This window comes from Corylus avellana, chromosome 10 (assembly GCF_965113065.1).
Source record: "Corylus avellana chromosome 10, dhCorAvel1.hap1.2, whole genome shotgun sequence".
Classification (NCBI taxonomy): Eukaryota; Viridiplantae; Streptophyta; class Magnoliopsida; order Fagales; family Betulaceae; genus Corylus; species Corylus avellana.
Genome location: NC_142499.1, coordinates 7,886,643 through 8,004,195, shown reverse-complemented (window position 1 = coordinate 8,004,195; position 117,553 = coordinate 7,886,643). Strand labels below are relative to the sequence as shown.

The window sequence follows — 117,553 nt, the reverse complement described above, 5'->3', positions numbered from 1 at the left end:
TGCTGGAGTAGGTCCTTGCCAGCGTTATGAGTTTTGACCTTTGCCGACCCTGGAAGTTGAAGAGATATTCAGTATTTGAATGCTTCACAAGCTTATACACCTTCAGAAACTCATGAACCGAAAGAGGATGCTCTTTTCCAAGAACTTTCGGCCACAACACTGAGCAGCCAAAGAAGACCCTCCAAGCATTTGGCATGATTTGGTGAGGGGCCAACCGAAGGTAACTTAGCAATTCCCGAGCTATTCTCCGGAAGGGCAGCTTAAGGCCTACTTCGAACATATCTACGTATACATAGAATTCATTATTTTCTATGTCCACCACAGTGCCGGTCCCTTTGTCATCAAAGCTTAATTGCACCATGGGAGGAATGAAGCACTCTTTGCAAATTCTAGCCTCATCAGCAACTGTCAATTCTAACTCCCACAGAGCTAGGTACGTATGGCCTAGTCCATAGAGGCCTTCGCCGCCTTTACAACCCATAAGGTATGGTAGTTCAAGAACTAACAGCCAAGGAATGAGTGGATATCCTTGTTGAATCATACGGTGAGTGACACTCAAACGAAGCTGGTCTACTACCAGTTTGATTAAAGGAAGCAAGAAATTTAGGTACTTGAGCCCTGGGCTGTTTGAGTCAACGAAAGGTTCTACAGAAGGGACAGACTTGTTTGAAACTTTGAAATATATTACCCTCAAAAAATAATATTGAGAGAAAAAGGTCTTAATGAAGGCAAGCCAGAGCTTAAGGATTTCGAAAATGGGGGTTTTTAGCAAGGAGAGGGAGAGACAGGTAAAAATGAAGAAATGATGAAGAAGACAACCTTTTAAAAGGGTTAGGAAGACGAAGAATTAGCGGTGCAGCATTTAATATCCTAGAGACTAGGGTTCCTTGAGAAAATGCACCTTGATCTGCTCCACTGTGCAGAAGTTGACACAAGGCTACTGTGTTTTCTAACCACGCAAAGTGTGACACGTGCCACTAATCCAAGAGGTGAGGGTCGCTTGAAGCGCCAGCTATTCCCTCCTGAATTTGAAATTCCAAAAATCAGTTCAACAAAAAAATTTCCAAAGAAAGGTCAGGACTCCAAAAGTCGACCCATTCTCGGGAACATGAAATTTTCATAGTCACTCGGACATGGAAATTGGGGGGTAACTATTAGGTCATGGATCGGCCACATGATGCCCAACAGACCTCTAGACCTGGTCTGAGGCATAAGCCCATTAAGGACCAGGTCCATACCGAGACTTAGAACCGACTAATAGATCGGTCCACCGAGGGTTCATTAGTCTTTTAGATGATAACCCACTATCTGAACGATCATGTTCCTGAGCCACACTCGTAAATGAACGTCATCAACACACGTATCCTCTACACAAGAGCCACTCCACTCAGATGCCATACGTGGATCCTTAGGAAATGTGGGACCTACTATGCCAACAAGGCAACTGCTAACAAAAGTCTATAAAAGGGGAACTCAACTCATTTTTCAGGAATCTCAATCAGAGTAATCTCAACTTTCTCTTATTTGAGTTCTTATTGTTTGTACACTCTCTTAAACATGTTGCTGACTTAGGCATCGGAGTTACCCCTGTCGGCACACCACCGGCAGCTCTGACCTTGCCACTTGCTATTTTGCAGCCTAGCGAATCCTCGGACATCACAACACTCTTCAGGAATCGTGCCACATCACCTATCGGAAAACTATCATCAACAACCAACAGGCACTATATCATATATGATACATGATTAACTTTCTACATGTACACACAAACTTTAAAAGAAGATTTTTCTAAATCCTCACAAATCTTTTTTTCAAAATTTTCCTGGTAGCGGTATGACGTTTTAGACTTGCGAGAAGAGGAATGCGCACTGCAACCTATCCATATGCAGACAGCCGGTAAGTATATATGTAATTCTAATTTTGGGCACTAAAAGTTACTAAAATTACTAATTATATATAAATTTGAATTATGTTTTAGGCTACTGTTGGGCCGTTATCGCGGCTGAGGTATTGATAGTCACAATGAATTTGAAGAATATATAATTATCTTTGCTCACTATATCTATTTAAAATCTTAAGCCAGGGGCAGAGTACATAAGTGTTACTTTTTTCTCACTAAAAATATGGCTTTTTCTTTTAGGAAAATAAGAGTTTTTTATTGTTATTTATGTGTAGTATTTTCAAGGTTGGTTGAACTTTTTAGAAACTAATCCAAGTGCAAAAGATGGGAAACAAATCTTCACAAAAGATTAAAAAATATATATATAGTGGGCTCGGCATAGGAGCAAGGAAAATATTTAGAGAAATTGCAACTAATTTGTGTAATTTCCACAAAGCTCAGTTGTTTTGCGGTGATGTAATGGGATGGATTTACATAAGTGTACCAGCATTGAACGTTACGTTTCCATATGCCCCATTGAAGGCTAATGTGCTATATCCATCCGAAGAAACGGAATCCGACGAGATTTCCCTTTTCGAAGGGATTAAAAGTGACATTATTGACTTTCGCTGGATGGTAGGCATGCTAGTTAAAAACCACATTCAACTTGAGAATCTTTGCACTATCCTAAAGTTTTTTTTTTTTTTTTCTCTCTCTAAAATATTTATTGAAGGCATAAAAAAATGGTCGTGAATTGCTTGAAATGGGTTGTTACCAATGTTTTCACCCCTCTTTCTATAACGGAAATGATCATTTAGGTTTTATTACTTTGGCAACGGAGTATAGGGACGAAAGCACATGGAAGTTCGAGGAGAACCTAGATAATATGGACTCAAGTCTTGGAAGGACACTGTCATCGACAAGTTTCTTTGGAAAGCTCTAGCCAAGTTTTATGAGGAAATTGATATTAATAGTTCTCCACTTAAGGTGGGAGTCACTGTTTACACATAAGTGCTGGGATAATTCTTCAATGATCGTTTTTTCTGAAGAAATTCGTGGGCCTAACTCATCTCATAAAACCGATTCGAGAAGAGAAGGTTGTTCATTCCTTATAAATATGCCCAAGATCTTTTCCACAGGCAATGTGGGATTATTCCTCAACATTTTCCACCTATGTGTTCTTATATAGCTAACTATAGTTATAATACAACTACTATTAGAGTTTTAATACAACTACTACTCTACTACTAAAATATTAGGATAGAATACTACTTCTACTAGTGTTGAAATATAGAGATTAGGTTACTAATTACAATATAATACAATTTCTCCTAGTGCTGGAATATAGAGATAGGTTACTAAATAGTCTTGACTACACTTGAAAACAACATAAGATGAATTTAGTTCACAGCTTCCTTCACGCCCAGCCCACGCCACAACGACCTACGGCGTACAACCCACGGCACCCAGCTAGATTCAAAAATCCCACACTGGTGGGCCCACGACGCCCAGCCTACGCCACCCATCCCCCGACCCAGCCGACTTCAAAAATCCCACGCTGTTGCCCATGCCCAGCCCACCAGCACCCCATACCCATACCCATTTTAGCAACAGTTCAGACCGAAATTGATTTGTATTGGCCAAAATTTCAGCAACAGTTCTAGTCGGATCACATCTTCATAAAGAGTCATTTCAACTATATCAAGCTCCTAATCTAAAAGTTGGAGAAATTTGTGGCTTTTAGATGAAAGCACCACAAACTAAAACATAAGTAACAAAGGAAAATGATATATAGCCACTATGTAATAAAGTGATCATTCAAGTGCATATATAAGTCGAAGCCAGCCTTTTTCCAACATAAATGAAATGCTTGACTAAAATTTTAGACCAAAGTCGGCTGGGTAGGGATGGGTGGCGTGGTATGTGCGCCGTGGTTTGTGCGGTGTGGGCTGGGCAGTGACAGCGTGTTGTAGCGTGAAATTTTAGGTCGTTTGGTCTTTTTTTTTTTTTTTTTTTTTTTTTTTTTGACTTGATGTTGAGATTGGTATTATTAGGTATAGTCAAGACTATTTTGTATCTTGTGATATGCTGATTTGTCATTCATTGAGTGGTGTGCACAAAAGGTGGCTTTTGTGCCACAGTCACATTGAAGATATTCTCTAAGTTACTAGTATACTACTTCCTGAAAGATAAAGATAGTTACTACGAGGACTCTTGTTGTGATGAGTCTCATCAGACTCAGTGAAGGAAAAACCCATCGCTACGAAACTCTTGGCATACGAAAGTTTTGCATTGTTGGGCGGGCTAGTAAGAACTAGTGCATGCAAGTAATGAAATTACAATTATTATTGTTGTGCTATTTTCTTATTAATTTTTTTCAGTTGTTGTCATGTGATAGGAAACATGAGAACAGCCGACTCCAAAAGAATTAGAACAAGTGGACAATGGTAAAATTAAACTTGAAAGGATTAATCATATGGTTGTCATTGTTGGTTTCAGAACGGTTCAAAAGGGGGACGGCAAAGAGAGAAATTTTTGGGCCATCAAGAATTCATGGGGAACCGAGTGGAGATAAGAGATTTGTAGAGTTGCTCCATGTTGTGCCAAATACTACCAAAATTAATAAATAATAATTGGTATATTTTACTCGCAAGTGTACAAGATCAAACGATAGTATAGTGGAGCAAGCACGAGATCGATCCCACGAGGATTGTTGATTTCGCTTAGAATTAATTAAAATATCAACTTTGCCACGAAATTGATATTATGAAAATAAATAAAGATAAAGACAAATGTAGGGCTTTGATATCCACCACTAATCATGTTTAAATAATATAACAATATGCCAATGATCAAATCATATTATGAATACTTAATGTTTGCCAACCTAAGGGTATGGGTGTCTGCTCCTTAAGCTATTGATCTCCCTAAGCAACGAATTAGGCATGAGTGTTTACTCTAATTCTTTTATTTCTTAAAAGATTTAGCATGGGTATCTACTAAGTTGTTTTTTAAGAAAGCATAAATCTGTGAAAATCAATAAACACATGAGGCCTAGGGTATGGGTGTCTACTCCCAGTTCCCTATGTTGATTAACCCAAGAACTTGGGGTGAGATTATTTTGTTACTCTATTAAACCCAGGACTCGATCATCCAAATTAATTTAATTAACGAATACATACTACATGCATATAATGGCCAATCGCACACATATGAAGAATTTAATAAAACAGGAATTAATCAAGTTAAGTATTACAATATGATTATCACAAAGACCCCAATATTGAAATATTAAATAAATATAATTAGGGCTTCAATCTAGCCCTATTAGAGTATTAGTTACACATAATTAAAATAAAGGGAAAAAAAAAAAAAAACCGAAAACCACTCTTTGAAGTAGCCTCCAAATTCTTCTCTCCAAAGTTGTATTTCCACATGGTCCATTGTATTGTGAGACTTAGAGGTCTATTTATAGGCTTAAGAATACTCTAGAAAACCTAAAAACCCTAGTAAAATCGTAGGGTTTAGTCCTAATGCAACTAGGAATAAAAAAATCCTAATACGGAAAGCACCCCCTTTGGCCTTGTGGGTGGTTCGGCCCCCCCCCCCCCCTCAGACGGCCGGTCTGGGGGTGGCCGAACCACCCCTTTAGGCCATGGGGGTGATTCGGCCACCCTTAGACCGGCCGCCTGGGGGTGGCCGAACCACCCCCAAGCCAAACAGGGTGGCCGGCCACCCCTTATGGGGTGGTTCGGCCACCCCAACATATTTCTTATTTTCTCTCTCTTCTTTTTTTTTTGGATTTTTTTTTTTAAAAAAAAAACTAAAATATGTGATGGGGGCATTTTGAGAAAAAAAAAAAAAAAGAATGGTCAAATTGCAACAATTTGAAAGTTTGAGGGGTCAAGTATCACGTTTTAAACATTGGAGGTAAAAGTACAAATTGGTAGATAGTTCAAGAAGTAAAATGTATTTTCCCCTTCTTTAAAATAGTACTTGAAAATCACCATGCATATATTATTAATTTCATAGATTGAATTAGATTAACTTTTACTCACCTAATTTGGAAGAAAACTTTATAATAATAGCATGTCAAAAGTATTACGGCTGAAAATTTTGTACACGACCCACACCTTTTAGGTGACATTCCTAAAGACGTTTGATGCCTAAAAAGGCCTACATATAATTTGAGAATTTATACATGATGTAATTTGACAATTTAAAATTTCTTTGAAATGGTAAAGGATCCTTATCCTGACAATAGGATTGTGAGGAAGAGAAGAATCATAGAAAAGAGAGCACCTTATATTAATTTCATAAACTAAATTTGGATGAATTTCCTTTCCAACACTAGGAACCCAAAACAACCACGCATCATCATGCACAAAGCAAGGTTCAGGTTTTTTAGGGTCTACCCCAAAAAATAAACCAATGAAAGTGAGAGCAACAATTTCAGCAAATTGAGATTAAAGAAAATGTTGAGGTTTTTGTTTTTTTATCCAATGAGCATTGAACCTCGAATATCCATCGATTTCTAAAATATAGTTGAAAAAGAAAAAAAAAAATGGGTGCTCCCTTAAGTCCATCATAGTCTTGATGAGTTGCAATATATATATATATATATATAAGTTTTTTATAACTTTTTTATTCTAAAAATGACCAAAACACACTTCAAGAAAAACTTGAAAAGTTCTATTTCACAACCCAATCACGAACCGGCTCTAAGACTAACAAAGCAATAAATCAAGAACATTGTGCTTTAATGAACCATGTTATCAACAACCAAGAACATAGAATTTTCCAATACAATAGATTGCAAGCAGTTTCTTGCACAGGAGGCAATCAATCCTTCTTAATAATTAGGCAAGCAAAATCAAAGGACAATACAATTTATTTCCCTTTTCCGAACTACCAATCAACCGATTGTCAAATGTTCTCAAAAGTAAAAGCCCGAAAACTTGAAAAGATCTTATAAGTTACCAAAACAAAAACAATATACAGTTGTTGTAAACAGTGACTTCTATAATCATTTCAAACTTTCTTCACACTTTGGGGGGGGTGTTGTAAGTAGTTTATCTGACATACCTCTTTTAAGAAATTCCATGGCACCCTTGATATTTCTTGGTAATAACATTAGTACAACAAATATACAGGACAGGAAGAACTCCTGAAAAACCTCGAGTCAGTTCTTTACAATTTGATTTGACAACCTGGATGAACCAGTTTAAATACATGGAGAGAGAGAAGGGCAAAAAATCAAGACATAACCATACATTTATATGGACTCCAGACCTGAAGAATTAAAGGATGCCTTGTCTGATCAAGTATATCACAGACTCGAAGCGATTTCAGTTGCCTAAGAGTTTCGTACATTCCTGAAATATGAAGCAAATTTTGCTTGTTAAAGAAATGATCTTAATTTTCTACTGGAAGTTCTCTATACTGGAAAAGCTTGCATGTTGAGCAAATTTGTGATAATCTCTGAGAAAATGTTTTGCCAAAGTTATCAACCATAAACCTTCGAAGCACAGACATTGACGTGCAGCAGAGATGCAATGTAATAAGAACAAGCCAACATCCTAAAAGTAGGAAAGAAGATATAGCTCTACACATAGAGCTAATATAACATTGACAAACATGAATCAAATTAAAAAGTTTAAACGTTCAAAAGACACATGTCCAGATCCTCCCCGGATTAAAGAATCATTATAAAAGTTGCTTTCATTTGTGACAATTTTTCTACAAAACCATCACTTTGGATGTTCACTTCGTATGAATTTAGTCTTTTAAAAACGAATAGCAAATTCAACCATGGGAGAAAATCATGATAATATGTTTGAATCTCACTTGACATTTCAAATATCATGCAAAGCCAAGATAAATATTGTGGCAACCAGAAATTTCTTGTACCACTAGTTAAAAGAAATCAAAAAATATTGACCTGGTGTCAAAAAATATTCTGATATACGTTTTAAGAAAACCCAACCTAAATCAAAAGCATCAAAGATGCTTTATAAGCTCCACATGGTCCTGCAAAAAGCAGCCTGCTGCTTTCACTCTATGCCAACCATTTTAACACTGATTACTATCAATATCTCTTTGCATGTGCATGTGCATGTGTCTGTTATATACATACATGGAGAGGACCACTTCAGATTTAATTTTTACACATGTAAAGAAATTTACCTTGCAGAAGTTAAATGAGAACTATTTATAGCTCCCCTTGGAGCACTTATGCGCCTTGTCCTCCGATCATGCTCCTTGCTGACATGCATAGCAGCAACTTCCTTTTCCATGGCAGCTACTTCTCTTCGCATCTTTTTGGCCTCAACTTCCATTGCTTTGTTCAATGTATCAACCTTCTTTGCTAACATCTGCTTAATTTCACATTAGAAATAACATTAAGAACCGAAAGGGGATTGGGGGAGGCTGCAAAATCAAACAAATTCATAGTGTCTAACCTCAATTGCATCATCCTTGTCCTTGAGTGTCTGATCTTTTTCATGGCAAGATTTTCTCAGATATATGACCTCTTTCTGTAACATATCATACAGCATTCCAGAAACATAATCTTCATGTTCTGTTTTGGTTTTCTCAATTGGCATCCCAATTGCACTCTCCTCATGTGTACCATTTGTTTCACTGATTAGGGTCTGATCACGAGTATTAGTGGGCAAACCATTTTCCCCACTTGCATCTGGTATCAGTTTACCTCTGTCCAAGGATCTACTACCACCATCAAATGATCTAGATGAGATCTTACCGTGCTTTAACAATGCATTAGCACTGTTGGATCTGAGAGACCCATATTGCAAATTTGAAGTTCTCTTTGATAAATACCCATTGGAGGGTAACCTAGAGAAATTCTCTGCCCCACCAATAGACTGACGCCTTGATGGTCCATTGCTTATGCTTCTTCCTTCTGAGGCAATGCGGGAGTTACCATTAGATGCTTTAAGCTTTTCCTCCAAAACCTTGAACCGCAATTGGTATTTCTCCTGAGAATCAAGTAATAAATAAATCACCAATTAAGAATGCTTGTTAAGCACAAAACGAGGGATTAATGTTAACAGGTTAGTTTACTCACTTTAAGTTGCGCTTCTGCCTTGGCAGTGCGCTCAGCCACTGCCAGTTTATCCCGAAGCTGTTGCATATCTCCCTACAGAGATACGTAAAACTATATTTACTCTTCATAAGACCTTATAGTTTCATTCCAGTCCAAAACAATAATATTCAGTTTTCTGTAGCATCATGTATCATGAAACACTATTTTATATTTCATACAAGCAATCTAGCTATATATCACCCAGTGTCTTTTCTTGATGGAGAACTGTTTTAACATCCTGGTTTCTATTTGTACTCAGCAGTATAAACTAAAATAACATATAACAGACAAGACTAGATTGTCGTATATCTCTTTCTTCCAAGTGTCATAAAAGAATCCCAGGTTACCTATTGGTTATAAGATGATACGCCTAAGCACATATTAAGGTAATTCCTTTCTCAGGATTATTCAGTCAAGCAAGCAATACAGGAAGTACAAACTAATAGCAGAATTAAGTGTTTCAAGAATATGCATAGCAGAAAAATCCATTGGACAGTGACTTGCAATAATGATACTCCCTCATAATTCAGGTATTTGAAGGAATGAACTTTGAAGTACATGATAAGGTGGCATTGAACTAATAACATGCCTGAAAAAATCTTCTTTCTTCAAGCCATTGCTTAACGGGCATCACTTTGTCATTGCCATCTTTCCACTCATTTGCAACTACAGTGGCGACACGATTCGCATTAACCTTCGCTCGAGCTACCTCCCGTTCTAAAGTTTTTCTCTCTTCCTATACAAGTTTGAAGGTTAAAAGCAATTTGGAGTACCCAAACCAACTAACAGCTGTCTTTTGGAAGAACTCAAAATTCCAAGATTAAGAGTCGTTACATTCATCTCTTGCACTTTTCGTTGATAATCACGCACAGCATTAGCAGCGGCCCCACCAGCCAAAACAGCCTCTTCAAGCTCATGAACAGTTTGGGTTAGCTTTTCAACCTCTGCAACCTTCTGCCTATGCATTTTGTCCATGATTTTGTTCTCCTCCTGATATGCGAACAAGAAATATCAAATCAAACTGTATACACCACTCATTGGCACCTCAAGTGCACGCCTTCATTTACATGGACATTCTGAAAGAGGCAATTTTAGATGAGAGAGAAACCTGGCATATTTCAATCTGCTTCATTAGCTCCTGGTTTTTGTTTTGCAGATCATCAACCAAGGATGCTTTAGCCAAAGCAATCTCAACAGTTCTCTCAGCCTCAAGAAGAGCAGCCTCTTTGGATTTAGTAAGCCGATCAAGTGCTCTATTGTCATCCTGCAACTTTGCTACCTAAAGACCAAAACATCATGCAGAGGTAGAAAAAAATTACCTCATTACTGCTTGAGGTGTGCATCATTCGAATGAATGACAATTGACAGTTTTAAGTAGAACAGTATGACAAGAAAGAACGGAAAGAAGTTAAATATAAATTATACCTCCAGCCTGGCCAGTTTAAGCTCTGCCTCCAGCGGAGCAATAATGGCCTCAATGGGAGGCATTTCGTCGTCTTTCTGTGCAGCATGGACTCTTCGAAGTGTGGCTTCAGCAGCAAATTGTGCAGCCAAAGCAGCTCTTTTCTCATCATTTGTCTTCTTGATTTCAAGGTTCTGCTAGTAATGGTATACACATTGTTGCAAAGACAAAAATGACTTCCTATTTTGGTTTCATAAAATAGTAACTTCAATTAAACAACGGGAGACATAAACAGTACCTTGCTCTCCAGAAGAGCTTCAGTTGCTTTAAGCTTTTCATCCACTTTATTTAGCTCATCTGTCAGCTGAAATTGTTAAAAACAAAGATAATAATGAGAAACCTCTGTATATAAATGGACTTAAATATCTGTCAATATGAGGGAAAACATTAAACAGCTCACAGAAAATTAGCTAGCCCCAAGGAGTTATCCAAATCCAGAACATCATTCTCACACTCTAGACCATATCCCTCCAAAACCCTCAATTCTAGACAAAAAGGCATCTCCTTTCCAGAGTGTATCTACTTGGTGCTCAACCATAGAGGAAATACAACAAAGGCCAAATTATCAACCTCGCTGATTCCACACCAGCTAAGAAGAGGTTGGTTTGGGTTAGCATGAGCTACGCCCCAGGCAGGCCATCCCTTGCACCACATACCTCTAGCTGGGCCAACCCCTCCAACTCCTGCCCCTAATCCATGCAACAAGCCTTCTCCCTGCTCAATGCAAGAAAAAGAACGATGGCCTGAGGGTTTAAACCAAAGACAAAAGCCTCCTTCCCACCCCTCAAAACAATCACCCATTTCAATGCCTTAGAAACAACCTCAATTTTTTTTTTTTAATTTTTTTTTTTTTTTTTCGGTTGTTTTGGCAAGGCAATGCCGTGAGTGTTCAGATCAAGCTGGTGGGTATGTGGAGGCCTTGCCAGTAGGCCTTGGGCAGGTTGGTTTGGATCCCCTGATTCCGATGGTGACTAAGCCAGTGAAGTGCTATAACCGTAAAACCAAGGATAGTCGGTTCTTGAAGATGGAAGATAGTCTAATTGCTGAGGTAGTGTTGAAGTTCGTTACAACTCCAGTGCTGCCTTTTATCACCGTGGTGCTGGCAATCAGCGCTCCGCTGGTCAGTACTTTGAACTTAGTGTCAGGCTTTACCCAGTCCGCGCCGACAATTGCCAAAGTCCCGACGTCGAATGTTGATGTGAGTTTTCTCCATAAGGGATTTCTCAACCCGAGTTTTTTTCGATGTCGAGTGTTGTCATCCTCCGATAGCTCCCGGTGTTATCAATCCGTCTCATTCTCATTCCAAGAAGTATGGCGTTGGTCCATTTTCAGAGTTGGCTCGTTTTCGGAGTTGGTGGTTAGTGAAACGGAGGATGTAGATTTTTGGGATGAGGAGGATGGACAGTTTCCGTACCTTTTGGGTGATTTCCCCCCTGCCACTCGTTTAGATTGGGCTTTGTTTGGGAATGAGGGGATCAAAGACGTTATAAAGGATACCCCTCAAAAGGTCAAGGGTAGAAGGGAGCTTATGAATTTCAAATGCTCCATTACCTATGATGCGAAGGGAGCATCATCTAGGCATGGGAAAGGCAAGGCTCACGCTTGTTAGCGTTTGAGGGCTTTGTGATTTGTTGTCTTGTGAGCTTTTTGGGTGGGTTGGGTGCGGGTGTTTTTGCTATTTTTTTGGGTTTCAGGCTTGTGGGAGCTCCCTATGTATACAACCGGTGTACAGGAGTGCCTTATACTTTCAATAAAGTTTTTCATTACTAATCAAGAAAGAAATAGCCACATCACCAGCAACACCCATTTGAAACTCAACCCAAGAAACGACTTTGTCGTTACTTGGAGACACTTTTGTACCCAAGGAGCTAGCATTGTCCCACATTGATTGGATTCATGTGTGCTTAACCTACTTAAAGCTTCACCCTACCTCTGAAAGTAAGGCTGTTCTTTTAGAGTGTATGCATGGGTTCCACCTTTCATAGCGTTGTGTGTTTTTACCACGCAGCAAAAAAAAAAAAAAAAAAGGAATGGCCTAGACTTTCTTGAATTTGAACATCTTATGGCATGCACACCATCAGCATTAGATGTTGTTAATCTGATGAAGCAACAAGAAAAAGAATTGGAAGACATCAAGTCTCACAAATTGACAAAAGTCATCTTGTTAATCTATTCTAGTATGTAACCCTGCATACAAGCGTAAAGATTAGACAACAAGTTTCATTTCCTCTGCTCACTTCGTCCAAAATATAGCAGCCCCACTGAGCATATATGAGGTTAAAAATTAAGGGTAATAGCATCTACTTATTTCTAAAATGTAACTTCTTTCTTTTTTTCTGAGCACCGTCGTGTAAGTTTCATCAACAAAGAAAGTTCACCACAATGAAAAGATTATGATTCATCTTTATATTTATCAGTATTGGAAGTTGACAATGAGGTGAAAAAAACACCATCTGCAGATGCTATAGGAAATTTATTAAACTTTAAAGCTCATATTAACATAATAGCACCTCTTCAACTGCCTTCTCTTTGAGACGCTCTGAATTTTTCAAGGACTTGATTTCTGCATGTGCATCTCCTAATTCCCGATCTTTATCTGCAAATGTAGTCAAAACCCACAATTTATCCAATTTTACATTTGATATTATAAAGAACTAATGCATGAATGTTAGTAGCATTCTCTCTCATTCACAACCTCAAAACAAAAACTGAAAGAAAATAATAGAATAGAATTGGAAAGAGGTGCTCCATGGTTTTTAAATCAACTGTAGCTTGTTCAAATGATGCCGGATTGACGATAGAACTCTACTTAAGTAGTGCTGTGAACACAGAAATTCACATTTGAACATTAGCATGATTGTCCATGCAGCAGAGAGCTTATGGTTTGCCCAAATGATCATATGTAACATATAGAGACATGAAAAAGTTAAAATCAATGCCTAGAAGAGCCCTGCTCTTAGTTAACATAGAAATTTGGCCTAAAAACACCTTTGCAGAATTTTACACAACCAATCCCTTCTCTTAGTTAACATGGACATCCAAACTTGGCCCAAAAACGAATGAACTATCATGACATAGAGACATACTAGCCATATCTGAGTGGTACTCAAAAAAAAAAAAAAAGACTAGCCACAACTAAAGGTCCTTGCAATCATTTTATAGAGACCAGATTGACTTAGTAAATGCCTAATTTGACTACCAAAAATGCGATTAAGATGGGCCCTAATTATGATTAATTCCTTTGGAGCATTACCAAGTGTAGCTGCCACGCCCTTAGGTCGGGCTGTATAAATGGTTACAAGAGCTTTGATTATGACTAATACTTTTGGAGTATCACACAAATGTGGCTAATGCATTCTCAAACCTTGACATAGATCCTCTTTAATAAGTAGAAAGGATGGTCAAATTGAGTAAGAGTAATTTCCAATTACTCTTTAATAAAGAGTAATTTCCAACCAGTAAGGTTCAATTTTGATCAATTAGTATGCTTCTGTATTGATCGAAAGGAATTATGTTTCTTTTGTTTCGTCACTAACTACAAATTTCCACTATTGATTCGTTGGTTCAGAAGTGGTGGTTACACCTAGTTGATAAGTAAAAAATGCACCCTTTTTCATTTAAAGGGTATTTTTCCCAGCATCATTATATACCATTTATTGACAAACATATATAGTCTTTGATGGTCCATCCCTTTCAAATGCAATTATTTGTTGTTTAAAAAAATCTTGGAGAACATTATTGCTATGAAGTTTGAGGAAAATGAATCATGACGTTGCAATACTATTTTGTTAACGATATTCTCACTTTATGCCACAATTTCATGTCTGTGGGAAATATAAAATAAAATAAAAAAATCATGTGGATCTTAATTGTTATCATGTTAACACAAAACTGGGTGTCAGCTAACTCAGGATCGAGTCCTACCAATGTGTGTGTATGCGTGTGTGTGTGAGAGAGAGAGAGAGAGAGAAAACCGAGACGGCTGATACTTCGGCGCAGCTTAATTCCTGATAACTTCTTCAGGCCACCCCCAACCATCACGAAAAATAACAAGGAACTTTTTTTAAAAATCTAGTTTGAACAATTGTTACAAAAATAGATATGTAAAATTCGAAATTTTTTCTCTAAATTCGGACAATATATTTATTAAGAAAAGAAGAAAAGAAGAAACTTCCCCGTCCGTTTCTTTATTTTCGATGGAGATGATTTACTTCAGGAAATAAAAAACGAAGTCCATTTAGACTCGATCTCTTTGTTTTTTTCTCGAGAAAAATTTTCCGGAAAACCTTTCTGAAACCAAAACGAAAAATCCGAACCCTCCATTTGTTTAAATTTTTTTATTTTTTATTTTTTAAAAAATGGAGGAAAATTTACTATTTAAGACTCCATTTAGTGCCATCACACATTTCCATCTTTAACTTAGCTCGACGACACTACAGCATTTCTGCTCAGCTAGCTGCCTAAAGAGCACTGAGAAAATTGCGACCCGAACAAACACAGAGAGGAAGAGAGAGAGAGAGAGTGGGAACCTCGGACTTCGTTCTCGAGGCGGTTGAGCTCGACGCGGACGGGATCGGAGCCGTGCAAGAGCGTGATGATGTCATCGACGTCGGAGCCGGCTCGCGAGATAACACCACCGGCGCCGGCGCCGGCACCGGCGGCGTTGGGTTTCTTGGTTCGAGCCCTGAAGGAAGCTGAGGAGGTCAAAGCAGTAGGCGTCGCCAGCCTGGCGGGCTCCGTTTCGCCGTTGCTGCCAATGTGGGTTGTCGACATCAGAGATCTGGTGCTCCCCTGCTCATACAACAGTTGCGTGAGCCCTAAATATCTAGAACAAAGAGAAACACAGAGAGAGAGAGAGAGAGAGAGAGAGAGAGAGAGAGCGTTAAGTTGGGAAGAGACAGAGTTGGGGGGTTTATATATGGTTGGATTAAGAGAGGGGTTTAGGCGGGTTTAAATGCTAGTGAGTAGTGAGAGAGTTTGATTATTTAGTATTAGAGAGAGTGAAGGACGAAATTATGTTCCTCTGTTTCCTCTTTCTACATTTATCATCTACGCCCGCATTTTATTATATGCTTTTAAAATTATTATTAAATTTAAGGTTAAATACTAAAAATCTCCCTAGGGTTCAAACACTTTATTTTTTTCTGCCTAAGTTTTGATTTATATCACAGGACATACCTGTGGTTTTAATAAAGACCAAATTAGTTCTTTCATTCATTGACCGTTAGTTGACTTAACGGAAGTTCACGTCACTGACACGTGAATCAATTAAAATTGGACACCTAGCATAAGTGGTCACGTCATCACTGCCTAATTAAATTTTTTAATTTTTTTAAAAAAAAAATTCAAAAATATATTTTTTTTCAACAAAAAAAAAAAGGCCGAAATTACCCCCAATGGTACTGACAACCCCCAAATGGCCAAGGGTCATTCGCAAATTTTTATTTTATTTTTTATTTAAAAAAAAATTAATTAGGTGGCCACGTCATCACTGATGATGTGGCCACTTATGTCAGGTGTCTAATTTTAATTGGTCCATGTGTTAGTGACGTAGATTTCTGTTAAGTCAACTAACGGTCAATGGATGGAATGACCAATTTAGTCTTTATCAAAACCTAAGGGAAAAAAAATAAAGTGTCCACACCCTAAGGGGGTTTTTAATATTCAACCCTTAAATTTATGATAGATTAATATTGATTTTTTTTTTTTTTTTAAAAGCTCCATCAATTTTGGAGAATAGGATCTTCACGATCCAGTTATTGTTTTTAATAAGGACAAAATTGTTATTTTATTTGACAATTTTGCCTCTCTTGAAAATACGAGTAATGCTACAAGTTTCTTTTGTGTCACTCTTATATCCCTCTAAGAATGATGTAGCTCTTAAAATCATTATTGAGTTTGTGATTGATCATCATTGAATTTTAATTAAAAGGTAATTTTAAAAGTCACCTTATTTTTTAAGTGACACAAGAGCAACTTTTAGAATCACTCGAAAAATATACCATCTAGAATTGCATTTTTCATTTTTAAAATCATATTCTTTGTCTAAAATTAAAAAAAAAATGTAAATCTTTTATGTTTTCAAATCGCACTTTTAAAAAAGGCGGGTTGAAATATATATTGTTATAAAAAGTAAAAAATAAAATATAAAAATAAAAAAAATAAAAAAAAAAAAAAAAAAAAAAAAAGAGAGAAGAAATGGGGAATTAAAGAGGGGGACCATGGAGCAGAAGGGGAGGGTATCCCAAGAAATGCTTTGAAGTTAAGCACGGAAAGAAACAACAACCTGGGTTGAAACGTTGATCCCAAGGTTTCTACTTCTTCACATTTTCTTTCTTTATCTTTTATTCTTCTCTTTTTAACTAAGCAATAGAGGAGGCCTTTTGTGTACGAATAAATCCATTTTAAGTATTAATAAATCTCAATTTCTAGTACCCATTGATTATAGGACAGAAATTTTTCAGTTTGGAAGAACCTACTTCAATAAGTGACAAGTGTTATATCTGATATGTTTTTTTTAATATTTTAATAGTCATTTATTATCATTGCACTAATCTCTATGAACCCAAACATTAATTTTTTAAAAATAAAAAAATGTTGAACGACACTTGTTGTCACTTATTAAAGTAGGTTAAATAAAATTTTCTTTAAACAAGTTTGGAGAAAATTTGTGTCCTTGATTTTATTATTTAAGATTTAATGCCAAAACAAATTAATGTAAGTTACGAAGGTCTTTTTTATTTTTATATTTTACCTGAACTCCAAATTTAGTCAATTTAATATCTGAGTTTACAAATATTTTAAATGTAAAACTTCTGGCCATTTTTCCTTCAAATAAATAACAAAAATACATTAAAAGACTATAATACCATTTTCATTAAAAAATTAAAAGTAATGGGCAAAAAATAACTTGAGGTGGCCACAAGTCACTACTTCAGTTGGGGGTGGTTGGTTGCAAGCCAGGTGATATACCTAGCCCTAAAACCCCTTTATGATTGATTTAATTGGTTATTTAGGCATCAATTAGGAGTGAGATTACATATTTTTATAGTTGTAGCATTAAGATGGGTAGAAATTTATTTATTTTTAGTAAGTTAGGGTTTCCCAATTCACAAAACATTCAATTTGAAAAATTACTATTTTAGGAAAATTGACCCACGAGATGTAACACCCCGAATTTTATTTTTTAAATTAAGAAAATATTAATTTGAGGATAAGACGGAATTGTAATATTTTATGACTGCGCGTAGAGAGTTATCGATTATCCCAATTATTTCTCCCCTCCACCTTTTTTTTTTTTTTTTGACTTATCCACACAAGGCAAGAGAAAAAAGATAGAAAAATTTGAACTAGTGACCTTCACTTTATAATGCGTGATCTCGAGCCAATTGAGCTACTCATTAGAGACTAGCAATTCTAGAAGTCCTTTTTGTGTCCCCCAAAAATGATGTAGCTCTTAAAATTACTATTTGATCAGAATTCAATAATTATCAATTACAAGTCCAATTATAATTTTAACAACCACATCATTCTTGAAAGGACACAAGAGAGATTTGTAGTATTACTCATTAAAAACCCCATTATAAAAAATTGATTTATGAATCATGCCAATAAAAGTTAACCCCTAATAATGTAGGGTGCATTCTCAGCTGGCCTTAAAAAGACAAAGAGCAAATCAAACCCAGCAAAGGATTTTTAGAATGATTGATGGAATCATTTCATCAAGTTTCAAGTTGCCAAAAATTGAATAATGAAATTTGAATTTCAACCAAGAAAAAGATAAAGAAAAGAAGGGGGAATATCAATTTTGTTTTCTAATTCCTCTAACTTTGGCTTTTACTCCAAAACGAAAATGAATTTATCCTCACCCAACAAAAACATTTGGCAATAAACTTTGTATCAAATCGGTTATAGTACCAATCAAGACCAAGCCAAGGGGACCATTCTTTTGGTTAGACTTGTTCAGCTGGACCCCTTCTCTCTCTGTCCTACACACATATAACTCCAACGGCTACATACTCCTTTCCCTTTAATCCCAACTATCAGTATTACCATACTAGTAGTTAAGGGCATCGAGGTGGTAATTTAGGTTTACGTGTCAAATTTATATTGTGTTGAAGTATAAATATAAACATTGTCAGTTTTTATGTCCCATGCCGGATTTAGGTCGGGTCGAGTCAATGAGTATAACTTTTATAGGTCAACCATAATCTGACTTATTTAATTAAACGGACCATACTCATCAACTGTAATGTATTGGATTCATGTTGAATTTGAGTAGGAGTAGTAGTTATCAAACAGAAAATGATAGAGTTCCAACTTATTTGTCAAACTTAAGTCCAACTTTTGCCTTGTTTTTATTTTAAAAAAAAAACTAAATAGCAAATGAAAAAAATGTCTGAAGCAATAATATCTATTTTTGACCATTATTTTATTTGGTATTTTTAAAAAAAATGAAAAATATATATATATATATATATATATATATATATATATATATATATATATTTCATAAAAATGGTCTTTTTTTTTTTTTTTTTAAATGACATTTTTATGAAGAAAAATATCATTTTGTATTTTTTTTAAAATACCAAATAAAAGAAGGACCAAAAATAGATAATAATCCTTCACACATTTTTTTCATTTGATATTTAGCTTTCTCTTTTTTTCTTTTCTTTTTTTTTTTTTTAAAAAAAAAAAAAAAAATGCAAAAGTTGAAGTTAAGTTTGACAAATAAGTTGGGTACCTATCATCCCTCATATCAGACAATAATAAAAAAAAATTTCTATATGCAGGGGTGTACAAGCAGTTATTGTCTCTAACCGCAACCGTATCACCATAAGCAGTTCTATTAATGTTTATTAAAACTGGCATCGTCATCCGTGCATATAAAAGCGATTATATGGTTAGTGATTATTAAGCAGTTAATAACAACCCCCTCTCTTGTACTGTTGTACACTCGTTCATCTCTGCTTCACTTGCACAAGGCAACATCCATTTGAACGGCTTTGATGCGAAGGAATCAATATGATCATGCATGCCATGTCACGAGGCAACAGAGGGAGTAATGGTGTGGTGGCGAAGCAGGGGAAGCGGGTGGCCGCGGATAGAGAAAGCAAAGGAGGGACAAGTGCACATGCGAGTGGGAAATCGTAGAGAGCACATGACAAAGCGTGAATCAAACCAAGTGCTAGGGTCCCAAGATTTGATTCTTCTATTTAAGCTCAATCAATCGCCATCCCCACTCGCACGCGCCACCACACGAGCGTGCATTTTTATTTGGACACGTGGCATGCACTTCTGTACGGACCAGGACTTTGCATTTAACGAGTCGGGTCAAGCTTGATCCGGTTGGTATGGTAGGATCAATTCGGACCCACACGTTTGGGTCACGTACAGATATCGCGGATTCATCATTCAAGTTGATCAGCTGTATCTTTTTTTGCATTCTTTGTCCTCTTGTTCACATGGGTTTAAACTTTAATGTTTATACTTCAGTTTGTATTTTCGTATTACAATTTATAAGTAATTAGTTTATACTTCAGTTTGTACTTTTAAAAATAATAAATTCATATAAATGAAGTTCATAGTTTAAAAAAAAAATCCAGAATGCAAACCATATGTCACAAACGATTAGTACAAAAAAGAACCGCACACGGGCTGTGGTTATTGGCGGATTTTGCGAAAATCCGTTTACTACCGAGTGCAAATGCGGAATAAGAACAGGTATCCGCCTATTTCGTATAAACTTACGTAATTCTTACATGATAGAATTCAATTTTTTTTTATATTATACACTTTTATTAAACGAGTTTTGCACACAAAAGATCTAATCTTCTAAATTTTTAGGATAATTCTACTTAAATCATAACTAGTACTTTTAAATTAAATGATTCAGAGTTTAGCATTTCAGTAGTTATTTCATCAACTCATGGCATTTTTTAGGTATGCAAGTAATGTTTTGAATTAATGAATTTAAAAATAATGGTTAGGATTTAAAAACCCTACGGTAAAATAATATTATTAAGAACCTGGATGAAGTTAATACTAATTTTTAGTATAAAGGCTAATAGGCGGAGTATAGTGGAGCCCCTCGTTGTTTGGTAAGGGTTGTTGAGGATTAGTTTTTATTTACTCTCTAGTCCATGTGGCATGATCCTAGAGGTCAACCCAAACCAAATCAACATTTTGTTCTAAAGTTCATTAAAATGGGTCTACCATAACTATCCATCCTTCAACGAACGCAGTTGACATTGGATCAATATGTGTCACCATTAAAGGGTCATTGTTGCACGGTCATAAGACTGTTGAACAACTATAGTTCTGCTGACCTTTCACCTGGTCACCTTGCCTTTTTTCCTTATGTTACGATGCAGCTGGCACCTTTGAGGTCTCGTTGCAGAGTAGGCAGCAACTCTTGCGTGCACTGTACACGGTTGGCGCCTTCAGTGTGTAGACGAAAACAGTTGGCGCGGTTGTGATAACTTAATGGAACTTTTTAGTTGAATTCCGAGGTGTGGAAAAGTTGAGTAGTGATCTCGCTAGACAACGCAAGCAAAGGCCTACAACTGAATCAGAGTGTAATTGGTGAGAGTTGTGATGTAGGTAATCTATTATGACAAAAAATCTGCGAATCAAGCTCACAAAATGCTCTTACCGATAATCTATAGCTCTTATTATATTGGGCAATTGGCCGATATATAGTAATGTACTCCATATTAGATTGCATTAGGCAATTGACCAGTTTATGGTCATGCACCCTAGAATGGATTATGTCGAGGAATTGACTAATATATGGTCATGTACCCTGTATTAGATTATAGTAGGCAATTGGCAAGTATATAGTTTGTTTTTCATTTTTCTTTTTTATTAATATTTATATGATTTTTTTATTAAAGGGGACATGTGTCACCTTTCCATTGGGTATGGGGAAGCAGTATCGTTATAATTTTTAATAAAAGGTAGACAAAATGATCTATTTGATAACAATTTTAACCTTAAGGAGTTTTTTAAAGTTTAGAGGGCGATTTGATAAAAAGTGATACCTCAAGGATCTCTAGAACATTTTCTCCTTATGTTAATATATATGAACAAGCTTAACAAATCTAGTCAAGCTTATACGAGCTATGTTCACAAGCCTAAATTAAGTCGAGCCAATTTATACAGGTATGTCTCGTTTGATAATTGATTTTAATTTTGTATTTATGTTCTATCCAAGCTTGTTCGTGAGCTGTTCTATTTGTTTAGAGCCCTAATTGTGAGAGAGAAGTGTTGTTTACCCATGTAATAAACAGAGTACTGTAAAAACAATTTTACATTTATTTTTCCAGTCTTTGAGTAGGATTTGGGGAAAAAAAAAAAAAAAAACCCAATTTGCACGTTTAGTTTACAGATTATGAGAACATGTTCACGTTATGCTTATATTTATATGATCTAGCATGTACATTTAACAATAAAAAATGAACCAATTATGATATCTTAGATAGAGGAAGTCGTAAAGCCTCAGAAGTTCAAAATGCCCTAGGACAAGGGCTTTATTCACAAAGAATATCATCAGAGAAGTTCCATAATTTGCTCTACTCACCCCCTACACTGATTAAACAAACAGTTACTGTGTAAGACGAATTATTGAGTACCATGATCCTGACTATGCTCACTTGCTCAGTGCACTGCATTCTTCTATTTTACTTCAGAAAAAAGTGGGTGCCTCAATGTTAGTGTGGTAGGTGGGGATTTTTCTTTCTTTCTTTTTTTTTATTTTTTATTTTATTTTTATTTTTATTTTTTGTGGGGTACCTTCCTAATTGCATTCCATACCGGCCTATGCTATTCTTAGGTTAGATGAAATCAAAATATTATACAACAAAATTGAATTATTTCAGCTCCCTGCAGCTTTCAACCATATTCAAAAGAAGACTTTTCCCACAAAAGGTAGCTATATTTAGCCCATTTAAATCCAGAAAGATTGAATGAAAAGCTTGTATTGCAATGCCTAGATGGAACATAAAGAAAACTGTTCAATAGAGACAGATCAACCATGATTTCCTGCAAATCTTTGATGTGCTATCCCACACATACCCCAACACTAAAATATACAGAATATAAATGAGAAAATCTATAGGTACTCGTAGAAATCTTCTTTGTGCCTCCTATCCTTCTTACCTTATAGATCCTTTTATTTTGGCTAGGACCCCTTTGCTAAAACAACTTCACGTTCTTGACGACATCGTTCTCTCTGCAACAAGTAACAAGATAATAAGCTGGATAGCCAACCTAATACCTGAATCAATGAATCAAGCACAGACAAATTCTCTTCATTTGACACGCCAAAACCTATAAGCACATGCACAGTCTATGTAAGAACATATTTCCACCTACACAATTACATTGGTTTGTAGTTTGTATAAGTTTCAAAAAGTGGCAGCATGTTCAGAGACTTGAAGCATTGAATAATGCTTTAAACAAAAAAAGAGTCCACGACATGCTTTCAACTTCTTGTGTTCTAAGAATTTCTATAGCTGGAAAAAAAGAGTCCAGCACATGCTTTCGACTCTGGCTGGCAAATCATAGAATACTATCATAAGGGCAAGAAGAAGAGAGGACGCTATGCTTAACCTGTCGGCTGATCTTAACTTCACTATAGAGAACTTTTACGTGCACAGTGGGCCTGAAATTCCTTAATTACAACAAATTAGCAAGGCTATCCTTAGGCATTTTGGACCAAGAAGAAATCTTGAAAGCTGTTGATTTAGCCTCTTACCAAAAGAAACATCACGTTTTGTATTGTTTATGAGTATTTTGCTCTCGAGAGTTCTGAAACCAACTAATGAAATTGCTTAGCCAACAGTGAATTTCATATTATTTTACCTCATTCCTATTCCTATTTAATCCTCACACAACACATATCACAACAAAGATTTTGTTTTCTCCTTAGTTCACTCTAACTACATGATCTTCCAAATTTTCAGTTCCATTTTACCACTAAACTGCTTGCTGTTGACGTCTAAACAAAATGTACATGTTAGCAACCCAGAACACCATTTGTCCAAATAAGATTTTTTCCAACAATTTCCAAACACCTTTTTATTCTGTTCAGATGATTTGATTTGAGATGCTGGATAGGGCAGGCCCAATCCGTAGAACTAAGCACATTCTTAGACATTTTCAACTGCCTTCAAAGCCTTTTTCTAGTATAAATGAAACAATTATTAACCCCATCATGCCCATTGTGGACCTATCTGTAAAGATGTCATACTTCAGCAACCAGTGAACAAAAATTACCAAGGTTTTTCCCAAATCTCTTACACCAAAACCTCAAACCTGCTACCTACCAAGAGTATGATGACAAAATTAACCACAATTCTTTTAAACAACATTCTAATAAACCAGATTTGGCAGTTGAACCAAACCCCCCCACTCAACCAAAATCGTTTCATCTCTGTTCCGAAAAAAGCAAAAAAGAAAAGTTGTTTATAGCACTACAACAGTACTTTGTGAAGATAAAAAAATCTGTACCACAGTAGCTAATAGAGAAAGAGAATGATTATAAATAACATACCCTTCTTTCCCAATAAGGAAGGAAGCACACGAAATCATAGACAGGAGTTATGGTTGACACTAGAGCGACATTAAGTCCAGTAAACACCAAAAGGGCTGTCATAGGTCGGGTTCTATGCGGCATCTTTATTTCTTATTAAGACTTTAGCCCTGCAATCACGAGTTCATGGTTGAGAAATCATCGATTTACATATTAAAAAATTGAAAACTAAAAAGGAAACTATAATAACAATAGCCCACAAAAACGAAATGACACCCAACAACTTCAAGACTAGTTCGGATATATTACAAACAAAAGAAAGCAATTGAGTCATCAGATCAAGCAATGAGCTATATTCCAAGCAAACCCACTTCAGTAGAAATAAGCATAATGACAGGAATCAGATTCGAGATTCTCGCGCCCATTTCATCAAACAAGTGCTATGCAGAGTTTCAAAAAATGAAGAGTTGCACCCAGTCACCGTGGCATCAGGGCTCAAAATTGAACACAAACCTCTCGAAACACCGACAAAAAATTTATCTTTAAAGCCCGCAGACCAGCTTCTAAGTCCGAGAACGAACGATTGAGAAAACAAAACCCAGAACCATAACCTAGGTTGATTTTGGACGGACATGGAGCATTCGTGGGGGGGTATTTTAGTAAAAGTAGGTTACCAGGATAGGGGCAAAACGGAGAAAAAAATTCTCGATTTGTGTGTTCTTCTTGCACAAGACCATGCTACTCATCTCCATCAGCGGTTACTTTTTAGTTTTAAGTGTTTTTTTTTTAGCACAAAAAAAAAAGCAACAAACAAGAAAAAAAAAAAAAACTACAAACTAGGAAAGCAATAAAAAGTTTGGAGGATCCCACGGGCAATAGGAACTGAGCTAAAAGAAGTAAAGTGATAGGGAATGCAGCCAGAAAATTTCCTTGCAACGGCCCAACGTGCTGCATAATAGGCTCAGAAGTTTGCACTTCTGGTGACTTTCCTAACTTCCCCAAAGGAAGATGCTGGGATAGAGTCAATGGTATTCGAAATAATGGAAGAAATCCACCAATCAAGAGAAAGAGCGGGCTGCTGGAGAGCCAGAATGACAACTTGGGAATCGCCTTCTATAATAAATTTACCAATACGAAGTGAAGAAGCTAGAGAAACTGGCAATTGAGCTGCAAGAGCTTCCCCATAATTAGAAAGACAAGCCAGACTAATTTGAGAGAGAATCCGAATAATAGTGCCATTGGAATCTCGACAAACCACTGTTTGAACAGAAAAAGAATCTCTAATGGTTGTATCAAAGTTAATCTTAAACCAAGTTACAGATGGAGGAGTCCAAATTTCTTTTGTGAGAGAAGACGTAATATTCCATGCATGAAAATGTTCCAAAGTAATTTTGTTGATATGAGTAGAGATGGAACGAGCATCAACAATTTTCCCCTCATGATAGGCTTTGTTGCGATAGAACCATAAAAGATCACATGCAACATAAGTAAAGATCTGGAATTTATGATGATCAGCTGGTGGAATGGCTAGAGATATACCAGGAGAAAGAATCACATTTATCCAATCAACCATGTTTGAGAAGTTTAGAGCAGAAAAGTCAAGAGGCCAAAAAGAATCCCGCCCCACAACTCGAGCAAAGATGCAATTGAAAAATAGATGTTGTAGCGAATCCAAAGCAGATTTGCATAAAGGGCAATGGTTCAAGGAATTATTTGGGGAAAATAACTCATCCAATCTAGCTCTTGTTGGGAGAATATTCCAAGCAATTTTCCAGAGAAAAAGTCTCAACCGATCATTCAGATTTAACCTCCAAATAGATTTCCAAAAAGAGGAGGGAACCTGAATAGAAACTAGGAGAGAACGAGCATTAATGATGGAGAGATAAGCCGAATGTGAAGTAAATTTTCCTGAGCAAAAAGGAGTCCAGAGATATTGTGGTATTGGATTCAAGGAGATTTCGATCTTCAAAATTTTTGCAACAGTGGCTTGATCGAAAATAGCTAATATCGTAGACAGATTCCATTGCAATGAAGATTGTTGAAGCAGGTCAGAAATACACAAAGAAGGCTGAATTCTATTACAAGGAAACCTCGTAACTGGTTTGAAGTCTTTCATAATGGGAATCCAAGCAGAAGTCCATATAGGAAGCGATGATGTTTTTGCTACTTGAAGACAAGCTCCAGAAAGCAAAAGAGGCTTGCTCTTTTGAATTCCTTTCCATAACCATGAAGCTGAGGGTGTGATTGGTGAAGAAAAGAAGTTTCCATATTTAATATACTTTGCTGAGAGTTGTCGAACCCAGAGAGAGTCAAAGTTTGAAAATATTTTTCAACCAAGTTTAGCAATCAGAGCAAGATTGACATCTTTCATTAGCGTAAAACCCAAACCACTTGCCTGACAGGGTAAGCAAATTGAACTCCAAGATTTTAGAGAGAGATTTCGAGATTTACCTTTTGGGAATCCCCACCAAAAATCCTTAAAGATTTTTTCTAGCTTATGGCAAATGGTATTGGGGAGAAGAAAAGTACCTATCGCATAAGAAGAAATAGTAGACGCTGTAGATTTAATAAACATGATCTTCCTGCTTGAGACAGAGTTTTTGCACGCCAACCATCAACTTTACCCACAACCCTATCTAATAAAAACTGAAAGTTTGCTGATTTCGAACGACTCATGAGAAAAGGAAGCCCTAGATAGATAGCCGCAAAAGATGATGGTTTAAAATTAAACGGAAGAATATTATGGATGCCTGTCCGAGTGGCAGCCGCCGTATTTTTGCTGAAGTGAATAAAGGATTTTGAGATGTTAACCTTTTGACCAGACCAGCTGCAATATTGATCGAGATAGGATTTGATTTGAGATGCTTCAGTGGAAATGGCTTTAGCAAAAATGATCAAATCATTAGTAAATAAAAGATGGGTAATAGGAGCACAAGAACGACCAATCCGGATTCCTTTGAGTAAGCCTTAAGATTCTTGTTGATGAAAAAGTAGCGAAATAACTTCAGTACCCAGTATAAAAAGAAAAGGAGATAAAGGATCTCCATGTCGTAAACCTCTAGCTGGAGCAAAGAACCCAAAATGACTGCCATTAATCATTATGGAGAATGTCGTGGAAGAAATACAGATACGAATCCAATTTATCCAAATTGGGTGAAAGCCCAATTTGAATAAAATAGCTAGAAGAAAATTTCATTCCATCCAGTCAAAAGCTTTCTCCATATCAATCTTAACCGCCATGAGACCACCTTGTCCTTGTTTTGATTTAAGAGTATGAAGGTGCTCATGAGCTAAAATAGAATTATCTTGAATATTTTTTACAGGCACAAATGCAAATTGATAAGGAGAGATTATACTAGGAAACAAAGATTTAAACCTATTGGCCAATATCTTGGAGATAATCTTGTAAATGATATTGTACAGGCTAATAGGCCGAAAGTGATTCACAGAAAAAGGACCAAGCTGCTTCGGAACAAGAGCAATAAAAGTATGATTTTGTTCACTCAAAAGATGATTGTGTGAAAAGAAATCCCATATACTTTGGAGAACCACCTCTTTCACAATATGCCAATATTTCTAATAGAAAGAGTAGTAAAGCCATCGGGTCCAGGGACTTTGGTTGACCCAATACTGGAAAGAGCAGTATAGATTTCTTGTTCTGAAAGAATATTGCATAACATTTGATTGTCCTCTTCCAAAATAATGCTATCAAATAAAGATAGCATGTCATCAGAAATAATAGGGCTTGAAAAGGAGAATAATGTTTTGAAATGATTCGTGAAGCAATTCCCAATAGCATTACGATCAGAAATCCAAGTACCAGAATGGACCTTAAGGAAATTTATAGCATTGCGCCTTCGCTTTATGAGAGTAGAGGTATGAAAAAATTTGGTATTTAAATCTTTGCAAGTCAACCAAAGTTCACGAGACTTATTTTTCCAAAGAATTTCCTTTTTTTCCAAAAGATCATTGAGCACTTTCTTAAGCGACAACTCCTCAAAATGATTCTGAAGCGAAGGAGAAGCTTGTTGGATAACATCCAGCTTTCCAAGAGTTGCTGTAATATTTTTTTTGTACGTTACCAAAGTGCATTATATTCCAACTCTTGAGAGCAGCTTTTGTAGATTTCAAACGTTTAGATAAAATAAAAGCTGGAGAACCATTCAAGACATAATCCCAAGCCATAGCTATAACTGATTCACAAGATGGATCTTTAGTCCAAAATTCTTCAAATCTAAATGGGCAAGGTAATGTGGAAGAATCCATAGAAGTGTGTAGCAATAGAGGATTATGGTCAGAAGCAAGCGCAGGCAAATGGTGAAGAGAGAAAGCTGGAAATTGATAAATCCAATTAGTAGAAGCAATACCTCTGTCCAATCACTCTTTAATATTGTGATGACCCTGTCTATTATTAGACCAAGTGAATGCATTACCAGAAAAACCTAAATCAACCATGCCGTATGAATCCATAAAAGAGTGAAAAAAATCATTGGAAGAACTAGCAAAAGGGCGTCCACCTTGTTTTTCTGATTGATTCAAAATCATATTGAAGTCTCCAATACACAACCAAGCCCCAGAAAAATCTTTACCCACAGTATTCAGAGATTCCCATAATTTAAATTTATGAGTACTATAAGGAGAGCCATAAATACAAGACAATATCCAAGGTTTATGAGGAGGATCAGAGTACCACCAAGCACTTATTATATTTATATTGGAAAGAAAACATTCAAATTCAACACCAAAACGCCAAGCTAACAAAAGTCCTCCTCTAGAGCCAGAATGAGGAACATGGGACATCAAAAAGAAACCAAGCCTATTAAATATAATAGTAGCATCATACGGTTTAGTCTTAGTTTCAGAAAGAAAAATTACATCAGGTAAACGTTTTCTAACCTTTGCCCGTAAATTACAAAGTGCAGAGGCACGGGATAAACCTCTGCAATTCCAAGTAAGGAAAATCATATCTTGGGAGAGGGCCTAGGCAGACCCGCTCCCTTAGGACTAACAACATCAGAAGAATGAACCTCCACAGCATCTCTAACAAAGTCCCCATCAGCCTAAGTAGCTTTTCCAGAGCTCCTGGTTCCATGTAAAGCCCGATAATACCTGCGAGAGAGATCTGGATTGACAGCTTGTGAGGCAGTAACAGTCCTAGCTCCAAAAGACATGGTAGAGGAACTGCCAAAAGCAGAAATATTCCCAGTAGCTTGAGAAGGGGTCAGAGAAGCAGTCTGACTCAACCGAGACGGAGCCAAGGGACCTCCCTGTTCAATAGTAGAGAAAGAGCTTTCACTTATAGAAATCTGCATGCCTTGGGTGGGACAGTGGTCACTCATAGCTGAAGAGAGAGGGCTATGCAAAAAAGTTGTAAAAATACCCATTGTCACAACCGAGCTCTTAAGCAAAGCCAATGATAATGCAGCCATTTCCATACGGTAAAAGAGTCATACTGAGGAATAGGAAGTTGCTTGGATTTTTTCAGAGAGCCTGCTAAGTCTTCACCAATGTCCACAAAAGCCACCCTATTTTTCTTATTTTTGGCCACCAATTTCAAGTCAAGGGCTAAAGGAGGGACATGAGTATCTGGGAGATGAAAAGGGGATTGTTGACAGGGAGGTGCAGGGGATCGAAATGGACAGGTGGTAGGAGGAGGTGTTTTTGGTGGGTATGGATGAAAACGTGTGAAGTGGGTAGATTGTTGAGTGGATTTTCGGTTGGGATTTTGTTTTGGGCTAAAAGTGAAAGGTTGAGGGAATCTGATAGGCCCAACAGTGGGGATTTGTGGTTTGGTTGAAACTGGACTTGTTGCGTTAGGAAAGTGAGGTTTAGGAGGCCCAACCGTGGAGATGGGTTAAAATATTTAAGACCAGCCTTGCAATATTCGAGGAATAAGATTCAGGAGACCCAACAGTAGAGAAATTGGTCTTTGAAGAAGTCGGCCTTGATAAGTTAGGTGACTGTATTATAGGAGACCCAACAGAAGATATGGTTGGCTTAATAAAAACTGACCTTGGCATATTTGAGAAATGAAAATCAGGAGGCCCAATAGTGGTAGTGGGCTGCAAGGGAATATACATGGGCACTGAAATTTCTTGGATATTGGTAATAGTTGAATCCATGAGATAATGTGAAGTATAACCATAATAATATTGAAGAGGAAAATTTGCAGCATTGATGATAGGATATTGTAGGTTTGAATTTAGAGGATGGGCATTAATGAGAGGAGCCTTACCCTTGTCAATAATAGTTGTACATGTTGCATCAGATGAAGGAGAAAAGCTGGCCTCTGATGATGTGGATGAAGGAGATCCACAACACCCAGTAGAGTTTTGAAAGTGGCCAACGTGTTGCTTGCCTACAGCCTTTGTTGACAATGGGGCAGATTCTCGAGATAAATTTGAATCTTGGACAACAAGTTGATGCATGGGATTTCTTGGAATTATCTTCAACGGAGTGGACTCACCACCATGAGAGGCCGTACTAGAAGCTTCAAAATGGCTACCTTGTCCCTCCGAAGACAACCCAGAACCAAAAGTACTCCCTGAAGAAGCAGAAACAACCCTTGGACTTGAAAAAGACGTTTCTTTGAGAGATATACCATATCTAGTGTGAGGATTTGAGGATGGTGGAGCAGGACAAAAAAGTTTCTTATGGCCAATTAATCTACAGATAGTGCAATAATTTGCCAACCTCTCATATTTAAAATTAACCCACAATGGGTCTTTACTAGTACGAGGAATGTGGAAGCCATGGACTAAAGGTTTCGAGGTGTTGAGATCAACCTTAATCCTTAAATGCTGCCTATAAATATGACCCATAGTGGTACAATTTTCCACTTCCAGCAAAGAACCAAGAGCTTTACCAATCATTATTGCATTACGAGTAGTCATATTTTGCATAGGAAGACCATGAATTTGTACCCAAAATGGACAGAAGGTAAGCACAACTTCATTAATGGCTAAAAACAGGAGACCAAGGGTGAAGAAGAAGAAGAGAACTTCTAATATTCCATGGTCCTTGCTGAAGAATACGCTTCATGTGACACTTCTTTGGAACAGTAAATAAAAACATATTTAAAGCCATGACTTCCATAGCCAAGGGGGCAGGAAAACTCTAGGCTGAAGCTAGAGTAGACCTGACCAGTTGTGAATTAACAGGTTTCAACGTGAGTAACCTACCTAGGATTGCAAATGCTTCTTGGTGAGGTGGAGCTTCCTCCAAAACTTCAAGCTGCTCCAGATTGTCCCAGCCCAAAGCAGCGGTTTCTTCAATAAGGATTTGCAGATCATCTTGAGAGATTTGGTTATCAGCCATAATAAGGAATCCAAACAGACGAATGACTAAGATGGACAGACAATGAAGACTTGTGAAGATATCTATGAGCGCACAGAAAATAAAAAGACCGGAGTCCGTTTCATAGAGTCCCTCCAAGGAGAGAAAAAGGCAGCTTCACCGAGAGAGCTATTAACTGTTCTCGTTCCTCATTCACGAGTCTTTTCATAAACAAATGCTTGTTTTTCCATCAGCGGTTAGTTAATATAATAACGTGGTAGTATGTTAGATTTGGATGAGGATTCCCTCCTATTATTGGGAGAATCGAAAATTCTCCAATTTTCAATTTTGGCTGTCAATTTTCATCCAACAGCACATACAATACCACGTGTCTCACTTAAATTAAATAATAAAATATTAATTAATTTTTAAAAATAAAAATAGAATAATAATAATAATAAATTAAAATCAAATAAAAAAAAAAATCTGGGGTGTTCGGAGTCTAGGAGCCACCCAGACCGACGGTTTGGGGTGGCGGGGCCACCCCCAAGGGCCAAAAAAATTTCAATTTTTTTTTTTATTTGGCCCTTGGGGGTGGCCGAACTACCCCCAAGGGGCGGTTGGGGGTGGTTCGGCCGTTCGGCCACCCCCAAGGGCCATGGGGTGGCTGAAGCCACCCTAGACTCAAATGGGTTGCCGGCCCAGGCAACCCCAGTTTTTTTTTTTTTAAAAAAAAAAAAATTATTATTTTAATTTTATTTAATTTTAAAAAATTAAATACTATTTTATTATTTAATTTAAGTGGGGCACGTGGTGTTGCATGGGCTGTTGGATAAAAAATGGACGGCCAAGATTAAAAATTGGAGAATCTCCAATTTTTCCAATAATGGGAGGGGATCCTAATCCATTAGATTCGGTTATATGAATATAAGATTTATAAATTAAAAATTTTAATTTAATTAATTATTTTTTATTCGAACTAGTAATATCTACTTGATGAGGCGTGGTCTCCAGCCGATTAAACAAGTAAGATATCTCAATTTTAATTTGTTAATTTTGAGTTGAGCTTATGTTAGGTTTTCAAGTCGTGTAAAAAAATGACAATTCTAATGTCTCACGTCGATTTTAGATAGTATTGACACATAGATATAAAACTATATAAATTAGCCTTAACTCCATCTATTTAATTAAATGAATTATGTTTCTCAATTCTAACGCTCAAATTTTAACTTAGCTTTGAGTATTGACATTTTTAATGACGTGAGACTAGAGAATTGATACTCTTTCCATCATCATTAAAGAGATGATGCACCAAGACCATGTCCAGGCTTTATAGATTAGGCACCTTAGCCTTCCTTAGACACGCTAAAACGATAATTAGCCGCCAAATAAAAATAAACATGAGTTATTTTAGGGTTAACATTTTATTTAGTAGTGTATATATAATGTCACATTATTTAAAGCTTTTAAATGACGTTACAATATATTTACAATGTGATACCATTAAATAACTCACTTTAAAATAACTCATTTCCATTTAAAGGAAAATAATCCTCTCAATTTCAAATCCTCTCTATTTCTTTCAGTTAATGCATTTAAAAGAGAAATGTTGTCCAAAAATTTTACCCTCTAAAAATTTTAGAGAATTTTACCCTTCTAAATGCACTAACCTTAAAAAATGGAGAGAATTTGCAAGAAATACACTTTTGCATTGCCAGAATAAAACCTGAATAATGTGAAATAACTCATTATTCCATTTCAACATTCCAATTTCACTTTTCAGTGTGCAAATTCTGATGAAAGCATGTGGCAATTCGCATGTCCATATACTCCAACTCTGTATTTTTATTGGAAAATGTATAATACGTCCCCGAGTTAACTCTCCAAAATTTAAATCTCCTTAAGTTTTTTTTTTTTTCTTAAAAAATTTAGTCTTTGGGTCAATTGAAATGACAATAAAATTCCTACCGTCAAAATTTTTTAACAGCCGCTAGGGCCACTCAAAACGCACCGTTTTACTTGATTAAAATATTAATTTTTTATTAATTTAATTTGAAAAATTAAATCTAAAAAAAATAAAAAATAAAAAATTGAAAGATGGTCAGAGGTGGCACGCTGCCACCCCTGGCCACCACCCAACCCCTATTGAGTGGGCGCGAGCCACCCCAAACCCCCTGGGGAGAGTTGCGGCCACCCTAGCCACCCTTCTTTTTTTTTTTATAATTTTTAAATTTAATTTTTAAAATTAAATTAATAAAAAATTAATATTTTAATCAAGTAAAACAATGCGTTTTGAATAAACCTAACGGCTGTTACAAAATTTTGACGACAAAAATTTTATTGTCATTTCAATTGACCTCGGAACTAAATTTTTGAAAAAAAAAAAAAAAAAAAACTTAGGAAAGATTTAAATTTTGAAGGGTTGACTCATAGACTTATTATACATTTTCCCTATTATTATTGCACGTAGATTTGACCACAAATAATTGTCAAAATGTCAAGCATGATCAAATGATATATACATGCCTATATGTATGAATATTTGATAGACTTTACACACACATACATACATACATACGAGCTTCACAAGTTTCAATCAAGTGAAGCAGAGTTAAACCGACTTCGGTTATCTATTAAATGAAGTGAGCTTGAACTGAGTTCTAGTTGTTCATGAACAACTCGATTCATTTACAACACTATCACCGACCCTTATATTTGTAAATATATTTTATCATGACATTACAACCTTATTTAGAATCTTAAACAATTCACTATCAAGTATGTTATATATATATATATATATATATATATATATATATATATAAACAAACACCCAAACCACACACATCTATGTCCATACTCACAATCACAAGGATTCAAACAAGCCTACAAAAATATTAAAAATAAAGTTATACGAGTACATACAAACTTACACGAATCGAACTAAATTATATAAGTTTATTTCATTTAATAAACTAAACGAGCATAAATTTCTATTCAAACGCTAAAATTGATTTACCCCTACAACCAAACATGGAGCCAACCTGCCCAATTAATCTTTACCCACGAAATTGTGAGCAAATACATATGTACATACTGGAGGAGAAAAAAAACCCAAAAGAAGTCCAAACACCCCAAAAGGAACTCTTCCACCAATATATAATCTGATTCTGGTATACAAATTGAGAGGTGTAACCTACATTACAAATACTAGCCTATTTTCCTTTCCCGTTCTATTAAACATCTAACATAATCAGATTATTGGCACTATAGTTTTAAACATAAGAAATGAGAATCAAAGACCTAGTAAACATATGTGACACTAGAACTTCAGATGGCAACTATATCAACAACAAATGTGACCTCACTTGCACAACCGGCTTCCAAAAGGAATTTCAAGTCAAAGAACGGCAGCAGTCCCGCTTAATGGTGAATCATATGGCTGATCCTGCAGCAACTCAAAGCTTGGTGATGATTTAATAGGATGGAATGACTTCATCAAGGGGACTTTTGTGCTTCTCATTCCCGTGGTCGAGCAAGCCAGAGAGAACTGAGGGCTCGAAGACGAGAGAAGTAGTCATTTATTGCAAGAAGCGCGCGTGCTGATTGCCTCGTCGTCAAAATACGGTGCATTTGTTGTAGTGTTTGTTGACGCAGATTATCGGCCTGGTAATTGCCAGAAAGGGGAAAGAAAAAGAGTGTTATAAATATGCGTTTCATATTTGGATTGTTCCACTGCAAACAAACCAAGAGATTATTGAATAAAACCCAAAGAGGTCAATGTATCTTGCATGCAAATGACGATCCATTTTAAAATGCTCAGAAGAAAATATAAAAACGCCAAATCTGATATATTTTACTCATGCATGCTGAGTTGATGGAAAACATAAGATTACTCTAGTAGAAACACCTAGTTTTTCAACAATTTACCAGTGATACAATAACAAAGATTTTGTCGGCAAAAGAAAAACTCTCCTTTGGAAAACCGTGTCCAATAAGTGGAGCTATAATGATGAAAAGAAGATGAATTTAAGTGAATTAGAATTATTTTTATTTTTATTTTCACAAATAATTGAGATATCATTAAAAGTATAAGTGCCCCTATTAAATTTAATTCTCAAGATAGGCATTACAGGATTTAGATTATTTGAAAAGTAAAAAAGAATTACTTATGATGATGGCACTTTAGAAAACTACTTGCGTATGAGTTGCTTTCAGTTCTATACCTACATTTGATCATAACAGGAACTATGGCACAAAATTACTCCAAATAAAAAAATAAAATGTTTTATTGAAATGAAAACAGAACTATTAACCAACCCAAAGGCTTAGCTACACACTTTCTTTCTCTTTGTGTGGGGGTAATGATTTTGGTGAGGATGCATAATTTCTCTATCACCCTTTCAACTTTACTAATAGTTCCACCCAACCCCAAATACTACCCTAGCAGAGGATACTGCTTTGAAAAACATGTACAAATGCAACATTTACATGTAGCATGTCCCAAACACCAGAAAACATTATTTTGGACCAACATAAACTATATATATATATATATATATATATATATATATATATATATATTATGAGATTCCTACATTCCAGAAAACATTTAAATTTCCAGATTACCTACTGTTTTAACAATAATTACATAGACTAAAGATTTTTATAGCAATAGTAGCAAGAAGCAACATTCTACCATTTTTTTTTGATAAGTAATTGGCCCCAAGGGGAGGGGGAAGGGGAGATTCGAACTAGTGACCTTCGCTTCATGAGGCGTGGTCCCAGCCGATAGCTACCCCTTGGGGTTAGAAGCAGCATTCTACCATATGTAGAGATTATCCTGCTCTTTCTTATTAGTCTAAAAGAAAGAAACTATCAATCTGAATTAGTAATTATAAAAAGCCACTTCAAATCCGGCCTGTTTCATGATTCTGACTTTCGTTTCATCTTCTGTCCTTCCTTGCAATGTGCGTAGGAACCAGACTGGGAAAGTAAACAAGTGGGATCAAATCGAAAACAAAATTACCTGGCGAAGGAACCCCTCAAGTGTTCCAAGCTTTCCCATGGCCATGGCCATTTGACCCATATAGTTTGCCACATTCCCAGATGATCCTGATGGGCTAGGTGAACCATTAGCCAACGTCTCAGCCAGTGATTGCTGCAATGCCTCCATGCCTTGTGAGAGAGCATCTTCAGCCTGCTGGGATGATTGCTGTAAGTTGTAGATGCCTACCAATTGTTGCTCAGTTAAAGGCTCCAATTGATTCACAAGAAGCTGCACCATTGGAAATTCAGTTAAAACCATTGCAAATTATTTAAAAAAATAATGAAAAAATTCTGACTATATATTATCCAGGTATTGAATATTTCAATTTTTTGACAAGTACTTATTTTTATAAGGTAATCGAAATATCATTAAAAGTGTTAAGGCGCCCCCATGTTCACAAGAAGAATACAAGAAAAGTCACCTAGCTAGTAGGGGCAAAAAGAACAAGAAAATCATGATTTCACCACTCTACGTACTACCGGCAGTCTACCAACAAGCATACAAATCGATTACTCGTCTAGGCGTAACCTAAGACAACCCAAATCGACTGAAGAAAGCATTCTAGATAACACAAGCAACCTCTAAATAAAGAAGAAGATGGTCCACAGATTCCCCATTCCTTTTACGTATACAACACCTATCACCCATAATGACGCACCACTTCCGGTTTTGACAAGTACTAAAACAAATTTTTTTTTGATAAGTAATAAACCAATCTCATTAAAAGGGTAAGGCGCCCCTCAGTACATAGGAAGGCAAGTACTTGTAGGTCTTGACAAGTACTAAAACAGAATGGCAGCCATTAATGTTTTTTTTTGTCAAAATCTACAAGACGTCCTTTCCAAAAATGCATACTGAAGTAGAAAGCCGCTCAAAGTCGAATGCTAAATGGCTAATGTTGAGAAAACCATTGAAGCTTGTTTTTTTCTGGGGCCACACCTGAAAATTTGTTTGGCTAACTATTGCTTTAAAAGTGTTTTGAGTGTTTGAAAACTGGAAAGTGTTTCAGAAAATTTTACCAAACAGCTAGCCAAGCAATCCTTCCTTCCATGTTGAATATTGTTAGCCATAGTTAGCCAAACAAATACACCGGTATTGTTTGGCAACGTAAGAAAATAGAAAATACAATCCTTCCTTCCATGTTGAATATTGTGGACATGTACACACGTTGCCACATGGGTTTTCATTTCACCAAATGCAACTAATCAAGGAAAAAACAGGAGGCCAAGCTATTATCAATTCAAATAGATTTTCCTCATAAAGAAAAAAAATCTCTGCTTTATTTCACTGCAATTTTTTTTTTTAGATTGTCTGATGGGACATAGTGAAGAAATGTCAAGCAGATAATTATTTAGATCACTGAACCCAAAAGAAAATGAAAAGGGTGCTAATTGCTCAAATTGGTTTATTCATTGTTACCAACACGGACAAATTCACTCTCAGCTCCTTCCAATAGCCAGATACTTGTAGAAAAAGAAAAGATAACCATTGACCACCATGACTCCTAAGTTGTCATTATTTTTTAGTTTATTTTCATTAGCAATCAAAGAGAGCAATACTATCCTCTTAGAAACAACTACATCCGACGTATTCCTCCAATCCGTATACAGTAATTTTAACAAAAAGTTATTAAAACTTCGAAGCACAATCAGAGCTGATTCCCATTTTATTTCAGATATGTAAAAACAGCTTATATCTTTACATATAATTACTTTATTTGTTAGTTAGAGTAGGATTGGGGTAAAAAATTACAGTACCCCCCCCCCCCCCCAAAAAAAAAAAAGGGCAGGGGCCTCTTCCCTTTCACCCCTTTCCTTTGGAGTGTGCTTCTTGTTGGATTATACTCGATCTTACAGTTTATTATTTCATCTTGCATAAACTTTCTCACCTTTTTTCTTTTACTCGGAAACAGTATGTATATACAATTTAGATCCTGAGCTCACACATGTATGCTCAAATACTTTTTTTTTTTTTTTTTTTTTTTTTTTTCTTAATGAGGAACCCTTCTAAGACGGGACCACTTTGTGTACCCACCCCTGTCACATAAACCTCGGACCCGTGCAAAGCGCCCCCTCCACACGGATCGAGTATTTTTTTTTTTTTTTTTCTTAATGAGGAACCCTTCTAAGATGGGACCACTTTGTGTACCCAACCTTGTCACATAAACCTCGGACCCGTGCAAAGCGCCCCCTCCACATGGATCGAGTAATGATTTTCTATGCCATATTTTCCCACAGTTTGGCAGGTCCAAGTCTTGTACTTATATAATTCTATTTCTATCGGAAATAAGACAAATATATTCTCAAGCTGAAACACAAACAGTCTTTGAAACAAATGGCATCTCTTCCCCCATAAAAAACGGGTAGATGGTGAGATATAAGTTTTCATCCTATATATTTGTGTGAGTTGTGTCTACCTAAAAAGGTGGAGGGTGAGTAATCAGTTTCAATCCCGTATAGGTGTGGGAATTGCTTCTACCTTAAAAAAGAAAAGAAGAAATTTCTCATGCCAAAAGCCATCTACACTACTCAAATAAACATAAAATCATTAAATCTATTGCACACACAAGCATGCCTCAGTTCTTTCAGGAAAACATGACTCCGTTTGTCAAAATTTTCTTCTCTTTTGTTTTCTGTTCTCAAAACAAAAACATTTTTTTTGATAAGTAAAGATACATAGAAAAAAAGCGCAGAGGGGCGCAACCCAAGTACACCGGGAGTATACAAGAGAGCGATTAAGAGGAAGAGAAAGAAGAAGAAAACATAAAAAGAAAATCTTGGAAGCTGATTACTATAGGCACAAGCCAACCAGCAGTCCAAGAAAAAAAGGTGTACAAGAAAAAATGAATAAGGTCCTCTATGTTCCTAGAAGAGTCCTCAAAACATCTAGCATTTCTCTCGTTCCAAATACATCAAAACAAAAACATTAACGAACCCAAAACACAAAATACTCACAAAAACACTCCACATTTTTTCAAAACAAAAACAAAAAAACACCCCCAAAACATATTAACAATCAGAGCCGATAACTTTGTGAAAAAGATTCCAATTCCACCGCATCACATCCTTATCTACAGCATATGAAAACAGAGAAAGCACAAAAAAGAAACTGACCTTGAGGAGTTCAGATGAACGGAAGCCGCCAATCCACAAAAAACACCGCTCAGCTGGTGTCTTCCACATTCCTGACAAGATGTGGAAAACATCAGCTTTCGCTGCGATGCCTTTCAGCCTGAAAATGTCATCAAAGTGCGCCACAACATTGTCAACAATGGTGCGAAGCTCAGTGTCACCCGCATGTGAATTGACTGCAGACCTCAGCTCATTTATCTGTTTGTTTTGCTCCTCTAGCCACCGTGCATACTCTACATCAAATGCCAAGGCACCTGTATGCCAGTGCAATGAACATGTCAAATCTTTTACCAATAAGGATCTGCTCTATCAAATGGCAATCTTAGCACCAGCACCAAGAAAGAAAGGAAACAGACAGGTAAGTGTGAACCACAAAACCATGTTTAATCTGCCATCTTAATAATGACATCCAAATTGGGATCATTCACAAAGAAATTTCACAGAAGATTGCACAAGAATGAAACCATTCAATAACCTGGAACCTGAGATCATTACATGCTCAGACCCAATGGCAAACTGACTAGTTTCAGCAGTTCTATTAATGGTCCAAAACCCACACAAAGTTTATGTCGGAAAATGTATCTAACTTATATAAACCCTAAAAGCCAATAAAGCCAATGCAAATGCACAATTAACAACTATAACTCCATAAGAAGGAACTAGCCAGGAAACCACTTATATGCACCTCAGTGGAAGCAAATAAATGATGAAGGGTTCAATGCAAAGTTTATTACCTCAATATGTTATCTAACAAATCTAGAAAATTAATATCAAAGTTAATAGCTTATATAGATACAACATGTATTATGACCATTAGTATTGGTAAACAGTGACAAGAATTATACTCCAACTCATGAACCAGGAAAAGAAGGTAATCAAATTAATATAGGGCAATGCATTTTATGTGCAAGAGCCAAAACTTCAGCCACACACAAGACTTAAAATCCAAAACTATATCAAAGCCCAATATGAAACACAAGGAAGAATAAGCAGCACTACCATTAGAGCACACAGAGAGGCAAAATTTGGAAGTATCTAGCGTCAGAATAGTTCTTATTGGGAGTCAGATGACCAAAACCAATCAAAAGAAAAGGCAATGCATGTAGAGAAAAAGTTAAAGTTGAATATATCTTTCACTCCAAATTACTTGGAATACGCTCACTAAAAAAAGCTGATCTGTACATAACATCCAAAATTTCTTTTTATGAATAATAATTTATTGAAGAAGAAAAACCCACATACATGAAAAGTATACAAGAGAAGCAACCACCCTAACAGAGTCAAAAATCTAAAAAATTAACACGATCTACAAGACTAAAGGAAGAGAAATTAGGAACAAAGGACACAACCCAATCTAGGAGAACTCAAGGAGGATTTTAGTTGTAGCACATTAGACTCGTGATCTCCAAAAAGACATCGATTTATCTCTCCAAATGCTCCACATTAATAAAGTAGGGATGACTTTCCATATGGCCTCCCTTACATCTTTCAATAATAAAGTAGCTCTAGAATATTGCTAGACATGAACCACAAGACTCCAAATGAGGTGAGAACTAGGTGCCATATCTCGCGAGTAAATTCACAATGAATGAGAAGGCGGTTTACAGTCTCCTCGCTTTTCTTACAAAGACAACACCAATTGACAATGGTAAGACTCTACCTCTGAAGATTACCAATCGAAAGAATTTTACCCAAAGTTGTCGTCCAAGTGAAAAAGGCAATACAAGGTGGAACCTTCACCTTCCAAATGCTCTTCCATGGAAAAAGGGCAGCCTATCTAGACTGTAGAGTATAGTAGTAGCTCTTCACTCCAAACCAGTGTTTACGAGCAGGGACCACAACATTTTGTCTCTCTCTCTCTCGGGTGGGTTTTTGATGTATATAATAAATCGAGGAATGCAAAAATGGACTCCAACTCCCAATCTTGGACTGCCCTAAGAAAAGTCGAGTTCCTATGGACATAAGTACCAAAAGAGTCCATGTAATCCAACACTAAGGCCTCTTTGTCCAGAGCTATAGAATAGAGTTCTGGGAATAGGGATTGAGAGCACTTCTCTGCACCACACATCCTGCCATAAACGAAGGCGAGATCTGTCCTCTACACTCTAGGAGACCAAGTTCGAGATACTCCCCCAACCATTCCTAATATTCCTCCAAAGACCCACTGAAGCTTGATTTAAAAAGTTGGAACATGGAGGTATTTGTAAATGTATTGAGAAAAAAGTCATTTTTGGAGGAAATCCAATCCCTTAATTTTTTAGAAGAGGAGAGGCCTCTTGCAGAAGAAGAGATTGCCAAAAGGGCTATGCTGAAAGCATAATTGGAGAGAGTAGTTCTTATGCAGGAAGTTAGTTAAAGGCAGAAATCAAGAGCGACTTGGTTGAAAGAAGGGGATCAGAATACGAGTTTTTGCCACTGCCTTGCCAACTCTCATAGGAAGAACTTTATCTCCAGTCTTAGCATTGATGGTTCAGACACTTCCAATCAAGAGGTGATCAATGATACAATCATTCAATATTACAAGAATCTTTTTACAGAATCACCCCCTTGGCGGCCCAAGTTAGATGGTTTGGAGTTTTCCTTGCTTGATGTTGGAGAAGCAGTTGGTTGGAGAGGCCATTTCAAGAGGAGGAAATCCACCAAGTGTTGCTTAGTATGGATGATGACAAAGCACGGGACCGAATAGATTCCCTATTTCCTTTTTCCAATCATGTTGGGCGATAGTTGATGATGATCTTATGTGTGTTATTCATAATTTTCATGAACATGGTTTGTTCGAGAAGAACCTAAATGCTACTTTTATTTCCCCCATCCTAAAAAGATTGGGTAGTTGGAAAAAAAGTGATTTCAAACCTATTAGCATGTTGGGAAGTGTTGGCACTTAACAGGAAGTGTCTATAAGATTATGGCTAAGGTTCTTGCTAGTAGGATGAATCAGGTGCTGGGTTCGTTGGTTCTTGCTATTCATAATTTCTTGCTATTAGGATGAAATAGATTATCACTTTTTCATCCAAACAGCAGTCAATGATTCAATAAGCATACTGATTCATGTGGTTCTAATTAACTGAGTAAAGAGACCTTGACAGCTAAGATTTCTCTATTTCTTTTTAAGTTGTTAAACTAAAATTTATAGCCAGAAAAGTGATAAGAGAGCGCAGCTGAACAACTCGTGCAATTCATGAAAGTCAGATAGAATGAAATCAAGACAAATGTTTAGAGAATCATCCATTTAATGTGGTTTGAATGACAGAATAAGCTCTCCAACTTTGGGCCTTTGGAGCAATTAGGCCGAACCAAATATAAATGAATCTTCATGTCACACTGATTTTTCAAGTAGGCAAGCCAACAACCTGTTTGAGATATTCATTTAAAATAAAGATGCAATGCAGGTTTGAGTTCATCCCATGCAAGTCTGGCAAAAAGCCTTGAATGAGCTATAAATTGCATGAACAACTTGGCACATCTGAAACCCTTTATGGATTAAGATAAGCAACCCATTTGACATGCCCACTTTGAATTGCACATTGACTTTGCATAATGTGTATCGCGCACATGCAATTAAGATATTGATCTAAGTTTGTCATTGTCAAGATAAGAGTTTACACGAAAAGGAGGTTCACAACATACAGTGGGAAAAATACAACAATGACAAAAAATACCATTTTCCCTTTATTACAATAGGCCCCTTTCTAACAATCATAAAACCCCATACTCACATATTTGAAAGCTATAACTGCAAAGTTTTTGTTTTTTCAATGGACTTCCACACAAAATATTAAGGATACTGATTCTAAAGTCATTAGATACATTGATTCTTTGGTCAATTTTCCGCACACAAACAAACCATAAACAATCAAAAGGGAAAAAGAAGTTCAAATACCATTTCCACTCATTGAATGGGATTGATCTCCCGAGCTCGAAATGAATATTCCCTACAAGAAAAGAAAAAAAAAACAATAATAGTGCATAAGAAAGACAATGCCCAAAACCCTCAAATTGAAAGGAAAAAGGGTAAAAGTAGTATTGAAAATGAAAACAGTAGAGGATAGCATTATCGGACCTGCTGACGGGCTCGCTGGAGCTCTTGCTCAAGTTGGGTTAGCTTTAGCCGGCTACTCTCAAGCTGTTGCACATATGCCTATAAATTGGAGAAGACAAAAAAATTAAATTAAGGCTAAAAAGTAAATCACAACCATTTTTGCATCACAAACATAATTCAGTATTTGATAGAGCAAGATGCATTCCAGTAAATGCAGCAATTACAAATTAAAAATATAGCAGCATAACATGAAAAGAATGTACATGAAGGAAAAAGTATCGAGGACACAAAAGGGCCTACCTTTTTCCTTAATCGGCTCTTTCTTGCAGCTTCACGATTTTGAGCAAGTCGGCGTAATGTCTGCAAGATTTTTTGATTTAAAAAATAAAATATGCAATCATGTTGATCTGACATTATCTGAATATATATTGTTTGAATCATGTTACTTTTTGATCTCCTGATTTCTCTTTCGATTTGTCACTGGAATCAGAGGCTGCAACAACAATTGATAGACCCCTTTCATGCTGTACAAGGAAATCACAACTTAAATCCACTGCTAAAGAGCAAACAAGTTTTACAATGAAAAAGAAAAATTAATTGTATGCAATATTAATTGTATGCAATATTACTTTCACAAGGAAACTCCAAAGCAAAGTTAGTACTCATTACGTGTTGAAGATGGAGACTACCGATATGCTATGATTTGATTCTCGATTTATTCCTATTATTATTTTGATTGTAGTCTGTCATTATTTCTTTCCATAAAAGTTTGTAGGTCTCTTCTACTTAAACCTATGTAACGTATGGAACTATATAGAAGAATAAGGCAGTTCTCTTCTTCTTTCGATTACTTCTCGCTTTTTCTCCTTTCAATTATTCCACCCTTACGAAATTATCATACAATATTAATGAAAGGACATATTACTTTAAGCACCAAATTATCACATAATAGCATTACTGAGAGGAATTTATAGATGATCTGATCTCTAAACAGCAGAATAAGATTAATAACCAATGCAAGAGACATCACCCTTTGATTCTTGTCATCTGTGTCATCCGTTGAGGTATCAGTCATTGGGCTTGCTTCTGCCATAGTGGACTCTCCCCAGTTTTCACGATGGCCACCAGATGTTGAAACCAGATTCGCCTGCGATTCTTTCCGTAGTTGTAACATGTGAGACCCCGGAATAGCAGCAGACAGATTTATATCTGAGGATGCAAGTGACTAAATCCCACAATTCAGGAGAGAGAGAAAAAGAGCGGAAGAGCTGAGTTAGAATCAATTTTATTGAATCAAGCAAGCAACTTCGAAGGAAATATAAAGACTTAACCTTATTTAAAGTGGCAAATTGAACATCTGTACCAAGCGCCTGGCTACTTGACTTCATCTGGTTATATACAGGATCTAAACAGAAAGAAAAAAAAAATTATATATCAAATCGGAAAATAAGGGGTTAAGAAGCATGTGAAATGCAAGAAGAGAACTATGCATCCAGAAATTATACAAATCATGTCATTACATATTTCGTAAACTTCTTAAAATTCTTAGTACACACTATGACATGCATGACCTATTGCAATTTAAGCAACTCAGAAACAACAGAGTGATATTCTCTGCAATGTTAATTCCTATACTCCCTGAAATTACATGCTTTTCAAAATCATACTTAAGAATCTTAGAAACGATGAATAACAAAAAATTTAGGCAAAAGGAAAAAAAAAAAAGAATTACAAAGGATGCATTTCTGAGCATGCAAGTAAATAATTGCAGAGGGCACGGTTCACAATAATCATCCTACAACAACTGGACGTATGATCATAGGAATCAGCTAACATGGTAGGCTAGTGCATATTTATGAGGAAAATTACCAGGAAACTCATATCGATAAGCTTATTCACCACATACCACATGGACATTGTCAAGTGCCTCATGCCACATAGCAAAGAAATAAGATGTTGGAAACAACACATTCTCTTCAATGCTTCAGTAAGCACTACTGGTTATGTACTTATATGAGTTCAAGAAAATTAAAAAGAATAAATAAATAAAAAGAGACAATGTATAAGTAGTAAATGAAAGAGAAAAAAGACCACCACTACTTCGGATAAAGATGGAGATTAGCTACATACTTAGGTCAACAGCATCCTCTACACGAAATCCAAGTGATTGCTCAAATGCTCCAAAGTCTGAAATTCGAGAAGTGCGATTGGTGTTTCCTTCTGTGCCACTGAAAGCCACAAGATCATCATAATCATCAGCAAAACAACTTAGAGATAAATAAGGATCCTAAAAAGTTATTGAATCATATTCTCTAGCCAGGTCTAAAAGCTAAAAGTATGCTAAGAATACAACTATCCATCCACAGGAATATATAATGATCCTGAAAAAAGCTACATATGTTCAAATCATGATTGAACTTCCGAACATAACTTTTGGTCTTTCAAAATCATCATAATTTTGGCATTCAGTATTGAATGATTATTATGGCTGAATTCATCCATCTTAATACACTATGCCCAATCAACCAAGCCTTTTTATGCATTTTCAACATGCTATCATAGAAAAGTTAAGGAAAGAACTTCAAAAGTTCTAAATTCCTACAAATTTGAGCCAAAAAAAACACTGAAAAGGAAACTAATTACACCAGCATAAATAAGGGGACGAAGACCGATCATTATGATGCTCTAATAAAACATTTCAACTGGGACTAGTTTGGTTCAAATACTTGTATTTCCAGACCAGGGAAATAATCAAATATAACTCTATATTTTTCTGGTTAAAGAAGTAACCAACACCCCACCCCCCCGGCGCTTCTCCTCCCTACATCACTGTTCTGATTGAACCATAAGAACTAAATTGTAATCCAACATAGCCCTACACTATTAGAAAAGAAATATTGGCTCTAGATGCATTGGATATAATGAGAAAAATAAAATCCTATGTAGCCGCCAAAAAATTGAAGAGAAGACAGAAAAAGAGCATATTTTATTCTGTTTCTCTTTCAGAAGATGGCGAACTTTTTTCAACAAGACCAAATAGCAGTACATTCAGCTAATGGAGTATTCGTTACCTCATGTCTCAATTAAATAAAAAGACATAAAATTCTATATTTTAATCTAAATTTCTTTTTTATCTCGTATGCTTTGTCAGCAACTCAATAGAGCATAAGTTTCAAATTTCCGCAGCATACAAGAATTTCTCATATGTATCAAAGGACGTTAACTACAAAAGCACACCCATCATATCACCAATATTAAACCAGAGCAAGTAAACCAACCCAGAAACCTATTTCAAGAAGAAAAATTCTAGGATGAGTCATTAGTAACCAGTGAACCTTTACAGCCAAAGAAAATTAACAGTAAAATTCAAACCAACGTTGAGCTTCTACAAGAGAGGAGGAAACTTACAGGGAACTGGAAGTGGGTATTGAAGGAACGAAGCTCGGCATTCCGGTCATAACTTTATTATCATCTTTTGCACCAGTCTTCGCCTTTCTACTGCCCATGTATTATCATCACCATCATCAACTCCTTTACCTATCCACCCAAAACAAAACCAGAAATCTTAAAAGCCCTTCACAAAACCAAAGTAACTAGAAACTCCCAAATCACAGACGTAGCTTCTCGAGCTAAACCAAACTACCACTTCATCACCTCCTATTCCGTACAAATAGATAAAAGTAACAGCTTTGCCAAAAAGATACAAGCTAAAACAAAGACACAAACACAAACCCAAATCCAAATACGAACCTACCGAAAGAATAAACCTTCAAAACCTCAAATTCACCAATACAACATAGTTGTCCGAAGACCCACAAACTAAATACAGAAAAAATACCAAAAAAAAAAAAAACCCTTCCAACACCAAATTCACAAAACCACCAACCACCTCTTCAAAGCCCCAGAACGACCACAAACTGCACAGAAAACCCAAAACTTGAAGCAGAAAACAGAGTATTCCAACACATATAGCAGAAGACTCAGCTCTAAAAATACTTATTATGACTCTCTGAGCAATACCCAGAAAGGGAAATTGAGAGAGGAGCCCCGAGAAACCTGCAAACCCTAACCAGTGAGCCTTTCTTGCAGATATATACTCCCTCCTATATTACTTTGACTTTTTGATCGTATAGTTTGGAGTACAGACTGTACAGTATTTTTTACACTGCAAACTACAAAGCTCTCCCCCTCTCCCTCTCCAAATAGACCCACACCTTGAATCTTGCGCTTTTTTAACTCTTTTTTTTTTTCCGGATTTCCTTCAGAGTGTAAGGATAGATAGAGGGAGATTTGGAACTTTGAAGAAGCGTGACGTTTAGACCATTTCAATCTGCCCAATACGTCCTTTTCCCTCTGCTTACTTTTTCCCATTTTTCAAAGCCACCCGTTTTCATGTACAAGAAACTTTTCTTTTCTTTTTATTTTTTTATATCTTTCTAGCGTTTGCACAAATGTTTCGTTCTCTATTGTCCGATACTTCTTCGTATATAGAACTTTCTCTCTCAAGTTTCTTGTAATATCATCCAGTGCCCCCCACTTGGACTTTTTCTTCCATAATAGGTCTCGTTCTAGAAGGGTTCCCCAGTGACCCTTTTTGCATTTGGCTTTAAATGTAGTAAAATTAAATAAATAAATAAAAGAGAATTTTTTTTTTAAACGGTTTAAATTTAATTTTAATTTTTTATAAAAAAAAAAAATTAAATCAAATTAAATTTAAACTATTAAAAAAATTGCATGAAATCTCCGGTAATTATTTTTTACAGAACGTAAGTTAAATAAATAAATAATAATATTATAAGTCACTTTTGTATTTCTCTAAGACTGAAGCGTCTCTTTTACTTTTCCCGCACCCTGCAACATCTTACACAATTTTTCAAAAGAAGTTGACAAGGCCAGCAAAAATTATTGTGGAAGATGAATAAAAAAGCGTTAATAAACGAGTCTATTACTCATATCTATTACTTATTTTATGAGCCAATAATAAGGGATTACTTATACAAATAACATTAAAAAAAAAAAATGTAAAATTAGTTTATTGAAAAAGACAACTTCAAAGATTTGGAATCAAAAAGCAGTTAGCTTTGATCATTTAAATATTTTTCTTCAGCTGGAATTGGACAACCTTATGCTAGGACGACTAGGCCCCACAAAAGAATGTATAAATCTATAGATGTATCTTAATGGAATCCTCAGTTGGCCATGTTAAAGCAATTCTAATGCCCATATGAAAATAAATATAATAGCATTATAAAAGTTATATATATTTTCTTAAAGATAATGTTTAAATAGTCATTGAAGCAATCTAATATAAAATAACAAAAAAGTAACCAATGAAATGAGATATCTAATCAATCATAGAGGGTATAAGCAAAATTAAATAACCCTGGAGATTATAATTAGTTAATAAAGTACATATCCCTATAGATTTGCTAACACTATAACCAAAGACGGATCCAGCGTTGAGTTTAGGGGGACCAGGGCAAAATAAGGAGGGATCAGTTGGCAAAAAATACCTTTTTTTTTTACCTTTTTTTTTTTTTTTTTTGCCTTAAAAATTTTTTTTCTTGTAATTTGGTGGGGATTAGGGTCACTGTCAATTCCTCCCTAAATCCGTCTCTGACTATAGCTTACCATTCCTTCAAATAAACCTCATTTTCCTTTTGTTTTGGGGACCATTATCTTCAATAATGGGATTAACAATAGGAAAAGACACAATCTACCCGCTATAATCTAATATGTTCTCTTTCTTATAGAGTTATCAATTATTTTGAGTTATATAATAAAAAAAGAAAATAAAAGTACATATACCCCTCAAATTTGCAATATCTTTCTAAATTTTCAATTGTTATTTATAAATTATCAGAAAATTGCAATGTAAGCTCTTTGTACAAAAAATAAAAACAAAAATACTCTTATATAAATTTAGAAAAAAAAAATACAAAAAACAAAATGGTAACCCATGGGAGTGCCCATGGGTCTCCACCAAATTCTTTCTATTTACTTTCTTTCTTTTTTTTCAAATTTATAAAGGCATTTGTCTTTTTTATAATTTTGATGGGTAATTTTGACTTTTTGAAAGGCAAAAAGGAAATATTGCAATTTTCTGATTGTTTAGAGGGCATTACTTCAATTAAAAGTTTGGGAAGAGAAATATTGCAAATTGACTAATAGTTCGAGAGAGTATGTATATTTTGTTAAACTACCATTTATCTCAAAAGCTTAAACTCATTGGAAGAGATCAATTTAATCATTTAATCATTAGTTTAACATTCATCCTTATATGTGAGCTTAAAAAACTCACTTTTCATAAATGAGGCTCAACACGTAAAATATTTCATTTAAATGGGGAGTGATTTTGACGGAGTCAAAGTTCGTTCTCACGATCTTTGGTTCTGATACCATGTTAAACTACCATTCATCCTAAAAACTTAAGCTCATAGGAAGAGATAAATTTAATCACTTAATCATTAGTTTAACATATTTTTCCTTATTAAATCCATTTTTCTTTGAAAATTTCATTCCAATTTTGTATACAATAGTAAAAACTATATCCATTGAACTAGTAGACATGCTCAAAATATAGTTTATTTAGTGGGTTTTATGAATAATTAGCAAAATATATAGTAATTATTTGAGAGTACAAACTGAAAGAATTTTCCATTGATGGGGCTCTTATTGAAAACTTTAACCAGCTTTTCACCGGGCAAAAATGTGTAAACGAAGCTGCCTTTTTGCTGAATTTTGGATTTTTTTTTTTTCCACAGTAGACTTTAACTTTTTTGTCTCCAGGGGCAGGGGTGGTACAAATAATATGTCAATTCTTCCAAGGCTGCAGTCAAGTCAACTTTAATGGGTTAGGTGAGGTCTTGGATGAAATATAATGAAGGGAGTTTTTGACATTCCAGAAAACATCAATGGCCGTCTTTGATATTCTCAAACTCATCATATTAGAAAAAGATAAAAAAGAAATCCCTGCAAATGGATCACTTCAAAACAAGGCCTATGATTCCTCAAAACTACAAAATGACCACTGCCCAAAAGATTGATTCTTTACCCTTGCGACGAAGGATTGAGTTTTAAGTAATTCTGTTGATGAATAAATATAAAAGAATTTTTATAGAGACCAAAATTTTCTTATAATTTTTTTAAAAAAAAAAAAATTGGGGGAAAGGTAGACTAAGACCACTGTCAGTTCTCCCTAAATCCGTCTATATATATGTATATATATATATATGTCAGAATTTCTTACAATTTTTTAAAATATAAAATTCTCAAATTACGAATCTTCATGTAGTTCCTTATCTCGAAGAGTTGAAACATACCTCTTATTATCGAGACAGTTAAAAATAATTTTCATTTTAAAAGCTTTTTTTTCACTTTTGAAAAAATATTTATTAAAAAAAATAAAAGATAATTTTTTACTTAAGTTTTTCAACCTGGTAAAAATATTTTTAATTTTCATAAATAACATGTCACTTTTTTAATAAGTGACAATAATGGCATTTTCGATGTCGTTCCATGCAAAGAACGGTCTAAAATTCTGTAATTTAAGAATTTAAAATTAAAAGAAGGATTAAATACCTCAAATTCCCTTAGGGTTTAGCAACTTTATTTTTTTCCCCTAGGGTTTTACTTTTATCACAGGACCCCCCTGGGGTTTTGATAAAGAACTAATTTAGTCCATCAGTTAGTTGACCATTAAGACTGATACGTGGACCAATAAGATGTTGACACGTGACACCTATTTAATTTTTTTTTTTTAATTAACAAAAAAAATATTTTTTTTAAAAAATAAAAATAAAAAGAAAAAGAAAAAGAAAAGGAAAAAACTGGGGGTGGCCGAGCCACCCCCTTGGCCATTTGGGGGGTGGCCGAGCCACCCCCTTTGGCCATGGGGGTGGCCATCTGGCAGCCACCCCCTAGGCACCAGGGGGTGGCCGAGCCACCCCCTTGGGCTTCAAGGGGGTGGCTCGGCCACCCCCAAATGGCCCGAGCCACCCCCAGTTTTTTCCTTTTCTTTTTCTTTTTTTTTTTTTAAAAAAAATACATTTTTTTTGTTAATTTTTTTTTAAAAATTAAATAGGTGCCACGTGTCAATATCTGATTGGTTCACGTGTCAGTCTTAACGGTCAATTAACGGATGGACTAAATTGATCTTTATCAAAACCCCAGGGGGGTTCCTGTGATAAAAATGAAACTCTAAGGGAGAAAAAATAAAGTTGCTAAACCCTAAAGGAGTTTGAGGTATTTAACCCTTAAAAGAAAATGGTCTTTAATGGTAGGAAATTATGATTCCATAAAGACATATACGATAAGAACTCACCGGATTCGAATCCGGTTGGAAATGGCAGTTCCGTGGTTTTGGCCAACTAGATGGTATTTTTCAGTGTCATTGGGACACGTGAGGTAATTATTGCAATTTGACCGTGGTTGAACCAAGAAGCCGCCTTCCCATTTGGAAGCTTACAGGAAGTTACTTTTTACGAGAAAAAGACCATTATGCCATTCAGACCAAAAGTCAAAATTGATAACTTTGGATCCAAGAAATAGTAATGTGCTACCAGCCCTGTGCAAGTGACACCTATCCAGAATTTGTAGTAGGATGATATTCCCGATGGTTGGTTAACAATAGCGTGATTCCATCGATGCCATGCATTTCAGACATCCCAGTTTAAACTTTGCTTAAAATTTAAACATATATTCTATTTGTTGGATTGGTCTTTCATCATCTCATCTAAAAATTAATTAGTGTCCAATGAAAGAATTTAAATTATTTTATGGCATTCGAAATTGTAACCCGTATGGCATATTTTAAAAGTCATCAAAGTGAGTAGAGTGACATAGTTACATCTTAACAATCCCTCTCTCAACTGCTCAACATGACGCTCTCGTAACTCGAATCCATGACCCTGATTATGATACTATTTGTTAGATCTGGTCTTTAACCATCTCATCTAAAAATTAATTAGTGTCAAATTAGAAAAGCCAAATCTTTTTATGACATTCAAAATTGCACTGTGCAAGGCATGTTGTAAGAGCTGTCCAAGTGAGAAGAGTGACATTGTTGCACCTCAATATGGCACTCCCGTGATTCGAATCCATGACCCTGTCTCTGATACTATTTGTTGAATTGGGTCTTTGATCATCTTATCTAAAAATCAATTGGTGTTTAGCAAGGAAAGCTAAATCCTTTTATGGCATATTGTAAGAGTCATCCAAGTGAGCAGAGTGACATTGTTGCACCTCAACATGACACTCCTACGACTCGAACTCATGACCCTGACTCTGATATCATTTGTTGAATTGGGTCTTTGACCATCTCATTTAAAAATTAATTGGTATCTAGTGAGAGAAGCCAAATCTTTTTATGGAATTCGAAATGACATTCCGCAAGGCATGTCTAAGAACTGTCCATGTAAGCAGAGTGACATTGTTGCACCTCAACATTATTATTATGATTTTTTAAATATCAATTATTATTTTTTAAAATCCTTAAGAATTTTTTATTTAAAAACAAATTTAAAATCTTAATCCCAGCTAGCTTTGAAAAGGTAAATTTCAAGCACGAAAGTTAGCAAAAACATTCAAGGAAAAAAAGGGTTTAGAATTCGTATGTCATAAGTGTTTCAAGCATCATGGAGTGGTCATGGAGCAATCATGAAAAGACAAGTAGACAACATCTTTTTAATTTTATGGTCAATTCTCAATGATTGAAGGGCTTCGGTTGTTCCTAACCAACTTAAGCTTATTAGGATCAACAGGAGAGGATTTGGATTGGTTTATTTTAAAAAAATAATAGTATTTATGTTGTAGTTTTTTTAATGGTTTAGATTCAATTCTTTTTCTTTCCTTGTTATGAAAAATACTTGAAATTAAGTATGAACCATTGAAAAAACTACAATATAAAGTAGTTCTTTTACAACATCTAAGCCAAATCAATAACATAAAATAAAAAATAAATAAAAAAAAAGGTAGAGGATGAACTTATGGGCGGAAACCAAGTTGACTATTATATCACTATACTCGCAAGCAGTGGTGAATCTAGAAACATGCTCATGCTGGGGTGAGATTAATAATTAGTTAATATAAAATAATATAATATATTTTAATATGTTTTATCCAAAATCCAGCATGACTCTAAACATTTTTTTTTTTTTGTAAAAAAAAAAGTATTGAAAGACCAATTCATTACTTCCAAAATTCAATTATCCATCAATAATATGTAATTATTATTATTTTTTTGATAATAACATCTATATCATTTTTAATTTGCTTAAAAAAAGAAGAAGTAAAGTTATTTCAGCTCAAATTAGCATTAATTTCATTATGTGCTAATAATTTCAACTCCAAAAAGAGAGTAGAGTAACATCTATTTTCTTTAATCTACGTTTTTCTAGTTGAGATTTTTTAGCTTTTCAACTTTCAGAGAGGAAAATGATTTGTGATTCACGTAAAATAACCAAATTATATTAATAAAAATCAAAATTAAAAAATAGAGATGGGTGAGCAGGGTGTCTTGCTGTACTTTCCTACGATTCTTTTTGGACAGAAATTTTTTTCAAATCTATTTGGAGAAATTATTCTCCAATCTATTTAAAATAACGCAAAGCGCCTATAAACATTTAAAAAATATATTAAATTTTTAACATCATTACTAACAATTTATTAATTTATACTAAATTTAATGTATATTTTAAATATTTACATCCACTTACTACTAATTTATATAAAAAAGGAATGGAAAGTACAGCGAGAGACACCCTACTCACGCATCTCTATTTTTAAATTTTGATTTTTATTAACACAATTCCTTTTATGTTTCCAAGGATAATATTAATGCCTTTCTTCACTCAATCATCAATAGATCAGCTACATGACTATGTTACCCTTCTAAAACTTTCTTTAACTAATGAAGCCTACCGATGAAAAGAATTACTTAAATGTCTTTTTGCTCTTAACTATCAATCTCTCTCCAAGACGGGTTTTAACCCCTTTTGAAACTTGAGGCAACTGAGAGCATTCCCAGCAAACTTCCTATAAGGGGTCTGTTCCCTATGTTTAGGGAATATGTCCAAAAAATCGCAAAAAACGTCCCACAGCAGATTCCCTATATGGTTCCTTAAACCATCAGATGCTACAGTGGAATCCAATGTATTGGGTTCCACTGTAGCGATCCAAAGGCTTATTAAATTGAAAAAAATCTTTCTCTCTCCTGTCAGCACAAGTCTCAATGCGCGCAAGCTCTTTCTCTTTCCTGTCCAACACGCCACCCATCTCGCTCAATACAACCTCTCTCTACGAAAATTTCATCTTCTTCAACCTCTCAACTTTCATCTGTTCTACACAAGGTAGAGAGGAGACCGAAAAGAGAGAAAGTTCGAGATTGAGAGAGAATGGTGAGCGTTCTGTTCAAGCCGAGAGAGAGAGACTGAAGAACGGTGGTTGAGCCACCGTCGTCGTGGAGTGGGCGGTGCCTGGGCAAAGCTGAACCAGTCCTTTTCCGGCGAGCGTAGTGCGTTTGGTTATTCCCAGTGTCCAGCTCAAAAAGGTTCATTCTTCGATTGGAAGAAAGGTTCATTCTTCCCTTTTGTTCGATTTCTCCTAAATTTGGGTTTGTCTTCTCCTAAATGTTCATTGCTCTGTAATCAAGTGTTTTGAAATTATTTTGTATATAAAATTCTTATATTTATTGAGAAGGTTTGAGAAACCTTGGAGAGGAAGAGAAATTGATCTCCTCGGCTCAATCGTAGCTTGAGCCTTGAGGTTAATGAATCAAAAGAACATACAAAGGAAAAAAGAAGATGACAAAATTTCACTTGCTGCACATACGTATAAATTAGTTCATCCAACATCTTAGAATGCATCCAAGTGTCATGATTTTTTTCCACAAGTTGTAATTAATACATTTGGGTCTTTTCTTTTTCTTTTTTTTCAATAAAAAATTTAAAACTTCCAGGGGAAAAAAAGTTACTTAGAAACCGTGCCAAGGGTGCTCCCCTCCTTCAAGCTGCCATAAAAGCTGATTGGCCGGCTGCCAAGAAGTTTCTTCAGTAAAACCTAGACTGTGTTCGACTTCCCACAAACACACATTCATATTTACATATAAATGTATGTATGAATGAACTGTAAGAACATGTTTGATGAATTTTTTGTATATATATAGTGGTTGAGGTGATTATTCAAATATGGTGACAATTTGTTTTCTTTCTTTTTTGGGTTTCTGTAAAGATGGTATATATAGGGGTGTTGGGTTCATTGGAATTCCCTTTCGACCTCTAAGCTAACCCTCGTCAAAAGCGGACCGTTTGTGAGCTTTGTATGCTTGAAATTGTTCTTCTAATCATAGTTTGTTACTCTCTTTTAAAATGGTCCTTGGTGTTCATTGGAAAATTTGGAAAGTTTGGAAAGTTTGTTACCTAAGTTTAAGAAATGGAAAATTTGGTCTCTATTTTTCATTTCAATTTGGTTCAATTAATAATTTTGTTTATTTTTTGAGATTGCCCCTCTTAGAGTTGCATGAATTATTCGAAAACTAAGTTCACCGAATTTGGATGGTTTTAGAAATTGTCACTTTAGAGCTGCATGAATTATTTTTCTATATTTGGTTCTTGGTGTTCATTGGAAGCGTCTCTTGAGGAAATTGGTTATATACTTGGGTCAGATTGTTGGGGAGGTTAGATGGGTGTGAGATCAGATTTGTTGTCATTGTGGATTTGTTGGGGTAGTTGGGGTAGATATCCTCTTCTTTCTCAAGTTTTGTAGAGCCTACCTCTTTTGCAATCTGCAGTGATATGTAAAGTGCCACACACCTCCCATCTTAAATGTGTATTTACATTGTTAATCGAACCCAATAAATTAAGGTAGTAGATCCCACATTGCAGTGCGCACCATAGATTGAATAATGTGTTGCTTCAATTTAAATTTACAGCTTAGTCTTTGAGTGCTTTTGTACCCTTTGATTTCCCAAGCCAAAAGTGCATCTTTAAAAAAGAACCTCTCTCTGCGAATATTGGTAGGTGCTACCACTTTATTCTTTTTGGTCATCTGAGGGGCGGGGGTTATTGAATATCATTTAGAGTTTATTCTCCTGACTGTTAAGGGACTGGTTCAAGGCAAATTAGGATGTTATGTGTACATTTATTGCATCTTTAATGTTACATGGATCCATGAATGGAACCAAATTTATGATATTTTTAGTTCCTTTCTTTTCATTCAGCTACTTGCACTCATGGACTCACAAGAGGGGTTGCAAGAGTTCAATGAAACTCCTACCCAAAGCTTCACCATGCTCTTACAAGGGGGGCGTCAATACAACAATGAAAATCCACCCCAACCTAAAAAGAAGTCTACTACTAAAAAAACAAACTTCTCAATAGAAGAAGACGTTTTACTAGTAAAGGCTTGGCTCAATACTGGCCTTGATCAAATTCAAGGGAATTCTCAAAAAAGCACCAAATTTTGGGATAGGATTTTGGAGAACTATAATGAGAACAAGAAAGAAACCACTGTAGAACGGACTGCGCATTCTTTATCAAATCGGTGGTCTTTCATCCAAAAAGTCATCAACAAATTCTGTGGGTACTTGGAACAAGTTGAACATAGGAATCAAAGTGGTATTGGTGAGCAAGATAAGGTATAAATGATTTCTTACTAGTAGTGTAAATTAGTCATTTATTTGATTCAAGATTTTAATCATTTTCATTTTAATCATTTTCTTTTAGATCAATATGGCAAAGGCTATGTACCAGGAGTTGAATAACAATGCCATATTTCAATTTGAACATTTGTGGAATATGTTGAAGACAGTACCGAAATGGAAGAAATATATGTTGACTCAATCAGATTTGAAAAGGAAATGCCTTGATACAAGTACTTCTTATCCGCTAGATGTTATACATTTAGGGGAAGATAACAATGATCAAGATGTACATGTAGACTTGGAGAGACCTATAGGCAAGAAGGCTGCAAAAGAGAGAGAGAGAAAAAGAAAGAGCAACAATTGTGGAGAGAAAGAGATTGTGATGGAGGTTTTGAGTGGATTAGCGGAAGCGAAGAAGAGATTACATGAGGAGAGAAAGAAAGAGATCGATACGACAAAGGAGGAGATCATTCGTATTGAGAAACAAAAGCTTGAAGTTGAACTTAGGAAAGAGGAAAGGGAACAAAAGAAAGAAGAATTTGAGAAACAAAAGCTTGAGGTTGAACTTAGGAAAGAGGAGAGGGAGCAAAAGAAAGAAGAATTTGAAAAACAAAAGCTTGAAGTTGAACTTAGGAAAGAGGCAAGGGAACAAAAGAAAGAAGAAAGAGAAATTATGATGATGGATACAAGTCACTTGTCTAAAATGCAGGTTGAATATATTCAATCTCTCCAAATGGAAATCATTGAGAAGCGTAGTAGTAAATAGTCATCGGTCTTTGGGTATTATTTTGTATTTAAGTGAACTAATCATGTAATTTTGTAAATAGTCATTGATTTTGTCATCTTTTTGTTCAGTGACTATTTTGCTATTGAAGGTAAGAATAGCACAGACCTCTTTGTTGCACATTGATTAAAGCTAAGAATGCTTGTGTTGTGTACATGTATGAAGATCTTCTCTTATGAGGTTCTAACTGAAGGTGTAGCATTTGTGTAATTTTGTAAATCAATGTATCAAGTTCCTTTTCTTTGTGTGCAAAGGCAGTGTGTGAAATTCTGTATGAGAAGGTGTAGCATTTGGGATCACCTAAATCCTCATTACCCATTTGATATTCTAAGATAGTTGTTCCTTGTTCTGATTATACAATACATGTGATCAAAACATTGGCATGCATGTGTCCAAGCATCTTCCATCATGTTTGAGAGGAACGTATAAGAGAAACGTGTAACCAAAAAAAGAAAAAAGTTAGAAAAGAAAAAAAAAAAGAAAAAAGAAAAAAAAAAGGGTAATGGAAACCAGAAATGTGGAAATAATCATAGGCAGCCATCTAATGAAAAAGGGAGTTGAAGAATCCTGTGCACGTTTGCATGCTGGTATCACATCCATATAATTTTTGAAACCTCAAATATTCTGCATTGTTGTGGCATTAAAGTCACTTTTGATCTTTATGGTATTGAAAGTTTTTGTTTTCCTTGTAAAATCTTTGATCCCTATAAAATATGGTCCGCTTGTAATTTTTGCAAGTTGTTTCTTTGAACTTCTATCGCAGGTTGATCCTGTTTCAGCAGGGGTTCAATATGATAAAGAGTTTATTGTATGCTCTCTTGATCTTCTCTCTAGACTTGCAGAGGGTCTTGGCAGTGGGATAGAGAGTCTGGTATTCCCCTTTTGCTGAAATTTCTTAATCAAGAAAAGATATGAAATAAAGAGTGTTTGCTTTCTTAGCTGCCTGTTTTGGTTGCTTTTGTTCTGAATTTGGTTTTTATTTATTTATTTTATTTATAAATTTGTTTTATTAGAGCAACTTCAATCAGAAAAATTAGGTATACCTAAATGTCTTTGATAGCTTTATATATAATACTGCTAGATAATGCTGCTAGATAATGCTTTGCGATTTTCTTAAAATAATTTTACCATTGAATGAGTATTATTGGATAAATAGTCATATATGCAACTGTTTTTTTGTGAGTCATATAGGCAACTGTTGATTATACCTAATTATGGATAATTTGTCCAAATGTTGTATTGGTGGATTGTAAGTGGGTCTGTAGCAGAGCCTGGGATACAACATTTCTGAATGGAATGTGGATATTCTACATATTAAGAATACAAACAGGATATGGCTTGTACATTGACATGCTTAATAATGTGTACTTATAATACTTTTTCTGCAGGTTTCACATAGTAATTTGAGCGATCTGCTTCTGCAATGTTGCACGGATGATGCTTCTGATGTCTGGCAGAGTGCCTTTGCACTTCTTGGGGACCTGGCAAGAGTAAGTTGAAAATTTTATCCATCACATGACCTAATTTTATGCCCATCCCTTTGGATGGATTCGCAACCCATGGCTTGAGCTGCTTGCGAACTGTTCCTAGGTGAAAAAAAAAAAAAAAAAAACTATTGACTTCTCAAAAAAGCAAGCGGCTAGGTACCACAGGGTAATAGGGCTAGTGGTTCAATAGGAGCTATAACTTTTGTTTTAAGGTAATTTATCTATCTGAATCTCTCATGCATATTTACATCCTTTGATGATTTTGATTAGGTATGCCCTGTTCATTTGCACCCCCGTTTGTCTGAAATTCTTGATGTTGCAGCAAAGCAACTGGTAAGTGAAATTTATCTCATGGCTTTTACTTTTGAGCTGTAGTCTTGGTAGCCTTTTTATCTACCTTACATATGTGCTGCACAGAACACTTCTAAACTGAAGGAAATTGTTTCGGTAGCAAATAATGCATGTTGGGCCATTAGGGAATTAGCAGTTAAGGTATGTTAAGCTCTTTATACTTATTCAATAACTCTTAGGGTATGTTTTAAGGAAACTCTTCAATTACCATTCATTTTTTTTTTTTTAATGTATTCTAAGACAAACTGAAGGTGCAATCATACGAATTCACCATTTAATAGGCAAATGCAATCATATGAAATTATAGGCCATGTAGTTTTTAATATATTTGTTAATAGACTGGGTATTAAAAAAAAAAATACAATTAGCCATAGTGCAATCATACAAAATTTAAAATCAAAAGTTCTTATTGGCCATGTAGTTGCCATAAATGCTCGACAAGGTCCGACTGGAGTTGAGAATGAGTTACTCGATCTCTAATACGATGATGATTTTGTATGAAGTCTAAAAACTCAACTGTATGCTCATGTGATGGTGGTTCGAGTGGAATCTCATTGATTTGTTCATAATCGAAGTCATCTGCTCCAAGGTATAAATCTCGCTCGTCTTCAACGATCATATTATGCAATATTATGCACGCCATCATAATCTCTTTAAGCATTTCAGGTTTGTGTAAACGTGCAGGTCCACGCACAATACCAAATCGCGCTTGGAGTACTCCAAATGCCCGCTCTACATCCTTCCTTGCTGACTCTTGAGCTGCAGCAAAATTCTTTCTTTTATTTCTTTGTGGAGCATGAATTGTTTTTACAAATGTTGCCCATTGAGGATATATACCATCGGCAAGATAGTATCCCATTGTGTAGTCGTGACCATTGAGTGAGTAGTTTACTAGAGGTGCACGCCCTTCAGCTAGATTGGTAAATACAGAAGACCGTTCTAACACATTGATGTCATTGTGAGACCCTGGTAACCCAAAAAATGCATGTCATATCCAAAGATCATAAGATGCCACGGCTTCCAAAATAATAGTTGGTTCATGGATATGACCAGAATACATACCTTTCCAAGCATTTGGACAGTTCTTCCACTTCCAATGCATGCAATCAATGCTTCCCAACATACCTAGAAATCCACGATTTGCGCCAATTGCTAGCAATCTAGCAACATTATCTTGGGTTGGCGACCTCAAGTACTCAGTGGAAAATTTTGAATTCATCGCTTGAACAAATAGTTTAAAACACTCCATTGCAATAGATTCTCCAATTCGTAAGTATTCATCCATAAGATCTGCCGTTACTCCATAAGCGAGCATTCTAAATGCGGCAGTCATCTTTTGTAGGGAAGAGTGCCCAAGCTTGCCAGCAGCATTTCTTTTTTGGAGAAAATATGGCTCATGATCTACTATTGCATCATGAATGTAGATAAAAAGTTCACGACGAATACGAAACCTCCTCCGAAATTTTTTGGCTGGATAAACTGGCGATGCAGCAAAATAGTCGCGGAAAAGGTTTTCTTGACCTTGCAAAGAATTACGGCAAATGGTATTGCGGCGTTGACCAGAATCACGACGTGATGTTGATCCTCTTTCGCTATCAAATCGTTCTTTTGCCATAGCAATTGCTGAAATTATTTCTAACTCATCATCAGAAGAAGAGTCATATAAAAGATCATCAAGTTTAAAAATATGATTCATAGAAAAAAAAAAAAAAAAAAAAAAAGGGAAAGAATGAATGAACGAGATATTTGGGTTCAAATATATGAAAACTAGAAATAATGGCTATATGTTAAACTACCAACAATAAGATATATATATACACATTTGAGGTAGCCGTTGAAAAAAAAAAAAAAAAATTAAAACTGCCAGCAAAAAAAAAAACCTATGAAACACTACCAAAAAAAAAAACCTGTATCACTGCCAACGGTCTAATGTATGGCAGTGATACATTTTCGACCGTTGGCTATAAAAACCAGCCAGCCAACGGTCCAAAATCAGCTACAAAACAGTGAAAATTGCCATAAAAATCATTGCAATGTCATTCCATGCCATGCCAACAGTTAAAAGAGTGAAACACTGCTATGCTACAAAACAGTGAAACATTGCCATTACAAAAAAAAAAAAGAAAAAGATAGCTGTTGGTTCATTAAAAAAAATGGCCGTTATTACAAAAAAAAAAAAAAAAAACAAAAAAAAAAGGAAAACAAAAAGACAATCATAGAATGAAATTGACAAAATAGTTGTTGGTTGGTTTAGTTAAAATAGAATCATTAAAAAAGTATAAAAATAAAGAATAAAAAAAATGAAGAAAAGTAAAAAATAATATTTAATTAATATAGGGAACGATAAAGGGAAGCTATTGTGGAGTGTTTGTAAATAGGGAAGCAAAAAGTAGTTTGGTTCCCTAAACTTAGGGAATATGACAGGAAAGCTGCTAGGAATGCTCTGAGGCGCCCGATCAAGCAAAGAAAGAAGAAGAAGGCAGTCAAGAAGAAGAAGATAGAAGAATAAAGGTCTAGTAAAGAAGAGAATAAACGGTGAAGAAGAAGGGCTAGGGGTAAAAAAATTAAAAAATTACCTACAAAAAAAAAAAAAAAAAAAGAATCAAAATTTTTTGTACTTACATTTATAAACTTTAAAAAGTAACATTGGGGCCTCCCATATATCACTGTGTGTTAAATGAGGATAACTTCTATAAAGAGTTGGTTTATTGCACCAATAAGAATTTGTCACATAGGATTATTGTACCAAATGAAATAAGCACCAAAACATGATAAGTGCTAAAATATATGTATTTTAGCCCCTTAACTTATATTTGTTAATTCCTTAGTTTTGTTAGTTTTTGCTATTTTATTTTATTTTATTTTTTTAATGTGTTTTATGTGTTTTTGTAGACTTTTAGAAGAAAAGAAAGCATTTATGAAAATATGGAGCTTAAAGAGCAAATTTGGGAAAAACTAGAGGTTCTGACAGTGTGATCGATCGCAAGGGATTTGTGATCGAGTACACTTCCAGAGGACATCCAAACGAGCGCAGGCTTGCGCTCGTGCACACAAGAGGAGACTCGATCGCACTGGTGCGATCGAGTGCACACGGGCTGCAATCTAGCACACCCGTGCGCTGGAGAACAGTCAGTTGCAGCCAGAATCCCCTTTCCTTCCATATTAGGGTTTTCCAAGTCTCACTTGTAATAGGACTAAACCCTATGAATTTTCTAGGTTGACTAGGGGTTCTAGGATTTTTCTAGGCCTATAAATAGACCCTTAAGCCTCTAGATTAAACACACAATTTCAAGGAGAAGAATTTGAGGCTCTTCAAGCTCAAGTTTTCGGGTTTCTTCTTTTTTCTTTCTATTTTATTTTATGAAAATGTTTAACACCAAACTCATGTGTAACTAAACTTCTTAGTAGGGCTAGATTGAAGCCCTAATTATGTTTATTTAATATTTCAATATTGGCGCCTTGGTGATAATCATATTGTGAATCTTAACTTGATTAATTCCTGTTTTATTGAATTCCGCATATGTGTGTGACTGGCCATTATATGCATGTAGTATGGATTAATTATTTAAGTCAATTTGGATGATCGAGTCATGGGCTTAATAGAGTAACAAAAGAATTTTCTCATGGGTTCTTGGGTTAATTAACATGGAAAACCAGGAGTATACACCCATACCCTAGGTTCCATGTGTTTGTCGATTTTCATAGATTTATGCTTTCTTAAAGAACAACTTAGTATATACCCATGTAAAATCCTTTAAGAGAAAAAAGAGTTAGAGTATACACTCATGCCTAATTCGTTGCTTAGGAAAATCTATAACTTAAGGAGTATACACCCATGCCCTTAGATTGACAAACATTATGTATCATAATATGATTAGAGCATTAACATATTGTTATATTATGTGAGCATGATTTGTAGTGGTTATCAAAGCCCTACCTTTATCTTTATTAACTCAAAAATCAATCTTTGTTTTTGTTTTAATTACGGAATTTATTTTAAGCATAATTTACGGCAATCCTCGTGAGAATGATCTTGTACTTGCACCCTATACTACTATTTTAATCTTGTGCACTTTCGAGTTAAACGTACATTTATTTGCCTATTAATTTAGGTGAATATCTGCACAACAAGTTTATGGCACCATTGCCGGGAATTGTGTCAAATTTGGTTTAGAATTATTTTCCTTTAGTTTTGTTATTTTAATTATGTTGTTTATGTTTTTATCAAAAATATAAAATCTCTTTCATTTTTTTTTTTGTTTTCCTGTTTTTTGTTCTGTGGCATCCTGCATTCTGCTAGTGCGATCGAGCGTAAACCGAGTGCGATCGAGCGCACTAACCCTACAATTGAGCGCAGTTCCAGATGGCATCCAGACAGCGGTACTGAAGCTATTGTGACTGCAGAGGCAAATCTTCTTATGCAAGGTCGTCGATCTCAGGCCTCAACCATTCTTTCACTTGATCCAGAAATTGAGCGGACCATTCGAGAAAGGCCTAGAGACAACTCCTACACGAAATAAGAAGAAGAAGTTGAGGAAACAATGGAAGATATGCTAGAGAACCCGCCACCAGTGCGAAGACCCATGAAATAGTCTTTCATCCCGCAAAACCTCAACCAGCCATAATGCATCGCCTATCAACCGGAGGCGGAAGCCAATTACTATATATCCTTGCAAATACTCAATGCTTTGACTTACTTCAAGGGCATAACTACTGAGGATCCACGCTTGCACCTTAGGGAGTTCTTTGATCTCTGCAAGCTTCAACACATTGAGGGCATAACTCCGGAGGGAATCAGGTTAGTCCTTTTTCCATTTTCCTTGAAAAAAAATGCTAAGTTGTGGTATAATTCCTTGCCTGCAGATTCCATTCATACTTGGGAAGAGTTGGCCAGTAAGTTCCTAAAGAAGTTTTTCCCAGCTTAAAAGACAAGGCAGCTTAAAAGGGAGATTCAATATTTTCAATAGAGAGATGGAGACCTTTTCTTCGAAGTGTGGGGACACTTCAATGAGCTAATTCTCAAGGTCCACATCACAACCTATCTCAAGATGATCAGGTACAAGCTTTTTATGAAGGTTTAAATGACATTAACAAGGGTATTGTTGATTCAGCTTGTAGAGGTGTGCTGATGGAAAAGAGTAGTGAGGAAGCCATAGAGCTCTTCGAGGCATTGAGTGAGCACTCCCAACAATTTTCATCCAAAGGGAGACAAGGAGTAAAGAGCAAGGGGATGAATGAAGTAAACACAAATAGCGAAGTGCAAAATCATATGGCTGTCATGTAAAAGACATTAAATATGCTTGTAAACGCCATGACTATTCAAAACATCTCTCCCATTCAGCAAGCTGCCCAACTCCAGGTATGTGCTATATGTTCTCATTCTGATCACACTACTGAGACTTGTCCTTTGTATTCATTTGCAGATCAGAAGCAAGCAAACTATGTGGGACATAACAATTATCCTCCCAAGAACAATCCATACTCCAACACCTACAATTCAGGGTGGCAAAATCACCCCAATTTCTCATGGAGTAACAATCAGAATACTTTGAACCCTCAAGGGCAGCAGAGGAACTTCCAACAAGCAGTCCAAACAGTTCAAGAGTCAAAGAAGAAGGACCTGGAGAGTATGGCACTCAAACTGGTGACTACACAACATGAATTTATGACTGAGCAAAGACAAAGTGCAACTTCACAACACCAAATCATTGCAAGGACATATCAAGCTATTCAAAGAACCAATCAAGCCATTCAAAGACTGGAAGCACAAATGAGGCAAATGGCTAAGGAGCTTAGTGAAAGAAAGAAGATGAATTCTCAGCCCAAACAATACCCAATTCAGGGGGTCACCAGCAACTAAAAGTTGTAACAACTCTTAGAAATGTTAAGATTATAGGAACTAAAGAGACAGCTCAAGCATCTCCAGATGAAGCCTTAGCATCCAAAGTAAGTAAAATGGAGAAGGTGAATGCACCACCCTTCCCTCAAAGGTTAGTAAAGCCAAAGAAAGAAAAACAACTTCTTGACATTTTCGAGACTTTGAAAAAAGTAGAGATTAACATTCCTTTATTAGATGCAATTAAACAAATTCCATAATATGCTAAGTTTTTAAAGGATTGTTGCACTCTTAAAATGAAGTTTCATGAGCATGAAACAGTGGCTTTAACAGAGGAGGTAAGTGCGGTGTTGTTAAGAAAACTACCACCAAAGTTAAAAGATCCAGGTAGTTTTACCATTCCTTGCAGGATAGGAGACCATCTTTTTTAGCGTGCATTTCTAGATCTAGGAGCAGGGGTTAATTTGCTGCCATACACTGTATATGAGACATTAGGTTTGGGGGAGCTTCAACCAGCTTCTATCACCATGCAATTGGCAGATAGAAGCATCAAAAGACCAAGAGGTATACCTGAGGATGTCTTGATAAAGGTAGATGAATTTATTTTACCTGCTGATTTCATTGTATTGGATATGAAAGAATCCCTTATGCCATTGTCTTTGCCTATCATCTTAGGAAGACCCTTTATGAGAACTGCTAATACAAAAATTTGTGTGAAAAAGGGTACTGTAAGTATGAAGGTAAATGGTGAAAAGATAAAATTTAAAATATATAATGCATTAAAATTACCCCAAGATGATCTGGAGTGCTTTAATGTCTATATGATTCAAGGTGTTGTTAAGAAAGTTTTTCAAGTCCGTCACATAGATCCATTAGAGGCCACTCTCACTAACAGTTTTACAAAGCAGGACATTAAGCCAAATTTTGAAGATGTTACTGACGACATCATTAAAGCTGTGCACCTCCTTGAGGCCTTTCCACCACGTTCAAGTAAGTACATCCCTCCCTTCGAAACTTTTGTGCCTACTAAAGTTACTCTTGTCCCTTCTATTATCTAGGCACCAAAATTAGAATTGAAGCAGTTGCCAGAGCATTTAACATATGCCTACTTGGGAGAGAACTAGACACTACATATGATAGTTGCTGCAAATCTAAGTTTTGGAGAAGAAGAGAGGCTGTTGAGAGTTCTTAGAGAGCATAAAACAGCTTTGGGATGGACTATTGCTGACATCAAGAGAATAAGTCAAGCCAAGTGCATATATCAAATTTTCCTTGAGGACGAATCAAAGCCAACCAGGGATGTACAAAGAAGACTCAACCCACACATGAAGGAGGTAGTCAAAGCGGAGGAATTGAAACTATTGGATGTTGGCATTATTTACCTCATCTCAGAGAGTAAGTGGGTAAGTCCAATTCAAGTAGTTCCAAAGAAGAGTGGGATCACAGTGGTGAAGAATGAAGACGATGAGTTGATACCTACAAGAATAACCACTGGTTGGAGAGTATGCATTGATTAGAGAAGGCTGAACAAGGTGACCATAAAAGATCATTTCCCTCTACCCTTCATTAATCAGATGCTAGAGAGGTTAGTTAGTCATAGATACTACTACTTCTTGGATGGATACAGTGGCTACAACCAGATTGCAATAGCACCAGAAGACCAAGAAAAGACCACATTCACATGTCCTTTTGGCACATTTGCTTACAGAAGGATGCCATTTAGATTATGCAATGCACCAGCCACCTTTCAAAGATACATGATGAGCATTTTCTCAGACATGGTGGAGAAATTTATTGAGGTATTTATGGATAATTTTAGTGTTTTTTATTCTAATTTTGATGAATGCCTCAATCAACTGAAGAGTGTCCTCAGGAGATGTGAAGAATGCAACTTAGTGCTCAATTGGAAAAAATGCCACTTCATGGTTCAACAAGACATTTTGTTGGGTCATTTCATTTTCAGCAAGGGCATTGAGGTGGATAAGGCCAATATTGACATCATCTCCAAACTTCCTCCTCCTATGATAGTAAAGGGTGTATAAGAAGTTTTCTTGGACATGCCGGGTTTTATAGAAGATTCATAAAAGATTTCTCTAAGATCTCTAGACCCCTCTGTGCATTGCTAGCCAAGGATGCCAAGTTTGAATGGACTGACGAATGCATGACTGCTTTCAACACACTGAAAAAGCTGCTCACATTTGCACCAATAATGATGGCACCTGATTGAAACCTTCCATTTGAGTTCAAGTGTGATGCCAGTGACTTTGCCTTGGGAGTTATTTTAGGTCAAAGACTCAATAAGGTACCTCATGCTATTTATTATGCTTCTAAAACATTGAATGATGCTTAGCTAAATTATTCTACTACTGAGAAAGAATTATTAGCTATCATATTTGCTTTGGAGAAGTTTCGATCAAACCTAATTGTTTCTAAGTTTATTGTATTGACTGACCATGCTGCTTTAAGATATTTGTTTGTTAAGAAAGATGCAAAGCCTAGATTAATCAGATGGATACTATTATTGCAAGAGTTTCACCTTGAGATTAGAGATAAGAAGGGTAGTAAGAATGTGGTTGCAGATCATCTATCCAGGCTACTTCATGAAGAATAAGGAGATGAGCTTCCTTTGAATGAAAACTTCCCAGATGAGCAGTTATTTATAGTAGATGCTTAACTTCCATGGTATGCAGATATTGTTAATTATATAACTGCCAAGGTTTTTCCTCTAGGGATGTATAGTCAAGAAAGGAAGAGGTTGATGTCTATATCTAGACATTACCATCGGGATGACCCCTATCTATTCAAATTCTGCCTTAATCAAATCATCAGAAGATGTGTCCCAAAGGAGGAGCACATAAGCATATTGCGGCATTGCCATCAGTTTTCTTGTGGATGACACTTTGGGGCTAAGAGAACAGCTCTGAAGGTATTACAATCTGATTTCTATTGGCCTAATGTGCTTAAAGATGCCTTTTTGTTTTGCAACTCTTGTGATAGATGCCAGAGGACAAGTAACATCTCATCCAGAAATTAGATGCCATTGCAAAACATTCAAGTGGTAGAGCTCTTTGATGTATGGGGTATTGACTTCATGGGTCAATTTCCTAACTCATATGGTTATGTATATATTATTGTGGGTGTGGATTATATGTCTAAATGGGTCGAGGCTAGGGCTATAAATAAACCAGTCTATCCGACACCCACCCGACACCCGCTCAGCTAAGCTCGGCCCGAACCCAAGCTCGGTATTATAGTAACCCGCTCGTTACTATTAGATTATATATATAATTGATTATAGTTATATTATATGCATATTGAATGATATAAATGTATAAAATAAATACTTAACCATATGATCCAATTACAATTCTAATACTTAATCAAATATTCATGTATAATGACAATGACAATGTGATTCATATAATATCAAATCAAGTAAGTTTATAAGTTTATAAACTTATAAGATCAAGACTTTTTTTGTTTGTAAGTTTATAAGATCAATACTTAATCATATGATCCAATGACAATTCAAATACTTAATCATAATATTTGTGTACAATAATAATGTGATTCATATAATATCAAATTAAGTAATTGACATTAGATTCAACAACGTGTTACTTATAATCACAATTGAAGTATTAATGTATTATCATTATAATTTACATAATCATTTTATCATATGATTATATAATAACAAATTATACATATATAAGTCTATGCTTGATATAAATTACAAGGGAAAAATGCAGTTTACCCCACTGAAGTTTTAGGGGTTTTTCAATTTTAACCCCAAAGTTCAAAAATTGGCAATCTACCCCCCTGAAGTTTCAAAAATTGTCAATTTAAACCTTCCGTTTAATTTTTCCGTTAAATTGGACGGAAATTTTTTTAAAAATGCCTGAGGGTAATGATGCAATTTCATAGATTTCCGTCCATTTTGACGGAAAAATTAAACGGAGGGTTTAAATTGCCAATTTTTTAAACTTCAGGGGGTAGATTGCCAATTTTTGAACTTTGGGGTTAAAATTGAAAAACTCCTGAAACTTCAGGGGGTAAACTATATTTTCCCCAAATTACAATTATGCATATATGCATATTGAATAATACAAATGTATAAGATCAATACTTTTTTTTTTCTTTCTAATTTTCCTTTCTAATCATAAGACCAATATTTAATTATATGATCCAATAACAATTCAAATACTTAATCATAATAATTATGTACAATAATATTAACCATGTCCATGTTTAAACAATGGAAGTATTAATGTATTTTTTAATTGTTCAATTAACCATGTTTGAAACATAATATTAACCATGTTTGAACAATCCAATTGTTCAATTTACTTATAAGTTATAACAACAATTGAAGTATTAATGTATTTTTTAAACAATGTTTTGACCATTTTTTAATCATTTTTTGAAAATAAATAAATAAATAGAACAATTTTTTAACCATTATTTGAACAATTTTTTGAACCATTTGTTGAACAATTTTTTACAACTAAATAATAAATTTAAAGGCCAAAACTACGTCGTTTCAATGCCACTATATATTGATATCTTCCTAAATCCTAAACCTAAGAAAAATCACTCAACCCCCAGCGAACCTCACCTCATTATCTCTTTGAAAATCTCTCATATCTCTCTTTTGCTGGGGCCGTCCTCACGGACCTCACCTCATCGTCTCCGGTCTCTCTGTTTCGCTGCCGTCCTTCCCTCGTCAGCTCTCAGTTTCGCTGCTGTTCTCGCCTCTCCACATCTCGGTCCAGAACTCCCATCTCTCGGTCCGCGCCTCACCGTCTGTATACATTTATTGGTAACGGTTTTCTTGGTAATCTCTTATGTTGATAACCGTTGGTGCAGCTTTGAATTTTGATCACGACCCATTATCAAAAAATGATTTTAGGTGCTTGAGATTCCGCTTATTTAGTCATTTATCAAATGATTTTAGCTTTTGGTTCTTGAGATTCTGCTTTATGTGCTTTCTTTAACAATTTTTTGTCTCACCGTGTCTCTTCTCTGTTTTAGATGTACCTTGTTTTTTGTCTCACAATTTTTTAATGTACCCTGTTTTCTCTGCAGAACTCTTCATTACTCCAAGCAGTCTCATCAACAACCTTGTCTACATTGTCACCGTTCCAAATAGAGGCAAGAATAGAGGAGGTAAAGATACATCTCTAATCTCTTTATATATGGTGCTCTATTCCTGTCTGCATTGCCATCCATTTCTGATTTTGGATTTGATTTTGGTTTGGATTTTTGATTGGTTGAAGTTATATATGGCTGTTAATTTTGATTTTGGATTTTGATTTTGATTATTGCTAATTTTGGTATTCTAATTTTAAAAATAACGTGTACTTGGATTGATTTGTTTGGAGTTGTATTGATTGGGTTTGGATTTTGGATTTGATTTTGGTTGGAGTTATATATGGCTGTTGATTTTGATTGTTTGGAGTTGTATTGATTGAGTTTGGATTTTGGATTTGATTTTGGTTGGAGTTATATATGGCTGTTGATTTTGATTTTGATTATTACTGGTTTTGGTATTCTGATTTTATTAATAATGGGTTCTTAGATTGATTTGTTTGGAGTTGTATTGATTGTGTTTGGATTTTGGATTTGATTTTAGTTGGAGTTATATAGGGTTGTTGATTTTGATTTTGGATTTTGATTTTGATTATTGCTGATTTTGGTATTCTGATTTTATAAATAATGGGTTCTTGGATTGATTTGTTTGGAGTTGTATTGATTGGGTTGTTTATGAATGTGAAGAAATTTTATTGAATGTGGGCCATTAAAATGTATAATAGTTAACTTATGGAGAATACAAGCCAACCTACGGAAGTCACTTGATCGACTAATGTTATGGGTAGTTTGAATAGATCTGGAGCTAGTAGTACTGAAGTTTCAAGAGATAGGAACAATGCATATAAAAAGAGACACAAGCAAAAGACTTCCAAAATTTAGAATTACTTTATTTGTGTTGATGTTGGTGGTGTCCAAAAATCTTAGTGCAAATGGTGTAAACAATTATTTGTTGTTTCTAGTTCAAGTTCTACCTCAATACTTGGTAGACATTTGGTAACATGTTTGAAATATGTGAATGCTAACAAGAAACAAAAGACTCTTACCCTAGATCCTAGTGAGCCTAGTGATTTAGGCACTTTATCAAAATTTTCATATAATGAAAAGAGGGTCAGAGAACTTGCTGCCCACATGGTTCTCTACCATGAATATCCTTTTAATATCATGGAGCATGAATTTTTTAATAAGTTCTGCAAGGCATTATCGCCCCACTATAAAAAGCTTAGTTGTGCAACTGTTAAGAATGACTGCTTTTCTACGTATAATATTGAAAAGAAGAAGCTAAAAATATTGCTAAGTGGGGTTGACAAGGTAAACATTACAACTGATATGTGGACCTCTTCACAACAATTGCCATATATGGAAGTCACTCGCTACTTTGTGGACTCTGATTGGTTCATGCAGAAGAGAATTCTGAATTTTTGTAATGTGCCTCCTTCATATAGTGGTGATGTTATTGTTGATGCACTTCAGAAGTATTTGATGAGGTATTCACAATACAGTTGATAATGCAAAAACAAATGATGTTGCCATTAGAAACCTTAAAGATGATTTTCTGTTAAGGAATGCCTTGCCTATTGGGGGTTGATTGTTTCATGTGCGGTGTTGTGCACATATTGCTAACTTGTTGGTGCAAGCAAGGCTTGGTGAAATTGGGATAATTGTTGAGTCTGTGCAGTAAGGTTTCAAGTATATAGTGGCATCTGATAGCCAATTTCGGGACTTTCAGTGAAATAGCAAAACCTATTGAATTTACCTTCTAAGAAATTGGTTTTGGATGTCCCCACTTGCTGGAACGGCACTTACTTGATGTTGGCAAATGCCATAGAGTACAAAGAAGTGTTCCCAAGGTTTCAACAAACAAATGAAGGTTTCCGGTGGGTGGTAAGTCCTGAAGAATGGGAGAAGGTTGCCAATGTGAATCAAGTTTTGGAAACTTTCAATGAAGTGACGAACATAGTGAGTGGAAGTGATTACCCAACCTCAAATTTGTTTCTACCTGAGGTATGGAGGATGAAACATGTATTGGCCATTAAGTGTATGGATAGAAATGTATACATCAAATCAATGGCAACTAAAATGGCTGAGAAATTTGACAATTATTGGGGTGAATGCAATTTATTGATGGCCATAGGTGCTATTTTAGATCTGAGATACAAAATGAAGTTGATAGAATATTGTTTTCCATTGATTTATTATCCATTGGATGAAGCTAAGAAGCACATTAAAAATGTGTTGTCCATTCTTCATGAGCTGTATGAGGTCTATGTGTTGGAACATAATTCATCTATTATGCAGCAAAGTGGTCAAGAACACGTTGGTTCTTCTAATGAATCTAATCCTTGTACTCCTAGAGTTGTTGTACCTCCAAACCAAAAGTTTCTACAGGCCGATCAATGTTTCTTCAACACTATAGAAGTAATGACATTGTTTGGCCCCTTAAAATTGATTTGGATGTGTATTTTGAAGAAGGTGTTTACATTTGTGAGAAGGATAACAACATAGAATATATAGATACGGAGTTCGAGGCACTAGCATGGTGAAAATTCAATGCCTTATAGTATCGAATTTCGTCTAAGATGGCACGTGATATTTGAGCTATTCCTATCACTATAGTTGCTTCTGAATCTTCTTTTAGTACCAGTGGTAGAGTTATTGATCCTTATAGAGCATCATTATCAACTAAAATGGTTAAAATGCTTCTATGTGGGTCAGATTGGATGAGAGCATTTCATGGAGTGAAGAAATATTCTGTAGCAATAGCTGTAAGAGTATTTCTGCCATTTTTTTTTTTTTTATCTGCATTAACTTTTTGTGTTTGTTTTTGTAGAAAATGATTGAAATTGACTTCCCTGCCTTACAAATTTCGAAGTGGTATGGACTATATATGTAATTTACAAGTTACTTTATTAGCATATTTAATTTAAGATCATTAACTTGTGTCATTTTTTTTTTTTTTTTTTTGTAGAAAGTGGGCCACCTGACTGAAATCAATCCTGATTTGGAATTTCTATGTTTTATGGACTTTTTATGTTTTACGTACTTTCTAAGTTTTATGGATTGTAATTTGAATTTGGTTATTGGTTATGTATTTTGAACTTATGCATCGTAGACATTCGTGTTTGAGACTTTTATTGGACAATTTATTTAGACAAGTTGGACAATTGTTGGACAATTTGTTTTTGTTGTTGGTTTTGTTTTTGTTCTCAAGGTGAGGATGCATAATTCTCAAGAGTTGAAGAGAATTCCAGGAGCTGTTGCTAATTGCTATTAACTTGGTACAATGGCAATTGGCCATATGTGCGGCAGATTGGTGGTTGCTCTTTCTTTTATATTCAATAGTCCAAATAAACGAGACTTAAGCGAGCCGAGCTGCCCGCTTAAGGCTCGACAAACTTTTAATTGAGCTTAGCTCGAGCTTGCTTAGGCTCGCCAGAGTGTATTTGGCGAGCCTCGAGCTCGAGTCAAGTTTGGACAGGGGGTTTGAAGCCCGGCTCGAGCTCAACTCAACTCGTTTAGTAAACAATATAAATGAGCTAAGTTCGACATACCTCAAGCTTGGCTCGATTACAGCCCTAGTCGATGCTACCCCCTCAAAGACTAATGATCACAAAGTAGTTGTGAAGTTTTTGCAGGAAAACATCTTTGCTAGGTTTAGGACTCCACGGGCAATAATCGGTGATAAAGGTAGCCATTTCAACAATAAGGCTTTTGCATCTTTGATAAAAAAAGTATGAGATCACACATAAGGTTGGCACTCCATATCATCCTCAAACCAATGGTCAAGTGGAGATTAGCAACAGAGAGATCAAAAGCATCATAGAAAGGATAGTGAATCCCAACATGAAGGATTGGGCTCTACGCTTGAATGATGCACCATGGGCTTATAGGACTGCATACAAGACCCCTGTTGATATGTCCTCATATCGATTGGTCTTTGGGAAAGCATGTCATATACTAGTGGAGTTGTAGCATAGAGCATATTGGGCCATCAAGAAGTTCAACTTTGACATGAAACAAGCGGGTGACAAGAGGGTGCTGCAACTAAATGAACTTGGGGAATTGAGGCGTGATGCATATGAGAATGCCAAGCTCTATAAGGAAAGAATCAAGGCGTATCATGATAAGCAACTGGTCAGAAAGGAGTTTCATGTGGGACATAAGGTATTGATCTATAATTCAAGGTTAAGACTCTTCCCTGGTAAGCTTAAGTCTAGATGGTTTGGTCCTTGTGTTGTCACCAAAGTGTTCCCTCATGAAACTTTGGAGGTTCATAGTCTAGAAAAAAATCAGACATTCAAGGTGAATGGACATAGAGTAAAGCCATATCTTGAACTGAAATTGGTACCAAGAGATGGAGATTTGACACTCTAGTCTGTCCAATATGCAGCACCACCAAGATCACTTGAGCCACATTCGGTGGAATTTGAGTGCATCTCCCCAAAACAGAAGCACTGAAGCTACAGTTAAAAGCGTTTGAGCAGTGCAGGAGCTCAAGCGTGTCTGTTTAGATCAGTGGTACTGAGGTCACTGAGTACAGTAAAAGTTTCTATCCTTTTTAACTTTTGTTTTCTTTTACATTGTGTCATTTTTATTTTTATTTTTAGTTTTTTTTGTTATTTTCCATAGTAATTTTAGTAATTTTATTTATATTTTGTTGTCGATTTTTCTTTAATTAGATACAATGTTGTTCAATTTTGCAAAAAAAAAAAAAAAAAAAAAAAAAATTGGCATTTTGTTTCTGCGCAACAAGCGCACTTTGTGTGCGCTTGAGCACATCACCACCATACACGCACACCTCTGCGTGAGTGCAATCAAGCGCACTTGGGCAGAGGGTCACGTGACCTATTTTTAGGTCACTTTCCCCTTTTCATTTTTTTTCTTGCGCCGTGAAATCCCTAGCACCCTCTCATCACTCACGCACACTGCCATGCCGCACGCCACCCAGCACCATTCATCACCCATTTTTGCACCACCCTCCACCGCCGCACGCCACCCTGCACTCACACACTCACACAACTGTCCCTCCATCTTTGTTTTCCCCCATTCTCGCCTAAACCCTTTTTTTTTTTTTTTTTTTTTTTTTTTTTTTTTTTTTTTTTTCGATTTCCCCCGTTCTCTCTCCATTTTTCTCTATTTTGGGAAGCACAGCCCGTAGTTACGGTTTGTGCTTGTCTTTGGTGTTGGTTTGCTCTTGTTTTGCAGGGGGTTGGGTGCCGTTCTACGATGATTTTACACCCCTTGGTTTTGAAGCTGCATACCAACTGTTTGATAAAAATCCTAAACCAAGCTGTATAATGCCGAAAGCTCGAGCTTCGTCCTCTGACACTCAAGCTACCTCCTCCTGACACACATTTGACAAGAGGAAGTTTCTCTTTCAGACGACATTTGCAATTCAAGAAGACTTCCAGAACATTGAAGCTACTAGATGGGCGGTTGAAGAATTCAAACGTTGTGGGTTGAAGAAAATGTTCAAGCCTGTCACCTCCACTACGTACAAGAAGTTAATCACACAGTTCTATGAGCACCTCTCTTACGACTGCACCAAGCTGGGTGTCATGTCCTGAACAGTTCAAGGTAAGGATATTGAGGTGACTTCAGCCGACATTGCCACTGCTCTTAAGTGCAATGATGAGCACCCTTCAGAAGAAGCACCGTTTAAGGCACAACCTCCCAGGTTCTACGTTGTAGAATTCATTGCGGATATGTGTGAGGGACAATTTGCGGACAAGCATAACAATGCTGGCAGCAGGGCCGAGATGCCTCCATGACTCTTGCTTGTGGACTCTATTCTGCATCGCAATGCATGCCCCTTAGGACACAAAACTCAAAGGTGAGATCTGTTCCTCCAAACACTTTACGACTTTCATAAAGGTTTTTGGTGTTCCATTCCTGCGATCTTCTGGAATCAGATTCACAAGTTCTGGAGTGGGGTGCATTTAGGGGGAGCTGAGAATATCAACTCATGGGGGTTGCCCTTTCCATTTTTACTCACTCACATACTTCGGAAAAAGGGGGTAAAGGGCACCTTCGAAGATGGACAAGTCACCACGACCCTGTGGTTTTGCATAAGACAATGGAATCAAAGTTGTTCACACATGCCAAGGGTACCTCAAGCACCAGCAGCCGAGGCAGAATAGTTTGAGGAAGAGCCTATGGAAGTAGATGAACCTACAGCTGAGCAAGAAGCAGAAGAAGAGGAGGAGACTGTCACTATGGGCGCTGCACAATATCGTTCCATCAGTGAGGAGATGGCAGCACTCCATTCTGAGCTGGCGGATCAAAGATGGGAGGCCCTGAAGGAGAAGGTCCGGGCAAATCTGAGATTAGCAAAACAAGAAGAACTGCCGCGAAAGCAAGGAGAGTTGCTATAGATACAAGGAGAACTGCTACGATCCGTTCTAGGCTATTTGCCACCACCTTCAGGGGCATCTTCTTCGGGATAGCAGTGAGAGGAGGACAACAGTGTGGCTGAAGACGTTAAACTTAGCGCTCATGGGAGGCACTCTACAGTTTATCCTGTTATTTTTTTATTTGTTTTTCCGTTTATTTTTATGTTTATCTTTAGTTACTTTTTGTTTCCTTTTTATTTGTTTGAGTGTTTTGCTTTTTCAGGAACGAGTGTGCTTACGTTCAAGTTTGGGGGTGTGCTACGAGCCATGCTATTTCAGACAGTTTCATCCATCTCCTGGGTAAGATCTTTTCATGTTTTACACACATTGGGGATATTGTGTAATTTAAGTTTGCGGGTATGGAAGACACATTTACACACACTTAGTCCTAATTTCTGAAAAAAATAATAATAATAAATATGCATGTTCATGTTTGTCTTAAAATTTTGGTTGATCTAAAAGAATTGTGATTTGATTTCATTGGTAAGCTTACAATTTTGAACACATGATCTGATGATAGAGTTTTTCAGTTTGGTTACTTGCTTTAGGCATTGAGGATTCACATGTTTGATCTGATCTTACATAAGCACATTAACACATAATTTGTGGGGTATGACATAAAAGTCTAATGTGTATGTTTCTATGTCTTGGATAAAACTGGATGACTTATCAGATGGATACTTTGACACACACACACACACACACACACACATATAAATGATCATTGATAAGCTTTTCACTAAGCAATTGGAACTCTTGCCTTATTAAGCATTTGAGTGTTCACGTCAAAAGTTGAAGAATTTTGATGTGGTTAATGTCATGGTTAGTTTGGTTTCGTAGCTTTTTTTACTGGAGTTAGTAAGTCCTTAGGGGTGTCTTTACACCTAATGCCCTAAAACCATCTGGTTTGGGTGTCATTGGCCTAACACTGGCTACATGGGTCAATTAAAAAGCTTAAAGGAACCAAACATTGCACAGTTTGACCAAATAGAGAAAAAAAAAAAAAAAAAAAAAAGAAGAAAAAGAAAGTTATGCCATAGTTATTCACTATGATGGGGATTTCAGTGAACTTGAGATATTAAGACATTACATATTAGAATTAATTGAAAGCTTCATATTTTTGTGCTAGTTCAATTTACCTTGTTTTAAATTTGTGATCCCTTAGCCTGCTTTGTGTAAGTAATTAGACTTTAAAATTTCAATTCATTGTGAAGATGCAGTTTGTCTTTTTGAAGTTGCCAATGAATGAAAATCATGGTTTTAGGTGACATTTGAATTTTGGATAACATGACTTGTGTATAATGTTTGTGGGTAACATTCTTGGAAAACTCTCACGAGACTTCACTCGTCCTCTAGGGAATGCCTAGAGGTTTAAAAGGCTTGTTGCATACGCTAAATGCAATCGTACATCCCACGAAAGATGAATTTATCTTTTTATTTTATGTTTTTCATTTTGTTCTTAGTTTCGTACTTCTAAGGGACTAGCAATATGTAAGTTTGGGGGTGTGATAAGTGCAAAAATATATGTATTTTAGCCCCTGAACTTATATTTGTTAATTCCTTACTTTTGTTAGTTTGTGCTATTTTATTTCTTTTATGTGTTTTAGGTGTTTTTGTAGGCTTTTGGAAGAAAATAAAGCATTTTTGGAAGTATGGGGCTTAAAGAGCAAATTTGGGAAAAGCTAGAAATTCTGACAGTGCGATCGATCGCAGGGGACTTGCGATCGAGCTCACTTCCAGACGACGTCTAGACGGGCGCAGGCTTGCACTCGTGTGCACAAGAGGAGACTTGATCACACTGGTGCGATCGAGCGCACACGGGCTGCGGTCGAGTGCACCCGTGCACTGGAGAACAGTCCGCTGCAGCCAGAATTCTCTTTCCTTCCATATTAGGGTTTTTCAAGTCCCACTTGTAATAGGACTAAACCCTACGAATTTTCTAGGTTTACTAGGGGTTTTAGGATTTCTCTAGGCCTATAAATAGACCCTTATGCCTCTAGATTAAACACACAAGTTCAAGGAGAAGAATTGGAGGCTCTTCAAGCTGAAGTTTTCGGGTTTCTTCTTTTCTTTTCTATTTTATTTTATGAAGATGTTTAACATCAAATTTATGTGTAACTAAACTCCTTAGTAGGGCTAGATTGAAGCCTTAATTATGTTTATTTAATATTTCAGTATTGATGCCTTTGTGATAATCATATTGTGATGCTTAACTTGATTAATTCCTTTTTTTATTGAATTCATCATATGTGTGTGACTGACCATTATATGCATGTGGTATGGATTAGTTATTTAAGTTAATTTGGATAATCGAGTCTTGGGCTTAATAGAGTAACAAAAGAATTTTCTCACGGGTTCTTGGGTTAATCAAGATGGAAAATCGGGAGTATACACCCATGCCCTAGGTTCCATGTGTTTGTCGATTTTCATAAATTTATGCTTTCTTAAAGAACATCTTAGTATACATCCATGCTAAATCATTTAAGAAAGAAAAGAGTTAGAGTATACACCCATGCCTAATTCGTTGCTTAGGAAAATCTATAATTTAAGAAGTATACACCCCTTAGGTTGACAAACATTAGGTATTCATAATATGATTAAAGCATTGGCATATTGTTATATTATGTGAGCATGATTAATAGTAGATATCGAAGCCCTACCTTTATCTTTATTAACTCAAAATCAATCTTTGTTTTGTTTTAATTACGGAATTTATTTTAAGCATAATTTACGGCAATCCTCGTGAGAATGATCTTGTACTTGCACCATATACTACTATTTTGATCTTGTGCACTTGCGAGTTAAATGTACATTTATTTGCCTATTAATTTAGGTGGATATCTGCACAACAAAACACTAGATTACTTAGGTTTTTTCAATTTAGTTTTTTAGTTTTTTTTTTAGATTGAGGGGGGCTGGGGTGGCCGGCGAGTCACCCCAGATGGGTTGGGAGTGGCCGCGTGGCCAACTCCGCCCATCTGGGGTGGCTTGCAGGCCACCCCAAATGGGTTGGGGGTGGCGGCGCGGCCACCCCTTATAATCTTAAAAAAAAAAAAAAAAAAATTGAAAAAACCTAAATAATCTAGTATTTTGGTGTTTATTTTATTTGGTGCAATAATCCTATGTGGCCAATTCTTATTGGTGGGCACAAAGGACACCAGCTCCTTATAGAAGTTATTCTCGTGTTAAATTAGACATTTTTACATTTTTCTTCTCAAACTACTTTTAAAGTTATTAAAAACTAACCATTTGAAAAAAATAAAAATAAAAAATGAAAACCACTAAAAATGGGTGATCCTTTTCATATTAGCCCCCTTAATTTTTTTTTAATGGTTATTTTATATATTTTAATAACTTCAAGGGTATTTTAGGAAAAAAAATGTCTAATTTGACACGCGATGATAGTATGTTGGGCCTTGATGTAACTTTTTAAAGCTTTGAGGCGTAATTGCAAAATGAGTGATAGTTGGGAGGACTAAAGTATATTTTTCCCCAATAATTATAATAATGGGCAATTATGCTATTTCAAGGGTCAAGGTGAGAGTCTGTTCGGAAGAATATTTTTCATCAATTTTAAAGATGGAAGGGTTTTTTTGTCACAAAATTGGTAGTTTGGCTATCCTAGTATATTATGAGTAATTCTATAAATTTCTATTGTGTTCCTCAAAAAATGAAATGATTTTTAAAATATTATTTGATCTAAATAGAATATTGATCAATTACAAGTCCAATTATAATTATAAGAGCCACAATATTACCCTTAAAAAAACAGAAGAAGAATTTGTAATATTACTTGTGTATTATAATTGGCAGTTCATGGAGTCAACTTACGGATGGCTAGTGGCTCAACTGTTTGTGGTGAGAATTCAAAGAGATGACCATCATCGATTTTTTAAATATTAAACACACGCTCGCACTTGTAAAACATAATTTATAGGGTAAACAATGGAAAATAATCTTCACATACCTCTTTTATAGAAAATGCAGTGAAAAGTAATTTTGAAATTCCTTCATCTATGTATGTTCAAGTTTACAAAATCCTAACACAAAATTTTAGAAGAAATTTTCTAGAGAAAGAAGTCTTCTAACCTACGTTAAATTTTGGCTATAGTGATGGAATTCACGCACCTTTTATTATATGGTACCTGAACTTTCATCATTTTTACAATTATCTTCAAAAATTAAAAAAAATTCTCAATTTAATGTATCAAAATTTTAATTTTTTGCAACGTCATCCATCCATCCGTTAGGTTTTTCCATTAAATCAATAAATTATGTTAAAATTCTCAAAATACCTATAATTTTTTTATTATAAAAAAATTAAATAAAAAATTATAAAGATTCAAGTGTGAATATTTATGTAAATTCCAATAACGAAAAAAAAAAAAAAAAAAACTCGTAATTTACGTCAGCTTTCTTTTTTCCCAGTTGTCACTTTCTTTCCATGGATGCATGTGTTGGCCATTGGTGATTCAAGAAGGGGGTGAGTAGGCATAATTTTGCTTAAGTTTTCAATTTGTTGTCCTCTTTTTCTTTTGTATTGTTAATTGTTTTATGTCACAAACAATTTCGATCCAAGTTGCCTTCTTTTGCTCTATAATTATGGTTTTCAATCCAAGATGATGTTTTTATAAGGATAGAATATTGTTTTGATTGTTCTTATGATTAACATATTTTTCGGTTTTTTTATTTATTTATTTTTAATAATAACGAACAACTCAACCAAGTAGACAAATTTATAAATTAATGACATATTGGGCAAACATCAATCATGATAATATGAAAAATATAAAGTGATTGTCCACTCAAATTAATTAGTAATCGGGCAAAAGTTACACAATTTTTCTTTATGATTAAGTTAAAATTTTAAGGATTAAATTCACTTTAATCCCTTGAAGTTTTATGAGTTTTTTAATTTGAATCATAATATTTAAAAATTGGCAATATACTCTCATAATGTTTCAAAAATTTTCAATTCAGATCCTCTGTTACTAATTTCCGTCTAATTGGATGGAATTTTTTTTTTTTTTTTTTTTTTTTTTTAAGAAAAAGCATGGAGGGTAATTACGTAATTTCATAGATTTTCGTCTAATTTGACGAAAATTAGTAACGGAAGGTCTGTATTGAAAATTTTTGAAACATTAGGGGGGTATATTGCTAATTTTTAAATATTGAGGTTCGAATTAAAAAACCCCTAAAACTTCATAAAGATAAAATGAATTTAACCCAAATTTTAATAAAGTAGTACAAAAAGTTTGCAAAATGGTAACAAGAAAAGAAAAGAAAAGAAAAGAGAAAAGCGATTAAAAATCAAAATCAATCTAACATTAGGAACAACAATGACAAAAATACTATCTGAAACAGAAAGAAATATCGACAAAGTTAATTTCAAGATTAAACCCCGCAAATAACAAATATTTTATAAAAAAAGATGGATTATTCTAGAAATGGAAGATTAGGAAAGACTTAGGAAAATAAAGAGCAAGGAAAATTGATTGGATATATATTATGGCAAAATGAACAACCTCAACAAGGTGCTAAAGGATCTCCAAAATAGTAGCATATGTTAGTTTGTAAAAGGTGAATGCTAGGTGTTCTCCTCGTGTTCTTCTGATATTTTTCTGGTCCTAGATTAACATTATTTTCTTAAAAAACAACATAAAAAGTGGTCATTATTTCTCTCATCCGGTTTTTAGAAAATAATATTAATTTGCACAAAGAATGGTAGAGAAATTTCACTGTACTTAGAATTGGTGTTCAACCCTAATTCCTCGGGTTCGTGATAGAAGACACCGAAGTTAAGGTGACCGTAGTTGCTTCTACACTACTTTTATGTGATTCGCATTTGTCAACAACCCCAAATGCTGACCATTGTCAAAGAATGCTGGATAGGGTTTTTGCTTGGGATCGACTGTAATTTTTTTGTTTGAATCGTAGTTTGTTCGAGTGTAATAGTCTTTCTCAATTGTCTGCATGATTGCACCACAAATGAGACTGACAATTACATAGAATCATAGTCCATAGCTATGATAGATTACTTTGTTTTCTTTCATTTTGATAGTCAGCAAATTTTTTTAATTAATTTTTATACCGGTAATGCTACATATTCATCTTTGATCTTATTCTCATGTTATTGAGTTAATATGAGCCTTTATTAAAAAAGAAAAGAAAAAAAAAAGGGTAAAATCCACATACCTCCCTCAAACTATTATAAAATTGACAATGTCCTCCCAAACTATCAAAACATTGTCAATATCCTCAAAGCTAGCAAAAAGATAAAAATGCCCTATAGAATTATGAATAAGACAAAAAATACTCCTATATATATATATATATATATTTGAAAAAAACGAAAATTTTCATACGAAAAAATATTATTTTTTTTAAACAAAAAACTTTTAATTTTTGTTTTTGGGTAAAGCTTAGAGGAATAGGAAATAAATCAACAATGCCTCAGCCATCCTAAACAGTTTAGGGCTGGAACTAGAGGATTCCGCCTGGCGTAATTTCTTGCTGGGGGCTTGCGTTGGGCTTAGCAAATGAAGGCCCAGCCTAGCTTGACCCAGCTTCCGGTTTTATTATTATTATTTTCTCTCGCTCTCTCTCTCTCTCTCTCTCTTTTTAATTGTAAATTATATGAAAATAGAATAGATAAGATGAAAGAGAGAGGGAGAGTGTAGGGTCAGGCAGAACATAGAGATAAAAGAAACTGTTAAAACAAGAAATTAGCTTTTCCTTATTACTTTGATTTATATTTTCCTCATTATCAGGCCTACTTCTCTTATTTTTCACACCTTAATTTCTTTATAAATATCACACAATGTAATATAATCATGCACAATATAACATAATAAAGATGTAGCTCTAAGTTCACTTATTAATGATAGATATAGGCGTCTAAGGTTGAACGATCCTAAATCTCGTGTTATCTTCCTCTCTTGCTTCCGTTATTCTTCTCTTCCTTTTTATATTTTACATATATTTATACATGGTATCCGAGTGAGCTGCTTTCTTGTGGACTTTGTTTTCCTATGAGTGTTGAGTCTCCATGTGCTGCCACACTCCTCGTACAATTAGGTCAAACCTTAAAGATAATTATTTGAGGAGTGTAACGCCCCCAAGAATTAACAAACTAGCAGTTAACTCAGTGCACCTCTCATAACGTATTTACCTCGTAAATAAGTCACAAGGAATCTACCTCGTAAGTAACTTATACAAGATAGCCGTCTAAAACAACGATTCAATAATTATCTAGACCAAATGTATACCAAGCTTTTTTTTTTTTTTTTGTATAAAGTTTCTCTCAAGTCAAGTGAAATAAATAGTCTAAAAATAGACTGATTGTAGACTCGCTAGTAATTCAATTTGTGTATGTTGACCATCTAAGCTCCTCCTTATGTGTAGGTCTTAATGAGTAACTTATCATAAGAGTCGGTCCATTATTGTATGATTGTCTAAGGTTTGGTGGGTCTATTAAAGTCCTTGGACTAAATCATGTGGAGAAGATGAGCCACATATATATTGAAGCTTGACTTAACTTTGACTCGCATTTTTTTGTGGGTCGTCGGTCTAATAAAATATTGCATGGGTTATTAATAAGCCCAATAAAATATGAAAATTGGTGACGAAGATCTTGTGATTTTTTTTTTTTTTTTTAAATAAAACTTTAGCCTAAAATCATAATTTAGTTTGAGGGTCCGTTTATGAGTGCGTTTTTTAAAAAATAATTTGCGTTTTTAAATCAAATTGCAATTTTGGAGTGTTTGGGATTGCGATTTTAAAAACGCAAATTTTAAAATCTTGAAAAAATTCGCGATTTCTATAAGTTGATTAGGAGATGCTTATTTGAAAAAGTGCGAATTTAAACCAAAATCACTATTTCGCTTAAAACAATATTTGGCGCAATATTTACGTATTTGGTCATGAAACCACAATTATATGCTAATGTTATCAAAACACTCAATTGATAAAAAAAATATTTTTTAACATATTTTATCAAACATCTATGCGATTTTAAAAAATAACGATTTTAAAACTGCAATTTTTAAAAACACAATTTTTTAAATTACATTTATTGAAATTGTACTCTCAAATGGGCCTTGAATTGGCTTCTAAAATCATGTCATAGTGGAATGTGAGAAAAGAAGAAAAAAAAAAAAATTCACCAGTGACCCGTCAATTGATTCTTATTTATTAAAAAAGAAAAAGAAACAACAGAAAGACAATACACAGAGCAGCCCCACTATCTGAGCAGGAATCAGAAAACCCGGCTGTTTTCTTTACAATTAAGAGGAATGCTGCCATGCATTCTACCCACCATCTCCCCACCATCTCTTCACCTTGTCATCTTGATTTTTTCAAAAAAACAAAAAAACAAAAAAAAAGGCAGAGAGAGAAGAGATGGTGGGGAGATGGTGGGTAGAATGAAGAAGAGCATATCTCTACAATTAATGAATTACTCGTACAAACTTTTTCATGTCGGTACAACAAGTCGGCAACAAAGACTGTACAGTACGGCGATGGGAGAAGAATGATGGTGAAAGAGTCGTTGGTATTTATGGACTACTTTCGCGTGTTTGTGAACATGTTAGTAATTTAGAAAAAAAAAGAAAAGAAAAAAAAAATGCCATAAGAAATCTAGGTATGTAATAGGGGTGTATAAACGGGTGGTTATAACCGTCCTGCAACTATTAACCATTAACAATATAATGGTTTTGTTAGGTGGTTATAAAAACGGTCTAGGTACTGGAGAGAGGCTTAGATGATGAAAATCGCATATGTTCTCTCAAGTTGGACTGAACCATAACTTAACCTAATTTCATCAAAATATCAATAAAAATCAATGTGATTTGCATTAATGAGGCATAGAGATTTCTGTTGAACAATTCGAACTCATACTTTAATATGTACCTAACAAATTTAAAAAAATTTCTTGAAAGATTGAGCCACCACTGCTGCTCCCTGACAACATGTATTCACAGATGCTATTAGTGATGGAGATGAGGGGATGTGATCAAGTGCAGGCTTTCTTCCTTCTTGGTTAATTTTGGTGGCAGCTTTAAAAATTGGAGTCACTTTCCCCATGATGCATCTTTATACCATGTTGGAGCCTGGACCATAGACTATGGACCACGAGTGGCAGCAGCCAGTAGGGCAACCCATTGCACTGGAGAAAAGGAAACTTGTTAACGGTGACTTACGTTGACAGAATTTGAAACCCCACTAAATGTTGGAAATAATTTTGGATGGTACACAAATTATTATTGATATAAAATAATTACAATATGAATATTAACAATAAAATAAATAAAATACAAGAGATGAAAATAGAGTATGGAAAGATCTCACAATGCTATAAAATCACACAATAGCGTTGTCCTTAAAGGTTGATTCGTGCCTCCCGGAGTGTATAATTCGGTGCGATCGGATCCTTTGACACGCAACCTCCCAGGATTAGACTATAGCGTCTACCTTGGTTAAGGACGCACTTCCAATAACAAAGAGTAATAGAACAACCCAATTGTCAATGTGGATGAAGGACTTCGGAATATATTTCGTAGAAAAGCTAACTATATATATATATATATAGCTTTCTAGCTTAGAAAAACCGAAGTGTTTAACAAGAGAAAGTAATATATAATATATCCAAAAATATATCTATGGAGAACTCAATATATATCTGTATGCACAAGTGCTGTGCCTTATATAAACAAACATAAAACCAATCTTATGACCAAACGGTCATAATAAACATAAATGCCATAAAAGTTTGTTAATGGACAAAAGCTTGGTCAACATCCTTTTTTTTTTATAAGCAACGGTCAAAACTATAAAAACTAAATTAAAGTGATTTTATTTTTCCATAAAACTGTTTTAATACTCAAACGGTAATAAATATTAATAATAAACCATAACTAAATAATAAAGATTGTTTGTAAACAATATTAATGTCCAAACTGTTATAAACAAAATTGCTTAAAGCTATTTTTATTTCTCATAAAAACTCATGAAGATAATAATTTCAAATAATAAAACGGTTTCAAAGTACTAAAAATTAAATGTTTGTAACACATATTACAACAATCCCCCACATGTTACAAACATTAGAATAAGAGGAGATTGAAAGCATGTATCAATGTGGTACCCGGAGGTTTTAACCACACCTAGGGTTAATAAGTTAAGAACTTAATGAATCGTGGTAGAGTTAGACTCTTTTAACCAAATCCATAAGATAATCAAACTTATCATCCACATAACTTTCTCCAAAACAAATCAAATCAACTTAAATCAAATAAATTGGGTTGTTCTATAGCGGGTTGGCGCCTTATACAGGCCATGCGCCTCTGGGTTTCATGAGTGCTTTAGAGACATGCTAAAGTCTCTTAGGAGGCTGCACCACCTCCACACTCACATAGGTGGCATCCATCAAAAATGTGTCCAGAGAACATCACATCCCAACAAGTAGGGACTATGGACACATTAAGAGTTTTAAACTCATCCTTACTCACTCTGCATCTTTTGTTATTACACCATAAAATGGCTTTCATGAGCGCTCTAGAGACCTACCCAAGTCTCATAGGAGATAGCACCTCCACACTCATATAGGTGGTATCCATCAAGAGTGTGTGTAGAGAACACCCCATCCCAACAGGTAGGGACTATGGATCCATTAAGAGCTTTAAGCTCATCCTTAATCATTCTGCATCTTGTACTGTCTTACACCATAGGGATGGACTCATCACTAATCTTCCCAACAAGATAGTTAATAAACATAAATTGACAGTACCATACCTCATTTCACTTGTGACTTCGTTTCCCATTAAACCTCATTCATGGGATCTCCAATCACAGAGGTTGGGTATCAATCACAGTGTCATAATTTGGGTATCAGTCCTATCCCCCTCGATGCTTCTCTCACTAGCCTTCTTGCTAGTGGCATGGTCAAAGAATCTGCAGAATTCTTTTATGACCTCACAAAGTCCATGGACATAACCGGTCTCAGTAAGCTGCCTCACAATATTGTGCACTTTCTTATTATAAAATTCTTTACTCTTTGCTAGAGCTATGGCAGCCTATCAATCACAATAAGTGCATGCATGTAATGAAATTACAATTATTATTATTGTGCTATTTTCTTATTAACTTTTTCACTTGTTGTCATGTGATAGGAAACATGGGAAGGGTGGACTCCAAAAGAACTAGAACATGTGGACAATGGTACAATTAAACTTGAAAGGATTAATCATGCGGTTGTCATTGTTGGTTTCGGAACGGTTCGAAAGTAGGACGGCAAAGGGAGAAATATTTGGGCCATCAAGAATGCATGAGAACCGAGTGAGGATAAGTGATTTGGTAGATTTGCTCGACATACAAGTATGTAGAAGCTGGTAGGCTATGTTTTTCAAGTCCTACTATGACTAGGAACCTAATACTACTCTAGGAGATATAAGTAGGCCTGGGTATCGGTCAAAACAGTTCGGTTTTGGCTCTTATCGGTTATTAACCGAAATTTTGTAGTTAAATGGTTTATTAATTAACTGATACCGGACCAATAAGAATTTTAACTGAAATTATTTGTTATAACAGTACACGATTAAACAGTTCGGTTAAACTGGTTAGCCGGTTTAATCATGGGCTTTATATTGATTTATTTTGTTGGGCCAAAAATGAGTTTTTTTGACTTTTGAGAGCCCAAATACTTTTTGTTGGGCTAAAATAACTTATTAAAAATGAGTTGTTTTAGGGCTCAAATACTTTTTGTTGGGACCCAAATATTTGTTTTTTTGGCTAAAAATTGAAGCTTTTTTATATTGATCCACCACAATTTTTTTTTTTTTTTATTTTTTATATTATAAAATACATTTTTCCAAAGCAAATAGACTAATTAACATAATGAATGCTAATTAGACTAACAAAACTAGTTAATGAAAAATGCTTTCATCAAAGGCAAAGAATCCCATCCAATGCCATCACTAAAAAAAAAAAAAATCAAACCTACCCAAACCCAAATTAAGATAAAGTTACATAGGTATATTAGTATATATATAATCCCAAAACTACGTCGTTTTAGCATCCCTACTTAACGGTTTATATCGGTTAAACAGTTAACCGATATAAAATCTTTAACCGGACTAAACCGAACCGATAAGCATACCGGTATAAAAAATTTAACTGATAAGGATATCAGTATATCGGTTACGGTTAATATCGATTCGGTCGAAACTGGTACATGGCTGGTAATCGGTAACCGGTTAATCTGCCTATCCCTAGATATAAGCCTATTTAAAAGGAGCTTGTGAATGCATTAGAGCTCACGTATTTAGTTTCTAAAAGTGTTGTGTCCCTTATCATGTGAAAAACACATGTTTGTTTTTAATAGCATATGCTTTTTCACATACTTTTTTAGTAGTATTAATAAAAAATTACATTATTTTTTTTCTTTTAATGTTCAAATGATATATGACAATTTTAGAAATAAAATTGAAGAAACTTTTTCGACTCAATTTAGACAAAAATTTATATCCTTATTTTAATAAAAGTTTTATGATAATCTATTTGAAAATTATGATAACCATATGATGTAGATCAGAGTGCTTGAGACTTTATGAGGAAGACTAGGGCTGATATGAGTGTGAAGGGACCCCAAAGAGTCAAGATATGATCGCAATGTCCGGACATGACCTTCGTGTCCGAACACAGGGAGTTATTCCGAGCTTTTGGAATTGATGTCCGGACACTCTAGCCGTCCAGACAGGTTTGCGATCTTGAGTTTCTGGAATTGGTGTCCGGACAGGGCCTCTAGCCGTCCGAACAAGGTTGCGATCTTGGAGTTTATGGGATTGCCATTTGGAGAGGGCCTCTAGCTGTTCGGACACCTCTATGTTATTTTATTCATGTTTTGTTTACCTGTCCGGACAAGGGGTATGTCCCTTCCGAATACCCTTCGTAGATTTACGAATACAATCTTAATTCGTATTTTTTTTAGGTTTAAGTTTTGGAGTCTATAAATACATGTTTATAGCCTTAAAAATGAGGTTTATGTTTATTATTTGATTTTCTCATGGTTGAATTTTTTCATGATTTTTCTTCAAACTTTAAATAACATTTATTATTTAGAGAAGATTTTTCTTTTTGATTTTGTTGATAACCTCACAATCTTAGTTGCTGTTGTTATTTCCATCACAATCCTAGGCTGCAACCACCAGGACAATCTAAAAGACTTTTATAGGAAGATTGAGATTATCCTCATAGCTAGGTGGCCTAGCTAATAAAACAAAAATGTCAATGAAACGTGTCACGGGGGTTCCCACAAATGGAACCCTAAGGCTACGCAATGTCTTTAATGTTCGTGTTCCTGTTTCTGTTCATGATATATTAACTTCTGCCACCAGCTAGGCTCACTGTCATGTCACGTACAGTCACATGCATGCATCCTCCTCTCACTAAGCTACTCTACATTAACATGCAGGCCTTTTGCTTTGCAAATTTATCAGAATATCAGCATGATTTATATATTGTTATTGCTCCTTCAACACCAAATTTGGGCACTCGGGATATATATATATATATATATGTTAAATTTTTAATTTTAATTTATTAATTTTGTGTCAAATTTATATTAAGTTTATGAGTCAATTCTTATATTGTTCATACTGTGTCAAAGCAATGAATTAATAAATTTATTTAATTAAAGGTGTTTAACTCATCAACCAAGTATAATGGCTAATTTAATGTTGAGTTGACAAGCTATTTTATAAAGAAGTGTAGCTCCCTTTAACAAGTACGAAATTGCTGTAGAAAGCACAAATGAGCACTCCCACACTAAATTTGTTTCCCTGTAGTGTCAGTTACGTATCAATCTTTTCAGAAAGTCAAAACATGCAACAGTGATCTCACAATTGCTTCTCAGAGTTTTATTTCCAGTGTAGTACATGCATGCTTACACACAGACTGAATGGAGGCCTATGCTCGTTACTCATCATGACCTTATATATATATATATATCATCCCATCAGAGGCGGATGACTAAGAGGTTTTCCGATTCTATTTTTTTTTTTTAATATTCTTAAAAATTAATTTTTTTTTCCTATATATATATATATATATATATATATAGTCTCCCTTATTTAAAATTTTAGTTTCGTCCCAGTATCAGATTGCTCTCGAGAAATTCAGTGCCATTCGAACTTATCATGGTTGGACATTATATTCAATCTGATTATGACGCTTAAATAATGATGTTTTAATCCTAAAATCAGTCACTATTCAATTAGTGAGGATATGGATCGATTCGAGAAATTAGTAGATATTTCCTTTAATTGGAATGGGTCAAGATTGTGAATATTTTGGATAAACCAAGGAAATTTTGTAGCAAAATCACGAAATATCATGGTGGTTTCTCAATATAAAATGTGATATATATATATATGCTAATCATAACTTGACTTATTATGCTAATTCTAACTTGACTTATTCGATTAAATAGATTAGACCATTTAATTATAAGTCGTTAATTTCATGTTAGATTTTGCATATTACGTAAAAATTTGTTGGCTTTTATGTCATGTGTTGAGTTTAGGTCATATCAAAATGTGTTTAGGTATATTTTAAAATTATATAAGTTAACTTTAACTCGATCCATTTAATTAAATGAGTCAGATTTTTAAATTCTAACTCGTTAATTTCATGTCGAGATTGTGAATTATGTCAAAAATTACTAACCCTAATTAGAGTTTGATTGAGATTTTAACAAATGAATTATCAAAGATTTCCGCTTTAAAACTTTCAGTTATTAGCCAGCAATGCACGTTGTTACGACATGGCATGTCCATTCGTGCATGTACAATCAAAAACAATGAAACCAAAAAAGAAAAGTTTGTGAAAAGAAAGAAACCTAATAAAAAAAACTCATAAAGCGACATTAAAATATAATTAATCTTAATATCAAATTGGTCCTTCGATGACTTTGAGATTACCTTTGGTCCATACGTATCGATCATTAATTAAATAAGTTAAAAAAAAAAAAATCAACTAGTAAAGCCAAAAAAATATTATGACAATTTAATGAAGTGGTTAAATTTTAATTAAACCTCCATAGAAATCGGAATAGAATCTTTTTCAATTTATTTTGAACTGAAAAATATATAGTTTATGGTTAGAATTTATAAGAAGAAATCCTAAAGCCATAAATAGAACACATTTTCACTAACAAAAAATAATAATAAAATATTATTTTAAATTAAAAAAAATAAAAAAAATAAAAAAGTATTTAAAAAAAAACTAAGGGTGGCCGACCAGGTCATAGGGGTGATGGGGTGGTCGGACCACCCCAACTGCCAAACTTTAAAAAAAAAAAAAAAAAAAAATCGTTTGGTCCTAGGGGTGCCCGGCCACCCTGTAGGGCCATGGGGTGGCTTCGGATACCCCAAACCGACCACCTTCTAGGGCCAAACTTAAAAAAAAAATATATATATATATAATGGGGTGGCCCTAGGGGGTGGCTTCGGCCACCCCAGGCCAACAAGGGTGGTCCGGCCACCCCCTATGGGCTTGCCGGCTACTCTTAGTTTTTTTAAAATATTTCTAATTTTTTTTTTCATTATTATTGTTTTAAATTTAAAATAATATTTTATTATTATTTTTGGTTAGTGAACATGTGTCCTATTTATGACTTTATAATTTTTAAGAAAAAATATTTGTCATAAACTGAATATTCTCCGGTCTATTTTGGATCGGGGAGATCCAATTCCATAGAAATTTCCATACCAAGATGATGCTTATCTTCTTCCACGTGTGCAGAAACTTTTACGTTGACTTTCCATTGGTCATAGATTCCACGGCTTATGCTGCAGGTGAAGCGCATGGGATTGTTACCCATAAGCCGGCTCGGATCAGCCTCGAAGCCATGCGAAAACAAACCTGCTCAGCTCCATGGCCACTTTAAGTCTAACGACGACAGCATGTCGTAAGGCGATGACGTCACTACATCTACCCGGGAAGATGGCCGCGTGGTAGAATTATTTCTGAGTGATACACTGACAGCGCGAAAATCAGCTAAAATTACATCTCACCTCTGGCGCGTGCATCTTACGGACATAAAAAAGCTTTCCTAATTGGAAAAGTAATGTTACCACGTTTCTGGGCTTTTTAACATTAATTTAATGATTTTCAAGACCCAAGTTTAAAATTAATTTTAAATCTAAGACCTTTGCCTATGGCCCTATATCTCCTTCAAATAAATAATAAAAATAACAAAAATAATACAATTATGATCTTAAGATAAAATTAAAAAGGGACAAAAAGCAAAATAATAATAATAATAATAATCTCAACAAAAGCTCGGACACCACCACCGTGGAGGCCCAAGAGATTGGTTATTCATATTTATGAAAGACATAACAATCACATTTGGGCATGATATAATTTCTTTAACTCGTTAATTTTGTGTTTAAGTATGCTCCTTAACCTGATATTTACTTACTAAAAAAAAAACAGATGATGGTCTTAAACTTAAAAATATGAAAAAACTTTACTTTATACTCTTAAACAACTATGTATTTTGAGAAACTTAAAAAAATTCAAAAACTCTCAATTTACACTCATGAATTTTCAATTTCAATCAATTTATCCATTCCGTCAGATTTCAAATCTTAAAAGTAATAAAATAACGTTTATACCCATTGACTTTTTTTATTTATTTATTAAATTTCAAATTTATCCTTAATTTCAAATTAAATTTTTTTTAAAAAATAATAAAGTTATTAAAATTTGTTTTTGACCCATGGTGACCCATTTTTTCTTTTTAAAAAAAAGAGAAATGCTAGACATCTTAAATTTTTTTTTCAAAAAATAGTTTCCAAATGATGTGTCACCATCCTATGAATTGGTGACACACTTTCCAAAATAATAAATCTTATGGGATGGTGACATATCATTTATGAATCAACTATTGAGAAGAAATTTTAGGATGTGTAGCACTCTTCTTTTAAAAAAGATGAAAGTTGAAGGGTAATTTAATTTTTTTTAGCATTTTCGTTGGAAGTTAACGGGTAAAACTAACAGAATGAGTAAATTTTAAGGTGTCTTATCAAAAGGCGCAGCAGACGATAGCAAACTATAATTTAAGAGTTTAAAGTAAAATTTGTCTTAAAAATATAGAGTTTCAAAATCTTCAAATCATGATCTTAAAATAAATAAATAAATAAATAATATAAAGGGTAAAAACATGTGGAAGTGAGGGTGACGCGATATGGTGGCGGCTGAAAAGATGGAGCTTTAGTTTCCATATTTACGCTTGATCCTTCAACAGAAGCACTTTCAATTATTTGTTTCATCCATTAAATTTCTCTGTTTTTAATCTCTCTCTCAAAAGTCACACGTCGCACCATTTTCTCTCCCAGAAAAAAAGAAAAGAAAAAAAGTAATCATCAATTCATCATCTTCTTCTTCTCTCTCTCTCTGTCTCTCGTGCGTGCGAAATACAACATTATCCTTTTGCCGTACTGTTTTATCTGTAGCTACTTGGCGCACCGGCATGGACAACAACAACCAACTGCACCGAAGAAAACCAACCAAAAAGACCAAATCCAAGAAAAACAACCCCATCAAGGTTGTCTACATATCCAACCCCATGAAGGTCAAGACCAGCGCCTCACAATTCAGAGCTCTGGTACAAGAGCTCACCGGCCAGGACGCCGAATTGCCGGACCCCGCCAAGTTCCAGTGCCCCGACGGCGTTGATGCCGGCGGCCGCCATCATCAGCAGGTCTCTGATGACCACGATCATCATCACCCGATGATGATGAATCATCATTCGCTGGAGGAGGTAGTGCCCCTAGTGGACCCCAGTCACGGGCAGCCCGGCCAGTTCGAGCCGTTGGATGATGTTTTCACCCCACAGATGATCGAGAGCTTGTCGGGGTTGTTGCCGACCAGTGTGTTCTATGAATCTCCACCGGTCGATGTGCTTAGAAGGCTAGATGCAGTGTGATCAATTGACTCGATCCAGTAAGCTTTCTGATCAGGCCTAGCTAGTAGGACCATTAAGGTTGTATATATGTATATATGTTGCATATATACATATATATATATTTATATATGTATTTTGTATTAATTATTAAATATTGAACGTATTTGTCTCTTTTGTATTATCTGTTTTTTGCTTTGTTTTAGTAATTAACATCTAATAATCTCTCTAGCTAGCTAGGGCTGCAATTGTAATATTACTCCTTGCCCACTAAATCGCCTAAGGTGTGGTGTTTGAATATTTAACTTTTGCTTCTTTAAAAAGAGTTTTTAAGTGCTAATCTTTGAGCTAAAATAATTTGTATGGGAGTTGAAACTCAAGCCACAAAGATATGGGGAAAAGTTCAAGCAGGCATTAAGGGGCCAGCTTATTTACACTTGCAAAGACAAGTACACTACAAACCTAAGGGAATGACACAGAGATTCATGATCTCTATTTTGATACTATGATAAAGTTTTATAAAAGCTTAAGCCGATAGTATGAGATGAATTTCATTATTAATTTATATTTTAACAGTTTGAAAAAGCTAGCTAGTCATGAATTTTGTTAGAATATTAATATGATTAAATTTATTATTTCTTATTCTATTAAATTTTTAGACATACAAGTGGTGATTAAATATGATATTAGATTAAATGTCTTGAGTTTAAACTTTTTATTCGTTGTTATTTTTTATTTTAATTAAATATCACAGAATTTGAAAAATATTAATTAATAGTTTCCAACATCAAACATTTGTTCTGTTCAAGTTATTTGATGGACAAGGGCATATATAGTGTGTGGAAAATGTGGTTAGAAAAGTAAAGCAAAATTAGTGGTTGAAATTGATTTGCCCTGGTCCCCAAATGACGAAATAGATATGTTTTTTAGTGCCGACCTGATGAGAATGGAACTCATGTATGTAACTTCAGCTTCCCGTGAGCGAGCTAGTAGCTTGTACTAATATGGCTTTGCAGCTTGTACATATATAGGATCAAAAGATAAGAGCTGTTTTGTCTTTTGATTACTTTCTAGGATTCATTTTCTCGACTTTTGTCTTGTTATGGTGATAAATGGTGATAAATATTGGTTATCCAAAAACAAACAATTAATGTCTATCTCAGCCTAGCTTGTAGCCCATTTGGAAAAGATGCTTTCCGTTCTAGCTAGGGAGTGTGAATACAAAGCAACCAGCTGCTAGTGGGGACGACGTCTATATGTATCATATATATCTCCAGTTTTCATTTTCTATAATATTATTAATTGATCCCTATATAAGAGAGGATCACTATTACAAATGGGATTTAATAGATTTTTCTTCTCTCAATAAGTGGTAGAAAAACATATATAGTCGCCTTGAACTCTATATCATGGAGTTTTCCTCAAAGATTGGATTTTCTATATATGACCAAGGAGGGATTTGGGGAATTCTCTTGAAAAATAGCATTACTCATCATTCAGCTTCTCTCTCTCTATCTACGTGTATTATGTATGTGTTACAATCTTAAATGTCTTACATGACTCAAGTGAAATTTTAACTGTCTGTGTATATAAACTTTTAGACACCCTCTTATTGTAAGTCGATTTTTAAGAATAATTTTTACTTGTGTCGTCATTTAGTATCAGAGTCGAGTATTATATTGTGAATTTGAGTCACGGAAAGAACGGCTTATAAAATAGAGTGAGTCGACGTGAACGTCGGATTGGGAAGCGTGTTAGTATGTTTTAATTTTAAATGTCCTACATAGCCTAATTGCAATCTTAATTTTATATATATATATAAAAGTTTCCTAGAGCTAGCTCCATCATCCCTAGCTTTAGATAGTCATATAGCCGTCTATAGCATAAGGTACGTACACAACAGTTTTGAGTCAGTGGCTTCTTTGTGAGAGAGACAGAGAGAGAGCTAGCTAGTACTCACCTTCCATTGGGGAGAACTATAAATGTAGCTCAGTACCTATATTACATCTTTAGAAGGACATTGACGGACAATCTGCTCTCTCTCACTCTCTCTCTCTGTCTCAATATGCATGAATTAATGCATTTGCACCAGCAAAATGGGAAGTCAAGTCTACTCTATTATGGTTGTATATATAACTACATGCAATAATGTTGGTAACTTTTTGTGCCATTAGTGGCAAGGTTTTCAACAAATTTGTAAGAGAGAAAACAATATAAGAGCTGCAGGCACTCGACAAACATTGAAGGACAACATAAGAAGGACTACTTGCATAAAATTTCTGAATAAAATCAAGTCATCATAAACACTACTGGCAGATAGTTCTAATTGATTCAAGAAACAAGAATCTGCTTAATTTCCTGCAAGCCCTTCTAGCTAGCTTGGATGCCATAGGAGTTTTTTGTTTGAGGGAATTCAATATTTAACAACAATAAGTGTTTTGTTAATTAAGAAATCTTGGAGCGTCTCCAATGCAAATGTTATAAAACTTTCATATTGTGTATATTTAACTAATTAATATGAGGTAAAAATCACGTCCAGCAACTTGCTTTCTCTTTATCTAAAACAAATATTTTACTTTTTGATTAGCTACTTTTTAGGCAATCATCACTATGGCTAGAGCTAACTCTAGTACTTGAACCCTTGACCAACAAATAATTGGGTATTTCAACTTATTCTCAGTTACATGCAGGTTGGGAAAATTTGAGCAAGTCCATTTACAACTTCTTTTTGGGAGAAGAATATAAATATTTCATTTATTTATTTATTTTTGGTATCTGAAGACTAGCTAGAATATAAAATCTTTATCAAGTCGTCGCACCTTTTTCCATATATGTCATATTCAATAAGTTATTCGCGAACAGCTTTCTCAACTCGTGGGCAACTTGCATGTATATCTGATTGACCTTTTGCAAGACTCCTGAATACTTCTTCTTTTGCCCCACCAATTATCTTTTTGTGTGTACCCTCAATGATCGATTGAGTAAACTTATTGTTTGGGTTATCTTATATCAGTTGTGAAAGGGATTAGTGGTCACTTTATAAGTGTGAGGAAAAACTTTACCTCTTGAACTAGCTTTTGGAGTTAAAAGAGGCACATGACCACCTATCACTGGTATCAGAGCCTAGGTTTACCAACAAGTTTCACCTCAACAATATACGGGAAAAACAGGTTGTCGCTGCTCCGACTCATGGCCCGATGTGTGAGGAGGAGATTGTTGGAATTATTTCACATTAGCTGTGGAAGGGGTTGATGGTCACTTTATAAGTGTGAAGGAAAGTCTCACCTCTTGAGCTAGCTTTTAGGGTTGAGAGAGGCCCAAGATCCCGTTGTGGGATAGCCCTAACACCTATTGTGAGATCATTCTCATGGGGTTTTATCACCATCTTTGCCTTTCTATATATAGAAGGTTTAGTGACTACAAACTCAGAATTAAATTGGTAAAATTTCGAAAACTAAATAACTCAAATTTGCTTATACTCACCCACCAAAGTTGACAAAATTTAATTGATAATAGATATTCTTTTTTTTTTTTTCTTTTTTGTAGTAAGTACTAGTAATTATAAATAAAACAAAACAACAAGAAAAAAAGAAGTACAAAAGCACACAGGTATATTCTGAATGATAACAATACTAAAACAACTAAGATGGAAAAGAGTCAAGAGCTTTTGATGTTAAAAGCTTCTTAGAAAAAAAAAATAATCATTTTTAAGCTTTTTTAAAAAGTGTATTTTTGCCCTACTTAAAGTAAAAATGCCAAAGTGCTGTAATTTTTTACCAAATTAACTAATTTTTTTTTTTTGTTTGGCATAAGTTTTTTAGGTACTAAAACTACTTTTTAAACTTTTTAACATAATCTCAAACGAGCTATAAGACAAACATCACCTAACCAAACAAAACACAACGGATTAGATAAGACGCCACTTATGTTGTTTGATAAATCCGATTTTGTTTATTAGTGTATTTTGGAGGGTAATTTTTTATTTTGTTCATCCAATTCTGACTTTTGCGTAGGTTCTCTCGCAAGAGCTTTAACAATTTGTCTCTGATCTTCTACATTTTCCAATTAGTAGTTTCCGACATGTAGGCAAGTAGTCGGGGAGGTAAGTAACCAAACATGGCTTCAAATTGTGTCACTCTTGTAGAGTGGTGGAATGAGGTATTGTAGCAATTTTTTGCAGAGGTAGCTACTACACCCACTATTTTGGTTTGTCACATATCATGCATCGAAGATAATTTTCTACATACCCTTCTTCATAGCTAACACCAAAGAAACTAATTCTTTCTCAGAGGTTGACATCAAATTCACCTCCCTTTTAGAACTTGGCTGAAAATGCTATTGGTATCTAGTTCAGCATTAGAACTGCTCCAATTCCCTTACTTGATGCATCACACTCTATTAAGAAAGGTTGAGTAAAATATGGCAGGATGAGAACCAGAGGGTTGTTCATTGCCTTTTTAAGCTTCTCAAAGGCATTCTCAGCATCATCATTCCAATGAAAAGAATTTTTCTTTAATAAATTTCTTTACATGCTACCCCCAATCACATGTAAAGAAATCTCGGGATTAACCTCATTGCAGCTAAATTAAATCAGCCCCTGAATCTTCGTATTCTTCTTACTGTCCATATTTTCCATTCACAAAAAAACTCTACACTTTCAATTAAGGACAATTTAGGATTTTTGAAACTCATGCCCTATAAGCCACTTAGAGTCACAATTGTAGCACAATTCCTTCCTTCACCTTTCTTCCATTTGGGCTTGGGAAATTTTATGAATAGGAACAGTGGCCTTCAAAGGCCCCACGTACAGTAGGCTGGTTAGTAGTAGCAACACTCACTTTTGACACTCCCTGAATTAGGAAAGTTCATATTTGAGTTCTTATAATTCCTTTTCCCATTTGAAACATGCTCTTCTTGTATTTTAGCTAACCTATAGGCAGTCAACAAAGTTTTATGAGTGAACATCCTAATTGGTAGTCTAATTTCTTCTGTTATACCACTTAAGAAACAACTCAGCTTATAAGTTTTTGAAAATTCCCTCAATCTATTTGATAGTGCTTCAAATTTGCACTTATACTCCTCCATACAGGATTGTTATTTTAATCTAGTTAAAGGCTCTATAGGGTCATCATAAGAACTATCCCCAAATCTATCTTAAAGGTATTGAGATGAAACTTCCCAATTAGGCAAGGATCCTGAGCTATGCATTTCTTGAAATCACATTAAGGCTCTGCATTCCATATGAAAAAAAAAAGCAAGAAAAAAATTTCTGGTTATATGGGGTTTTATGAAATGACAAAAATTTCTTTCAAACCAGTTTGAAGGAAATATCCTTCAATCCATTTAAAATAGTGCCAAGTGTCTATAAACATTTAAAATGCACATTAAATTCTTAACATTATTAATAGCAGTTTACTAATTTAGACTAATTTTAATGTGTCTTTTAAATATTTATAGACACTTGTCACTATTTTAAATGGGTTGAAAGATATTTTGTCCAAACCAGTTTGGAGAAAATTTCTGTCATAAAAGAAAAATAGCTTGATATAACCAACCGAATGGATCATTTCCATCATATTTAGGAAAGTCGATGCAAACTGACCTTGTATAAATGCCACCATAATCTTTCCCATTTTGCTTCATTCTTGTATTGTTGTCCTCATGGTATGGTATTCTTGCATTTCTATCATCATTGTACTGTATCATTGGGTATTTGTCATCATGGTATTACATCCTATTAGCATGTCTCTCTCCTTGACAACGCATTCTTGCATGTTGGTCTCTTTGATGGAAAATTCTTGCATTGTTGTGCGGCTTGTGCCCTTACATTGATGGAATATTCTTGGGCATCTAGAATTCTTGATAGCTCATTTTTAGTGCTTATAAATATGTTAGTAGAATAGGAGTAATTAAGTAGAGAAGAAAGTTTATGTGTTTGTACTGTGGTATTCTAGTTGAGATTTGTATTGTGGTTACTTTCACCCAAAGTGAAGATTATCAGTTTATTTTTGTTTATTCTATACACTTTGACCGGATCTATGTAACATCCCAAAAAATATTTAGGATTAAGAGTGCTCTTCCAGAGTCTTCAATTAGGTTAAATGAACTTGATATGGTATTGATATTGGCTTTGTTTACTATTAAATATTGAAAATATTTCTTACGTTTAAGAATTTTTTGCGTTTACTCCAAAGCAAATAAAATACATAACAAAATATATTTTAAAGTAACATTTTCGATCACTCACAAATCACAATGGTTTATGCAAATTTTTATGCAAAATGGAGAGTCAAAACTCACTTTATCTAGTTTAGTTAATGGGTTTTTAAAGGTACCCTACAACCAATTAACTATATTTTTATTTATATCATTTTAAATATTCTTATTGATTCTATCTTTATTTCTTTTCTAAAAATCACATTTCTTTCTTTATTTTTGCAATAGTAATCCTTTTAGCACAATAAGTTTTCAATGGTCATTATTTTTCGAACAATCTTTGAAATGGTTGTACTTTATAACAATCATATTTTTCAATAGTTATATTTTTCAAATGTCGTATTTGTTGAAAATTTCTCATAACTTTTCATTAAATGAATCATTAGTCCCAAAAGTGGACCAATCAACAAAAACCAACAAGTTAAAAATAGACTTTAGTCCACAAAATAATTACATCAAACTATATCACCACAAAATAGCCGTTAACTTCCCTGATTTACCCTTAAAAATACTAAAATATCACTATTTTTTTTTTTTAAATTTGGAATCAAGGGTAAATTTAAAATTTTATAAAAAAAATCAGGAGTATAAGTGTCATTGCGTTACTTTTAACGTTTAAAATCTGATGAAGGGGGTCAAATTGATTGCAATTAAAAATTTAGAAGTTCAAATTGAGAAGTTTTGAAGTTTAAAGACTTCTCAAATCGCTTAGTAATTTAAGAATATAAATTAAAGTTACCATTAAAAAATATATATATATAAAAGAGATTATATGAAACGTATTAAAAATTTCAAATAAATACATTATAACACATTGGCCACTTCTGAAAGTGACAAGACATGAGACAACTCGTCTAAAGCTTTTCTTCGGTTGTAGAATATCTTTGCTACCATTTAAAAAAAAAAAAAAACGAAATATTATTATTATTTTTTAATAATTTTTTTAATTATAAGGACTTGGCAGCTACCACAATCATGATGATGGTAGCGTATTACTTGCTGTTTGTCCTTGCTATCTCTTTCTTTCTTACTTTTTTCTTCTTTTTTTTTTTTTTTAAATAATTGACTTTATAGCTGTCTTTAATGAACAATAAATGATTTCTACCCACATTTATCTCTCAGGATTCAAAATATCATGCACGGAAATACATACAACTATTTTGACGACTTGTTCATCGTAAGACCATCAGCATCAAATTCAGAAATTGAGGTCGACATCCGACCACATCAAATAGTGTAAAAAGTATATGAAAAAAGAAATGCTATTTTTTTTTTTTTTTTTTAATTTATTTTTCAATAATCTTTACTCACGAATTAAGATGGACGAAAAAGAATACAATATATTTTGCTGGGCCGGCACTAGGTTTTTTGTCCTTTTTTTTTTTTTTTTTTTTTTTTTTTTTTTTTTTTTTTTTCGACCAGTTACTATCCCTTTGTTTATGCTGCATTGCCTTTGCCCATCCTCTACCGTGTTGCACCGCTCTTCGCCTCATCGGAATCAGTTGGACTTTAGATCTAATTTTTCAAATTTAGATCTAGTCTACTCAACTGGAAACGACTCCATTTTGTCCACCACGTGTCGGCCAATGTGCTTTGCCTCCCTCGCCTCGAATGTTGTAGCTATTTGTTGGCTTATTTTATTTTATTTTTAATTTTATTTTTATTATTATTTTTTGAATAAGGGTTTGAATTCTCCTTAGATCTACTTTCATGAGCGATCTTTGGGGTGAAGGTTTTTATCTTGGCCTTTGGGTCAAGGATGATTAGTTTCAGTGTGAAGGTTTTACTTCCATGGCTGATAAAATAAAAGTTGGGAATATGGGCTATCTATGTATTAGATTGAGTTTGCCTGGAGCAGATACGTTATATAACTGAAGTTTGGGTCATATGTATTAGCAAATGTTGAAGTTATATATAAGATTTAATTGAAAGATTTTTATGTTTGTCTCTATGACGTTGTAACTTCATAGTTTTGGTTATGATTTATTAGAGTTTTATACTCTCTGATGTAAGAACTTTATACTCTTGATCTTTTTTCAAAAAATGAATATGAAAGATTCCCCTAAAAAAAAAAAAAAAAGGACGAGAGAGAGAGAGAGATAGAGCGATATCAAGTTTAATAAGAAAAATTTCAAGAGAAAAGGCTGAGAAGATTGATTGTGTTTCATTAGAGTAGGCTTTGTGTTAACTTCATTATTCCTTAACTTTTGTCGACTAATAAAAAAGGGGAAATACTATATGTTTTTTTAAATATTCTTATGGTGTTTCTTGCTCCTAAGTAAATATTACTTTCAAAAAAAGTAAAAAACAAATTGGCCCCATCGATCCCTTATTTCTCTCACCCAGTTTTTAAAAATAATATTCACTTAAAGATCAGGAGAACACTCAACATTCTTAATAAAAAATGACGATGTCCCATTTTTTTACACAATTTTTCTACAATTATAAGTTAGTTTTTATTAGTTGAAAAAAGTTAAGGAATAATGAAGTTAATACAAAGTTTTTTTATTTTTTATTTTTTATTTTAAGTGAAATGGCAACAAATTAACCAGAATCCTGTTTATGTTTGCTCGATTAATCTACTGTGGTGATCAACTTATGACTGACTTATGATGCTTCTAGACAACATGTATTTGCGATTATTACCTTGGCTATTTTATTTTTCTACTCAAACAAAAGATAGGGGAAAAATTATTAAAGTAAAAGAGGGCCAACAGTGTTGTTTACTTATTGAGTCGTGAACTTACCTTCAACCTATAAAATATTATTTCTCAGAGGATACCGGTGCAGGAAACCGGCAAACAAAGTAGTTGGTGAACTAGCCTCCTGGAGTAACTATGATTGTTCAGTTTTTGGTTTACATGTAGCACCATGCACAGTTGGACCACTTTTGATTTGTATCCATGACTTATGTAATCAATGATATCAGATTTTTTATGTGTAAAATAATGTTGCAATTAATTATGAAATGCTTGTTCTATGTATTTGAGAATGAATGTATGTAGTTTTCAAGGGGTAGCTTAATTGACTGGAACTACACTTTATGAAACAGAGGTTACTAGTTTGAATTCCTCTTACACTCCTCTTGTGTGGAGGACATGTCAAAATAAAAAAAAAAAAAAAAAAAAGAATGTATGTGTTATAAAGCTGTGTTGTTATTTTGAGATAGGGTTTTCACTTATCAATTAGGGTTGGCGTTTCAGGTTTATGTCGATTCGCTTAATCTGCTAACTCATTAAAAGTCAATTATGAGACAATTAGTTTAGTTATACAAGCTAAACTGTTCAACTCTTACATAACTCATTTAAATAAGGGGGTGATACGACCCATTTGTTAAACATGTTGTGTTGAGTTGACCAGACTAGACCATGTAACCCATTTAGTAAATAGGTTGACCCAAACTCGGCCTATTAGACCCATTATTTGAAAACTAACTCAAATAATGAATAATTTGTTTGACTCGCCAACCTAGCCGTTAGTGTTTTTTTTTTAAAAGAAATTATTATTATTGTAAAAGAAAACAACATTAATTGATTATTATATGGGTAAAACAGGTCACCCATGGGTCTTGACCTTGCATTGAGCTGCTTATTAAACGGGTTAATTCCAACCAATCTTTATGTTATTATGATCATTATTTTTTTGACATGTCCACACAAGAAAAAAGAAAAAAAAAAAAAAAAAAACCCTAGAAATTCCTCATCAATTCTTCTCATCTGGGGTGGAGCAAGGCGAAACAAGGTGGTTCTCTTCCTCAAGGGCCTCTCGCATCCATAGGTGCTGGCAACGCTCCTTTGCTTGAGGAATGCTCTGTTCTGGCCAAGACTCCAGCTCCTCCCTCACAAGCAAAGCAAACATGGCAGCTTTGCATATATAACCCTTCTGGACTGAACTCATCTTGCAGGGTTTTGCTCTTAAAAAATTATTACCCCAGAAAATACTGGAAGAAACAATATGGAACTGCTACACAAACATGTCAAAATTTCTAAGTAATTTTTAAGGGCAAAGATTTCCTTTAAACTGAGTTGAAAGAACTTGTTCTAATCTGGTCTATAAAAATGTCACATGTGGCCCTTTGCTTTGTAATAAGCATGTGTTTTTTTAAATAGCATGTGAATATATTAGGACTTGAAAAATGCTAACTATTAAAAATGTGACATGTGACTAATAATAATTGAGTATATTTTCATCAGATTCTTGAGTTTTATGTTGTATATAAGTTTTGAGCAAAAAACTGTCCTTTTTATTTTATGAACAATAAGTGTTTTTTTAGAAGTGAAGAAGAAGCTTTTTAGAAAGAGAATTCTTTTTGGCTGCTTTAGTAACATGTCACATTTTTAATAGGGAAATGATAGGTGGATATTATTTTATTTTTTAAAAAAAGACAATTGCTCTTATTTCTCTCACTTGGTTTTTATAAATAATATCTACTTAGAATTAGGAGGATACAAGAAGAACACGAAGATTTTTAATATGTAACATTTTTAAAACCGTTCAATGCAAAAAATGCATAAATTCACATAATTTTAAAATTTACAATTTTTTTTTTTAAAAAAATTGCATGGATCATATTATCTATGAATAAAGAAAGAAGCACCCGCAAAAGGAAACAAAAGTAGTATTTTTGATTTATTCATACCATTAAAAGCTTATGTTTTATTAGAAATATGATCCTCTGGTCTATTCTGAACTAGAGAATATTTAGTTAATGGTCAGGATCTTTCTAGAGATATTTTGAGATCATAAATAGGACATTTATCCATTAGTAATAATAATAATAAAATATTATATATATTTTAAAAATAATTAAAAAACAAAATTATAACAAATTAAGGGGTGGCTTGAGAGCCACTCCCAGCTAAAATGGGGTGGTCCGACCACCCCCTATGGCCAAGATGGGGTGGCCAACCACCCTTTTTTTTTTAATTATTATTTTATTATTTATTTTCTTTTAATATGAAATGATATTTTATTATTATTTTTTGCTAGTGAGACATGTGTTTCATTTGTGACTCTAGGATTTTTAAGAAGAAATCTTAACCATAAACTGAATATTTTCCAATCCAAAATAGACTGAAGAGGATCCTGTTCCGTTTTGCTTGCTCCTCAACGGTCTCATAATTTTCCCACCCACCCTATAATCAAACAGATTGCGTGCATATTTTCTGATCATCATCTAAAAATATATATTAATTTTGCATGATCATAATTGATTACCTTGGGAAAGAGAAGACCAGGCCATTGCCAATCACTCTTCTTCTCAGACCTTAAAAATAATAAAAAAATAATAATAAAAAAAATAACACCCCAGAAGGCTTTCATTCATGTATTCAGGTGGAAGGAAATAAGGAATAAAAAAATAAAAAAGAAAAGAAAAGAAAAGAAAGAAAAAAAACACCCCATAAAGCTTTCATTCATGTATTCAAGTGAAAGGAAATAAGGAATACACATGCCATTGTCATTGTCATTGCTTATGTTGTTACCAAACCAAAGAATATGAATAATTATTCAATTTCAATTTCTTGTATTCTTAGTAATACCCATTCCTATTCCTAAAATGTACTAATCCTGTGTACCAAACGTAGTCTTACAATATGAACAACTAAATTATTTTTAAGACACCCTGCCCCATTTTGTTGCAAAGTCTTGTTTTAACACATAAAATTAGATAATTATAAAAGTACATTAGCTATGTTTGTTAATGTGTTTTAGGTGGTGTTTTTTGTTTTTGAATTAAAAAAGTGTTTTGATGTGACATAAAAGTTAACTATTTTTTTTTTTTTTTAAAAAAAGGTCTCGTCAACATGACATAAAATAGGATTTACTGGTTTGAATTTCTCTGTTTTTTCTTTTTAATAATATGAAGATATGATAATCAATATCATTTTATGTTTATAAAAAATTCTTAGTACAACCCCATTTTCTCATATACAATTTTTCGTATTTCTAAGGGGCAAGTCAATCAGCTAGAAACCTTGTCTTATAAAGCAAAAGTCACTAGTTCGAATTCTTCATCCCTTATACGAACATATTAAAAAAAGTGATACATGCCGTGTCATTTATCACAGAATAATGTAAATCCCACTTTACACCTTTTGAAGATAGAAGACTACTAGTCTACATGTGAATTTTAATGGCTTCAATCCAAAAGTTGAAAATGACAAATGCCAATTCAGTTTGATTTCTGTGCTCTGTGCCTGCAATCTAATGCGCAATAATGCCTTCTAGTACACTTCAACTACATCAACCTCATTTGGCCGAAAAATGATATAAATTAGCACCAACTAATATAAATAAGAGTGAAAGAATGTTAAAAGCTTATATACTCATTCCGCTTTATTCATATATAAATTTTAGGTACAACTCACATTTAAAAATCAGCTTACAAGAAAGAATGTCAAAAGCTTATATTCATTAAGATTACATTTAATTCATGCAAAACACTTGGAATTGTAACATATCAGCACGTTTCTAAATTTGACGTTCACGGCGGCCCACTTTATCCCACAGGCCTTAAAAACTGGCTTGCAAGAGAATAATGTCCAAAAGCTTATATACACATGATTAAAATTAGACTTAATCCATATAAAGCACTTAAAATCGTACACATTCCAAGCCCAATGTATCCAATCTACTGCCATTAGCACATGCATGTTATAAATATTGATCGATGTGTTTACCAGAAAAAAAAAAAAGAAAAAAAAGAAAAAAAAAAAAGTGTTTAATACAAGTCCTTAAAGGCTACATGTAAATAAAATAATGCACATCAGCATCCAAAAAGGTCTAATTCCTGGTTATCATTGACTTGAATATTTGGTGCGATGAAAAAAGAAGAGACATGGGATAAGTACCCATCAGCATTACTGAGATGTTGAACCAGATGAATCTTTCAGTAACTCTTCACAATGTCTGACACAGACGAATATGTTCCAAGAATTGCACAAATGGTGCCCAATACAGCTATTGTGGTACTCAAAACAATCTGATTATGTGGAGGAAGAAAATTAGTGTAAACAAAGGAAACCAATCCAATATACATGCAAAAAAGGACATGAAAACAGTAAGTTACATAGAGGCTCTGGCTTTTCTGGAAGAGTGCAAGAACACAAAAAGAAACTCTACTTAAACATGCCCTATTGTAAAAACATGTTTGGAATTCCAAAAAGAAACGTAAAAAGTGTTTTTAGTACTTAAAAAGCACTTTTAGGAAAAAAGATTGTTGGTTTGGTAAAGAAATTTGAAAAGCACTTTTTGCTCTAACAGAGTTCAAAACTGCTTTATGAGGGAAGCTTGAAAATGAGGCTATTTCTATAAACAAATTTTATTTTCAACACAATCCCAAACAGACTCTAAGAGCCGGTCTTGCATGGGAAATATATTAAATAAATGTCTCAATGAATTTTGATTCAAGCAACCAAGTGAGACTTGAAAATGCATTCAGGGGGGTATTTATGACTGCAAATTTGGTATTACTTATTAGTCTTTTAAAGCCATGCAGCCTCAAGATCCAGTCAAACAGAAATCCTTTCTTTTGGTTTTGTAGGAGTTTGAAAGGAATAATCAGTCAATTACAATTCAGGAATAACCAATCTCTTTGTTTTTTGTAATAATCAGTCAAACGGATTCTTCCTCCTGAATGTGTAGGATAATTTTCTTGCAAGATGATTTTGCATAATAATGAATATATTGGGAAAAACTCTGCTTACCTGTGTCCTTGTAGCTTTCTTCCCCACAATTTTTAGAAAACATAAAGCAGGCATTATTATTGCCTGGATGAAAGCAACATCCATTACATAAAACATGTTAGTTTTGTTTCATGTTGGCAGAAAACATCACTATTCAAGAACAAAATACCATAAACCGAGTGAATTCTGTATTGCAAGTTTAGATTATATCAAATAAACAAACTACATTGGCATAGAAACTTAAATGTTATTTTCTGTCATTTTGTCCTCAGTACTCTTTATTTAATGAAGTGTTCTGTAAGGAATCACCATTAAAATATGTAGAATCTTATACTTAATTCACTGTCTGGAATTCTTTTACAAGAAATTGAAATTTGTGGAATACAAATATGTATTTATTGGACAAAAGTGTATGCTTACCACAATTATACTGAGGAGAGAACCAATTAAAGCCATTACAAGACCTGCAACAAAAACAGAACGACTACTGAGTGATCGAGTTCAGTCACTCAGCACCAGAAGATGGTGAAGCTGGTCAGGAATAAGAAAGAGGCAACAGAAGCAGCTATTTTCACTAGCTCCTTACAACTAGAAAGTTTTTCTAAGAAGAAAGTACGAGAAATTAATCGTCAATAGTTCACAGGAACATCAGCAATCTTGTATGATACATCACCCCCACACCTATATCCCACTGTGAAGCATAGTTGACTTTGGAATGATGTGGTCAAAAATCTAAAACTCCCAATTTTATCAAAAACTACTTCAAATATACACAACCTTCCCTACTTGATTTTTATTGCTTATGAAGCCAGAGAATATAGTTTCCCTTAGATTCCATAGTTGATGCAGCAAGTTGACTGCTGAATAGGTTATATAGCAAATTGTGCAGGCAAATGAACAACTTAAAGAAAATCATATAATATGAAATTTACACAAAAGACATTTTTTTTTTGTCCAGAAGCGTCTGATTTTCTGATGATATTTTGATACCCTTTACTGTCTAACAAATATAAGATGAAACTAAATCTTGAAGTATTTGCATCAAGTCAAATTCCAAAACTTTACCAAAAACTGGAAGAAGAAAGGCTGCACAAACCGAAGAAATGACAAGTGTTGTTCTTAGGAGAACGAAACACCACACGCTAGTTGAAACTCTCACAGGCAGCAGCTCCTCTATACTTCTTGCCAAAGGGTTCATCAACAGTGCATATTTGTTCAATGTCAAGGAATCAAATTAACAAAATAAATGCAGAAAATGACAAAGCAATGTAGTCTAATTTGATTACAATAATGAATAATATTTGCAAAAAGGATATTTAGTGCACGGATTTATAACCTGCCAGAAAGTAAGAAGTCTTGCTTATAAATCACATAAAATAGTCACCAACCCAGAAAATCCCATTTTCAAAGAGAATCAACAAATCTCATACTTACGGTTGTCCAAACTGCAACTTTGGAAACAAAAGCGTCTGGTGGCATATTCAAAGTTATCTGGGACAATGTGTTTTGACCAAACATGAGATATCCCATGACTGCGACACCCCCATATATCAAGACACATAAAAGAAAACTGCAGAAAAAGAAAAGGCTAAGCCATGAGAGATAGAAAGGCAAGCAAAAGGTGTAAGTGTCCAATTACAACCACAAATTTGTTCACCATATTACGATTGCCTTGTTAAATTTCGTCTTGTCAGCCATGGATTGGTATATATTTGGAAACACAGAATGCCCGGAAAAGCAAAATCCGTACACACCAATGACAAATGGAATGCCACTCCATTTTACTGTCTGAGCACTTTGATGGAACCCAATTCCATCTGTTGTACCAAGGAAAATTACACACAGAAATATCAAAATTGTTGCAATCACCCCACCAGCTGCAAAATAGATAACAATAATTCAGATTTTTGCATAATTTCATGAACTCAATGGAGACCTGACAGAACAAGTTTATAACACCTGAAAGGTATGAGATCACACGGAGATCCCTCAACCAAACAGTTGGCAGAACAATCAGGGCAGTTAGAATTCCAAACAAGTGCATAGAGTCCAGATGAACACCACCCCAATCCAATGATGTTCCAGGAAATAGCTTGGTAAGATTATCTCCTTCCAAGATAATAAATTCGACACAATAGGACTGCACATATGGAAAACAAATCTTATCAACCTGACTAAGAACTAAGGGCATAGGGTTCAACCAATCAGAATAAGTGTGTCACTTACATATAATTCACCGTACAAAACAATCTGCAACAAGATCCAAAAATACATTAACATCAGAGATATTGGATACAAAACAAACAACCGAGATATAAGTAAAACAAACAGCATATATGTAGCATTCTTTTTCATCTCCCAAGATTACCACTATCGACAGAATAAATTTATTGTAGACTAATATCATGTCTTGAAATACAAAATGAGCCAACCAAACATTACATAAAATTGAAACCATCAAATTTCAACTAAAACATGTAAAGTAGATAGTTAACTTGCACCAAATACAATGTCCAGTTAGAGTGCGTTTGGCATTATAATTTTGTAAACAAAAAATTTAAGTTTAAATCAAATCAGCCAAAAATGCATCATTTGGGAGTGTTTTTTAAAATATTGTGATTTAAAAATGAACAAAAATCTACTTTTCAAATCATAGGCAATGAGGTGCATTTTTAAAAACACACAATTTTAAAGATTAAATTGAAATTTTAAAGGCCAAATTACAATTTTACCAAATGCTTAACGCATTTTTAAAATTCGTGTTTTCAAATCGTACGTTTTGAAATCACATACCCAAACGGACCCTATCTGAAAAGGAAGAATAGATAGATTAGCAGCGTTTTGCCATCAATAACTATAAAGAACTATCTTGAGCAACTTATAAACAAGATATTGTGCTTCCATCTGAAGTTACAAGCAACTCACAGATATGAAAAGACGTCCATATCTTCCAAAGGCAGCTTCTCCTAAATCCGGGAAGGTTATGATACCTGCTTTGCTCTCGAAACAGTATTTCATGAGGGAGGCAGTATAATAACATACAACTGCAAAAAAAAGTAGCACTACCAAACTTGCCCAGCCACCTTCTTTTATAGTGTAAGGAGTAGAAAGAAGCCCAACTCCAGCCAGTACATTAATTCCTGCATCATTATTCCAAAGACAGCCCAAAGATAAAACTTCAAATTACAGAGCATAAACGGATGACAAAAACCTCATTCATAAGATTTTCAGTCAGGTGAGCTATTACTCAAAGTTGAAACTTTGCTTTCCATGGTATGAGAAACATAAGTAGATAAACCAGTGTGAAAATTTGTCTTACACATTAGACATTCTCCCTCTGCAATGAATATTTTTTACTGACAACTTTTCACAAATATCAGGAATTTCTCCATCAGTGGTGGAGCCTATTATATATCAAAAAGAACCTCAGGTATATCAATTATAATAGTAAGAGAACCCTAGATTAACATAGGTTACCATTGAAGACAGTCTGAGTAAGGCTACACCCATGACCAATGGGTAGCTCCCCAGTAAGCTGCTGTTTATACAATGAGGCTCTCTGTGATAGTGATGATTGTGCTCTTGAGATACTATCCAAGTCTTCCTTCTGATAATCAGAGAGTAAAGGAGACTTTCCATCCAGGTCTAAATTGCTTTTAGTACGATCGTCAAAGCTTGAATATATAGCACGTAGACCTTGTCCAAGATGTACAATACTTGGTGATGCTGAGATGGTATAAGAATCAGTAGTCTCTCTGCCAGAAAATGAAAAAAGACCAAGGAGAGAAAAAGGTTGAGTACTTGAGTGCATTCAATCTACATAGGTTGAGTACTTCCTGCATTGCATTTGGATGCTTAAGTTATCATACATTATTTCAGCGAATATCAATATTCTTCTTCTCACAGGTGTAAAACACTCATTTCAAATTCTATAATTCTAGAAGTTACTTAGGATTGCTTACTTCGTGTGTGCAAAACACTCATCTGCAGATTTGAATGAACATAGAAACCAACTGAAACAGTATCCCAACAATGTAATTGCCAGTTAATTCACGTTGGTCACATACTAGGAACAAATTTTATAGCGTATATCAAGTGGCTAAACAGAAATACAACTCACAAAGGAGAAAACCAACACCAAAACTAAAACAGACAAGCTTATCTGAAAAGGCAACAGCTCTTGGACAGCAACCTCCTGCAATTTCTGCTTTGCAGAAACAGCAGCTTCACAGAACAGGGAACAACACATCTAAACCAACCGAAAACAACAGCTAATTAGGCCAGCACAAAGAGCTTTATTTTCACTGTTATCCTTGAAGTTACCCTTCCACAAAAGCATGGGGTGCTGCTGTTTGCTCACAGCTCACAGCTCTAATACTTTTTCCCTTCCATTCCCTTACTCCCTTATCCAAAATATCATCCCACACCAGAGAAATATGTGATTGATTACATTTTTCCATAACAGCTTTCCAAAGCCTTTTATTATAGCGACAGCCAAAGAACAAGTGATCTGCTTTCAATGCAACCTCTACAAAAAAAAGGCATTTGTATTCACCTTGAGCTCCCCATTTCAAAACTCTGTCCCCAGTGGTAAGACTGTCCTTTATAGCTAGCCAAAGAAAAATAAACCAAGCTCCACCAATCAACTTCAGATTTTTTTCTCTCTTATAGCTTCCCAAGTACCCCTAGTAGAATAACTCTTTGACTTAGATGCCAGCCAAATTGGAGTAACCCTACCCCCCAGATTTAGCAAATGCAGCTTGCTTTGAACATCAACCAAAGCATTCAACCTTGCAGGCTGCCAAAACCAATCTAAGTCTCTAATAACACTTGACAATTTAGCTTCAAGTTTACTTCTAAGCACACCATCCTGATGCCATAGGTTCAACCAAAGGAAGATTTTGCTACCATCCCCAACCTTAAACTTTAAGAGATTCTTAGCAATATCTCTAAGTATAAGTGTTTTCCTCCAACTTCAAGTAACATCTTTAGGACATATGAGCATGATAACTATTTGTACTTCGTATGTATGTACCAAATGTTAGGACAAGATTGCATCAATGTCTTATACAACACATTCTAGAGTAAGCAACAAGCATGGTTAACTATTAGCTGCCACAGAGATCACTAAACATTATAATATAATCAGAAGACTGAATTACCAAACCAATCCTTCACAACTCTCAGAAGCTGTAACAAACACGGCATATAAAAACAGGGCTAGTAATAGTTAGATTTTCTTTGAAAGTGCTCATCAAGCTATTCAACACTGACCTCTCAAATGTCATCATCCAAAACAGTTCACCATAAACTTTAATAGGGGGCATAGTCCCTCAGCTGGCACAAGGAAATTGATTTAATGGAATTATCATCCCCTAAGCCAAAATGCTTCCATGCAATCTAGTTATATTACATTGTAAATGACCCATGCACTTTTAAAGTGGTAGAAAAGAAACCATTGCCAGTCTAAAACTTTTTTGATACAACTTGGACACATTTTTGGATCGAAAAATTTAGTCTGAAATGAAATTCCACTCATTTTTTATTGAATCTGAATAAGGAAAAAAATACAAAATTATTCGATATCTATTGATCTTGGATTTGTAAATTCAGTTCAGCACTATGATGCCTAAAGTAACAAACTAAGGATAAGATGACAAATATTTTACAAGTTGAATAAGATTACTGACTCACATCACAACTCAAGAAGACTAATTAGACAATGTTAACTCAATTGAAATCCTGTATTACCCAATAAAGGCATACTTGTTGGAGAGTGACGAATACCTGATACGAAAATTTGGAGTTTAATGGCATTCAGTCACGACTATCACTAGCAATCCCCAAATTAATTGTGCATTAATATTACAAACACCAAACAGCAGAAACAGAAAACTAGTCAGACTGTTTGGTTCAGTCTCCAAAGCTGGACCCTTGTGGATTGCTTGGATTAGAGAGAATTCATTGAAGGGGGAGAGTTTTTGGCAAATTAAGATCCCTTAGAATTGCTCATGGAGTTGGAGAAAGTTGCTTAAACTTCAAGAAATTGCAATGGGGTTTACAAAGCTCAATGTAGGGGATGGAAAATCTATTCATCTTTGGATGGATAGATGGCATCTGGATGGAGTTCTTTTTGACATATATGGATTCTGAGCAATATATAATACGGAGCTCTATTAATGCAAAACTGGCAACTGTTATGAAGAATAGAGAATAGTTTTGGCCAACGGCAAGGTCAGATGACTTGGTAAAGATTCAGGGAAAGCTAGATTTGGTTGAGAGGAGTGATAATGATAAGCCAATATGGGTTATTTCTAAGAAAGGTATAGACATGGGATGCTATTAGATCAAAGCAAGCTGAAGTTTATTGGTGGCAACTGGTGTGGTTTCCTCTTGCTATACTGAGACATGCAATCATTTTATGGCTTGCTATGAAGAATAGTTTATCCACTGGAGATTGGCTATTGCAGTGGGGCTATAAAGGTGATACTCTATGCACATTCTGCAGAGGGTGTATTGAAGATAGGGATCATCTCTTTTTCTAGTGCAGTTTCAGCAAGAGAGTTTGGAGAGAAGTCTTAAGAAGATGTATGGTAGGTGACCCTCCTTTAGTTTGGGAATAAGTGATGAAATGGGGAATTATAGATTTAAAGGGAAGAAGTTTAATTGTTAGTTTGTGCAAATTGTCTTTTGGGACTGTAGTTTATCACCTATGGAAACCAACAAATGACTTAAAAGCATAGTAATGTGGTGAATTTCGAGGACCAGAATTTGAAAAGGAAAGATTGGGAAAATAGAACACGAGCCTTGGGAGCTGGAGAGTTCAAAGAATCGATCCTTAATAAATCTCAATGCTGTAGGTGGGGATTTCAAGATCGAATACTATGTAAATAAGCTCTAGTTTTGTTTTGTAAAGAAAGAGTAGTTTGTTTCTGATGTATGGTAGATACAGAGTTTGTAACGGGTAGTTAGTAGGTGGCTGAGTGGATGCTTGGTTCTTTAGTTATTTTTTGTTGTTGTATGGTGGATTGAGGTGTTGTGTTCTGGACGATAAGTCGATAGGAATAAATGAATTTGATCATTTAATTTACATTATAACACTCCCACTTACATGTAGTTCAAACTCTCCTTAAGTTGGTGGGGTTCAATACTTGAAATATAACTGAAATGGTAGGTGAATAACAGAGTCAAGCTTCAAATCAAACTAATGACCTTTAGCATAAGCTGATAGCAAAATATGAAATTAATTATTTAATTTATATTTTAACATCAGAGAGTGTGTTGTTTAATCTGTTGTTGATTGGTACAAATGATGCTTATTCATTCAAAAAACAAATCCTGTACTTTTTATGATCCAAATGAAGCCTAAAATTTTCAAACAAACCAAAAAATGTATGAAAATACACATTCCAATAAGAAGAAAACCAAAATTCCATTTCAAAGAGACGCACTTTCCAGATTAATCTGGAAAGCCTTGTAATATATTCCTTGTGTGCAAACAACTCCTTGAGGCGCTGGAATATTACCAGATCCTTGTGGAGTGAGCACTTTCCATTAGTCCAAGGTTTACCTGACAAAGTGCAGGTATACCAGACAAGGGTGTATACACGAATTGCCCGGCCTCGGAGAACTTCCTCGTTATATATAATTATATATCCCAGAAAATATCTAACATATATTTTCTATAAAACTAACACAGCGAAGATTATTAAAAATGAAAAAAATCCCCACCTGTAACTCTGCGGCCATTGCTGAGAAGCGAAAGCATCAGAAGCCGAACCCTCGCCATTTTCAAAATCACTGCTAATAGCGCTACCGCCGCCACCAATATTGTTCACATCAATACCTTCATCATCACCATCCTCATCCAAGAAGAACTGTCCAGGGTCTCTCCCATTACCCTTTTCTGCAGCCATAACAAACAAACCCAAGAAAGTAGACAGAAATCCAAGTGTTTTAGGATTGAGGGTGGGATGGGAGGCTGAGATTTTGCTGCTCCTGTTATTCAAGGAGATTCACTGACATCTAAGGTATCTAGAGTCCAGACAGATGGGTGGTCGTGAGAGCATGCATACATAATGTGAGAGGTGTTCTTGAGTTTTGGATTTTGGAGGGAGGGAGAGATCACGTGGCTTCTTTTTGTTTTTTTTTTTCTCTCTTTTGTTTCGTTTCATTTGTTTAATCCATGCACTTTCGTTTGATTGGTCTAGATTCGTTTTAGTTGGAATTGAGTTGGAATTGAGTTGGAATCTAGACGGTTCGAGGCGACCGGCGAGTCTGCTAGTGCATTATTATTTATTACCCAATTTTAAGTTATTATTTGATTTTTTTTTTTTTTTTTTTTTGAAGGGAACAAAAATTATACACCATTAGTTTTGTCCTAAAAATATAAATATTTTTCTATATTTCTTGAAGAGTAATGCTAATTAATGGTACCTAAGGGTAGTTCAATCGGCTGAGGACCACGCCTTATGAAGCGAAAGTCACTAGTTCAAATCTATTTTCCCCTCTTGTGTGGACATGTAAAAAAAAAAAGTATCCAGAGTTGGGTAGTGACGTAAAATGGAATTTGAGAGCTCATTTCGAGTAGAAAATACTACAATTCTTCACTTAGGGTAAAAAAAAAAAC

At 34.9% G+C, this 117,553-nt stretch overlaps 8 protein-coding genes, 1 long non-coding RNA gene and 2 pseudogenes across 12 annotated transcripts; 4 read left to right on the top strand and 7 right to left on the bottom strand.

Moving 5' to 3' along the window:
• Window positions 1–6,666: 6,666 nt before the first annotated feature.
• LOC132191802 (microtubule-associated protein 70-1) lies at window positions 6,667–15,332 on the bottom strand. Its single transcript, XM_059606904.2, has 11 exons — window positions 14,976–15,332; window positions 12,957–13,042; window positions 10,685–10,750; window positions 10,410–10,580; window positions 10,093–10,263; window positions 9,819–9,974; window positions 9,574–9,720; window positions 8,967–9,038; window positions 8,341–8,877; window positions 8,066–8,253; window positions 6,667–7,254 (listed from the first exon to the last, which is right to left on the bottom strand). Exons 1-11 carry the CDS (start codon window positions 15,217–15,219, stop codon window positions 7,236–7,238), a joined length of 1,857 nt encoding a protein of 618 aa, XP_059462887.1. The 5' UTR covers window positions 15,220–15,332; the 3' UTR covers window positions 6,667–7,235.
• A 7,079-nt stretch (window positions 15,333–22,411) lies between these two features.
• LOC132192349 (uncharacterized) lies at window positions 22,412–24,703 on the bottom strand. Its single transcript, XM_088511235.1, has 3 exons — window positions 24,497–24,703; window positions 24,005–24,153; window positions 22,412–22,681 (listed from the first exon to the last, which is right to left on the bottom strand). The coding sequence occupies exons 2-3, from the start codon at window positions 24,125–24,127 to the stop codon at window positions 22,631–22,633; spliced, it is 174 nt and encodes a 57-aa protein (XP_088367361.1). The 5' UTR covers window positions 24,128–24,153; window positions 24,497–24,703; the 3' UTR covers window positions 22,412–22,630.
• A 241-nt stretch (window positions 24,704–24,944) lies between these two features.
• On the bottom strand, window positions 24,945–26,099 carry LOC132162261 (uncharacterized). The gene has a single exon (XM_088511351.1). The coding sequence runs from the start codon at window positions 26,097–26,099 to the stop codon at window positions 24,945–24,947; it is 1,155 nt and encodes a 384-aa protein (XP_088367477.1).
• Window positions 26,100–34,378: 8,279 nt separating this feature from the next.
• On the bottom strand, window positions 34,379–47,735 carry LOC132191355 (transcription factor HBP-1b(c38)). 2 transcript variants are annotated; one of them, XM_088510888.1, is made up of 12 exons: window positions 47,499–47,735; window positions 46,887–47,015; window positions 45,609–45,706; window positions 44,810–44,883; window positions 44,509–44,703; window positions 43,925–44,002; window positions 43,779–43,838; window positions 43,500–43,577; window positions 43,320–43,371; window positions 39,422–39,693; window positions 36,288–36,536; window positions 34,379–34,924 (listed from the first exon to the last, which is right to left on the bottom strand). In XM_088510888.1, exons 2-12 carry the CDS (start codon window positions 46,982–46,984, stop codon window positions 34,778–34,780), a joined length of 1,401 nt encoding a protein of 466 aa, XP_088367014.1. In that variant the 5' UTR covers window positions 46,985–47,015; window positions 47,499–47,735; the 3' UTR covers window positions 34,379–34,777. The 2 variants fall into 2 exon arrangements, with proteins under 2 accessions (XP_088367014.1, XP_059462302.1); XM_059606319.2 differs by having other exon boundaries at window positions 46,887–47,734.
• Window positions 47,736–56,706: 8,971 nt separating this feature from the next.
• LOC132162260 (glutathione S-transferase T3-like) lies at window positions 56,707–57,883 on the top strand. Its single transcript, XM_088511350.1, has 3 exons — window positions 56,707–57,111; window positions 57,200–57,590; window positions 57,717–57,883. The coding sequence occupies exons 1-3, from the start codon at window positions 56,707–56,709 to the stop codon at window positions 57,881–57,883; spliced, it is 963 nt and encodes a 320-aa protein (XP_088367476.1).
• Window positions 57,884–58,668: 785 nt separating this feature from the next.
• On the top strand, window positions 58,669–59,721 carry LOC132191332 (uncharacterized). The gene is made up of 3 exons (XR_015909309.1): window positions 58,669–58,772; window positions 59,290–59,391; window positions 59,659–59,721. It is a non-coding gene; the product is annotated as an uncharacterized LOC132191332 (long non-coding RNA).
• A 424-nt stretch (window positions 59,722–60,145) lies between these two features.
• On the bottom strand, window positions 60,146–61,435 carry LOC132162259 (uncharacterized). Its single transcript, XM_088511349.1, has 2 exons — window positions 60,802–61,435; window positions 60,146–60,678 (listed from the first exon to the last, which is right to left on the bottom strand). Exons 1-2 carry the CDS (start codon window positions 61,433–61,435, stop codon window positions 60,146–60,148), a joined length of 1,167 nt encoding a protein of 388 aa, XP_088367475.1.
• An 11,040-nt stretch (window positions 61,436–72,475) lies between these two features.
• On the top strand, window positions 72,476–76,437 carry LOC148583305 (zinc finger BED domain-containing protein RICESLEEPER 1-like; annotated as a pseudogene).
• Window positions 76,438–94,380: 17,943 nt separating this feature from the next.
• On the top strand, window positions 94,381–95,363 carry SIB2 (VQ motif-containing protein). The gene has a single exon (XM_059572024.2). It carries the CDS (start codon window positions 94,592–94,594, stop codon window positions 95,045–95,047), a length of 456 nt encoding a protein of 151 aa, XP_059428007.1. The 5' UTR covers window positions 94,381–94,591; the 3' UTR covers window positions 95,048–95,363.
• A 9,578-nt stretch (window positions 95,364–104,941) lies between these two features.
• LOC132162258 (nudix hydrolase 16, mitochondrial-like) lies at window positions 104,942–107,159 on the bottom strand (annotated as a pseudogene).
• A 582-nt stretch (window positions 107,160–107,741) lies between these two features.
• On the bottom strand, window positions 107,742–117,048 carry LOC132162081 (Transmembrane amino acid transporter family protein). Of its 3 annotated transcripts, XM_088511484.1 has the most exons (12): window positions 116,656–117,048; window positions 112,402–112,679; window positions 111,850–112,064; window positions 111,151–111,174; window positions 110,884–111,064; window positions 110,582–110,801; window positions 110,359–110,494; window positions 110,244–110,260; window positions 109,990–110,138; window positions 109,345–109,388; window positions 108,946–109,008; window positions 107,747–108,221 (listed from the first exon to the last, which is right to left on the bottom strand). In XM_088511484.1, exons 1-12 carry the CDS (start codon window positions 116,838–116,840, stop codon window positions 108,129–108,131), a joined length of 1,605 nt encoding a protein of 534 aa, XP_088367610.1. In that variant the 5' UTR covers window positions 116,841–117,048; the 3' UTR covers window positions 107,747–108,128. The 3 variants fall into 3 exon arrangements, with proteins under 3 accessions (XP_088367609.1, XP_088367608.1, XP_088367610.1); XM_088511482.1 differs by lacking the exon at window positions 110,244–110,260 and having other exon boundaries at window positions 107,746–108,221; window positions 109,990–110,097; window positions 110,596–110,801; XM_088511483.1 differs by lacking the exons at window positions 108,946–109,008; window positions 110,244–110,260 and having other exon boundaries at window positions 107,742–108,221; window positions 109,990–110,097; window positions 110,596–110,801.
• Between the last annotated feature and the right edge of the window lie 505 nt (window positions 117,049–117,553).

Bases quoted from the DNA above. Each gene is read 5' to 3' on its own strand.
- LOC132191802 (XM_059606904.2), bottom strand. From the start codon at position 15,219: ATGTCGACAACCCACATTGGCAGCAACGGCGAAACGGAGCCCGCCAGG. The intron at 9,721-9,818 runs GTAACGACTCTT...AAACTTGTATAG, and splicing joins GAAAAGTGCAAGAGATGAAT to GAAGAGAGAAAAACTTTAGA. The intron at 9,039-9,573 runs GCATGTTATTAG...GTATCTCTGTAG, and splicing joins AAGAAAGAAGATTTTTTCAG to GGAGATATGCAACAGCTTCG.
- LOC132162260 (XM_088511350.1), top strand. From the start codon at position 56,707: ATGGACTCACAAGAGGGGTTGCAAGAGTTCAATGAAACTCCTACCCAA. The intron at 57,112-57,199 runs GTATAAATGATT...ATTTTCTTTTAG, and splicing joins GTATTGGTGAGCAAGATAAG to ATCAATATGGCAAAGGCTAT. The intron at 57,591-57,716 runs GTATTGAGAAAC...AAAAGAAAGAAG, and splicing joins GACAAAGGAGGAGATCATTC to AATTTGAAAAACAAAAGCTT.
- LOC132162081 (XM_088511484.1), bottom strand. From the start codon at position 116,840: ATGGCTGCAGAAAAGGGTAATGGGAGAGACCCTGGACAGTTCTTCTTG. The intron at 111,175-111,849 runs GTGAGTTGCTTG...ATCTTGTTGCAG, and splicing joins ATGGACGTCTTTTCATATCT to ATTGTTTTGTACGGTGAATT. The intron at 110,495-110,581 runs GTGAACAAATTT...CTTTTTCTGCAG, and splicing joins AACAAGGCAATCGTAATATG to TTTTCTTTTATGTGTCTTGA.
- LOC132192349 (XM_088511235.1), bottom strand. From the start codon at position 24,127: ATGCCGCATAGAACCCGACCTATGACAGCCCTTTTGGTGTTTACTGGA. The intron at 22,682-24,004 runs GTATGTTATTTA...TACTTGTTGCAG, and splicing joins TTCCTTATTGGGAAAGAAGG to AGAGAACGATGTCGTCAAGA.
- LOC132162259 (XM_088511349.1), bottom strand. From the start codon at position 61,435: ATGAATCATATTTTTAAACTTGATGATCTTTTATATGACTCTTCTTCT. The intron at 60,679-60,801 runs GTATGTATTCTG...TCAATGTGTTAG, and splicing joins CTGTCCAAATGCTTGGAAAG to AACGGTCTTCTGTATTTACC.
- LOC132191355 (XM_088510888.1), bottom strand. From the start codon at position 46,984: ATGGGCAGTAGAAAGGCGAAGACTGGTGCAAAAGATGATAATAAAGTT. The intron at 44,704-44,809 runs GTTAAGTCTTTA...TGTGGGATTTAG, and splicing joins AATTTGCCACTTTAAATAAG to TCACTTGCATCCTCAGATAT. The intron at 36,537-39,421 runs GTCAGTTTCTTT...CCAATGGTGCAG, and splicing joins GTTCATCTGAACTCCTCAAG to CTTCTTGTGAATCAATTGGA.
- SIB2 (XM_059572024.2), top strand. From the start codon at position 94,592: ATGGACAACAACAACCAACTGCACCGAAGAAAACCAACCAAAAAGACC.
- LOC132162261 (XM_088511351.1), bottom strand. From the start codon at position 26,099: ATGAAAGACTTCAAACCAGTTACGAGGTTTCCTTGTAATAGAATTCAG.